General features: G+C 37.8%; 1 protein-coding gene across 1 annotated transcript; it reads left to right on the top strand.

Moving 5' to 3' along the window:
- The first annotated feature begins 47,194 nt into the window (after positions 1-47,194).
- On the top strand, positions 47,195-108,661 carry SECISBP2L (SECIS binding protein 2 like). Its single transcript, XM_028100220.2, has 18 exons — positions 47,195-47,436; positions 56,478-56,656; positions 58,706-59,030; positions 60,681-60,816; positions 65,587-65,816; positions 66,099-66,123; positions 66,482-66,597; positions 72,104-72,238; positions 73,707-73,787; positions 74,310-74,477; positions 74,614-74,755; positions 78,509-78,678; positions 79,461-79,593; positions 81,156-81,318; positions 91,943-92,163; positions 92,901-93,055; positions 96,564-96,783; positions 104,451-108,661. The coding sequence occupies exons 1-18, from the start codon at positions 47,413-47,415 to the stop codon at positions 105,131-105,133; spliced, it is 3,306 nt and encodes a 1,101-aa protein (XP_027956021.1). The 5' UTR covers positions 47,195-47,412; the 3' UTR covers positions 105,134-108,661.
- The last annotated feature ends 4,222 nt before the right edge of the window (positions 108,662-112,883 follow it).

Raw genomic sequence — 112,883 nt, 5'->3', positions numbered from 1 at the left:
TAAGTCCTTTCTTACACTAGTATCACAAAAATTCTTTTATAGTTTTATAGTTTCCTCCTTTATATTTAGTCCTCTTTATGGAGCTTATTTTCGGGCATAATTTGAGATAGGAATCAAGCTTTATCTTTTCTATGTAATGAGCTGATTTTCTCAGTACCATCTACTAAATCATTATTCAGTATTAATTTGTGATGCCACCTTTTTCAGCTACCAAATTTTTACATACACAAGGGTATATTTCTGGATTCTCCAATCTGCCAACTGTTCTATTTGTTTCTTCAACAGCGTCACCTTGTGTTTTTATCACTGAATTGAGTAAATGTCTTAATTACAGGAGAATCCCCAAACAATTTGCTGCTCACTTTGAAATTAGTCTTTGTAGACCTTCGTTTTTCTATATCAATTTTGGAATACCTTTGCTGAGTCCCTTAAAGCCCTGTAGAGTTTTAATTGGAATTGCCTGGATTTGGAGATTAATATAAGTCTCCTTTTCTGTCATTTAAGAATGTCTTCAGTTTCCCTATAAAGATCTTGAGCATTCTTTGCTATATCAACTTCCGAATCTTTATAGTTTAATGCTATTTTATTTACTAAAATATTTTCTAGTTGGTTATTGTTGGGGTAGGAGAATGATATTAATATTTGCATACTGATTTTTTTTAATCTGCCAGCCTTATTCTATCGATGGTTGGTCCGCTGATTCACCTGTGTTTTTTAATGTAGATAATTATATTATCAAGAAAATAATTATATTTTTGTGCATTTCCTTCTATCCCTATACCTCTTTTTTTTTTAAAGATTTTATTTTATTTATTTGACAGAGAGATAGAGAGAGAGCACAAGTAAGCGGTGAGGCAGGCAGAGAGGGAGAAGCAGGCTCTCCGCTGAGCAGGGAGCCCGACGTGGGGCTCGATCCCAGGACCCCAGGATCATGACCTGAGCCGAAGGCAGCTGCTTAACCGACTGAGCCACCCAGGCGCCCCTATCCCTATACCTCTTATTTCTGTCTTATCTTACTGCATTGCTCAGGCTCTCCAAAAATATATGGAACAGAAGGGATGACAGCTAACCTTCTCATCTCAAAGAAAAAGCATCTTGAGTTTCTCCATTAGGTATGAGGTTTAGGTTCAGTTTTGGGGAGTCAGCTTTCATTAACTAAAGTTTCCTTCTATTTCTAGTCTCCTAAGAGGCATGTGTATTTTTTTTAAATCATAAATAGATTTTGAGCTTTATTAAATGTTTCTGTACCTAGTAAGATGTACCTAAATCCAGAATTTTTCTCTTTTAGTCCATTCACGGAGTGAATTACACTCATAGGTTTTCTAACATTAACTCATCCCTACATTCTAGGATAGATGCCAACTGTAAATTGTATATTCTTTTTCAGTACAGTGTTGGATTTTCTAGCCAACATTTTTTTTAAGATTTTATTTATTTATTTGACAGAGAGAGACACGGGGAGAGAGGGAACACAAGCAAGGGGGGTGGGAGAGGGAGAAGCAGGCTGCCCGCCAAGCTGGGAGCGCCACGCAGGGCTCGATCCCAGAACCCTGGGATCATGACCCGAGCCAAAGGCAGACGCTTAACGACTGAGCCACCCAGGTGCCCCTAGCCAATATTTTATTTAGAGGTTTTCCATCTATGTTCTGAAGTGAAATTAGCCTATAATTTTCTCTTCTTAGGATATCTTTAATCAGTTTAGTTATCAAGGTTATTTTATATCATAAAATGAATAGACATATTTCACTTTATTTCTGTTTTTTTAAAACAATATATATAATAGGATAATCTATTCTTTGGAAGAACTCACTTGCAATGCTGTTTGGACTGAGACTTTTTAGAAATAGTAAGATTTCTAAATTACTTTTTCAATCTCTTTAATGATTATTCGTCTTTTCAAATATGATGATTCATCTAATCAAGGGTTCTGTTTTATCTTATGCTATTTTAGCATTTCATTTGTTTTCAGAAATACATCTATTTTGTCTATATCTTCACATTTATTAGGATATACAGTGATCCTTGAACAACATGAGTTTGAACTACATGGGCCCACCTATGTGCAGATTTTTTGTTTATAAATCCAGTACAGTATTGTAAATATATCTTCTCTTCCTTATGCTTTTCTTAATAACATTCTCTTCTTTAGCTTTCTATACTGTAAGAATACAGTATATAATACATATAACATACATGATATGTGTTAATTGATTGTTTATGTTATCAAAAAGGCTTCCAGTCAAGAGTAGGGTATTAGTAGTTAAGTTTTTAGGGAGTCAAAAGATATATGCAGATTTTTGACTGTGGTGGGTCAGGCTTGGCACCCCTAACTCCCATATGGTTCAAGGGTCAACTGTAGGTTGTAATTTTCTTTTTAAAATATCCATTATATTTAGCTTATTTTCTCCTTTTTATTCTAATATATGTTTCTTTTGTCTATCTTATTAGCCTTTCCAAAGTACCAGCTTTTGGTTCATCTTTATTACTGTTTTTATTGTTCTCTCTTTGATGTCTGCCCCAGTATGTATTACTTCCTTTATTTTCATTTCTTTAAATATCTATTATGATTCTCTTTTATAGCTTCTTGAGTTGAATCATTTTTAAACTTTGTTAAAATTTGCTCAAAACTGTTAACATATAAAGTTTTAGTTGCTATTCATTTCCTTTTTTAAGCCAAGAAATTTTAAGCCACACCCCATTCATCAGTGTAGGCTTTGTTTTTAGTTCCCAAACATGGAATATTTCCAACTACCATTTTAATACATTCTATTTAGAGAATATAATCTGGTGATATTGTTTTTCTGAAATACTGAAATTTACTTTGTAGCTTGGTAAAGACACCTTTTGTGATTTTTCCATTTATGCTTTAAAATAATGTATATTCTGGGGGCGCCTCCGTGTCTCAGTTGAGCATCCGACTCGATCTCGGCTCAGGTCTTGATCTCACAATCATGGGTTTGAGCCCCAACTTGGGGTCCATGCTGGGCATGGGTATAGGCTACTTTAAAAAAATAAATAATGTATATTCTGTAACATTCTTCTCAAACTGTTTGGTCAAGTGTGTTGTTATTTCTTTGATGTATCCATTTCACAGAGGAATTTATTAAAATCTTCAATGATAACTGTTGATTATTTCTTCCTGTAATTCTGTCACTTGTTGCTTTATATATTTTAATGCATAACTGTTAGCTGTATATATGTTCATATAGTGATATCTTGTTGCTTTCACCGGTAAATATTTTTCTCTTTGTCACTTACAATTTTTTTCCTTATGGTCTGTTTTGTCCTGTATTACAATCACTCCTTTGGCTTTTGCTGTTGTTGCCTATATTTGCCTGGTATATTTTTCTCTCTTTCATCTTCAACATTTTCATATTCTTTTTTTTTTTTCCTTTGGACAGGTGTTCTTGTAGACAACATATTAACATATTACTGGATTTTAATATCTTAAAATTGGATTGAGGGTCTCTGTCTTTTGATGTTTAAAAATTTTTTTTTTTTTTTTAAAGATTTATTTATTTGAGAGAGCGAGAATGAGAGAGAGAGAGTACATGAGAGGGGAGAGGGTCAGAGGGAGAAGCAGGCTCCTCGCTGAGCAGGGAGCCCGATGCGGGACTCAATCCTGGGACTCCAGGATCATGACCTGAGCCGAAGGCAGTCGCTCAACCAACTGAGCCACCCAGGCGCCCGATGTTTAAAAATTTTTAAATTACAGTTATTTTAGACTTGTTTCTGTCATCTATTTTTTTGTATTTTTTCTTCAGTAGTTTTATTTTGAAATGATTTTAGATTTATAGAAGAGTTGCAAATATAGTATGGAGAATTCCTATGTACTCTTCACCCAGCTTCCTCTAATATTAACATCTTATATTATCATGGTACATTTATGAATTTTAAAAACTTATCTCAATATCTATTTCTTTTATGTCTTTTCATCAACAAAATAAAGTACCTTCACATTTTCCCCACGTCCCTCTGGTTTATCCCCTTCTGCCCAACCATCATGTTGGAATCCTTTAGAATTTTAGTTTCAGAATACATTTGAACACATTGATCATTGCTTAGACAACAACAACAACAAAAAGCCTTCATTCATTTCTTGCTGAGTACATTCAGAGAGGATCTTGTGTGATAATTATTCCGAGTCCCTGATATGCCTGTGGATATCTTGACTCATTTTTATATATAAATGATAATTTAGCTAAAACGAGGTTCAATTTTTTTCCCCCTCAAAACTTTAACCACATTATCCTGTTGTCTTTTTGCATCTAGTATTGCCAATAGAGAAATTTGATATGGTCTGACTTTTATTACTTCACAAGTAATCTGGTTATACCTTCTTGAAGTTTCTTTAATGTAATTTTATTTCATTTCAATATTTTTAGTTGAGAGGTTTTTGTCTGTTGTGTTTTTATTATCCATTCTGTTTGGTATTCTTTCAATATAAAGATTATATCTGTATTTAATTCTAGAAAATTGTCATTGCTTCTTGAAAGATCTCTTCCCTAGCATTACTCCTTTCTTTCATCCCTGGAAACATATTAAATGTGTGTTGACACTTACACTCTTGTCTTTCATATATTTAACTTTTTTTTTAAGACTCATTATTTATTTGAGAGAGAGATCACACGCGTGTGTATGCAAGCAGAAGGAAGGGGCAGAGGGAGAGAGAGAATCTCAAGTAGACACTGCACTGAGTGCAGAGTCCTGTCTCACAACCCAGAGATCATGATCTGAGCCAAAACCAAGACTCAGACCTCTACTTTGTATGCCACATTGAGCCAGGCACCCTCATGCATTTAACTTACTTTCCATTCTTTCCAACTTTTTCCCCTTTCTGATCTATCTGCCTTTATGACCTATATTCAGTTAACTAATTTGTTCTTCAGGTATATTTATTCTATTATGTAGCCCATTCACTAAATGTTTTGGACTTATTACTTCTCCTTAGTGTATTGTTTTCCTTTTATCTCTTTGGAAGTTATATACGCTTTTATCATTCTTTTAGTGGTTATTCTAGAGATTACAGCATGGATTCTTGATTTATCAAATTTCAATGTCTCTCTACATTGCAAAGAACTTTGTTGTCCTTTATATAGTCAGTATTTTTATTTTCCTGCATATTTACCAATAGTCTTGCTCTTTATTCCTTCTTGCATTTCTGACTTTCCATCTGGGATCATTTCTCCTTGTCTGCACAGCACTAATTGGTATTTTCTTACTAAAGAAATAGGTCTAATACTAACTAGAACTGCTGATGATGAATTCTCTTGGTTTTTGTTTATCTGAAAATGTCTTTATTTCATCTTCATTTTTGAAGGATATTTTCACTGGGTATAGAAATCTAAGTTTGCTGTTATTTTCTTATTTTCCTTTCATTGCATTGATCATACTGTTTTGTGCTTTTTGTTATTTCTTCCCTTCCAAGTTTTATCACATAAAATTGACATATAACATTACATTAATTTAAGGTGTACAACATAATTATTTGATACATATATATATTGCAAAATGATTACCACAATAACTTTAGTTAACATCTGTCACCTTGCTTAGTTACAATTTTTTTTGTGATGAGAATTTTAAGATCCACTCTCTTAGCAACTTTCAAATATACAATACAGTATTATTAACTATAGTCACTATAGTCACTATATTAACATAGTCACTATGTATGTTAATTCCCAGAACTTAATCATCATATCACTGGAAATTTGTATCTTTTGACCACCTTCATCCATGTTTAGTGTTTCTACAGAGGAGCCAACTGTCAATTTAATTGTTTTGCCTTTGAAGATTATCAGTCATTTTTCCTTTGGCTGCTTTTATACTATTGTCTTTGTCTTTGATTTTCTACAGTTTTACTATGATGTTTCTAGATGTAGACTTCTAAAAAAAATTATTGCAATTAGCTTTTATCAGGTCTCTTGTATCTGTGCATTGACATCTTTCACCAGTTTTAGCAGAATATTAACCATTGTCTTTTCAAGTATTTCTTGTGCCCTGTTTTCCCTCTCCTTTCCTTCCAAGACTCAAAAAAACCCACAAAAAACAAAACAAAAAAACTATGTTAGACCTTCTCATCTATATCTCTTACCCTAATTTTTATTTGTTCCCCTTTTTTTGCCTTCCTACACTTTATTTTGGATATTCTTTTGCCCATTCTCCAAGGTTTTTATTCTCTCTTCAACTGTATGTAATCTGTTATTAAAACTAATGTAGTGAGTTGAACAGTATCCTTCTAAAACTCAGGTACACATAGACTGCAGAATGTGACCTATTTGGAAGCAGTATGTAATTAATTAATGATCTCAACATGAAAATATCCTGGATTTAGGATAGGCCCTAAACCTAATAACTGGGGTCTTTATAAGAGAATGGGGAAGGACATCTGGACAACAGACACACAAATAAGAAGGCAATATGAAGACAGAGGCAGACATTGGAATTATGCTGCCACATGCCAAAGAATGCCAAGAGCCACCAAAGGCTAGGAGAAAGGCAAGGAAGAATTTTCCCCTAAAGCCTATAGAAAACGTGTGGCCTTGCTAATACTTTGATTTTGGACTTCTGGCTCCAGAACTATGAGAGAATAAATTTCTGTTATAAGCTGCCAACTTTATGATAATTTGTTATAGCTGTTCTAGGAAATTAATACACCCGTCCATTAAGTTATTCTCTAAGAAGAAATTGGAAGAAATATAGGGCTAGGTTCCTGTGAGCCAATTAATTAACTGATCAATGCATTATCTTGTTTTATGTGTATTTTGTTTAAAGACACCTTATTTAATTCATATTAGTTCATTAGCATTGAACTCATGGCCAACAGCACTAATTCATGCCTGAACAATGCTTACCTAACATACATATTTCCTTGCAAGGCACATTACAGCCTTCTTGCACTTAGGAACACAAGAGAATACTTCAGCACTGTGCTTCGGGATCATTTTAAATAGGGAAGTCTCCAACCAAAGGCACCAAAAGACAAAAAACACAGGACTAAATACATCTCAAAAAGGACACATTGTCAGGTAAGAGTAAAAACAAGAATGCAGAATATCACTTTGTTTAACCTCAGTTGGAAATGTGCATCTCATGACTCAAATTTTTCACCTCTCTGTGCATGTGCGTGTCTATGAATGACCATGAAAGCTACAGATAAATTTTAGCAAGCAGATGAATTCACAAATATGGATGGACTCTGCAAACAATGAGAATCAACTTTAGAACTAAATCCATGTATGCTTTAACCTTCCATTAGGGAACTCAAGGTAAGGAGGGATTTAATATAACTTCAAACGTGAAACTACAGTACTATACAGGGTTTGAATATTAGTCATTGCAGATAATGGTCTAACATTCTCATCAAACTGACTGAACTTTCTGTGGTTCCTCATAGCCAACTGGTACCAGCTGCCTAAAGCTCCCACTGTAATGTGTCTTCCACATTATGCCGTCTAGACCCAAGTAAAAGGACATCTCTCGTTCTTCCTCTGTTTGTTTTTCTCCCTTCCCTGGTAGGTTACTCCCTTACCTCTTCCCTCCCCCTTTTTTTATGCAGGGTCACCAGCTGTTCCTAGCGTTCTGACTCTCCAGTGGTACAGACTTGGAGCCTGCCAGCCCCACCACCATTTTTGCTTGTCTGCTTATAATATGGGGAAAAAAGAAAAGAGCTGAGCAGATAACCTGGCTTAAACTAATGTTGGAACACCTATTATCAGAATAGTCAAAAATGGAAACTAATCCAAACAGTTCAGTCACTTTACTGTGAGTCTTCTCTCTTGTTTTTTTCTCCAGGTACTTATTGATAATGTATACTTTGTACTCGTGCTATGAGCAAAATCCAGCCAGTTTCCTCTGTGTTGTTGACTCTGAATTAATATATTTAAGGGTTTGGTGTTTATAGTGCCACTATTCTGGGAAATCAGGCATAGAGGAATAGATTGTAAGATGATTCTGTAAATAAAATACAGAAAGGGTCAGATGAGAGTTACAGGTTCACAATGACAGAAAGAAGAGAGATTTTTTTGCTATTTTCTTTTGAATCTCTTTTACAGGAAGTCTTGTCCTCATTCATCCCAAACCATCCTTATAGGAGAGGGTTTAACAGACTGTCCTGTGAAGTGAAAGCAGGGAGTTCATGTTGGCCATGTGGTCTCTTTCCATTAATCTGAACAAAGCAAGGCTTTTTCCTCATAAACTCTTCTCACACTACCCATATATAGGCTCACTATCCATAGAGCAGTTAAAAATGATCACTGTGTGGGTAGAGCAGCTACAAGTTTCTGCTTCATTTTATTTTGTATACTTACTGAAGACATTTGCAGAGAAGATCATAGCTATCTGCTTACCTGAGAAGGATTCTACCAAAAAACTGGCATTTTGTCATGTCTTAGCTAAGACTCCTGCTTTTTGGAAGGTTTTTCCCTAAGCTTTAAGAAAGCTTATTCTTATCCTAATTTGGACTTTGTTTGCCATTCAGTTTGGGGACTTTTAGGAGGGAGCTTGTGATTTCATTCTCTGGTTTGCCCCCCCATATACCTTCCCATATCAATTTCTTACCAAGAAATTTAAAATTTTTCATTAGTTCAATATCCATCTTTATATAAAAATGTAGACAAATTAGGTTATAGAAGTCATTTGGCTTTTCTGTCATGATAGTTAAGAGATTGGGTGTGGGTGCAGGATAAAAAGCAAAATACCCAGGAAATGTAGGGACAGGGAATCCATTCCCCTTATGATACAGCTACAGCCCTTAGAATTATTATTCTGACTCAATGAAGGAAGAATGTTGAGCAAGGCAACCAGGATATAACCAGATGGACAACCAGGTTGAGACAACCAGATGGTGATCCCTATCACTGAGAAGTATGGCTGGAATCTGTGTCAGAAGAGTTTCTTCTGGACTGAACTACGTTGGGTTGCCTCATTTTACTGAAAATGCTGCAGCTCAGCCTCCCATGTTTAAAGAGTAATCATGGGAGTGCTTGAAGCTAATTCTTAATGGGAACTCCTCGTTCTCAGTATGAATTAGGCTGTAAGCAATTGCCATAATAGAAAGGTTACGTGTACACATGCACACATGTACATTTATTTATTTATCTTCATGTTTGTCTTTTATTTTGAAAGACAAATAATTTCAGATGACAATATTTTATCCCTTCTCCCTAAATTATACCTAAAGCATTGAAGCCTACTCTTAGTCTGGCAGTGTAAAGTTTTTTCTGTATGCATTTTCACATGGCTTGGGAAATTATTCAGCAAATACTATATGTTTATTTAAAAATTAAACTCAGGAGTACATAGGGGTATGTGATGAAAAGCAAGAAGATCCTGACCTTAGATATAATTGCTATCAACAGATTATGTTCTGTCCTTCCAGAAATTATCTGTGCATACAAAGGCATATCATTTTTACATAAGTGGGGTCCCAATAATGTTCCACTTGCTTTGTTCCTAATATGTAATTTCAAGCTGATTATATAAAAGGCACAGCAAGACAGTGTCCACCATGCTACGGTATGACATTTCACAGCATTATATTATTTTCTTTTGTTCTTGACTGTAACATAAAGTGTCTGTAAAGTGACCTTTTGTTTTGGTATGTATGGCAGGAACACAGGAGTTTTACAATAAACAATATCTCACAATAATGACTCATTATTTGAAGAAAAAAAAATCGAGCAAATAAATATCTTGTGAAAATGTCATCATGCATCTGGTGGTCAGCAAACTCGGAGTGGGATTCCTGTCTAGTTCTACTGCATTCCATATTCAGTTTCACAAAGAACGGGATTGTGAGAAAACTCATTCTACCAGTGGGATGTTTGATGAAAATTTTTTTGACAGAGATACTCCCACCATTCTAAAGACCTATAAGCTGGTTAGATTTTTTTTTTAAAAAAGCTCCACAGAAAGCTTAATGTTTATTATTTTTAGCACTGTGCAGGTTTTCTTTTTTGGATATTAAGGGAAAACTTCCACCACTTAATTATTTTAATGCTTACTGTGTGCCACGCTATGCTGAATGCTTTGTGTACATTATTACATTTAATCTTCACAGCAACCTGTGAACCTCCAGGTTCCTTTCACTTAGCGAAACATAGGCACATGAAGGCTAAATAATGTGTTCAAAGTCACACCGCCTAGATTTAGACCTAGGTCAGTCTGACTCCAGAGGCCAGAAGTTAACCTTTATACTACCTGACTTCTACTCCTGTGCAACACCTGTCACTTCTCTTTCCACACATTGCCCTTGAACTATTGGTACACCCCAGTCAGCATATCCGCAGTATTAGCTTAAACAGCATATTGCCTGTTTTACTTTTTATTTGTTTCCTTTAAGTCTCCCTTCTGGAAAGTCCTATCCACATTCAACCCAGGCTACTCTAATAGAACGGGGTCAGCAGACATTGTCCATCAAAGTAAGGGCCAGGAGTTCCCCTTGGCCGGATGACCTCTTCATGTAAACCTGAACAAAGATGATAACCTCTACTTTGTATGCCACATATGCCTGTTTATGCAACACTGGTTTTTAGTATGATACATATCCATGGAGGTAGTGGAAAATGTATGTAACTTGGTATCCACAACAGGATGAAGAGAATTTCATCGCATATGGTCATGGATCTTCCCCTGGGCTTCAGCAATCTTGACATTACCCTCTCTTTTAACTGTCACACTCTTGACTCTCCCTCCTACCTACCAGTCTTTTCTCTCACAAACTCATATTTTGCACTCATTCTTTTTCTTCTTCATTTGCATCCTTGAATTACTGTTTCGTAGATGAATACAGGTATGTACAAGTGGGTGTGGGTGAGTGAGAATACATATAGTTGAATGTCTGGGTGTATGTATATGGATGGGTAAATGGAGTATCTGTATGCCCAGTATACTCTTTGGTATGTGCTCTGGTATATGTTCAATAATAAAATAAATGGGAATAAAGATGCAAAATTCCTTTTCTATAAAAAAAATGTGGCAGTAGAACTAGGAAATTCCACTCAGACTCTCTCCTACTGGCAGCTAACCTCTCTACCTCTTAGTCAAGGCATGCAATATCCCTTGTTTTGATTCTCACAGTATAGCTTCTATATTAGTCCCCTAGACTTTTCTCTTTCTGTTCATCCTGATAGCCAATATCAGATTTGTCTCCCTAAAACTCTCTACTCGAGAACCACATTACTATGGACTGGATGGTGTCCCTCGCAAATTCACAAGCTGAAGTCCTAATCCCTAACGTTACTGTATTTGGAGATAGGACCTTTAAGGAGGTAATTAAAGTAAAATGAGATTATAAAGGTGGGGCCCTAATCCAATAGTATTGGTGTCCTATAAGAAGAGGAAGAGAGACCTGAGCTTTTTCTCTCCAGCCAGCACAGAGGAAAGGTTATGTGAGGCCATAGTAAGAAGATGGCTGCCTATAAGCCAGAAAGAGATTTCTCACCAAGAACCCAATTGGCCAGCACTTTGATATGGCACTTCTTTCCTCCAGAAATATGAGAAAATAAATTTCTGTTGTTTAAGTCACCTAGTCTATGGTATTTAGTTATTGGCAGCCCAAGCTGACTAATACATAGGGCAAGTCCCTATTTTTCTTTATTTTATTTTTTTTAAGATTTTATTTATTTATTAGAGAGAGAGACAGTGAGAGCGGGAACACAAGCAGGGGGAGTGGCAGAGCGAGAAGCGATGCGGAACTCGATCCCAGGACCCTGGGATCATGACCTGAGCTGAAGGCAGACGCTTAACAACTGAGCCACCCAGGCGCCCAGTCCCTATTTTTCTGACTCCAGTCTCCTTTACATACCCTACCAAATTCAATCCTACCATAATTACTCAGCCTCATCTCCAACCTCTCCCCATTTAGCATTCTCTGTACTAGTCAAATATGGTTCTTCAGTGTTCCCTGAACACCTCTGTCTTCCTCTCTTGCTGTCTCTCTGTCAAATAAATAAATACAATCTTAAAAAAAAAAAAATACCAGGGGCACCTGGCTGGCTCAGTTGGTAGAACACAGAACTCTTGGTCTCAGGGTCATGAGGTCAAGCCCCACACTAGGCATAGAGCTTACTTAAAAAAAAATTTTTTTTAAATAAGATAAAACCAGAGAGTATCCATTTACAATCCAATAAAATATATTAAAAAAAAAAATACAACCATGCCAACCAACCACAGCTCACCACCTCCACTGCAACCATCCTGGTTCAAATCCCCATTGCCTCCTGAGAGATTATTTCAGCAGCCTCCTAACTGATCTCCATGCTTTCAATTTATCCCCAGTCTACTCCTAGCACACTGCCACAGTGATTCTGTGAAAGCACGTCCATTATCTTACTCCTCTGCTCAAAGCCATTCATTGGATTCCCATCTCACTCAGGGCAGAAGACACATTCTTAAAATGGTCTGCCAGGCCCTGCCCAGACTGTCCCCCCATTACCTTTCTGACCTGATCACCTGTATTCACTTCCTTGCTCACTTCACTCCAGCTACACTGGTCTCTTTGCAGTTTCTCCAACTTGCCAGGCACATTCCTCCTCAGGTCACTGTGCCTGCTGTTTCCTGTACCTGAAACACTCTTCCCTCTGGAAAGCCACACGACTGATGCCTTCATCTCCTCAGCTCTTTTCTCATAGATACAGGTTCCTCCTGCCATCTGAGAATAGTGTTCCCGTGAAATTTTTCACAAGCTGAAATGGCATAATGTGAAGAGTATCCCCACTTCCCGAAACATCATTTTATGCCACTTTGTTTTCAAGAAAGACAATTAGTAAGGTAATGGCTCTTCTTTGTAAAAGCAAAACTTCTCTTTGGGGGGGCGCCTGGGTGGCTCAGTGGTTAAGCATCTGCCTTTGGCTCAGGTCATGATCCCAGGGTCCTGGGATCGAGCCCCACGTCAGGCTTCCTGCTCAGCAGTAAGCCTGCTTCTCCCTCTCCCCGCTGCTCAGGCTCTCTCTCTCTCTCTCCCTTAAGTGAATAAATAAAATCTTTTTAAAAAAATTCTCTTTGGATTTCTTTTGGTTAGTGAAAACAGGCACTAATGTAGGTTTTTTGTAAAAGCAAAGTGGTAGGATGCAAACTTTTGGAAAGTGGGAGTACCTGTGTATACTCCCTTCTAAGATGTATGGTCCCTGACCACCCCATTTTATTTTTTTAAAGATTTTATTTATTTATATAAAGAGAGAGAGAGCAGAGCATGAGCAAGGGTGGGGAGCAGAGGGAGAGAGAAGAAGACTCTCCACTGAGCATGGAGCCTGATGCAGGGCTCAATCCCAGGACCCCAGGATCATGACCTGAGCTGAAGGCAGACGCTTAACCCGCTGAGCCACCCAGGCACCACCCTGACCACCCTATTTTAATTTGTACACATATACCCAACTCCCTATCCCATTTATTGTCATGTCCTCCCAGAATGTAAGCGCTCTAGAGCGTAGGAATTTTGTCTACTTTCTTCTTGTTACATACCCAGGAACTAGAAGAATGCCTGACACATAGTAAGCCCTCAACAGGAAAATAAATCCCAGAGCCTCTGCCTTCCTTTTCTTGTATGGTTTGCTCTTTCTAGTTCATTATCCCAACCCAATTTGTTGAGTCCTCAATTATTCTCTAATATGTATTTAGTGTTTTTTAAGTTTTTATTTAAATTCCAGTTAGTTAACATACAGTATAATATTAGCTCCAGGCATACAATATAGGGATTCAACGCTTTCATACAACACCGTGTGCTCATCACAAGTGCACTCCTTAATCCCCATCATCTACTTAACCCATCCTCCCACCCCCCTTCCCTCCAGTAACCATCAGTGTGTTCTCTATAGGTAAGAGTCTGTTTCTTGGTTTGTCTCTCTCTCTCTCTCTTTGTTTTCCCTTTGCCCATTTGTTTAAATTCCACATATGAGTGAGATCATATGGTATTTGTCTTTCTCTGACTTATTTCACTTAGCATTATACCCTCTAGATCCATCCATGTCATTGAAAATGGCAAGATTTCATTCTTTTTATTCATTCTTTTATATATATATGTAGTATATATATATACTCTATATGTATATATATATATAGTAGCTCTATTTTTCACTTTTTGAGGAAACTCCGTATTATTTTCCAGCAAGGCTGCACCAGTTTCATTCCCACCAACAGTGCAAGAGGATTCCCCTTTCTCCAATAGCTGTTTAGTTTTATCTTCACAGCCAAGTTGTTTTTTGAGGGGAAAGACAACCTAGTATTTCTTTTTTATAATCCACAGAACCTAGCAGAGTGTTGGGCATGTACTCAACATTTGCACATTCTTGATGATTAGATTCTATCTAGAGTGAAACAGAGTCTTTCAAGGTGAGGCTGCCTATTGGACAACCATAAAAAAATTTGCAAATTGGCCATGCAACTGGGAAAAAGTTATACTTCCTTCTTGAATACACAAATTCTTTATGCTCGAAATTTCCACAGTTCAGAAAAGCCAAGTAGAAAGTTCATTGTTTATTGAGAGCTTAAGGAAATATGAAGGCTACATGAGAATCTTCAGTAATTTCTAAACTGTATCATGGGAGGGGGACACCTGGGTGGCTCAGATGGTTAAGCGTCTGCCTTCGGCTCAGGTCATGATCCCAGGGTCCTGGGTTCGAGCTCCAAATCTGGCTCCTGGCTCAGCAGAGAGCCTGCTTCTCCCTCTCCCTCTGCCTCTCTCCCTGCTCATGCTCTCTCTCTCTCTTTCTCTCTCTCTCTCTGTATCTCTGTGTCTCAAATGAATAAATAAAATCTTTAAAAAAATAAAATAAAATAAAATAAAATAAATCATGGGGCAATATGGTTATAACTTTTATAATACTACCCCCTCAAGTCACCAGCTAGATCTGCTGAGGAGAGGATGGAAGAGCCAAATCTAGGGGCACATCTAAATGCTGAGAGATGGACTTTAAATCCTGGGGTGGAGTTTGTAAGAGTCAATGTAGCCACTTTGGAAAACACTTTAGCAGTTTCTCAAAAAGTTAAACATAAAGCTACCATGTGACCCAACATTTCACTCCTAGGTATCTGGAGAAATGAAAACATATGCCCACATAAAGACTTGCACATGAATGCTCATAGCAGCATTATTTATAATAGCCTCAAACTGGAAACAACCTAAATGTCCATCAGTTGATGAATAAGTAAACATAATATAACATATTTACATAATAAAATACTGAATAATAAAAGGGAACAAACTGATGCATGCTACATGAATGAGCCTCCAAAACATTCTGCTTAATGAAAGAAGCCAGACATGAGAAACAGCATCTTGTATAATCCTATTTACATGAAAAGCCCAGGAAAGGCAAATTTATAGAGAGAAAAAGATTAGTGGATGCTTGGGGCAGAGGGTAGAAATGATTATTAACTGTCATGGCATGAAGGATCTTATTGGATCTAAAACTGATTTGTGGTGATGACTGTGCCACTTGGTAAAGTTACTAAAAATCATTGAATCATACACTTGCAATGAATAAATTTTACACTTCAGTAAAGTTATTTTTAAAAAAAGTTTATGTACCCTTTTTCTGATTATAAAAGGAATACAGGGGCGCCTGGGTGGCCCAGTCTGTTAAGCATCTGACTTCAGTTCAGGTCATGATCTCAGGGTGCTGGCGTGGAGCGTCATCTTATGCTCCATCTTGTCGGCCATTTGATCCACACTGGGAAAGGTATGGTATGGTGCAAGGTGGTTTATTTGGTTCTCAGGCTGACAGGTAGTTTCAGGTCTACTTAAAAAGAAGAGGTGATGCAATGGAAGGGGTCTAGAAAATTACCTAGTTGACCTGTTATTTCTCAAACAAGAAAACTAATGCCCAGAGAAACAATAACCTATCCAAGGGCAGGTCAGTAGCAGATCTGGGATCAGATGTCATATCTCCTACCTTGTGACCCAGTGCCAGGCCTCTCTAAAGAAGGCTTTACAGTACCCTGTCTTTATCTCCCCTTTATGATTCCTTTGAAACAAACCTGATCCTAATCTGGATTTCTCTTCCTAGGGCTGCCTGGATTCAGAGAAGAGACAGTTCCAGGCCTGCTCCTCTGGAGCCAGGCCAGATCTGAGCACTTGGGGTTGGATGCTAAGTGCTGGTGGAGTCAGTGCTCAGGCAGATCTGGCTAGTTAAGTAGTCACTGGTTCACTCTTCATTTTAGTCTTCAGGAGACAATACCACCAATTCTCCTCAAAAGTAGCAAATACAAAATGCTAGGTGGTAAGCATAACACTAGATGTTCCAAGGATCCTTGTCAGGTTTATTAATATACACAGACTGTTTATTTCAAAGTTGGGGATGGGGAAGACCCTGGCCCACTCTCTGACAGCTTTGTGTCAGGGTGTGATCCAAAGAAGGAAGCATTAGTCCAGGGAAGACAAAGAGGGCCCGTGTGGTAGCTGGAAGTAGGGTGGCGGTGTGCCTGAGGAAGACCAGAAAGCCTTCTGAGAGCCAGGCTGGAAGGTGTGGCCAGGGGTACGCTAGCGGAAGAGCCTTCAAAAGAGAAGGTGGCTAGTGCATTAGGAGTGTCCTCGCTCTACTTCCTGTATTCATCAAGCTCAGAGCTGCTAAGTGTTCTACAGCTCCAGCGGTATGCTTTCCAGCACATTTGAAGCACGTCTTACAGAACATAATCAAAACCAAATTCTGACCACAGCCACAACACAAAAACAAATGTTTTCGTTCTAAGAATCAGAAAGGTTGTATTATTCCACTGAAGAGTTTTGCAGATTCTTCCAATCTTTTGCTAAGGTGTAACTAACTATTCATAGATAACTGTTGAATTATGCATGTCTAAACAGACATTGAAAATTGAAGAGTTATCATTGAAAAGTATTTTTTTAAAGGGCGGACACGAAATCTCTACCGAAGGTATAGTTCAGGGGATAAGAGAATATTTCTCTACTGGATTAAAAAAAAAAACTAGAAGTAACCTTAGAAATTACTTAAGCTAACCCCCGTATTTTATTATATTTATTTTTTAGTAATCTCTACACTCAACGTGGAGTTTGAACTCACAACTCAAGGGTCTCAAGGGCTCTTCCGACTGAGTCAGCCAGGCATGCTAGCCCACTTATTTAAAAAATGCTTTTTTAAAATAAGAAGATTTAGCCTAAACCATTCCTGCAAAGAGTACATTAGTATTGTTTGGTAAAACCCTAAAAAATACTCTTCACAACTTAAAGAAAGATGAAGGTCTAATATTAAAGTCATGATACAGCCTGACTATTTAGAATTAAATGTGTATCACTGGAAAACTGAATTTCTTTCATTATTTTGACTAACCAAAGTAGTGTTTATAAAGTTTCAAGAAAAGAAATCATTTCTAATTCATGAGCTTCATCTGATTATTCAAAAATATTTCTGTACAGTATAACATCTGTCACTGTGTAAATTATATTATTAGAATGAAAAAATATGTTTCAGGTATTTTGAAAACCTGTATATGCAAATATATTTGACTATTTTATGTGATATTAAAAATAAAAGTTAAACACTTCTAATGGGTCCACATGAGAAATTTTAAAGACAGATTCAGTAATTTTATCTTTACCAACCTCTTTTGATTATTCATAAACTGGAAAGTAAAGATGACTTCTGCTTTTATAATTCTTAAATGTTTTCCAGTGTATTTGAAAGGCAGGAAGACATAAACTTGGGAGAGACATCTAATGTCCTGGATCCCAGAATAAATATTTGGATATCCTCACAGAGTGAACTAATTGATGAGAGTAATCCAGTGAAATTTAACAGGGATTGATATAAAATCTTACATTTGAGTTAAAAAAAATTGTATCACTTGGAATTCTTAGCTTAGACAAGATAAGACTTAGGGAGGAGGAAATAGCTGTTTTCAAATAATTTAACACCTATTCAGAGAAAGAGGGATTGGCCTTGTTCCAAAAGTTAGAACTAGACCAGTGGGAGGTAGACATGGGGGCTATGATGAAAAATAATTTCTTTCAATTATAACTGAAGGCCAAGTAATAGCTGCCTCAAAATATTTTTGAGTCAGCAAACTCCTGAAAATGGTCTAAGGCTTATTGCTAACATATCACTAAAATACAACAAACTAAAATCAAAGTATATAGTTAATCTGATAAAAGTCTTGGCCAAAATCCTGGCCAAGCATTTATAATCCTTTTTAAGGTTTTAAGCATTTCTTTTAATGTTGAAAAAATCTGATGTCTATTTATCCACAGTGCTTTGAACTTGAGGCTGTGTGGGATTATTAAGTAAAAGCTTATATACAGGGAATGCCTGCTGGACTGCAAAAGAATATTTGTTTCACAGCAAAGCCATATTCAGTTTTCTGAATCTAAGAAACCCATGTAAAAAACCAATCAACCCAGAACAGCACATGACACGGTTTAAAATACTTTGTACTAGGGATGGTATTTTTACTGCTGGAAAAACATAACCATGTACATTATCTGTTTGAATTCTTTAAAAACAATGCTTTCCCTCCTGAACATACAGGAAGGAAAAAGTAATACAGTTTTCCTAATACATCCATCCATCTATACTTGTGTACATACTTACCTACACACATACATAAATGAAGGAAAAGTTAATTAAAATAAAAGACATAAAGAAGTGAAATTCTGGAATCCTTCCATCTAGAGCAATCAGAGGTCATCACCACATATTTGTGTACTCAAAACAAGCAAACAGTATAGAAATTCTGTTGTATATTCAATTACTCTCTTTTTACTTAATGTGATATATATATATAATGATTATATATCATTTTTTATACATACATAATGTTATATTCTGGTTAGGCCTTTGACATCTTGTAAAAAGAAAAATTCTTTCCTGTTCCTTTTGGTCTTTACCCTATGGTATTAGGGCATTCCTGACTTCATTCCCATGAGCCACCACTTTAAACAACAAAACCTTAAAGGCATGTGTCCATCCTACTTGAATGCATTGCTTAAAATCACAGACAGGATTTTGCAAATTCCTTAAAGTGGAATTTAAGAAAATCTTCAACATTTCATAAGTCATATCCTATTCAATGTCTTATTTTCAGCCTTTTTTTTTTCCCAGAGCAGACAAATTCCCCAGAGTTATGCAGCGTTCCAGAGCATCCTCCTTTTTATTTAATTATTTTGGAGGAAGAAAAGCTTTTTCACAGCACCCCCACAAAATCTGTTACACCAAGCACCACACAGTCACAGAGCATTGAGCCCAACACAATGCCTGTGATTGTAATTCTCCTCAGTTTCTTGTCTCTCCCCATTCTTCAGGCCTGCAGTTTGTACACGTTCTCTCTTCTGAGTGCGGGTTTAACACTAACATACCCAGGAACCACACATTTTCCGGTACCCATTTCAAAGTATGGGAGCATTGTTCCTTCAGCACCCAACTATGAAAGCAGAAGATTAAGTCTTCTCTAATCCCATACCAACTGGTTTTGTTGTGAGAAGAAATGAGAGGGCCGTAGAGCCGGTAACTGCCAACTACTCTGTAGCCAAAGTCATCCACGTTGGTAACAAACTCTCAAGACATAACTGGCTTAAACTTAGCTACATTCATCAAATGACTTCATTTAGATACCCACCCAGGTACACCTTTGGTAAAAAACTTAATCCAGAAGGGATTGCTCCAAGTTAGACTTCGTTTGGGGGTTTACAGAAAGTTGTTTTTTGTGTTTGTTTTTGTAGTTTTGGTGAAACATGCTTGAAATACGTTCCCCAGTTGTGCTACCATGGCCTCACATTCCACCTCATGTCCAACTGCACCGCCATGATACAGAATGTTAGGCCTTGGACTGTCAGTTTGTCCCAGGGCTGACTGAGTGTGATCCCGTTGGTCAACCTGTCACATGTGTCTTGAAGTGAGGTGTCAACCTCTCAGGCAGGTCTGAGTGGCTGTGCTTCACCTGAATGAAAAGCCAGTTTCTCACAGATTCAGTGAATCATGTTACTGACCATATCTCTTCACTGCCAGAAAGATCAGAAGCATGTTTGGGGCCCACCTTTAGCAAGTATGTAGAACTTGAAGACATGTGCATTAACCTCACGGGTAGCTTGGTTTTTTTTGGGTTTGGTTTTTTTTTTCTATGTCTTTGTTACAACTCTATCATGGGTATTTTTTTTTATGATTTTATTTAATTATTTGACTGAGAGAGAGAGAGAGAGAGACCACAAGCAGGGGGAGCAGCAGTCAGAGGGAGAGGGAGAAGCAGACTCCCTGCCTAAGCAAGGAGCCCAACACAGGACTCTATCCCAGGACCCTGGGATCATGACCCAAGCCGAAGGCAGATCCCCCAACCGACTGAGCCACCCAGGCCCCCTATCATGGGTATTTTATGTTTTTGTCAGTTGCCTAAAATTCTTTCTGGAGGTATAAGTCAATAGATAATTTTAAATTGATTTGTCATTACATACAAAATAGTAAGAGTTCTGACTAATCTCAGAGAAGCATTCTTATTCATGGGCATTTATTTTAAAAATATATACGCTGCTGCTTTCTGGGAGCTGACAATCTTTGAAAATCCATCATGAATGATCTCCCCCTGCTACCCCTTCTGTGTTTTTTTTGTAGAAGTTGGATTGTCGATAGAAAAGGCAGAGAGAGTCTGCATTAAAAGAAAAAAGAACAGTAGACATACAAACTCAAATTCATTTAATTTATTTATAAATATAAGCTGTGTATATTTAAAAGAATATACATGTTATTTTATTAAACTAGGATTCTATTATTCTGGGTAAATTTCTAGAATTCTTACTCAAGTTGATAGGAACTAGATGCTAAATAGACTTGACCCGCTATCTAGTAAATAAATTAAAAGTATTAAAATATCTTTAATGCACAGAGGAAAGTAGGCTATGTCCTATATACCAAATAATCTCAAGTAATTTTCTCTTTTAATTGTCTGGATCTCCTTTAATTGTCTGGACTTTTAGAATGTTATTTTGTTTGGTGAGTGGTTTAAGAGTTTAGATTTCCTTTGCGTTAGGAGGTGACTGAGATAATTTAGTGGACAAAGGGGAAGAGAAACCAGGCATTGCTGTTTTGATGATGAAGAGTTCATCAAAATCAGACATTTTTATAACAGAAAAGGAATGTTTTTGAAAGATAATTTACTACAAAAATATCATTGAAGAGAATATTTTATAACCAGATGAACAGAATAGCATTATTGAATATCATCTATAATATTATTTAAAATCTATAAATATTGCCTTGCACACAAATGTATCCTTAGCCAGTCCTTACTTACATTGATAAGTGAGCTGCAAATTAAATAAATAGGATGACAGTTAGGTGGAGAATAGAAACTCAAGGCGAATCTCAATCTCTTTCCACCTCAGACCCTAGCTCTCTGCTCCTACCTTCCACCTTCTTGCTGGCCACCTAGGATGATGAGGCCTGATGGGTTTGAATTTAGAATGAATTAAATGTTGATTATCACCAGCTGCTTTGGGACTTACTAACATCTTCTAACTCTTTGGCATCTGGACTTTATTGGGCGGATGTAGCAGAGCCCAGACTAGAATTTTACTAATCTCAGTGTTTGTTGTTTTCTGTTATTATAACCGATTATTCTTCTGAAGGAAGCAAATCTTGATTTCCCACATTACTGTTCGTTGACAGATCTTGACTCAGGTTTTCTATGATTTCTCTGATCCAATTACTTTAGCTCTTTCCTGCACTTCTTGCTTAAAATCAAAAGCTCTAAATCCTTGTGTAAATTGACGTTGTGCAATTTTTTTTCCACTTCACAAAATAAATTCTGTTATCTTACCTTGTTATCTATTACAAAATTTGCTAAAGGTAAAACAAACATCTCAACAAAGTGCTTGAAAAGCAACGCTCAGTCTCTTTCATGCATTTTAGTACAATCTAATTTTATTATTATTACCAACTGTATTTCACATAAAATCTCAACTGCTACTCCTTTCTCAAGAACCTCCAGTACTTCTTTCATCTACAGACCCAGCCCGCTTACTTTTGATAAAAAGGCCGCATTCTGTAGGCTCTAATTGCTTTGGCTCAACCCATTAGCTGCACTAACAATAGCCTGATTGTCAGTGAAATTAGCCTTTTATCTATCACCCTCTCCCCTCCTCCACTTTCTAGCGAAGTATGATGGCAAAGACCGGTTCTGGTGACTTGAAACAAATTATTTCACCTCTTTGAGTCTCAGTTTTCTCCTTAGCAAAAAGAGCACGGTGACACACACATTTTGGGTTGTTGGGCAAAATGGGTCCAATTCCTCCTACAGAGTCAGTGCTCAATAAATGTGAATTTCCTTGCTCTCCAGAAAGGAGCGCGTAGGAAACTACAAACACATATTGGCACACAATGCGTGTTTTAGAAGGTCACTCTCCCAAACAACTCTCAAAATTTTGAAGCAAAGAACTGAAGTCCAAATTGAAGCTGGGAAAAAAGTTTTAAATTTGTCCCCTCCTTTAAGGTTAACCTCAACTTAACATTCAAAGGATGATAAATTTATTCTTAAAGCATTTTGCTTTTCTCCTTTCTAGTATTCATTGCGATTGTAATTAAATGCCTTGGGCCCTGGTTGCTTTGGAGCTCAGTCTTGAAGAGAGGAATTGTGTCTGTCTTGGCTACCTCTTTACCCTAGTGGTCACATTGTAGGTGATTTCAATAAATATTTCAGGAGTCAATGAGTGAGCATCATAGTTTGTGTTCCTTCTTTTTAAAAAAAATTTTTTTTTAAGATTTTGTTTATTTAGTTGAGAGAGAGAGAGAGAGTGCGCGCATGCATGAGTGGGAAAGAGAGGGAAAAGCAGACTCCCTGTCTACTGGGGGCTCCATCCCAGGACGCAAAGACCACGACCTGACCTGAGCTGAAGGCAGAGGCTTAACCGACGGAGCCACCCAGGAGCCCCGACAGCCTGTTACTTTTAAAGCAGTGCTTCTGAAAGGCTTTGGTGAATCCACTTTCAATCCACTTTTTTCTTTTTCTGAAGACCTATGATGAAATTATCACTAATGCTTTCTCCCCATTTCAGACTGCTCATCACTTGGCACTATCTCATTAAAAGAATCCGTTTTTTGGGCGCCTGGGTGGTTCAGTTGGTTAAGCAACTACCCTTCGGCTCAGGTCATGATCCCGGGGCCCTGGGATCGAGCCCCACATCAGGTTCCCTGCTCGGCGGGGAGTCTGCTTCTCCCTCTGACCCTCCCCCATCGTGTGCTCTCTCTCTCTCTCTCTCTCTCTCACTCTCTCTCAAATAAATAAATAAAATCTTTTTTTAAAAAAAGAATAAAAAATAAAAAATATTAAAAGAATTCTCATCTATAAATAAACGCTTTAAGAGTTGCAGGAAATAGTCTAAAAGGCAAAGGCTTCTATTTGAAGAAAGGCTATTGTAAAATCATTGTATTAGAGTAAGAATTTTTTGACATGTGAAAAATTGGCCCTTATATTTTTGTGTAGTAATGTTAGATTTTCACCTGTTACAATTTCATAAAAAATGTGCATGGACAGGGGGAGGGAGGGAAAAAATGTGCACTAATATTTCCTCAGGACATTCAGTAAGTGTTCTTAAAATATTTTCCTAAAAGAGCAAAAAACATATTTTAGATAAATTCCATTTAGCTTCTCTCTTATTCTAAGCATAAAATCTATGCTTGCTACACTATACTTGACACTTTTCACTCATTATTTAACTAAAAATTCATTGGAGAATCTATCTTAAAATCTATCGGTAGAAAAAAGGGAAGAATTTAATGAAGCTGGGGACAGAGAATAGAAAGAATGTATCATGGGTCGAATTCTTCAACTGCTCTTTTCCTGGAGGTGGGGGGCCGAGGGGTGGGAGGCCTTTCTCTAAGAGTTACTGTGATAGGATCTTTTGACAAAAGCAGCTCTTTTTTATTGTTTTTCAGGCCCTTATGGCTTGGGAGGAGGACCTTAGGGATGGAACATACACAGACTAAACACATGAGCTGGGACTTTTTATATTTCAAAGAAATTTCTGAAGATTGGTGAACCAGTTTGAAAAACACTCCTAAATCTGAATATGAGCAGTTCTCATCTTACCCCAGCCCTTAAAACAAGATTCTCTGGGGGCACCTGGGCGGCTCAGTCGTTAAGCGTCTACCTTCGGCTCAGGTCATGATCCCAGGGTCCTGGGATCGAGTCCTGCATCGGGCTCCCTGCTCTGCTCAACGGGAAGCCTGCTTCTCCCTCTCCCGCTCCCCCTGCTTGTGTTCCCTCTCTCGCTGTGTCTCTCTCTCTGTCAAATAAATAAATAAAATCTTAAAAAAACAAAACAAGGTTCTCTGTGTACTTAAGAATTACCTTGGAGTTTGTGAAGGATGGACATTCAGCAGGTGTAGGGCTGAGCTTGAGGACAGCATATTCACCACAGGTTATGGGATTCTTATGAAGACGTTCAATAAAGTATGCTTCGAGAAACAGTATTTTAGGAGAGAAGTGGGCAACTGGGTTTCAAAGCTCCCCACTCTTCCTGTTTTTCCTTCCCCGTTTTCAATCAGTATCTCAGATTACCTTCCCAGACATTCTCCATCTGCTTTTCACCAGGATCAGTGTATCCGAGGAAGGACCATGAAGGGACGTTGTCCCCACATCCCATCCGTGTCCTCACCTCTCTGTCCAATCCTGCACTTTCTTTTGTGGCCGGCCCACTTGCTTATGATGGTCTCCAAATGGTTCTCTATCCCATTCACTCCTTTGTGTCCACAGGCTCACCATTATTATTTGTCCAGGCATTTTGTCCTGGATCTCTATGGACCACAGGAACTACCTAAGAGTGAGGTCACCACTGAAACCATATCCGTGAAGAACAATGATAGGAAATGAGGTATTGAGCTCAGAGAGGATTTACATGTGATTTGATAGTTATCACTGAGGGGATGGAAGTCCTGGGGAAGTTAGCTTAGACTCATTGTGTGGAGTTCTACAAGTCCAAACTGGAAATACTGAGTAAAAGTCATACAAAAGTAGATGTGGGCTGCAGATACAGAAAAACTTCCCAATAAAGTTGTAGCCATGCAAAGCTATAAAAATCCAGCCGCTAGGAGTCTTCAAAGGGGGAATGGATAGTTTCCTACTAGGATTTGGTAAAGGAAAATATTCCATTAGTGAGGATCAGAATTCATTCATTCGTTCCTTTTCCATTTTTTTAAAAGATTTTAAAAATTTACTTATTTTTGCAAGAGAGAGCGCGTGAGCGAGAGGAGGGGCAGAGGTTAGAAGCAGACTCCCCACGGAGCAGGGAGCCCGATGCGGAGCTCGATCGCAGGACCCCGGGATCATGACCTGAGCCAACGGCAGACCCTTAACCGACTGAGCCACCCTGGCGCCCCGATTGTTCCTTTATCGATAAACTTTTATGGAGCATGCACCATGGGAATGGCACCCCAAAAAGAGGTGATACAAAGAAAAATAAGACATGTTTTATGTTTGGAAGGAGCTCCGAGTCTAGCAGAGAATCGGACGTGTGAGCAGATGCACCGCAAGATAGCAGGCTGAGTGCAACAACAGAAGAGTAGACATAGAATTGCAGCACACAGGTGGGAGCCACCACAGGCGCGGGAGGGGGCAGGCTTCAGAGATTCTGGCTCTCGCACTCTGCGGCCCCAGTGGAGGAGTGAGAGGCTTCCCCCAGCCTGCAAGCCCTGCCCAGTCCGCAGGTGTGGAAGCAAAATATATATATGGTAGTTGTTTCAAGCACTAAGTTTTAGGCTGATTTTTTACTAAGCAAAAGATAACTAGAAAGAAGATGAAATGAATTAATATGTGTGTAAAGCACCAGTTGCCTGGCACATAGTAATTACTCAATAAATACCAGCTATAGGTCATTATGCTCTTATTACTTATCATTGATATGAAAGCAATACTATTTAAAAGCATTCTATTTCATGATCTATGTCAGTGTATTCAGCTTTGTCATTCTGTTAACTCCCTGCTTACATTTCCTTCTTTTCCACATGCTTTTCCTCTTCTCCACTGCCTTTCCCCAATATCCATGCCCCTCACAGCCACCCGGAGCATGATTGCAAGGAACTAAGTGGGTCACATTTGCTATAGGGTCATCCTCACTTGGACTACGACAGTACTTTCCTTTCTGGTCCAGTCACTTTTAGATTATCTCTTCTGATCCATTCTCTTACGAAGAAGCCAGAGAGATTTTTTTTTTCTTAAATTCCAATCTGACCATATCACTCTCCTATTTAAAGTCTTTTGATGGCTTCCCACTGCTCTTAGGACACAGCTCCCAACCCTAGTGATGGCTTTAAGCCCTCTATGGTCTGCCCCCCACTCACCTCCTCAGTCTCATCTCCTTAGCTCACCATGCTCCAGCTGGTCTGACCTGCCTGTACCTACTCTCTGCCTCGTGGTCCTGGAACATGCTATTCATTTTGATCCTTAGGCCCTTTGAATAGCCTTTTGGTTGCGTTCACTCCTCCCCAATTTCAGGTTATCACCTTAAGTTGTACTTTCTCAGGGAAGACTCTGTGCTCCATAGCATTTCTTAAATGGTAAATAAATGAAAGATCGCATAATCATGTTGGTTTAATGTCTGCATTAATGTCCACAAAGGCAGGAATGATTTAATTTCTTCACAGCGGCATCTCCAACACTGAGCATATAGGAAGCATGAGTGTCAAACTGACTCGCTTCATGGGATATGCTCAGGCACCTCATGTGTGTGGGGGTGTGTGTACTTTTTTTGAAGAGCAGTTTTAGATTCAGCAAAATTGAGCTGGAAAGTACAGAGGGTTCCCATGTATCTTCTTTCCACACACATGATAGCCTCCCCAGCTATCAACATCCTGTACCAGAGCGTACATTCGTTTACGATTAATGAGCCTACATTGATACATCATTATCACCCAAAGTCCATAGTTTTCACTAAGGTCATTCTTGGTGTTGTACGCTCTATGGGTTTCCAGAAATATATAATGACATGCATGCATCATACACTATGCACTAGAGTAGCTTCACTGCCCTAAAAATCCTCTGTGCTCTGTCTACTCATCCCTTCATCCTCTCAAGTCAGTGGCAACTGTTGATCATTTTCCTGTTTCCATAGCTTTGTCTTTTCTGGAATGTCATTATTCGTTGGAATCCTACAGTATGTCAATCTCCTAGTTTTAACTAACACTTACCTCCTCCTGGGACTTCATGGCAGCAAACTTTTTTCAATGCTAAAGATAGCATCTTTGCCTTCAAAGAGTTCATCATTAACTAGTGTGGATTCAGAAGCATAGTAATAATAATAATAATAGCCACAAAGTGTGATAAGCATCATGATAGAGTACTTCAGCAAGGTAAAGTAGCTGTTTTTTGGCAAGGAATGTAAAATAGTAGGTTAATCAAGAAACCTTTCCTGAGGGATGCCTGGATGGCTCAGTCGGTTAAGCGACTGCCTGCGTGCGGCTCAGGTCATGATCCCGGAGTCCCAGGATCGAGTCCCAGGATCGAGTCCTGCATCTGGCTCCTTGCTTGGTGGGGAGTCTGCTTCTCCCTCTGACCCTCTCCCATCTCATGCTCTCTCTCTCCCCCAAATAAATAAATAAAATCTTAAAAGAAAAAAAGAAAGAAAGAAACCTTTCCTGAAGGAGCTGTCACCTCAACTGAAATTGAAACACAAGTAGGATTTAAGTAGATATGGACATGTTCAGGAAAGGTTTTCCAGTCTATGGCCGTACCACCCTGAACGCGCCCAATCTCGTCTGATCTCGGAAGCTAAGCAGGGTCGGGCCTGGTTAGTACTTGGATGGGAGAGGAAAGGTTTTCCAAACAAACCAACCAACGCAAGCAAATTACATGGATATTAAAAAACATATAATAAATACTTTTTGTAAAACCAGGAACTGTGCTAAATGCTCCACATTTTTGTAATTGCGTTTAACCCTCACAACAATCTTGGCAGGAAAGTACTTTTAACTGAAGCACAGAGGAGTCACTAAGCTGGTAAGGAGCAAGCTGAGATTCGAACTTAGTGACTCCAGGAAAGATGTATTTAGCTGTTGTGCTATGAGCAGAATCTTCAGAATCTGCACTAATCAGATAACAGTGTCCTGCTGTAGCAGCGTAGTGGCAGATAGGTCCAGAGAAGTGGACAGATTTGAGCACTATTGAGGACATGGGAGAAAAAGGACTTTGTGATTGACTGAAAGAAGTAAGAAAGAAGAGGAGGCTTTGAGCTGCAAGAAAGAGAGGACTCAACCAAAAGTGACATAAACCAGAGGCCAGGCAGCTTGGGAAGGTTTGGGGCTCCAAGGTGTCATTAAGGATCATTCTCAGCATGCTGGTGCTGTAACCCTCATGGTCCCAGATTGTCTGCTGAACTTTCTGGTGTCACAGGCAGACCTGAGTATCCTACCTCTAACCTTTTCTGGGCAAGAGTTCATGGGGAGCCTTCCCAAATCTCCCCACTACATACCACATCCCTCACCATTAGAGACTTTACACATGTGGGTGTGGACACCTCAGAGCATCTCCTTCTGCAAATGGCCACCCCTGTTGGGGTCTAGGGATGAGCACTGTCTCAGCGGGGGGCAGACAGAAAAGAGGCCCTCTAAAGCTGTGGAGGTGCTTGGGCTGGTGAGGACAGGGAATTCAGGGTCCTGGGTACCCAGAGACTCATGCGGAAGGGGGCTGCAGGCTCGAGGGGGTGTGGCCCCTTGGTTCCCTGAACACCCCCCCCGTAGGAAGGGGTGTTGGCACAGAAGTGCCCAAGGATCTTTCTGTTACATCCTTATCCCACACCTCCAGTCGACTTCCGTTCAGGTCCCTGCACCCAGGTGGAGCCATGTGCTCAAATGAAACTGCAAAAGGTTCTGGGAAAGAAAATGTTACCTTTCAGCCTCTGCCAATGAGAAGGCAATGAAGAGTAGGAAGCAGAGGGTGAGATGTTAGGAAGGTAGCCAACCATGTCTGCTACAGAAAGTCAGAAGTTTCTTTAAAAATTAAAATTAAAAAGTCCTCTCCCAGTAAAAAAAAAAAATAATAATAATAATAAAATTAAATTAAATTAAAACAGACCTACGAGGGGTGCCTGGGTGGCTCCGTTGGTTGAGCGTCTGCCTTAGGTTCAGGTCGTGATCCCACAGTCCTGGGATCGAGCCCCTCATTGGGCTCCCTGCTTCTCCCTCTCCCCCTGCCCCTCTCCCCTGCTCATGCTCTCTCTCTCTCTTGCTTGCTCTCTCAATATCTCTCTCCCTCAGATAAATAAAATCCTTAAAAAAGGATTTTTTACCCACGTAAAACCCAGACATGCCCCTCATAGAAACTGAACCAAGAAAAATGAAACCATATGTCCATATGTACATGAATGTTTATACCAGTTTTATTTATAATAGCCCCAAACTGAAAACAACCCAAATGGCCATCAACAGGGAATGAATAAACAAATTATGATCTACCCATAAAATGGCATGTTACTCCCTAATGAAAAGGAATGAACTCTTAATACACATAATATATGGATGAATTTCAAAATAGTTACGCTGAGTGCAGGAAGCCAGGTAAAAGGTCATGCCATATGACCCCATTTCCATAAGATCCTAAAAACCTCAAACTAACCCATAGTGACAGAAAAGCAGATCAGGTAAGTACGTGCATTTTTTAAAAAATATTTTATTTATTTATTCATGAGAGACAGAGGGAGAGAGAGAGAGAGAGAGGGAGAGAAGCAGAGGGAGAAGCAGGCTCCCAAGGAGCAGGGAGCCCGATGTGGGACTCGATCCCAGGACCCTGGGATCATGACCTGAGCCGAAGGCAGACGCTTAACCATCTGAGCCACCCAGGCGCCCAAGTACGTGCATTTTTTGAGGTATGTCTCTTACACCTCAATGAAGCTGTTTTAAAAATAAAGAGACAAGGCTTACGTGTTTTTCTGTTTGGGTAATTATCGGTGGTTCTCACCAAAATGGAGGACCATAAGTTTGGAGGAAGACGGCAAGTTCTATTTGGAACATACTGAGTTTGGGGCAACCACAGAATATCTAAAGGGAGCTGTCACCAGAGTTTTGGAGATGAGTCTCTCTGAAGAAGAAGACTATCTGGGCTGAAGCTGTTATTTTAACAGCTGAAACATGCACCTTGAATTTTGTGATATCAGCCACTCATGCTGAATGATGAAAGACACAGACTAGCGTTGATTGAGAGGGAAGCAAGGAAATATAAAGAGAAAAATAGGGCACTTACTAGAGGAGGTGTCTGAACTGAGGGGTATGTGTTTGTTTGATTTTTAATATGGGAGATATTTGAGTTGTGTTTAAAGGCAGAGGGCAAAAATCCAGGAAAGAGGTGGAGTTTGAAGATACAGGAGAGAGAAGAAATGCTTGATGGCATTAAGTGCATTAAAATGTAAGAGGGACTGGGACTCAGAGTGTGCTCTGCTGTACCAAAGGGAACAAGAGACATATATCCAGGAGTCGGTGTATGGATGGGACAGCCAGAATGTGGCTATTGGGAGAACACCTGCTGATGACTTGAAGAACTTTTTAAAAAGAGAGAATGATATAATCATCACACTATTCTTTATAAATATATATTCAATATATTCATTATGAGTCCCTGTGTACTTACCACCCAGCTTCCATAATTATCAGCTGATGGCCCATCTTGTTTCATTTGTACCCCCACTCTTCAACTTTCCCATCCTGATGATTTTGAAATACATTTATTTGATATATATAAATATCATATATGTTTTTAAATGCACACACACACACATATATATGTGTGTGTGTGTGTGTGTGTGTGTGTGTGTATACAGTTGACTCTTGAACAACATGGGTTTGAATTGCGTGGGTCCACTTATACGTGGGTTTTTTTCCTGATAAATACGGTACAACACTATAAATGTATTTTCTTTTCCTTAGGATTTTCTTAATAACATTTTCATTTCTCTAGCTTACTTTATTGTAAGTACACAGTATATAATACATATCACATACAAAATATGCGTCAATCAACTGTTTATGTTCTTGGTAAGGCTTCCAGTCAATAGTAACCTATTAAGAGGTAAGTTTTTAGGGACTCAAAAGTTATAGACAGAATTTTGGCTGTGCTGGGGGTTGGCACTCCTAACCTCCCACATTGTTCAAGGGTCAACCGGCATTACTATGCTATTATTCTTTCTTTGGCTCTTTTCAGTTTATTGAATGAAACTATACCATTATTAAAACTAAATAAGAAATAACAATAATTCCTTAGTATCTTCCATGATTCAGTTGGTGTAGAACCAGACTGCTGAACCTGCCCACTGATGGGTCAAAGGTAAGGTCTTTCAGAAGAAAGGAACAGAGGAAGACTTGTGCTGACATGCACTCTCGGCTGCTCACTGCACTATTATCGTGGGCATCTCCCCAGAGCAGACAAGCCCTGGGGCACAAAGTAGGGCCTCAGTTATAGTCCTGGATGGTCCAAAAGCTCAAGGCCCAGAGCTTGACCTATGACAAATCCAGACTCAGCAGCACTTGCTTAATCCTTTCATTCATTAGATACTTACTAAGCACCTACTCTGTGTCAGGCACTGTTCAAGGCACTGGGCATATGAAAGTAAACAAATCAGACATAGTCCCCAGCTTCACAGAGTTTCTCACCTACCACAATGTGCTCCCTGTGCCCTTGGTGGAGAATGCATAACTCCCTCCCTTTGTTAGCTTACCTAACGTTGTTCTCTTCCGATTTGTATTTCTTGTTAAACAATATTCTAACACTGAAGGAATTAAAAATTGTTTTCATCTAAAATAGATAGATCTTCTACAAGTACTTTAATTTTTTCATGTATTCTTCTAGCGCATTTTCATATATTAAAATTGGAAACGACCTAAATATCCAGGAGTATGGAATCATGAAATCTATACAACCATTAAATATGATGAAGTATATTTGTATATGTGTACTTATTGTACATAGTCAAAGTTTGCTTCAATCAAGGCTTCTCAAAGTTTAGCATGCATCAGAATGACCTAGGGGGCTCTGCATAATAATAAAATAGGAGAAAATCTGAATTCTGAGGGAAATTAGGGGAGAGAAAAAAGAGGTGGGGAAAAATAGTGAGAGAAATGGCCGAAGGGACTTTGGAACCAACTAAAGTATGCAATTTTAAGTTATTTGCTCTCCTGTCCTGCATTAGAACATTTTCAGTTGTCTCTAAGCATTTGGATATTGCTTTGATCAGTAGTATTTTGGGGAGTGGAGAGATCAGATGTGTCCAATATGGGATGATGTGGTGCAGAAAAGATTCAGTAAGTACAAAGGGTGAGACCCAGGGCAAGGACTGAGAATTCAGCAGAAGCAGGACATCAGAATCAGAAACGACTAGGAGAAACTGAAGCCTAAAATTTCTGAGGACAAGGAGAGATGAGGATGATGGTACTCAAGCACTATTTTTATTTAAATATTATGAAATGGGTGTGCTCATAATGCTACAGACAATGGTGACACCATTACCTGCTATCCAGCTTGAGATTGATCTTGAGCAAAGACGACAAGCTCATGTGTGATAACGGATACATGTCGCAAATAATGGGGGCAGACTTATGATTGTAGCAGAGAGCTGAGACAGAACGTAATTAAGAGAATACACTTACTCTTAGAATAGAGTCCCCTCAAAGCTATGATGAGTTTAAATTGTTAAAGAGTTTAAGAAGAAAATAACTTTTTCATACCACCAAGGATTTCTGAGTCAATCAATAAATGTCTAGTTCCATACAATAAGGAATGTTAGCCTCAGTTGCAATCTGTACCTTAATGCCTCTTGGCATCAGTGGCTAAACAGAACACTAGTAATCTAAGGAGAAGTACCCGTGGTAACAGCTCTCTTTATGACAATAAGTTAAGACAGTCTCCAAAGTCAACAACCATTTAACATCCTGAAAAGTATTACCTCGTGTTGTATAAAATCTGCTTTTCCTCTAGCAATACAATGACTCGGGCTTTTGTGGAAGAAAGACGGAGTATAAGGAGTAGGCCTCCAACATCTCCTATGGGTATAGATACTTTCACATGTGATCCCATGGTACCTTGTGCTTAACTGAGTCACAGCACTTACTACATTGTATTTTAATGTCTGATCATTTGTCTCTTTTTTTTCTCTAGTGGATTATGGGAAGCTTGAAGTCAGAAAATATGTCTTTCATTAGGCTCTAGCACATTATACACTCTCCTCAGAGGAACTGTTTTTGTAATAAGTGCATCAAGGATTGTATGTACTGCATCATTGCCAAAATCTCCAAATGTTGAGGGCATCATTTGTCTCAGATACTTTATATGTTAAAATGATTGAGAACTTCCTGAGGTTTCCCCAAGAATCCATCCACTGCTAATTTAAGCATTTCTTTAACAGAGGGCAGAATCTGAAATCCTAGAGACCATGGGTCTCCATCAAGCATCGGAAAATTCCCAAGCTATCAGAGATGATGGGATGATGGGATGGTGATTCTTTGGGGATCTGCAGTTTTCATCTTCAATAATAAGTCGCTCGAAGTAAAAGAAGTCAGACACAAAAGGCCACATATTATATGACCCCATTTATACGGACTATCCAGAATAGGTAAATCCACAGAGATAGAAAGCAGCCTAGTGGTCACCAGGGGCTGGCCGGGAGTGGGGGAGGGGGGGCGCACGGGGAATGACTGCTTAACATAGCAGTATCCTTTGGAGGTGTTGAAAATGGTTTGGAACTAAGTAGGGGTGATTGTTGCACCATATTGTGAATATACTAAGTGCCACTGAATTGTACACTTTAATATGGTTAATTTTATGTTATGTAAATTGTACCTCAATTTAAAAAATGTAAGTCACTGGGAGCCTTAATCGAGGTCAAGCCTTATATCAAACTTCATTCTCTGAATTTGCAAATAACATGGTGTTAACTAACTGCAGAAACTTAATGAAGGTCTACTTAAATGTTTTCTTTGTATTGGATCTATAGTTCTGAAAAAACCTCTTTGTCAACAGGCTTTAAAGATAATGAGGTTACTAGTAATAGTAGCTAACATATATTGTGTGATTGCTAAGTTCTAGGTACACTTCTAATCTCTTTAAGGGCTATAACTCATCCAGTCCTCAGAGTAACACTATGAAGTGAGTACTGACATTAGCCTGATCTGACACTTGTGCAAGTTCACCCACCAGAGCAGTGAGTGGCAAATCTTCGCTTAAAACTCTGACCTTGGGGCGCCTGGGTGGCTCAGTCGGTTAAGCGTCTGCCTTCGGCTCAGGTCATGGTCCCAGGGCCCGGGGATCGAGCCCCACGTCAGGCTCCCTGCTCAGTTGCTCCCCCTGCTTGTGCTCGCTCTTTCTCTCTCTTTGTCAAATAAGTAAATAAAATCTTTTAAAAATTATTTATTATAGGGCGCCTGGGTGGCTCCGTTGGTTAAGCGACTGCCTTCGGCTCAGGTCATGATCCTGGAGTCCCGGGATCGAGTCCCACATGGGGCTCCCTGCTCAGTGGGGAGTCTGCTTCTCCCTCTGACCCTCTTCCCTCTCATGCTCTCTATCTCTCATTCTCTCTCTCTCAAATAAATAAATAAAATCTTTTAAAAAAATTATTTATTATACCCTTACAGGCTCTGCGTACCTCTGTGACTATGCTGCTCTCCTAAATCTATTCTAATTCGACTGGCCTTCGAATTAGAACTATTCTTTAAGCTCATCGAGCTCGTTTCTATCTCAGGCCCTTTGCACATGCTGTTCTTTCTCTCTGAAACATTCTTTCCCCAATGTTTGCACGGTTCACTCCCCTCCTTTCAGTGCTCTGCTTAAATGTCACTTTTTCAGCGAGGTCTTCCCTGACCAACCTATCTAACATAGCCCTCCTCCGTAAATTATCCCTTTACCAAACTTTAATTTTATTTAGAGCAGCCATCACTGCTGACGTATTTAACTATGTGCTGAGTGAATGAATGGTCTAGCCCTCTTACTGACAGCACTAGAGAGTGAATTTTACCACCTAATATCTAACTTTCTATATAGTAGCGTTCCATCTTTTCCCTCTGAATATAGTAGATTTCCCTCAGAACAGACTTTTCTCTGGAGGTAAAACAAATATTTTAATGCTTTGAAACAAAGTCCAAGCTTAATTTCGAGAACACAAAGGTACAAAAACACCAAACTAAGATCTCGGAAGGAATAAGACTTAATTGCACTGAGTCACTGACTGCCATAGCGAGCAAACATCCTTTCCCTGCAGCAGTGGAGTTGCAAGACGTTGCACAAGACATACTTCAAAGGTGTCACAGGGTCCTGGGTGGAGTAGGCAGACTCAGAACTGAGTTACACTTTGAAAGTGCTTCGATGCTATCAGCTGCTTAATCCTCAGGACCTGACCTCGGTGAGCACAGGAACACTGCATGCTTTGGGCTTAAACGTCCCCCTCACCTCATTTCCCAGGATAACAGCACAGTCATGAGTCACGCTCCAGAGACGGGGCTAGCAGCTGTTTTAGCATTTTAGTACGGCATGCTTCTGAGCGGAACATTTACAGAATGAGAAAATGGGCAGAGGAAAAGAGAGTAAAGCACGGAGAGGTGGAGAAGGGAAGGGATGGGGGAGAACAGGGGAGGAAGAGCGGGAGAGAAAGCGAGGGAGACTCGATGAGCTGGGGTGGAGATGGGGGCAGGGCAGGTGTGTGTGGGCTCCCCCCATCCGCCTCCCGTCCTGTCAACGGCCTTGGGCTGTGCTGGCGCTGCACTTGGGCTTTGGTGATGGGCATGCTGAAAAACAGGAAGACTTCACACCATGCCCATCGTGCGGCCTGAAGCCTCATTCTGTCACTGCTTTAGTTATTGCTCTGATTTCTCCTCTCCTTTCTCTTTCCCTCGCGGCGCATTTCCTGTTCCCCTCCTTTCCTCCTCATAAACACACTGGTTTCCCATCTTTTGGAACAGATACATTTACTGCCTGCGAAGGAGACAATAGCTTTTCGTGTGCCCTTGGCAAAATATGTTAACAGACATCTGGACATTTGAGTCTCTGGAGCAGCCTGGCTGCACCAGCTGCTGTTCTTCTTTGATCCCAGCTGATTGGGTCATCCAAAACCACTTCCTTGTGCCTGATGCGTGATCCTCCCAGAAGGACCTTTCCCCTGAAGCTTCAGTTCCTCTTTCGGTCCCAGTCTGATTGCTCACTAGGTTCGAGGTTATTTTCTACCCCAGGGCATTTTCAGGCTGGAATGAGGACTCAACAGTACGACTCCAGTCATGGCCAGAGTCCAAGCACACAGGATGAGATGCAGCATTTAGGAGGTCTTGCCCAGCTCTGCGACTAAAAGGCCTGAGTTCCAAAGCAAGCTGTTAAGCGTCCCCTGCATGGGTCTGTCTCAGCAGCAGGAAAAAGTGGTCTCCTTGTGTGCAAGCTCCTTTGCTCGCTGTGTTCAAATTCCAGTCCTGCCACATTCTAATTGTACTGGCTCTTATGGAAGCTAACTAAGATATTATAAATCTTAGTTTCCCCTTCTGGAAAAAAAAAAAAAGACAATAATTCCTACCTCATGTATTATTGTGAAGATTAAATGAGATAACTTTCTGGAAAAGACTCATTACTGTTTCTGGCACAATCGATGTAGGCATATAGTTACTATTAGTACTCCATAAGGGGTCATTGTGGACAGCCTTAACAGATCATTATTTTTGACTGCCAGGGATTATAGTTCCTGTTATTTCTCCTTTAGAGATCTTGACCTGTTCAAAGCCTGTGAAATGTAACCTGTCAGGGCTCAGCACAGCTGGGAATCCAGAGACCTCAAGGCCAGCTGGCAGGTGAATGGCTGGCCTGTGAAAAGTCTGTGTGAAGAAACAAGAGAGGGTCAGCCAGAAGCAACAAAAACGAGGATTGCTACAGTTGTCTTCCTTAGGAGTTGTGCCGGCTCAGACTGTGCAAGGACTAGGGAAGAGGCTAGGGTTTTATAAGCAAGTAAGAGAATAAAAACACTTTGTGTAGTTTCTTGTTGACTTTGGTGTTAATGGGTCTGGGGATGAAATCACTACAGGGACATGTTGATGCCTTTTAGGATTTTTATACCTCTTTTTTTTTTTTAATATTATCACCTTTTTTTCTATCGTGAATACTACCTTCTATCCACATGCTGAGATAATAAATGCAGGACCTCTATAGTTTGGCAAGGAAATATGGATTTGATATAATTGCCAACATGAAGATTCCAGCTATTTTTTAAAGGTATGGAAATGATATTTGAGGTCTTATGGAGAAACCCTGCTGTGTTCTAGGGTCAGTGATGGGTCTCTGGACTTCCTAGGTGCATCAGGCTCAGTAAGGCCCCAGAGTGGGGGGTGGGAGGTGGGCAGTGATTTCTTCCTACCTCATTTCTAGAGAGTGGGCTGACACTTGAATGTGCAATAGGCCCGAGAGTCCCCAGGTTACATAAATAAAAACTGTCGTGTAGGTGTTTATGCATATAGATAAGCAGCAACTAGAAAAAAAATCCTTCATTTGTTAGAAAGATGAGTTTGTGGGTGATTTTCTTTCTTTTCTATTCTGCTCTTATTGCTATGATGTAATTTATGTAAAATATTTAGAACTCAAGAAAAGGAAAAAAATCAAATTCTTTCCTCTACAATGTATGCTTTTTTTGATGGTTTTCTTTGGCGCAGGAATTTTTTCATAGGCTTTACCTCTGCCAGCTTTAGTTATTTAATTCCAGCTTCTTATTTTCCCTTCTGAGATTCATGAGACATGTCTTGCTCAGTCACGCTGGTTGGAAGCCTTAAGGAGAACTGGTAACATATCCAAGGTGAGGAAGAGTTATACATTCATGTGTTGAGCTTCATAAATTCCTGGCTTCGAAATATCAGGCCCTGCTGATGAAGTAAGCTTTTGCTGGTTGAGAAAGAACATTCCAGAAAGAACCTAGGTTTGGGGAGCTGAGGATATGAGTCACTGACCTGAGAAATCTAGATAGCTTGTTAACAAAAGTTTTTAAAAGCAGGGTGAACAAAACCATTGAGTTGAAGGAGATTTTTCAATTTCAGATTATACAGTACATCCAAATGAAGGGGAAGTGTCAAAAATGTATTGTTTTCACTATCATAAATCAGTATCCTCCGATAAAGATTGAGATTTGGAATAGTTCACGAAAATAATCTGAAGGACGTCATAATAAATCTGAGAAGTTATTTCCTGTTTTTAGCTGGCTGAGGCTGAAGACCTGACTGCCATAAACATGAATGTCATGTCTAACTTTTTGTCTGGCTCTCAGAGTCCATTTGTGCAATAAAATCATTCCTCTTCAAGTCACTCTTACCTAAACTAGATTATCCACAAGGCAGTTCATAGTTGTTGATCTTTGGTATGATGGGTCTCCTCCTTTGCGAATTAACTTTGGATGTTCTCATCTGTTATTTTACTACGTGCAACCTGTATTCTTGTTGGAGCTAGGGGATTTGCCATTTAAATCTACCATTTACATTTTTTTTAAGATTCCATTTATTTATGAGAGAGAGAGAAAGAGAGAGAGAGAGAGAGAGCACATGAGAGGGGGGAGGGTCAGAGGGAGAAGCAGACTCCCCGCTGAGCAGGGAGCCCGATGCAGGACTTGATCCAGGGACTCCAGGATCATGACCTGAGCCGAAGGCAGTCGCTTAACCAACTGAGTCACCCAGGCGCCCTAAATCTACCATTTAATTACCTCTCTTCTGATAAATGTCTGAATCAGCTACAAAGGCAAGCTCATTCATTCGTTCAACAAACACTGTTGAGTAACGCGGTTCTCAAGGAGTGTACGTTCCGAGAAAGGAAATAATTATATAAATAATTATACATAGTACACAAATAATTTAAGGCAGGATGTGGCACAATAAGCTGGAGGAATTTTGAGGAGGATCCTTTTCATCCAGGAAATTGAGGAAATGAGTTTCAAGATGAGAAGGGCATGCTAAATAGGGAGAACCACGTGAGCAAAGTCAGAGAGGTAGGAAAGCACAGAATGTATTGTGGAGTAGGCAGTGAGAGTGTTTTCACTGAAGTTTTTAGGCTGAGTAAGGCACCTGCTCAGAGCGTCCATCTGGAATAGCAACCATAATTATTTATAGTGGGTTTGCTATGGGCTAGGCAGTGTTCTAAGCACTGGGACTACCTAGCAGGGGACAAAGCAATCAAACCTAATCCCTGCCCTCATGGAGCTTACATTCTAGTGGAAAACGATGGTCAATAAACAAACAAAACAAATAAAATATATAGCACTTCAGATGATGATGATACTATGGAGAAAAAGGTGGAAGGAGGAAGGGATTGCGTGCATGCATGCTGTGTTACATACAGTGGGTGCTCAGGGAAGTCTTCACTCAAAGGTCACATTTCAGCAAAAGCCTGAAGAGAGGGCTTGAGCAGTATGGGGTAACCAGGAGAAGAGTCCCAGGCAGTAGCCGTAGCAAGGACAAAGGCTCCCAGATGGGAATGTGTTTGTAATGGTAGGGGAACAGAAAGGAGGCCAGTTTGTGGCTAGAGCCGAATGAGTAAGGGTGAAGAGTAGAAAACGAGGCCAGAGGTGGGGGCCTGAACATAAGGCTACTCTTAAGGATTTTGGCTTTACTCTGAGATGGAAAGCTCCACTGGAGAGTTTGAAGAGAGAAGGGGTACAATCTAACTTAAATTTTTATGGCTACTCGGGCTGGGATTATTTGCTTCAGAGACCCTGACTTAATCAGTCTAAGGAGAGGCCTGAGCATCTTAGTTTTAAAGGTGCCCTAGGGGGGGTGCCTGAGTGGCTCAGTCGTTAAATGTCTGCCTTCGGCTCAGGTCATGATCCCAGGGTCCTGGGATCGAGCCCCACATCGGGTTTCCTGCTCTGCAGGAAGCCTGCTTCTCCCTCTCCTGCTCCCCCTGCTTATGTTTCCTTTCTCGCTCTCTCTGTCAAATAAATAAATAAAATCTAAAAAAAACAAAACAAAAAAAACCTGAGATGCAATAATAGTGCCCTAGAGAGGCTCCTGGGTGGCTCTGTCAGTGGAGTGTCTGACTCTTGATCTCAGGTCTTGATCTCAGGGCTGTGAGTTCAAGCCCCGTGCTGGGTGTGGAGTCTACTTAAAATATAATAAAATAAAATAAAATAAAATAAAATAAAATAAAATAAAATAAAATAAAATAAAATAAAATAAAATAAAATAAAATAAATACAGGTGCTCTAGAATAAGAACCTCTTTTAGAGCCTGCAGTGTGTTCACACATGCATTAACCTTAACTTGAATCTCTCAACAGTCCTATACAATGTGTAGATGAGGAAACTGAGGCTCAGAGAGACTTTAAGTGACTTTCAGGGACACACAGCTTCTCAGGTGTACAGTTAAGATTTAAACCCAAGTTGATGATTCTTAGTCTTGTAGTCATCTTTCTGTCATACCGCTGATATTATTAATGGGACCCTTTTTTCCTATCAGTTGGCCACTAATATGTAAGAATTTGGATGGGTTTACCTTCTATGCTAAAAACATGCAGATGTTACCTGTGGTGATTTTTTGTTAGTACTATCTTTATGTAACTTTGATCCTATTTGGTCTGTCACCTTAACCACCTTCTTGCCATTAGAGCATGTTACTCTCTTGCAAAAAAGTGAGATATATACTCAACTTCAGCTGTGTTCTGACCTTGTTATTTGGCCAAAATCTGCTTTTCAGCTTCACCATCATTGCCATTGCTGTAGCCACCATGAAACGCAGTATGGAGGTTCCTCAAAAACTTAAAAACAGGACGACATATGATCCAGCAATCCCACTTCTGGATATTCATCCAAAAAAAGTGAGATCATTATCTTGAAAAAAATAGCTACAACCTCATGTTCATTGCAGCATTATTTACAATAGCCAAGACATGGAAACAACCTAAGTGGCCACTGACAGATGAATGGATTCAAAGGATGTGAGATATCTAGATCTAGATATATAATGCAATATTATTCAGTCATTAAAAAGAAGGAACTTCTGCTATTTGCAGTAACATTGATGGACTTTTAATGCATTATGCCAAATGAAATAAGTTAGAGAAAGACAAATACCATATGATTTCAATTGTATGTGGAATCTAATAAAAACCCAAACCCCATAGATACAGAGAACAGATTGGTGGTTGCCAAAGGTAGAGGGAGGAAGGTGGGCAAAATGGGTAAAGGGGGCAAAAGGTACAAACTTCCAGTTATATGATAAATAAGTCCCGGGGAACGTCAGGTACAGCATGATGACTATAGTTAATAATACTATATTGCATATTTGAAAATTGCTAAGAGGTTAGATCTTAAAAGTGCTCATCATAAGAAAAAAGTCTGTAACTGTGGGGTGATAAATCTTAACTTATTGTGGTAATCATTTCACAATATATTTTACATATATCACAACATATCAAATCATTATGTTGTACAACTTAAACTATTACAATGTTATATGTCAATTATATCTTAATTTAAAAAGTATTTGTCAAATCCCTATTTCACTTTCTGGCAACCCTAAACTTGATCGGGCCACCCATCAAGTGATCTCAAGGGTAAGTATCATATCTAATCAGCATAACAGATAAGTTATAGGAATAAGGTATGCCAGTCAGAGTTATTGTTAATATATGAATATGCACTTTCAAATACAGGTAAGCATTTTGGATGAAACTTGAAATTCTATTAATAGTTTAAATATAGAGTTTAAATTGTAGTATAATAATGGTGGTTGTGAAAGTTAATTTCATATAAAAAGATTATTGAGAGCTTTCAAGGAGTTAAATAAGTAGGGAGATAATTGAAAGTTAATACAATATTTAGAAAGGTTGGTTAGATAAGTTAAGGAAGAAAATTGTCCTTTTGAGCCAAAAATATACATATAACTTAATAACGAAAGGCATGCAGAAATAAACATATGAGAAATTAAAACTCTAAATGAGAGTAACAGTCTTAGGTCTACATCTGAAAATATTCACAAAGCATTTTCTTCAGTCAGAGCACAAGCTTCAGTTTCTAGAGGGCTTCCATGAAATTGAATAATCTTCACTGGCCAATTCTAGTCCAGGAGTTAAAGGAGATAAAACTTTACCTAAGTTCCTATCAAAAAGGAAGAAAAGCTTAATAACATGTGGCAAAATCACTATTGGAAGTACCCTATAGTAGTAGAGCTAGCCAAAAAATATCTTGCTCCTCATCTAAATTTAGTTGAAAGTGAGTTTTTATTTAAAATCATGGTGTGCAATATTGTGACTGCAGGAACATGCAGGAACTATAATGCTGGAAAGTTGTAGCTGTATTAGTTCAAATTTCTAAAGTTTGATGGTAACATTTTTAATAATAAAATTATAATGATTTAATTCTTTTTTAAAAAGAGTTTATTTATTTATTTGTCAGAGAGAGAGAGAGCTCAAGCAGGGGGAGCTGCAGGCAGAGGGAGAAGCAGGCTCCCCGCTGAGCAGGGAGCCCGATGGGAGACTCGATCCCAGGACCCTGGGACCATGACCTGGGCCGAAGGCAGACAGACGCTTAACCAACTGAGCCACCCAGCCAGCCCTCAATTCTTTTTTTTTTTTTTTTTTTAGATTTTATTTATTTATGTGACAGAGAGAAAGAGAGAGTGTGCACAGACAGGGGGGAGCGAGCGGGAGAGGGAGAAGCAGGCTCCCTGCTGAGCCGGGAGCCCCATGTGGGGCTCCATCCCAGGACCCTGAGTTCATGACCTGAGCTGAAGGCAGCCGCTTAACAGACTGAGCCACCCAGGTGCCCCCTGTCCCTCAATTCTAAAATAAATATTCAAATTTGTCTTTATATCCCAGAAAGAAAGTATTAATTTTGACATTTGACTCTTTAGCATTTAGCCAAAATGTGAATTCCGTGCACCTCTTCAAAATCCTCCAAATTGCTTTTGAAATTAAAATTACCTTAGCCTATAAATTCCTGGCTTGGTTCTACTCTCATGTTCAGTCCATTGTTCACACCATTCTTCCCCTTCCACCATTCCCTACTCACACCTGTCCTCTCCATTCTGTTACTCTGATGACAAGATTTTTCCCTCCAGGGCCTTGTTTTCCTTAGTATTTCCTTTTAGTACTCATCAAGTCTCAGGTAAGATAGCCACATCTTAGAGGTCAACCTATGAAAGTAGTCTGCAATAATCACATTAGCATGTTTTACTTCCTTCACAGCATTCATCTCTACATGAAATTATCTTTTTTATATGCTTACTGTCTATCACCCAGACTAAATTGTAAATTCCACAAGAGCAGTGACTTTGTTCATTGCTGCATTCTCACTACCTAGACCAGTGCCTTGCATAGAATATTTGTTAAAACAATGAACATGTAACATGACATTCAATGAGGGTGCTGTTTTGACAGGTGCCCAAAGGACAATAGGTTAGGTGCCAAGTACCCCTACCTCCTAAAGTCAGGTGTTAGTCTACCGTGCAAAATATGCTAAGAAATTGTGGTTTAGCATTATTCATCCCTCGTGCCCAGCCCAGAGAGCATGGAGGTGGGGTGGGGGGCTGATGACTCAGGAAGAGTGTTGCTTTGGAGACACTTGACACTTCCCCACTCCACCCACAGGGAAAAAAGAGATGCTCCCCCTAATCTCAAGCTATGTGAGAGGAGCTTTCAGGGAAACACTTGGAAAACTTGATACATGTTGCCTGGAGTCTGGGGGAATACAGGGATCTGATACTAAGAAAACCAGAGGCTGACTAGAGAGAGAGAGAGAGAGAGAGAGAACACTGGAAACAAGCCACACTTTCACCAACTGTGGAAACATGAATTTTCCCAGGGGAAAGTATACTGATGTAAGCAATTTACTTTGTTATACACCAAAAATAAGATGAATTAATGGGTTTATGGGGGGATGGATGGGTAGGGAGATTAAGTGATAAAAGAGTATAGCAAATATTCCCAGGGATGGTGGGAGAGAATTATACTTGAAGCCAGTTTAAAAGGGAGTCCAGCTAAGAAGAGTACTTTGCTGAGCGCCCAAGGGATCAAGAAGGGGGCTAAACCCCAAAAAGTCCCAAGAGCTAAGGCTAGGGTTGTTAGTGGTTGCCCTGAAGTGCCTTTGTGCATGTCATATATCTGAGACATCTGAGAAGCTCTGCTACCCTCTCTTGCAGAATATAAACCTGGAGGAATTGGAAAGCTTAATCAGCGAGAAGTTAAGGTGGAGGAAGTGGAGATGTAAAAGGTAGAAAACAAAATAAAAGTGGCCCATAACGCATAACCCACTGCAGTCCTGAAGCAGGACTGGGCTTGGGAAAAGGCAAAGCTTTAATTTGGAATGAGGTTTGTGTGACCTTCATGAGATACCATCCAGGGCAGAATAAAGAGCAGCCCTCAGAGAATTTGAAGACTTAGTGGAGCAAAAATGAAAGAATTTTGTTCTCCTACCCTACTGAATCCTGCTCATTCAATGAAATGTATATGCCTAACAAAACCCACCCCTGAATTAAAAAATCCTGATTTAATATCATAGCACATGTTCATTTATTCAACAAATATCTAGTGAGCACCTGCTATGTGGCCGGCATTGGTATAGGCAGTAAGATGCAGCAGTGAATAAGATAAACATTTGATATAAGTAGAGAAGCTTTAAAAACCACTGGGGTTCATGGTAACATTCCATATCTTGATAGAGATTTGGGTTATGTAAGAACATGAATTTCTTAAAATTAGAGTTCAATATTTATAGTTTTTTCTTTTTGATGTAAAATTTATATGTGATGACATACATAGCTCTTAAATTATGTTTGCTGAGTTTTGACAAGTGCATGATCATCACAACTCTGCCTCCCTCCATGGTCAGCAGATAATCTTGGCCCCCTACCTCCCCAAGAAAATAGAAGCCATAGACAGGAATTCCTTCAACTTATAAATGTATCTGCAGTCATATCTACCCTTTTTCCCTTTCCTTCCGTTATCATGGACAACATGTACCTACTCCCATCTAAGGCCAATTTCTTCTCCTGGTTTTACTTTATCAGAGGCCTTGCTCTATTGGATCATCCCTCTCATCCTCAACTCTCCTTTCAAGGAATGAGCTTGTTTAAGTACTAATGCTGGTTACTTTTACCCCAGGGTCCTCACATTAGCCATTTTCTTGGAACCACTTTCTTATCTCTTTCCCTTAACTCCTACTCACCCTTCAGGTCTTTGCTTAGATGCCATCTACTTACATATGACTTCCCTGACCTTCCATCCCACACTATGGCAGAACCTATTAAACTTCCTTTTTCACGACATGCCCCTTACCCGTAATTACTTGTTCTATGTATGTCTTGCCCACAAGACAAACATGGTTTCTGCTTTCACAGTGTCGTGTTAACTGCTATACCTCCAGTACTTAGCATAGCACCTGGCACATTAAATATTTGTTGCTTAATGAAATGATTAATTAAAATTCAATCATCTCATCCATACAAAGTAGTATTCTCAAATGTCTTTTTTTCTTCATATATTTTAATTTTTTACTCTAATTTCTATGTAATCTTTTCTAGGATTGTGTTAAATAAGAATGGCATTGTGACATTGTTATTCATATAATTTCTTATAATTCAGTTCTTAAAATTTAAATGAGTATCTTCTACAATGAAAATTCTCAATGAGAACGATTTCATAGTCATAAAAATCCTGTAATTTGGAAAGATCCTTAGAGAGTCTCTATTTCAATTTTCTCAGATTACTCCTTAGAAGCAGGAAAGAGACCAAGTACCGTGGTATTTTTATGTCTACATTAGTACTGCATTATTATTATCTTTTTACTTAGATCTGGGTGTCTTATGGTTAGAGACCACCAGTGGGGAGACATTCTGAAAATTCAGAATTCTTTTCATCTTTCAATTGTGAAGGAGGATGATCATCTGTTAGTTTACATAACTACTTCATATAAATAGCTTAGCTTTTCTATGCAAACCTAAATTTATTCTGCATTCATTGATAGACACTAGGGCTACACTGCATGAATTCTTCATGTATGTAACATTCAGACATACATGTACAATTTAAACAAACACATATATACACACACACACATATGCACATAAACACATAAAATTCGAGAATAAAAATATTTTATTTAGTTAAAGCTAAATAAATGAAAGATCTCTGTGTACAAATATAAATGTTTCTCCTTATAAACAGTTTCTACTGCCAGCTTTGATGTAAGTCTTGTTAACCCAATATAGCTCCTTTTACCAGGTCAAAGTAGAGTATCAATGTAAGTACAGTTAGAGGCTTCACAGACCAACCTCTTCTTGGAATCCTATTCAAACAAAACCAGAATAACAACCTAGACTAAAAGGCAATTCAGGTCTTTACTGATGTCTTCTGAAGCATGACAAAGCAAACTTCTTAAAATTCTCCTTCCCAGCTGTAAATCTCCATTCCATTCCCTCAAACAGGAGCCACCTCCATTCCTTTCCTTCACTTAAGTATAATTTAGCTTATATAGCTTTTTATTTTTCTTCCTCACCCTGGAGCTGACCAGCAAGCAAGAACTATTCTGGGAAGAGGTACCTGTTGGAAGGTTTGTCTGAGGAGATGCCCAGAGGGAATCAGCCATGCTTACCAAGTGCCCAGTCTCTTTCCTCAAGGAGCTAATGAACTGGAGATAAAAGGAACAATCAATAAGCACAGGGAGGAAAGCAACATAGCAGAGTAGGTAGTTACCTGTTGGTTGGTGTGATACAGACTGAGTAATATTAGGGATTCTGAGATAGGCGAGATCAGCCTGGAGGTGAGGGTGGAGGTGAGCCTGGGCCTGGACAATGAATTACCTAATCAATAAGCCTTTGTGGAACCTCCTGACTCAGTTTCTCTCCAGTGGACCTTCTGTGGTATTTTCCTTTATAGACATGACTTCCTTTAGCTAGATAACATAAGGAGGGATCGCTATGTACAATGGGCAGCTAAAAGCTCTTCCAACATTACTTAGGGGTGATTGTAATAATGAAGTAGTCTCTGAGGTCCCTGAAGACTGGAACCCGGGTGTTCTGTGTCCCAAGTGGCCCGACCCTCCTTAGTTTAACAGTCCAAAGGGACAGTTAAGTCCGGCTCAAAGCGCAGAGTGGCTTGGGGCACCTGCTTACAGGAATCTCCACTTGGCCTCAGCCTCCGGGTCAGCCAGCGGAGGCTCCCGCTCCCACCTGCTCAGGACTTCTGCTGTCACTCCGCCCACGCCCCCTCTCGGCCCCTCCCCCCTTTCCCTTCCGCGAGCCGCCATTTTCAACTACTACCGCCGCCTATTTGGGCCCTCCTCGGCTTCCGTCCCAGATGATCCCTCCCCGAAGCTGCCACCGCCTCCTTCTTCTCCCGGGGCTGGAGCCACCCCCTCGGTCAGTGGCGTAGCCGGACTCTGTATCGGGGCCAGCCAGATAGGGGCGGAGGTCCTGAGCCCTGTCTCGACTCGAGCGGGGGGCCATGGAGAAAGCGGCCCGAGGCGCTTTCCACACCGACTAACGCAGGCCCGTTGCGGCTGCAGGCGCCATGGACCGAGCCCCCACTGACCAGGTACGCGGGCTCGGGCTGGGCCGGCCGGGCCGGGTGCTGGGGGTCGCCGCTTCCTCCGGAGGGGCCGTGGTCTCTTTTGAGTGTGGGCCTGGACCGCCGGAGCCCTTGGGTTCCTGCGGGAGCTGACTCCCCTCGCCGGAGAGCCTGGCGGCGCCCCACTCCTGCATTGTTCCAGTTGCTGTCTCGGAGGACGGGGGCTTTTCCAGCCCTGGTTACCCCCCTCCCCCGGGCTGGGGACTCGTTTTTGCCCCTCCTCTGTGGTTTGGCGTTAGGGGCCAGAGGACTCCCAAGTTGTCAGTGCTTGCCTGAGAGGAGGGTTTATAACTTCCAGCGAGTAACCTCCCCCCCCCTTTAGTTCTGGAATGTGTTTTCAAGGTGGCAAGGCTTTCGAAGGCTTCTCACCCAGAAAGACTGTCAGAGAATGTGTGATAACTATAGAGCAGGGGGGTTATGGGTTTTTTTAGATCAACGTTCCGTTGAGCAGAGCATTGTTTTTTGCAGTGGTTTTAGGGAGGTGTTTCCTTTAAGGTATGAAATACTATGGGTTTCCCCTGTCTTTCTGTCCAATTATTTTGCAAAAATTAGTGTTTTTGAAAAATTGAGCTTATATTTTAAGAATGTGGATCCGAAGTATGAATGCATTTCCGAGACTGGTTTCATATTCAGAGTAGTTCCATTAGTATTCTATTTTGGTTTTAATTGTATTAAATTCCTCATTATCCATGCGAGTAGTTACTGGGAGGCAGGGATGATAAAAATGTAAATAATAATCCAAAATAAGCTGTTCCGCCCCCCCGCAAAGTGTTAGTATTTTCCATCCTTGAGCCCTCTATGAAACGACTTAAAATTTGATGAAATCGAAGTTTATTCGCTATGCATTCTCTTCATTTGAAGGCTTTGCCCAGTGTTGAGCTAGGGAAATAGATGAAGGAGAAAAAAAAACAGTGATTTGCCTGTTTTACAAATGGATAATTAGTATCTGAGGAAATGAGACAAGATTTCCAAATTCCTGTATATATGTATTTATGTAGCTAGTCAGAGGCAATTTTGATTTTGAAATCTGGCTCTTTTAGCAGGCGGATTCCTAGTTGCGTATATTTATTTTTTTTACAAAACCTTTAATTTAAAAAATTATGAGAATATGAATTTGAAAACAGATGAGTTTTATGAGATAATACGTGGATTTACCAAAGCAAAATCGATCAGAGCCTCTTGGCTTTCTAGTGACCCAGAGTATTCTATATACAGGCTATATCCAATCTAATGAAAAAAAAATTTTAGGGCATCTATCAGAAATGCCTTTAATTTCAAAGTCTGACAATTGAATAGGAAATTTTCTTGAACAATTTTCTTGTATATGTGTCACTAATGAAAAGGTTAAACTCTGGTCCTTCATCATGATGCCAAAACTGTAACCAGTAATGCTACCATATGTATACTTATGGTTCCTTTCATCTTAAAGGAAATATAATTAACTATTTAGCATAGCTATTTGTGTGTGGTTATCTTAACAGCAAGTGCTGTGAGCAGATTATTTAAACTAGAGAACCTATTCCTCTTTCATCCTACATCTTTCCGAAGTCCACAACCTATTAAAACCTTGTAGAAATGTAAGGATTGGAAAGAAATCATGAATGTAGGTTTTCCGTTGAAGAATTTCTTCCTTTTTTCATTTTAGTACCTCCTGCCTCTTCCTCAGCCTAACCTTAAATAAGAGAATAATTCTAACCACCCTCTCTTCCCACCTGCTACATACTCAGAAGAAACCTAGATACAGAAAAGTGATGCTGCTTTGCCTTGTTTAGGCTGAAGACAGTTAATTCAGGGGTCCATGGATGACCTGGAAGGAGTGTGCTTCATTTTATATTAGCATTTTTCTGGGGCAAGACTCCATTATTTTCATCATATTCTCAAAGGAATCTATCACTGAAAAAAGGCTAAGAACCATTAATTTAATGGTAGATTAGGGGCCAGAACTGAGCTTTCTCCACCTTGTGAAGTTCTTCATTGTTTCCACTATACCATAGAGTAATGTAATGGCTTTTCCAGGTTATTTGGAGTACACTTTTATATATTTACTAATGAAGTGAATTAGGTAGGTAAAAGTCATTAAAAATATATGTGATATGTGGATTTCCATTTTCCCTCACAAAATGTTTGTTTTTTCATTTTAAATATGTTGGCTTATATTCAGAATTTTGGGGAATGCCTACAGCGTTAAAACTTATAATCTTCTAGTGATTAGCAATTTATAGAAATTTGATTTTTTAAAAAAATAGTACTTCATACAAACTGTGCATTTCATGTTAACCTAATTGAAATCCTTGGAGTTTTGCACAAGTGTAACTTAAAAAAAAAAAAATCTAAGCATGTTTTGCCTGAAGGCATTCATATTGCTCTTTTAAAAAATAAAATCTTTGATAAAAGGATAAATTGTATATATGTTGATCAAGATTATAAAAAGTAAGTTACTGGAATACATGCTAGATAATAGTCTTAATTGCAGTAGTGACTATTTGAAAGAATGTTATAACCAAAAGAGGATCTCAGGGGTATTCTCTTTTAGCAAGACTGTATTAAATCAAAACAAGTAATTTAATTTTAATTGCCAGAGTTAGATGTTCTAAGAACAGTTATTACTTGGTATAATTTTTTTTTTTTTTTTTTTTTTTGGTCCTTAAGGGGGGAAAGTTGGTGTAAAGGGATGTGAAAAATAAGTCATGGAGTTTATTTGTTCATAAAGGCTTAATGTTTCTATTTTTAGGAAATTTAAGACAGTGTTTTCAGACATTTTTTAAAAATGAACAATAGCCTTAGAAGTGACAAAACACTTGAAGTTTACAGTATATTTTGTATTATCAAATAATTTAAACATTGGCTTAATTTTTAGAATGTTAACATTAGGTAAGTTCACTTAAAGATTTTATTTGTCAGAGAGAGAGAGGGAGAGAGAGAGAGCACAAGCAGGGGGAGTGGCAGGCAGAGGGAGAAGCAGGCTCCTTGCTGAGCAAGAAGCTGGATGTGGTACTCAATCCCAGGACCCTGGGATCATGGCCTGAGCTGAAGGCAGATGCTTAACCGACTGAGCCACCCAGGTGCCCCTAGATAAGTTCTTTACTTGGCATCAGGGAAATACAAATCAAAACCACAATGTGATACCACCTCACACCAGTCAGAATCATTAAAATTAACAAGTCAGGAAACAACAGATATTGGTGAGGATGTGGAGAAAGGGGAACTCTACTACAGTGTTGGTGGGAATGCAAGCTGGTGGAGCCTCTCTGGAAAACAGTATGGAGGTTCCTCAAAAAGTTGAAAGTAGAGCTACCCTACGACCCAGCAATTGCACTACTGGATATTTAGCCCAAAGATATAACTGTAGTGATCTGAAGAGGCACCTGCACCCCAGTGTTTATAGCAGCAATGTCCACAGTAGCCAAACTATGGAAAGAGCCTAGATGTCCACTGACAGATGAATGGATAAAGAAGATGTGTAATATATATATTATGCAGCAAAAAATGAAATCTTGGAGCACCTGGGTGGCTCAGTCAGTTAAGCGGCCATCTTCGACTCAGGTCATGATCCCCGGGTCCTGGGATCGAGCCCCGAGCAGGGAGCCCGCTTCTCCCTGTCCCTCTGTCTGATCCCCCTTCTTGTGCTCTCTCTCTCTCTCTCTCTGTCAAATAAATAGATAAATAAATAAATAAAGTTTTTAAAAAATGAAATCTTGCCGTTTGCAATGACATGGATAGAACTAAAGGGTTATTATGCTAAGTGAAATAAGTCAATCAGAGAAAGACAATTATATGATCTCACTGATAATATGGAATTTAAGAAACAAAACAGAAGATCATAGGGGAAGAGAGGAAAAAATAAAACAAGACAAAACCAGAGAGGGAGACCAACCGTAAGAGACTCTTAATCATGGGAAACAAACTGAGGTTTGCTGGAGGGGAGGGGGGTGGAGGGATGGGGTAACTGGGTGGTGGACATTAAGGAGGGGCATGTGATGTGATGAGCAGTGGGTATTGTATAAGACTGATGAATCACAGGCCTGTACCTCTGAAACCAATACTACTATATGTTAATTGAATTTAAATAAAAAATATTTATAAAAATAAAAAATGTAAAAAAAATTAAAAAACCTATTAATCACCAATGTCTTTAACTCTTAGAAAAGCAAACATGGAACAAATACATATGACTTCATGCAAAGTGCTGTTCACCAATAAAGATACAAAATCATCTGGCTTATAATTCTTTCCTTTAAATTGATAAACTTCAAATAGTATTGCAAACTAAATATATTCTAAATAAGTTACTATAAAACATTTATTATTTAATAATACTTGTAGTTGGCCTTAATGATTATAAGTAAATGATTTATCTTAACAGGTTTTAAAAATAATACTTTTCTAATCAAAAAGAAGGTAAAATAACCTTTGGAAATTTAACTTTTTTTTTTTTTAGATTTCTTTATTTGGTGGCGAGAGCGTGGGGGGTGGGGCAGAGGGAGAGAGAGGGGAAGCAGACTCCCTGCTGAGCAGGGAGCCCAATGTGGTACTGGATCCCAGGACCCCAAGACCATGACCTGAGCCAAAACCAAGAGTTGGACACTCAAGCGACTAAGCCACCCAGCCACCCTGACCTTTGGAAATTTAAAAAGGCATTTTTCCTAAGCCCTTGATCAAGAGGAAATAAAAAAGTGGAATTATGGGTTATTGAAAAAGTAATACATATGAAAACCTATGGGATGTGGCTGAAGCTATACTCTGAGGCAAATGCATAGTCATAAATACTTTCATTATTAAACATTTTAAAAGGTAAATAAAAATCAAGTGTCCAGAGCTAGAAGTTAGCAGGAAAACCCTATCAAAGCAAGAGAAGAAAAGAAATATAAAACCCAAAATTAATAAATTAGATAATCCAAAAACCAGTAATAAGTTTTAGAAAAGTACCATCAGGTTTTAATAGGATTAGGTATAAATCTGTTTTAAGAAAAGAGGAAGAGATTTGATAGTAAATCAAGTGGGCAGTCTCAGTTAACTAATTTGATTTTTTTTCTCAGTATTTTCTGAAGTCTTGCAAAACTTACATGTATAACTACTGCAATTGATTTGTCAAGTGTTTACTTTCAGTATAAGTCATTCCAATCAAAAACAATACAGCCAGCAAGTATCTTTTAAGCATTAGTCATTTTTTCCTTTGGAAGATATTTATTTTTCTTTTGCCATGAGATGTAAAATATCTTAATGTTTGATATATTGTATTTTTACTTTAATATACAAAGGATGTAGAGGGTTTCCATGGTCATATTTTTTCTGTAGGTGTGTGGTACATACTGAAATTTCACTGTGGGAGAGTGCCTTATTATGTTCTACTTCAGTTTTGATTTTAAGTGGGTGTTTTTTTTCTGTTGCTTAATCTGGGAAAATTATTTGCACTCTTCTGGAGATTCTGTCCCAGAGGAGTTTAGTTTGCATTTCCTGCTGTTGGGTGCTTCATAGTAATGTTTGCCCATTTTCCCTAAACCAGTTTAGTACAGCACTCTTTCCAGAACATGTACTCAGTGCATATTTGTTGAATTCATATAGGCTCTCAGTGATCTGAGTGCATTTGTTTAATACACTCTTTTAAAGAAGGCTTTTATATTTTCATGTTCTGATAAATTCTTGGATTTTCTAGATTATTCACATCAAAGAAGTTTTATTATTGACATTTGTTTTAATATATGCTAAATTTAAAAGAATGTGAAACTGCTTATGTTTTTTGCCCCCAGTACAGGTTTCTGGGATTATTATGATTTTTCATTATTTGGAAAATTCTGAAATAATTTCTGAAAGATAAAGATAATTTTACTATGTAGGTAGTTTTTTTTAAGCAAATAGTAGTACAGGAAGTTAGACTTTGTGTAGTTTAGACTTATTTTATATAAAATTTCTGATTCCAAAAAAATAGATCTTGTCAAAGTAGACTAAAAAATTCAAACTAAGGAATATCATTGTATGAAGTAACTAGTCTAATTTTTTATAACTTTTCTTGTCCACTAGGTAGGACATTTTTCTTTGATTTCTATACTAATATAATTGAAATATTGCCAGAATTTGTTACTTAACATATTGTCTATATGGCCTTTATTATGTGGAATTTTAAAAATAGTTTGGGATTTATCTTTACTTTTTAGGCCTGAGAATAGCAGATGCTTCATTTTTAATGTATGATACTGAAGGCCCCAAAGTCACAACAAACAACTTTTAAGACCATAGAGAGTTGTAACTGTAGGAGAAAGTTTGCCAGTCTGTTCCTACTAGTGACATCTTCTGTTTGTGCAGCTGTTGACTACAGCAGCTTCTCTTTTTTGCTAAAAACAAAGGATCACTTCAGTGTTTGTGAGTTTTATTGTTGAACTCTGATATCTAGAATTGCACTTAGAATAGAAATCATTGCAAACTTTGATATTTAAGGGCATATACTGTGTATATGTACAGATATCAATTATAAATTATGTATGACACTGTTTTGACCGTGGGCTGCCTAAGTTCATAAAACGCTTACAAAGAAAATGAAACTAAGTATAAAAACTTGTTGCAACTTTTTACTTGAGCAAGAATTTGAATTTTTTTACCAAAGTAATTTATGAGTTGGTACTATTTGGTGGGGAGGTATTAGGAAACTTACTATCTTTAAATTGTCTTATTTCTTTATAATTATATTAGTATTGTTTCCTTTTCGTATGGAAATTTGATATAATCATTTCTTGCTAATGCCTTCTAATACAGATCTATAGAACTGTTCAGAGAGTTCTCATATGTTCAGAAGGACTTTTTAGGTTTTTCAAAGATATCCTAAAAATTACATTTTCAGTGTAGTTAAAATGTGATTTAAATTTTTCCTCTTTTTATGCATGAACTATATAAAGCAAGTTTCCATTATCTGTGCATTATTGTTGAAAATCAGCCTTTTCCCCAAATTTCCTCCTGGGGGAACATTTATTAGATTGATAATTTATATCTTACACAAATAATTTTTGAGTTCTGTTGACTATCACAGTGAAAATTACTGACTTAGACTATTAACATTTGAAGGAGTTTTTGCCTTCAGGGTTCAAATTCAAGAAACCAGCTTGAGTTCACAGATACTGTATTCGTAAGTGCAAGTACTGTCTCTATTTCATATTCGGTTAAGAGTATAAAAGTAGATTTCAAAGTTTAATCAGGTAGGAAGGATATTGAATTGATACTACAATAAATAGTTCAGATTTCTTCTCTCTTCCCACCTTTTTACAAGCATTCTGAATATTTCCAGTGGACTCTTTTTAGAGAATAATTTGTCTGAATAAAGGCTATCCTATTGAGCATATCAAGTCTTTAGATTTTGTCTTCAAAGATTTTATTTATTTATTTGAGACAGAATGAGAGAGACAGCGAGCACATGAGAGGGGGGAGGGTCAGAGGGAGAAGCAGACTCCCTGCCGAGCTGGGAGCCCGATGTGGGACTCGATCCAGGGACTCCAGGATCATGACCTGAGCCGAAGGCAGTTGCCCAACCAACCGAGCCACCCAGGCGCCCCAGATTTTGTCTTCAGATTTTCTTACATTTGTTACTTATTACCTTTGTGAGAAACATGCCTGACATTTATTCTGGGAACTCTGCCTTGCTCAGAGCTTCCGATAAATGCCATCCTACTGGGTTTGTTGGATAGAAGTTCTAGTTAGGACTATTGCTTTGAGGTAATTGATTTGAATGATTGAAACACTGGATTGCATTTCACTTACTGGTTTCTTAAAGAAGTGTTTAATATCTTTTTAGATTGTGATATTTATGTGGTTTTTAACATTCTACCTTTGAAGAATGTGTCTATAGGTTTTTTCTTTTTATAATTAAATTTAAGAAATTTGTTGTTAAATAAAGAAGGAAAACTGCATAAAAGCAATGTATAGCTAAATGAATTACGAGGTGAATGCCCTGTAATTATCGCCCAAGTTAGGATATAGAACGTTGTCAGGCACTCAGAAGCTCTCCAGGTACCTCCTCGTGATCACAACTTTCTTTCACATGAGTAATTTCATATGAGTAATTCCTGTCCTGACTTTTATCCCAGATCTTATTTACTTTTCTTTATAGTTTTGTCACCCACATGTGCATCCTAAAATACTTCAGTTTTTTAAATATATCTTTTAAATTTCTGTAGATATTTTTGTAAGAAAAAATACAAAATAAACTGAGAGTACATACTCTATGTCTACTGGGAAACTGAAGTAGTCATTTTTTTTTTAATATTTTATTTATTTGACAGAGAGAGATAGCGAGAGCAGGAACACAAGCAGGGGGAGTGGGAGAGGGAGAAGCAGGCTTCCTGCCAAGCAGGGAGCCCTATGTGGGACTCGATTCCAGGACCCTGGGATCATGACCTGAGCTGAAGGCAGACGCTTAATGACTGAGCCACCCAGGTGCCCTGAAGCACTCATTTTTTTCTCCTAGTTTAACTGTGAGCCAAAAGTTTCTTGCCTTTATGTTAAGTTTTTTTTTTCATTAATCTTGGACATTTTCCTTCCTTTTAACTAAACCATACTAATCTAATTTCCTGAAATGGATAGAAATAGACTATTTTTTAGACTAGTCAAACAAATACAAAGTGAGTATCCTTCAGAACTCTGTTTAATGATTTTCCCTCCTAACAAAATTAGTTAAAAGCATTGTTTTGTCTGAAGAGCTACATTTCGTACTACCAGCTTTATTTTTGGACTCAAGTCTGACTTCCTTGTACTCTTGATTGTTTTAACAGCTTTAGTTATGTAAGAAATGATTTCATTAAAATGCAATAACTTCTGATAAGTGTTTCCCTGTTTTATTTGATGGCTTTGCCTAAATAATCATATTTAGTTATTTTAATTTGACATTGCTGCTCCTTTGGATGTTTTCTAATACTGAGGAGATCTAATTACTGTTTGTAAATACTGACTCTTCCATTGTTAAATTGTGAATTTGTATTAAGTTTTTTGCTCCTTTATTAATAGTGTGTTTTACTATCTCTTTGAAGAATGTCAAGCTCTCAGCTGAGGTAGAGCCATTTATTCCCCAGAAGAAGAATCCTGATACATTTATGATCCCGATGGCACTCCCAAATGATAATGGAAATGTTTCTGGTGTAGAACCAACTCCAATTCCCAGCTACCTGATTACTTGTTATCCATTTGTGCAGGAAAACCAGTCCAATAGGTAATTTGTTTATTATTATTTCCTTTTTTGTGAGGGGTGGGTAGGAAAATACAGAAATTGGCAAGGCATACTTCTTCATTTTTTCCTTTTGTAATTTTTCCTTTTTTTAGGTTTATTTATTATTATTTTTTTGTAATCTCTACAGCCACATGGGGTTTCAATTTACAAGCTTGAGATTAAGAGTCCCATGCTCCACCAACTGAGCCAGCCAGGCGCCCCTTCATTTGTAACTTTTAAACATCAGCCATTTCCCTTTTTTAAGAGAAATGAATAAAACCAAATGAAGTAGAAATTTGAAAATTGTTAACGTGGGTTATTTTCTCATTCTTTTTGAGAGAAAATGGAGTTTTTTGGGTGTATCTCCTACAATAAGTCATTAAACTTACTTTGAAATAAATTGATGTAAAGGGAGGAATGAATATTCAGAAAGTGGTTAATGGAAACCCTTTTAACTTCCAGGACAATCGGGCATAAGAAGAAAATACCAAGGGATAGTTCTTAACATTGAAGTGTTTATGGTTAACATATATTTCTGGACTCTGATTCTAGTTTAAATTTAGCTTCTGTGCTATAGTCACAGGGTGATTTAGCAAAATGCTTGCAATTCAGATAATGCGTGACTTGGTGGTTAGGGTGTAACTTGTGATAATCGTGATAGCCTTTTTAACCCTGCTTAGACTATCTGAGTGATTAGTACTTTGTTGGTGTAGTTCATGTTATTGCTTTATTAAAAGTACTTTCAGCCTTTTACAAATAATATCACATATAGAAAATTATATTTCTCTAGCACTCTGGGACAGATGGATGAGGTAGCTGGACTCGAGTCTCTGCTCAACCACCCCGAAGGCAAAGGCAGTCAATATTTCTGCACACCTATGAGCCATCATGTGGCACACTAGTTTGCCAAGGCACATTCTTTCAGATATTGTTGATGTAAGAGATATGAGGCCACTAAGCTACTGTATGAAATATTAAATATTCAGGTTAATAATCTCTAAAACTCTATAGTTTTGGGGATTAGACAAGAATAAGGGATCCTTCTCAATTGAGGTTAGCATTATGTCAAACAATTTTGACCTGTATAGGGCTACGTTTGAAGCGACTTAAAAACCAAATTTAATACTATTTTTTTGTATTTGACAAAATGGCCAAGTGTAAAGTACAGTCAATTTTTTTTTAGCATACTAAATAATCTTTGAGAATTCACGAGTAAACCAGCCAGCAGATTAAAAGTATTTTTTTAATTATGGCAGTGAACATTTTTCCATTGTGCTTGGTTATGGGAATAGTGAGGAAAAGCTCAATGCTCCAGCTCCCCATGGCCACTCATTCTTCTGCAGCAGCCTTCTGTAAGGACTGCTGAGACAGGAAGAATCTTGCTGATGCTTTATAGGAATTGCACTAGAAAAGGCTCTAATGCTAGGGATAGGATGGCAATGGACAGGCTTACCTCTTTCTCTTCTTTCCCTTGGACCAGGAACCTGCTTCCATTGCCAAGGAGGGGAGCCAGGAAAAGAGCTTGACTTGGCCAAATGGTTCGGGGAGTATGGGAGAGGAGTAGGAGGCCCTGGGACTGAGCTGAAGAACAAGAGATGGAGGAATCAAATCACCCATTGTAATGATCACCTTACACAGGGATCACCTTACCCTGCTTTTTGCAGAAGGCCATCACAGTAGTTAGCATTGGGTGGGAACTTTGGACTGCCTTTGTGTGCAGATCCAGCAACTAGGTGTTTAACTTGTAGGCAGAAATACCCTGAGGAGGTTGAGGAGAGAGTTGTAAATAAGAATGGTATGTACTTTTAAAATTTTGGAATGCAGTAGACTATCAGGTTGAATTCCTTTATACTGTCATTTAAGTTGTTATTACATGTATATAATAATCTCTAATTACAGCAAAGAAATTTATAAGGTGATAATTTTGTCTCCTTTTTATTATGAAGGCACTGTTCTGTACTTTTTTAAATTAAAATGAATTAAGAGGTTTTGCTTCAGCATTACTTTCAGACTTGTCAATCGATTTGTTCCTTTTTTATTTGATTTTAACAGACAATTTCCGTTATATAACAATGATATACGATGGCAACAGCCCAATCCAAACCCTGCTGGACCATACCTTGCCTACCCCATTATATCTGCTCAGCCACCTGTTTCTACAGAGTATACATACTATCAGCTGATGCCAGCACCATGTGCCCAAGTTATGGGATTCTATCATCCTTTTCCTACACCTTACTCCAACACCTTTCAGGCTGCAAATACTGTAAATACTATAACCACAGAGTGCACTGAGCGTCCAAATCAGCTTGGACAGGTCTTCCCATTGTCCAGTCATCGAAGCAGAAACAGTAACAGAGGACCAGTTGTACCAAAAGTAAGTGACTTATTTTAATTGGCTTTTATGTTTGATATTTCTGTTAATAATAGTAATTTGTTACTTGTATTGATTAGCCTTGATGCTGAATTTACTATAAAACATTTCATTCACTATTATAAAATAATCAAGGGTAGAGCATTTATAAAATAATTTTTCCTGTTTTTTATTGTGTCTTATTCTTAATCGATGATATGATTTACAGTCGTATTCTGGTTCCTTCGGAGAGTTTTATTTAATCGTAATACACAGATATTTCCAGATTATTTTAATTTAGTGATAAAAATTACATAGCGACACCAGTGTTTATAAGTGGTAGGTTGGATCCATGCCAGTGGTGTTGAATGACTAATGCACTTCCTATATTTCAGTCTTCAGAAATCAGCAGGAGATATTATGGAGAACAACATTTGTGATTCATTCAGTCCCTTCAACTTCATTGTTGCTATTCTGTGAATTTTTAGTAGCAATAGCACTTTGTTAGTCATGTATTGCTTTACTGTATTATATGAACACAGGGAGGGTCTCCTAGGGCTAAAGAAAATGAAAGATAAATGTGTGAAACCACTCTTAAGACCAGTCTTTTGACTAAGTAAAAAAAAAAAAAAAGACATGAAGGCCTTGAAAACACAAGAGATTTAAGGTTTATTCTAGGTTAACTATATCTTAACTAAAAGGTTACTTTTATTTTGAGGCCTTAACATCAAAGCAAGTAAGAAGAAAAGCCATGTTTCTTCTCAGCGCTTTTGAGCTAATGGAAGGTAGAGTGATTTCTTAAATGCATCTATGGCTCTATCATCAAGGAGTTGATGCTTTCCTAGATTCCATTAGCCCAGCTTCTTCTGTGAGAAGTCTTTGCTGTCTTTTGGCATACTTTTTACAAATTAAAATACAAACATGCAGCACAGTTTGCTTTAAAAAGCTATTAGTATTTGTTCAGGAAAACACTGGGTCAAGGGAAGTTGTTTTGGGACCTCTGGAGAATGTAAGGAAACAAGTATTGGAAATAAGGTAGTAGTATATAACTTTCAGGTGGTGAAGAAACATGATTTCTCAGAGTGCATTTCCAGCTCTTCAGTTTAGGAAGTTAAATTCAGAGTTCTGTTGTATAAATCGCTATTTAAGTGATGAATACTTCTGTTTTAAAAAATGAAGGAAAGGATCAGTTTTTTTTCATATTTTCTTTCCAAGCTCTAAAGCAGAATTGTTTTTGTACTTTCTTGCTATCATGAAAGGAAAAATTTATCCCTTGGATAAGCTACTACCCTTTTTGTTACTCTTCTAAATAAAAATTTATAACCCCTTATATGACATGATTATACTTCTATCATTTATTAATTATTGATTGAGAAAATATGAAGTACAAGTAATAATTTAAAATGAATTAATATTTTATTAGTCATAGTAGTGTTAACAGTTATTTGAAAAATAGTATCAATGTGTGTGTATAATACATCATTTAATGTATAATTAAATGCAGATAATGTCATGAATTCCTAATACAGTAGCCCTCTTTCCCCATGGGTTGGAAGCCACTAATTTAGAGCATACATTTAGGTGTGTTTTGTAGTAGATACGTATTTTATAATGTTTAGTACATTGAGTAGGATTTTAAGTTATTATTATTATTATTTTTTGTGCTTAAATCAGCAACAGCTTTTACAACAGCACATAAAAAGCAAAAGGCCACTGGTGAAAAATGTAGCTACTCAGAAAGAGACAAATGCAGCAGGTCCTGATAATCGATCAAAAATTGTGCTTCTGGTAGATGCTTCACAGCAAACTGGTAAGCAAGAGTGTTTATGTATACATCACTGTTTTTTATTTGTTTTCATGTATTGACTTTATGATTGTAGACTATACCACTTTTCAGGATTCTAGACTTTCATTCTTTCATTTATGCTGACACTTTGTGAAGTTCTCTAGGAAGGATAAAAGCAGTCCATGTCCATAATGTTCTTTCAACTTGTTTGCTGGCTAATGTGCAGTTTTGGGGAGGGTTTGAGGTGTCCTTATCCCCGTATAGTAGTGGAGCAGTTCAGAAATCAGAGATGGAATATTACAGACATTGTAAGAATTTGAGGACTCATTTTGGCAGAAATTAAAATCATATGTTTTTTATAACTAGTTTAAAGCCCTTCATAAAATACTCTTAATATTGTATAATATCTTTATAGAAAGAACTTGGCAAGTTTTCTGTGCCATATTTTAGCATAGATCTGAACCAAACCTGTCAGTGGCACCTATATCCTGTCAAGAAAAATTTTGGACTAGTTGGATATCATTTTGTCCAGAATTTTTTAGAGGACTGTATAAACTTTAAGATGCTTTAGCCTGGTAATAGATAAAAATATTTTCCAGTTTATATCATTAAATTCCAGTTTGTATCTCTGATCTCAGCTTAATAGCTGAGAAATAGACCCATAAACACAGTAAATAACTATCTCCTCACCCATTGTCATTGGTGCTAGTAAAAAAATTTTTGTTAATGATTGAAGGCCAAGAATTAGATCTGCTCAAAGGCACATTTACTTTTTACCCCTCTGTAGACTCCACTCTGGCTTAAAATAAATTTGATGGTGCAAACTTTCATTTGGGCTGTACCTTTTCTTTTGTGACATCAGTTCAGTTATTTTTTTTACAATTGCTTAGATCCATTAGGAGTAAGAAGGGATCTGGGAATCCGTTAAAAAACAATCTTCTTGCTAGTACAGTCATTGTGTGTAGTTTGTAGCCATAAAGCGGTGAGATTAATGGACTAACAAATGCTTGGAGAGGCTATAGAAAGAATCACAATGTAATATATTACAGAGTTTTCTGTTTTGGTTATTCCTAGTCATAGTGACTTCTACATGCTTTAAACCCTGGGACTGCTTTTAAAAATCCTTACTTCTTTAGTTTGCTCATTTAGTGACCACAAAGACAATCTTCTGAAGCATAAGAATTAGAAAATGAATAGATGATCCATTAGCAAAACAAAATGGCAGCCTACTGAATGGGAGAAGATATTGGCAAATGATATATCCAATAGGGGTTAATATCTAAAATATTTACTCAATTCTAAAAAGCCCAGATAATCCAATTTAAATTGGCCAGAGGACCTGAATAGACATTTTTCCAAAGAAGACCTACAGATGGCCAGCAGACACATGAAAAGATGCTCAACATCATTAATCATCAGGGAAAAATACAAATCAAAACCACAACAAAATAATCACCTTACACCTGTTAGTGTGGCTAGACTCAAAAAGACAAGAAATAACAAGTGTTGTGAGGATGTGGAGAAAAAAGAACCCTCAGATAGTGGGAATGTAAATTGGTACAGCCACTATGGAAAACAGTATGGGCGTTCCTCAAAAAACTAAAAATAGAAATACCAAATGATCCAATAATTCCACTACTGGGTATTTTACCCCCCCCAAAAATGAAAACACTTATTCGAAAAGATATATTCACTCCTATGTTCATTGCGGCATTATTTCCAATAGCCCAGATAAGGAAGCAATCCAAGTGTCCATAGGTAAATGAATGGAGAATGGATAAAGAAGACATGGTATGTATATACAGTGGAATATTACTCAACCATAAAAAAGGATAAAATCTTGCCATTTGCAACAACCTGGGTGGATCCAGAAGCTATAATGCTTAGTGAAATAAGTCAGATGGAGAAAGACAAAAAATGTATGATTTTACTTATATGTGGAATCTAAAAAAAACCAAACCCTGCAGAAATAGACCCATAAACACAGAGAACAAAAACTGATGGTTTTCAGAGGGTTGGGGGTAGCTGATGGTAGCTACGCTTGTTGTAAGCAAAGCATAACGTATAGACGCTTTTAGCATCACTGTGTCGTACACTCGAAACTAATGTAACGTGTGTCAACTATGCTTTAATAGAAGTAAAAAGAAAATGAAAAGTGAAGGTAAAATTTGATTAGAAGATAATACCTTTTATCAGTATTCTTACTTAGTTTGTTTTCAAATTCTGAGGATTGTACATTCTATCAATATTTTTGTTTAATTTGTTTCTAATTTCTGAGGATTAATTGGTATCAGTCACAGGTAGGATGAAATATTAGAACTTAAAGGAATTGTAACACATTTTTTTCTTGAACACAAGCTTGTACTTAATGAGTTTAACAAGATGATTAGATATCATACAAAAATTAAGTGCATTTCAGTGTGTTACAAACAGAATTTGAGAAAAGATGCCATTTATGATAGCAACAAAAATACAAGTTTCTGGGAATAAACTTTATAAAAGATGTATAAGACATTTATGCAGAAAATCTTTATGGTAGGACATTAAAAAAAAAAACCCTAAATATCCTGTTCATATAGGATGATTTGATACTGCAAATGTCATTTTCCCCAAAGTCAGTCTGTAGGTTCAGTGCAGTTCTAATCAAAATTTTAACAGGAATTTTGTGGGAACTTGATAAACTAGAGCTTTTTTTCTAAATATCGAGACCTATTAAACTATCTTACTTCCTATAGGCTTATGCAAAAAAATGCAGTATACCAAAATTAGAACAGGGGACCCAGAAATAGATTCATATGTATGTGGAAATACATGTGGAAAATAACACAGATAGCATTACAGATCCCAAATTTACAACCCGTGCATTAAGGACAAACGGGAAAACCCGTTTGTAGAAGAAAATATAGGCAGATATCTTTATGACGGCAGGGAGGAAACTCTTTCTGAAGTAAATTCTGTCTATCAAAAGTGAGTGGAAGAATGAGCCAGAAACTTGGAAAAGAGTTTTTTACTATGCCTATCACTGAAAAAGTATTAGTATGAAGACATAAAAAATTCATATGAATGAATAAAGAAAATGATCCTACCTTGTTCTGAGGCTCTGGGACACACCAGGGGGCTGAAACAGTTTGGTAGGACTATAGGAATCTTTCTTTTGACCCAATTGTCCTTCCCCTGTGAATGTATCTAAAATGGATATATTTCCCTAGAAAGAAAAAGGACTATTTGATGAAAGATCCAAATTGAAGTATCACAGTGAAGCTTCCTAATGTTTAGTAACAGGTGACAAGTCAAGAGAAGTGTAGAACATCCACTTAGTGGAATAATACTGCCTTCTCACATTATAATTATGAAGAACATATACATAATATTAAATAGCCCGGGGTGCCTGCGTGGCTCAGTCATTAAACTGCCTTCAGCTCAGGTCATGATCCCGGGGTCCTGGGGTCGAGCCCCGCGTCGGGTTCCCTGCTCAGTGGGGAGCCTGCTTCTCCCTCTCCAGTTCCCCGTTTGTGTTCCCTCTCTTGCTATCTCTCTCTGTCAAATAAATAAATAAAATCTTAAAAAAAAATTAAATAGCCCAACTCAAAATTGCATTAATGCTGTGTAAAAATTATGGGCGGAAATATAGAAAAAGGAAAATTGTTATTTGTTAGGGTAGGAGGACATTGTAAGAGTTTTTTTTAATGTCTTTTGATTACAATTTGTGAACTACAAAAGTAAGAGACAAATCAGTAGAAAAATAGGCGGAAGTCAAACAATCCAAAAATAAAATTAAGTATTTCACAGTAGGGAAAACATTAGTGGCTAAAACCATCAGAAGAGATACCAAATCTCATTATTAGGCAAGAAAATACAAATTAAAACCCACAATGAGCCATCTTTTTATATCTAACAATTGGCAAAAATTATAGCCTAGCAGACAGTATCAAGTATTTGGTGAATATGTGGATCACTGTGGATATTTATATCTTGCTGTTGGGTTATAAACTGTTTTAAACAGTTTGACTGAAAATGATTTGGCATTACTGAGTAAAGTCGAATATGTGTATGCCATAAGGCCCAGCAGTATTTATCTTAAACTTCCACATGCGCACATATATGTTCAAATGTCTGTGTAAGAGTGGTTACAGCAGTATTAATAATGCAAAACCCCAAAACAGTCCCAAGCGTCCCATCAGTGGTACAAAGGATAAACACAATGTGTGGTATGTTCATCATACCCAGGCATTCTAGATTCCAGTGACATTAATGAATTACAGCCATATGCATCAGAATCTCAAAACTAATGTTGGGGGAATGGGGCAGACTAGGAAGCAAGTCACAAAAGAAAATGGACAGTATAAATTCATTTTTATAAAGCAAAAACTGCAAAATTACATGATTTATGTTTTAGGAGTACAAAAATCCATGAAAAAGCTATTTTAAAAAGGGAGGAAATGATAAACACAGAATTCTATATGGAGGTGACTTCTGGGGGAGGAAGAGGATGCAGTGGTGGACGGGGTATGCAGTGGACTTCAAAAGGATTAGTGATGTTATTTTTCTTAAACGGGTAATGGTGGTTTGTTTTAATATTTATACAAATACTCTCTTGTCATAATAAATACATGTCATAAACCAATTTGTCAGGAACATCTTACCTTTTGATGATCTTCTCCAAAAAATTTTTTACTTGTTTCCTCCATTTACGAAGTTAGATACCTTCATTTTCTTATGACCTTAATGATAATTTAACAAGAATTTATCAGTTTGGTCCTCACAAAGAGATGTCACACCTTCCTTGCTTTATAGATTTCCCGTCGGATATTGCTAACAAATCTCTCTCAGAGAGCTCTGCCACCATGCTCTGGAAGTCCAAAGGCAGGAGGAGAAGAGCGTCCCACCCTACTGCTGAATCCTCTAGTGAGCAGGGGGCTAGTGAAGCTGACATTGACAGTGATAGTGGCTACTGCAGTCCCAAACACAGCAACAACCAGCCTGCAGCAGGGGCTTTGAGAAATCCCGATTCTAGCACCATGAATGTATGTAACACTGCTTTGATTTCTTTATCGTTCATCTGTGTCAGTATTATCTTTGTATCTTCTCTAAAGCTCAAGTATCTATTTTCATTAACAATTCCCATAGTAATAGAATGGATCAAAATGTATTTTGTATATTAATATGAAAAATATGTATGGAGAAGTATTTTTCTAGGATGGTAAATAAGTATGCTTCACACTAGACTAAGTTATGAAACATTTTGCAAGGCATATGGTGTTGACTCTTAAGCGGAAAATAATTGTCTTTTTTGTTTTTATTTTTAGCATGTGGAATCATCTATATGTACAGGTACTTATTTTCTGCATAGTGTTTTTGCTATACTTTCTTCTTTGTCCATGTCAGAGTTTTGCTTTTAAGCATGAAGCTTGCTGATACTGCAAAAAATTAGAAGTCTTCCAAGAGATTCACATTACTTTGAAAGTACAGTTGGGCTGATAAAACTTAGAAAATTTCTCAAATGAGAAATTGGGGTATTCTGCAAGATGGCACTTCTGTTACTAAGAACTGGAATACCACTTAAAGTCTGTAGAGAAATTTCCAGTTTTACATGGATAGTAACTGACTTTCAGTACACAAAGTTAAGGGATAATTTAGGTTTTGGTATCTTTCATAAATAAATCATATTTTTAAATCTCACTGGTTGCAGGTAGTGTAAATTGGTCCAATGTAACATGCCAGGCAACTCAGAAAAAACCTTGGATGGAAAAAAATCAGACGTTTTCTAGAGGTGGAAGGCAGACTGAACAAAGAAATAATTCACAGGTAATTTGAATTAGGTTGGAGAAACTTGAATTATTGTATAAATGATATAGTGGTCTTGAAGGGCAGTGTCCTTAATTTTTAGAGATGCATATTGAATTATGTCATCATAAAATATCATGATATCTGTAACCTTAAAATGGCTTAGCCAGTAAAATTATTATTTAATGGAAAAAAAAGGCAAAATCTTGACTATAGGTGATGTGTATATTGTGCTATTATAGGTGTGTGTATGTTGTGCTATTTTCGACTTTATTGTATTTAAGAAATAGATTTGGATATTTCATACTTTTAAAAAAGAATATTCTCCAATCCTGTTTCATCTGCTGTGACTTTTTCTTATTCATATACAAAATTTAAAAGCATTTTAATGCCATAAATACTGATTCTTTGAACTTTAGGACTGCGGCCTTGTTCGTTTGTTTTCACTAGACCTACAAGCTATGCCCTCTGTGCTTATTGCAGGGCCAGAGCAATTGCTGCCTCACACTGTAACATAACCAGACTAGGTGGCTTCCTGGTCTTGGGGAACAATAGCTAGCTGCCGTACAGCAGAGCAAGTTAACACACTGCCACGGATTCCCAGTAACTGTCTTGCTGCGTTGGTCATCTGTGAAATCAGGGAGTCGTTTGTTGATGAGCATTTTTCCTTTTTTTTAGATAGTTTTTAGATAGGCTTCTTGGATTCCTTAAATCTAGTTAAGGTATTAAAAGTATCATATGGGGGCACCTGGGTGGCTCAGTTGTTAAGCAGCTGCCTTCGGCTCAGGTCATGATCCTGGGGTCCTGGGATCAAGCCCCGCGTCGGGCTCCCTGCTCAGCAGGAGGCCTGCTTCTCCCTCTCCCACTCCCCCTGCTTGTGTTCCCTCTCTCGCTGTGTCTCTCCCTGTCAAATAAATACATAAATAAATAAATTTTACCCCCCCCAAAAAAGTATCATATGAATAGATCTGTGGGTGAACTGAAATAAGAGTAAGTTACTAATGGATTAAATGGACCAAATACTTGCCTGCTCATTTGCTTCCCTGAAATGAAGTACATTAGATGCGCCCTAACATTAATTAGACTGTCAGGAGAACAAGCAGAATAATGCCCTTTCCCCTATGGTTATTGCAAAAATGAGTCGTTGTTTGTGGCAGGCATGTGAGGCAGTCTAGCTTTATTTGATTAGAAACAAAAGAGCTAAAACAAAAATTGTTTATATACATGAGATAAACAAAATCTACAAAATGTTTAGTTAAGTGCTGAAATTTTATGTTGAAATCATAACTTGTTAGACTTTGGGTATACATAGTCCACTGGAGAGGAAGTAATACAGCTATTGAGCCTCCATACTGGTGAGGAATAGTAAAAGAACAACCAAAAATTATGCAAATACATGTAGTATATTAGGTTTTGTTTATTTTGTGTCTCTTCATTCCAAAAGACCTGGAGCCAGATGTTGAACAATGTGTTTTCTACTTCTGGTGTGTTGTTATACTTAAGTATGTGTTTGATTTGTGATGTGCAGAATCTTTTTCTTTCCTGTTAAGTCAAAATATTTTACCCTTTGCAATTTCTGATTGTTTTTAGGCTTAAAAAGTATTTTAGAAATGAAATAAATATTCACTTGTATTTTCCACGACTTTTTTTTTTTTAAGATTTTATATATTTATTTGAGAGAGAGATGGGGAGAGAGAGAATGAGTGGAGTGAGGGGCAGAGGGAGAGGGAGAAGCAGGTTATCCGCTAAGCAGGGAGCCCGATGTGGGGCTCAATCCCAGGACCTGAGATCATGACTTGAGCCGAAGGCAGACGCCTAACCAGCTTAAGCCACCCAGGCACCCCTCTGCTACTTTTTTATAGCATAATGTTGCAAGAACTTTTTATCTGAAATTTATTTTGATGCATGATATAATAATGATGTAGATTTTCAGAGTAGTTAACCAGCTGTTCTAAAATTGTAATCCATTCCTTTCTCTGTTTGCTAATTTCTTATGTCTTAGGTGCTGTTTCTGGACTGTTTTGTTCCATTTATCAGAATTTGGTATCTGTACCATGCTGTTTTACCTGTGATTTTTAATATTTTTACCAGTGTTTTAACACTTGAACAGACAGGTTCTTTCTATGCTCTGTCATAACCTTAATTTTAAACAGTGGACAGAATCTAAAAATTTAAATTTTAAAAAATGGTTTTATTTTGTGAATTGGTTGAAAAATGGGACAAAAAAGATTATACGATGAAAAAATCTCATTTTCACCCCGTCTCCCCTTGTCTTCTTTTCCCTATATCTGTCCCACTTTGAGTAGTTTCTTGTGTATTTTCCAAGTTTCTTCATGTAATTCTAAGTAAATACAATTATGCATCTTATGTTTTATCCACTCTGTTCTGTGCTTTGCTTTCATCACTTAACAATGTATCTTGGAAACATTTTCATATTATTACAAGAGGGCTTCCACACTTTTTAAAAATAACTCCTAATGTTTGGAGCATAGATACGCTTGTTGATTTCTGTAGTCTTCCTATTAATGGACATTTGAGTTGTTTGTAATTTGTTGCTGTTACATACGTGCTGCAGTATTGTTTAGAAAGGTGTGTGTATAGCAATAAAGTAAATTCCTAGATAAGGGATTGCTGAATGCAAAGGTAAAGCCACTTCTGTTATTTGATAATATTGGCAGATTATACCATTTAAGTCTCAACAATAACGTGGAGAGTGCCTTTTTCCATATAGCTTCAGAAATCATGTGTTTTTAGGATTTTGGATTTGTGCCAATTGGGTGAAAATGGTCGTTGATATTGTTGAGCATCTTTCCATATATTGTTGAGCATCTTTCCATGTATTTATGGGCTGTTTCTGGTTTTTTCTTAACTTGTCTGATCATATCTTTTGCCCATTTTTTTTTTTTTTTGTATCTTGATCTATTTTTTTTTTTCTTTTTGGTATATTTTTAAAATCAGTTTCTCCGTCAAGCTCTTATCAGATTTAAAAAAAATTTAGGAGCCTTTAGTTTGTAATATGAATTACAAATATTTTGCTAGACTTTCATTTCTATTTTTGACTTTGCTCATTATTATTGCCATATACCAGTGCATGTTTTAAATAGCATTAAGAGGTTTATAAGTTGAATTTATTGTTTTTTAAAGTGGCTTCTGGGTTTTAAATCATAGGAAAGCCCTGTCCTTACTCTAGGGTTATAAAGGATTTGCCTGTTTTCCACTAGGGTGTTTATGTTCTTGTTTTTTTTACATTTAATCTTTATTCCATTTGGGTTTGTCTTATGCATGGTGTGAGATATAGTTCCACTTCGTATTTTCCAAGTGGGTACCCAAATCTCCAGCACCATTTATTGAAAAGTCTATCTTTTAACTGATTTGATATTAACCACCTTCATCATCTATTAAATTCCCAGGTATATTGAAATCTATTTTTGGAATTTCTATTTTGTTCTGTATTAGTCATTAAATTAATCTATCAGTTTAGGGAGGATGGGTTACCTTTGTGATGTGGCATCTTTCTATGCAAAAAACTGTATTCCTATTTTTGAGTCATCTTTTTAGGAGATAATTGAAATACACGCAAATTTGGTTCTCATGAACTTCGTTGGGACCATTAGTTTGGGGGTTTTAATTTAATCCTGGAGCTTTATGTCTCCCAAGTATAAGAAATCCAGTTCCATTTGTTCCTTTTAATTGTATTAGTGTTTGTAGCAACATTAATGTATACATAGTAAATGATTTACAACAGGGTTTTTTTTTAGATATAATTTTAATGCCTTTGGAGAGCAGGTTTGCATTTACTTTTTTGTCATAGTGACTGTCCACAGAAATGAAGAGGTATGCTCAGGAATTATTCTCTTGCTTTTTGGTCATCCCTGTCTTGGGGCTTATACTCATTTTAGTATTAATAATTTATGTGAATTAAGTTGTTTTTTTTTTATTTACCTAGACATTATAAATTGCATTTGGTTTACCAGTCTTGTATGAGCTTCTTTTCTTGGGCCAGTTTTTAAAATATTTTACAAAAATTGCTAAATAGTGAAGTTGAAGTAATTTTACAGAGAATATTCATATAGCTACCAGTTAGATGCTAGCTAACATTTTACTGAGATTTGTTTCATCATGTGTATATTCCTCTGTCCATATCACTATCCATGTTTTTGAGCCAATTTTAAAATGAGGTAAATATTTAAAAATAAGAAACTGTTGGGTATCTGGAAAGTTATCTAGTTATAGGAGGTAGCCCACTTGTCACAGTGCATATTCTGAGGAAGAATTAAACTTGGTGTATGACCATCTTCTCTGGCTTATTGTTCTGCCATGCAGCCTACCTCCCGAAAGAGTATAAAAATTCTATTTCTTAAAAAAAAAATCCTATTTCTTATCAGCAAGTTGTTTTGGATCAGTTACTTAGTATGGGAATTGGCTAGGTGGTTCCATGTCTTCGTGTGCATAATTTTGATTTCATCATCCAAAGCCTGTGTATCAGCACCTTCTGTTCTAGATCTGCTTCAGGTTCTGTTTACTGTTAGAATTTGGTGGTAACTGGTAATGAAGATCATACTTTTCACATCTTCTGGGTATCCTGGTTAAGAGAGGTGTTTCATGTTAGCTGCATTGGGTATTTAAGAGGAGGATCTTGAAATTGTCTCAAGAATCTTGCCCTTACGACAGTCGAACATTTTACAGATTTGTTAATGGGATAATAATTTACAGATTGGATGAAAATTTTGTTCTAAATCTATTTTCTTGGAAATAAGAGTTTTAATTTTTTACCTTTCTTAGGAATTTTTTTTTTTAAATAAAACCACAGATGTTAGAAGACTTATAATAGTTTAATAAAAAGGTAGGGTGCAGTTTCTCCCAGTGATAGCATCTTGCAAAACTGCAGTCCAGTGTCACAACCTAGATATTGACATTGATACAATCAAGATAAGAACAGATCCATCACTGCAGGGATCCCTCATGTTTCCTTTTTATAGCCACATTCCTTTCCTTTCCTGGCCAGCCTCTTGTTAACCCCTAGAATCCACTGATCTGTTGTTCCCCCCTTTATATAATTTGTCATTTCAAGAATGTTTTACAAATGAACTCATACAGTCCTTTTAGGATTGGCTTTCTCACTTTCATGGTTCTCTGGGGATTCGTCCAGATTATTGAATACATCAGTAGTTTGTTCCATTGGGTGGCTGACTATTGTTGTGCCGTAGGGATGTACCACAGTAAGTTTAATTATTCTCCCAATCAAGGACATCTGGGTTGTTTCCAGTTTTTGGCTATTACGAGTAAAGCTGGTTAAACGTTCAGGTATGAAGTGGGGGAAGGAGGGAAGTAACTTGCATTATCACATTTTTAATTTTCCTTAAAATGATCTTATTTGTCAAATGCTCTTTAACCTTTTATAATAAATTACGCACTTTATGAAAATTCATTGAGTTTTATACTTTTGTGTACTTTTCTGTAAGTATATTATATGTCAGTAAAATGTTCACTTAAATAATATATTTTTTTTCTTTTGGTGCTTACTTAGGTTGGATTCAGATGCCGAGGACATAGTACTTCCTCAGAAAGAAGACAGAATTTGCAAAAGAGACAAGATAATAAGCAATTAAACGCCAGTCAGTCTCATAGAGGCGACTCAAATTCTGAATCTTTATATTTTGAGGTATTTTTTCAGACTCTATTTGTAAACTATTAGAGTAAATGTTCCCATTAAGAAATTAATTTTCTTACATTCTGATAAGTACTTTTTATGTCTTAACCTGTGACTCTGCTATTAGATTATAAATTATTTAGAAGTATTGATTCATTTTTGTCCTGGAGATGTATAGTTAGTCTAATATTAACTTCATTAATGTCTATTTTTATAACTTTCGTCATGAGTATTCATTTTGAGGTAACATGTAGAGGTAGAACTTGATTTTATGTGCATTTCTCCTAGTATGAAACTTTCTCCCTAATTTTTGTTATTATTGTTTAGTCTCTTTGTCAAGTTTTTTAGATTTGAATGGTTCAGTCTAGGTAAATTGTGCTTCTAGCCAGGAGGATCTTGGAGGAGAAAAAAGCTATTTTATTTTCTCTAATAGGCAGAAAGTTTGTATACTGCTTGGAATATTTTTATTTATTCATCTAACTGGCTCTTTTTTTTTTTTTTGGCGGCCTGTTATATGTGTAAGATAAGGTGCTGTGAATGATACATTAAGTGAGTAAACACAGTAGCCTTAGGGAAGTTAGGGTATAGTAATGTAGATGCATACACACCTAGTACTTGCTTGGGTGTGGTTGGAGTTGAAAGAAGGGACAAGTCCCTTTGGGTTTGGAGTAGGGTGGAGGCAATCTTTGGAATAGACTTTAAAGAATGAGTAGAATTTGGTTGTGTCAGGATAGTGAACATCCCAGGTAACTCATTTGAATAATTCTTTTTTGTTGGATCATAGTTTCTATAAAATGGGTCAATAGATGGCAGTTAAACTGGACAATGTGCTTGAGGCCAGAGACTAGAGATGAATAATATGTTAGATAAGTTTAGTAATTGACCTAAAAGACTTAAGAGTGCATCTCTATTAAATTATTGAGAACATGTGGCAGATTTATTATTTGCACTTAACCATATAATTGGTTCCATCCATATACTTAGTTAAAAATATTAGATACAATTTTCACTATAAAGGAAGATATTGGTTAAGAAATTGAATAGGATTTTCTTTTAAATTTTTAAACTTTTAACCTTATTTACAGGTATGTGTAGTATTGCAGGACAGGGAATATATTTATGAAATTCATATTAAACCATCTGTTGAAAATATTTTCCAGATTATCTGAAATATGATAAAAACCCTTTTGTATTTCTTTTCAATTACCTATCCATCTTAAAAATAGAATTAATTAATTAAAATGGACACAGAAATCCAATAAATGGACATGTATAGATATGCCCCCATTGTTGAACAATGAAATTAACTATGTTGTAGCATGTGAGAAATGGGATTTCCTTTTTAAGACTGACTTTAGTTTAATATTAGAATTTTAAAAATTATTTCCCCATTTTTCATTACTCTTAAGCATTATAAAACATTTTTCTGAATAGTTTATTGCTTTGAACTGTTTTTACTTAAAATGTGAAATTATTTCAGGATGAAGATGGATTTCAAGAACTAAATGAGAATGGAAATGCTAAAGATGAGACTATTCAACAGAAACTTTCTTCAAAAGTAGTAAGTGACTCTTTTTAAAAAGATAAGCAAAATATTTGAATATCCTTTGAACTGTGGCTATACTGAAAAGAAGTATTATGGGTTAGCATAAAGACATGTGGGGCACCATGGTAGAGAAGAAAACCATGTATTTGGTACTTAATATTTATTTTCAGTATAGCCAGAACAAAGACACTTTCCTATAAAATCCATAGTTCTTTTACAGACAAGAAAACACCATTAATTAAAGGATATCATATAGCATGCAGTCCATTTCCCCTGTTGTTGCAAAACTTTACTTGGGAGTTATTTCGTCTTGAGGCCAAGATCCGGACAAGGGTCACCAATTGCATTAAGCTGTTTGTCTCTTTATTATTTCCCAGGCTGGAAGGATCCCACCATCTCACTCTGTTCTTTATGACATTGAATCCTCAAAGATTCCAGTCCAGATATACTGTAGAACATCCCACATTCTGGATTGTCTTTCCTTATGGTTAGACCTTTATGGAATCACTAACAGATGTTTTTGTCTGGTTTTCCTAGTTGGATGATTTACCTGAAAACTCACCAATCAATATAGTTCAGACTCCAATTCCCATTACCACCTCAGTTCCTAAACGTGCAAAAAGTCAGAAGAAGAAAGCTTTAGCGGCGGCCCTTGCCACAGCTCAAGAATATTCAGAAATAAGTATGGAGCAAAAAAAACTACAGGTATTTATTCATTTTTATGAACAGATGTAATTGGTAGGTTTGGGGGGAATGGACAGAAGGAGTGACAAGTAAAATCATCATAAATTGCTACAGTTTAATACTATCACAAAAAATAAATGTTCCATTTACCTTGCAGGAAGCTTTATCAAAGGCAGCTGGAAAAAAAAATAAAACCCCTGTGCAGCTAGATTTGGGGGATATGTTAGCAGCTCTGGAAAAACAACAACAAGCGATGAAAGCACGGCAGATTACTAATACCAGACCTCTGGCATATACAGGTGATCTCACTGTCTGAGCAATTCACTGTTTGGTTTTGGTAATAGTTTTTGAATATTGTTAATCTTAATTGCATCTATCTAGAAAATCCAGAGTCTACTCACCAGCTCCTCTCCTGTTACCCTCATAGTTCGCATCCTTATAGTACACTGTAGTAGCCCACTGTTACCTACTGCAGGCTATCTTAAAAGGAGTATCTTTTAAAAATATAAACAGGATTATATCACTCCACTGCTTAGAACCCTCCAGTAGCTCTTGATCTCACTTGGAGTAAAGCCAGATTCCTAAGGCCAGATCTTAGCTGATCCTATGACATTTTTGCCCCCATCACCATTCTCTCTGACACACACTGCTCTAGTCAGTCAGCCCCCTCACTGTTCCACAGACACACCAGGCATGCTCCTAGCTCAGTATCTTTGTGCTTGCTAGGTCTTTTCCCTGAAACTCTTTCCTCGTATACCAGTGTGGTTTGTTCTCGTACGTCCTTTAGGTCTCTGTTCACATGTCAGTTGGTGTACTTTATGAAGCAGCTAATGTTTTTCTTCTTCAGAGGTTGAAATAAGAATCACAAGTAATTTGGCTTTATAACTTTTAAATTGGATAATAGGAAACATAGGAGTTTTGATCAAGAGGTGTGCGCGCATGTGTGTGTGAGAGAGAGAGAGAGAGAAAATGAATGATTCGGCTTTCTACTGAAATGGTAATGTATATTTTAGTAAACCTTGTCAAATTTAGAGTTCAGCAGCTCTTATGTGCTCCCTCATTTCTCTCCATAGCCTTTGTTGTAGCGGGAGAGGAATAATATAAAGGAAAGGGAAAGGCACCAACAAAAAGCCTGATGTTAAGAGGCAGAATTGGAATATTCTGTTTCTTCTGTTCTATGTAAAGGGTCTGTTGTTTTTAGACAAAAAGATATTAGCAGTGTATAACTTTAATTCTGTCTGCAAAATGTTTAAATCTATAGCTAGTTACTTGTCCAGTATAAACCTTAGCTTTACTATTAGTAAAAATAATATTGGATGCATACTAATCTTTTGAGTTGAATGTTGCTGAGTTGGGTAGAGTGGCAGTTACATCTCAGTAAAGAGTAAAGGACTATAGCAGTGGAACTGAGAGTTAGCAGTGTTCTGGAGGCAGTATGGCCTCATGGCGACAAGCAGGAGCTTTGGAGTTGAGCTGCCTTAGTTTGAATCCTGTTCTTCCATGTATTTCCTTGGCAACTTATTTAACTTTGCTGTGCTTCAGTTTCCTGACATTAAGATGGAGGTAATGATAGTACCTGCTACAGGGTTATTTTGAGGAGTCAGTGAGATGATGCATGTAACCTGGTTAGAAGATTATAGTCACTCAATAAATGTTAACTGATTACTGTGGAGAAGAGATTGTTAACCTTTGATACTTCAAATGGCTTCATTGTTATAACTTTGATTCATTGACTACATGTTGATATATACAGTTATAGAGATCTATATAGAAAGCATGGTGTGGAATTATAGATTAAGATATTCCTGTGGTCAAAGGTTTATAATCTAGTTGAGGGGAAAGACATACACAAATAACTAATAAAGAACAGTGCCTTAGGAAAGATACCAGCCAAAGTTTTATGAACTTGCAGAAGAGAAGAGTGATTAATGTCAACAGGGAGATTATGGGAAGACGTTACAAATGCTTTCATGTATGATAACATTTGGACTGGGCTTTGAAGGGAGAGTAGGATTCTTATCAGATGGAAATGAGATTAACCCCTAAACTGCCACCAGTGTTTAAGTTGGAAAGCATTGATTACAAAGAAATTGAATTTCTTGGGAAGTCCAAGAAAAGAATGAGACTATTGTAGATAACATAAAAGGATTGTAAGGAATTGATGGGGTTGTTGTTGTTTTTTATTTAACTGATGGAATGTGGAAACAGGTCAAAGATGACTCCATGACTCCAAACTCTCCTAGTTAGAGGATTGTGGTGATTTTGATGATATCAAACAAGGATTATGGAAGAAGAGTTTTGTTGGGAAGAACAGACTCCAGCCCCGTTGTATTTGAAATGCTAGTTAGGGAGATTCTGGTGGTTCCTACTTAACATGTAGTTATGTATGTACATTTTAGGTTAGAAGTCATTGAGTTTTGTTTTTTAAGATTTTTTTTTCATTTATTCATTTGAGACAGAGAGAGAGTGCATGAGTAGGGGAGAGAGGCAGAGGGAGAGGGAGAAGCAGACTCCCCACTGAGCAAGGAGCCCGATGTGGGGCTCGTTCCCAGGACCCCGGGATCATGACCTGAGCCAAAGGCAGATGCTCAACTGACTGAGCCACCCAGGCACCCCAAAGTCAGTGAGTTTTAAATAGAGATGGATGTATAGCTGTGGAAATACATAAGGTTGTTAGGGGAAAGAAAAGTTAGGAAAAACATATTCAGGAATAAAGCCTTGTGGAATGCTCAGACTTAAAGGACAGCAAGAGGAAGAACTAAAAAAATAGGTTTGAGAAAGAGTAAGAAAAATAGAGTGTAATGTCATACAAGGTGAGGACAGAATTTTGAGGAAGAGGATGTGGTCTTATCAAATGCTGAAAAAAACTAGATAAGAGAATTAGATTTAGCGATTACAAGCTCGTGTGTGATCTTGACAATAGTGGTTGTGAGTTCGTGGGTAGGGCAGAGGCCAGATTGTTATGATCTGGGAGGTGATAATGAGAAAGCAGATTATTTCAGGACCTCTGGGGAAGATGGCGGGGTAGGAGGATCCTAGGCTTACCTCGTTGCTTGGATACAGCTAGATAGCATCCACATCAGTATAAATAACCGATAAAGCAGACTATTGAGAAGGAAAGGGGAGTGATAATACCTTAGCTCGAGGGGAAGCCAGTCAGGGAAAGGGTCTTGTTGGGTTGTCAGTTTTTTGGGTTTTTTGTTTTTCTTTCTTCTATATACAGGAGATTTTTAGCTTCTTATTGGGAGTTAGGGAAAAGAGGCAGGGGTCAAGGAGGACTTTGAAAGATGCAAGGGGAAAGGGACAGAGCAAGATGCTTGAGGAATTAATCCTGAGATGGGATTAAGAGGAGAGGGGGTGATAAGCCTTGGACAGGAATTAGGATGCCTACTGCCTCCTCATAGGTGGCTTATATGTTTATATTGGATAGCAGCTCTCAGGGAAGTAGCAGGAAAGCTTTTTTGCTGCTAGAGTGAGAGGATTGAGATTAGTCTTTGGACCTGTTAAAGGACTGGGGTAGCCACTAGAGGGTGAGGTTATCAATCAGGTATAAAAGAACTTCTAAGGTATAAAAGAACTACAAGAGTGCAGCCAAAGAGGAAAATCATTCTTCACTGGCAGGCTGAAATGAGGAGAGGAGTGACAGACTGTGTTTTATATAAGGGTGATTCTTATGTAAGATTCAGTAGGAATTAAGGACAGGTGCAAAATTTTGAAATTTCAGAGGTTGAGTGGTTCTGCTTGGAGACCAGTTGCAAGGAATTGCATGCTTGAGGGTTGCTGTGGTGGAGTAGAACTAATAATTTATTTGTCCCTGCTTTGGATTGCTAAATTAGTTAATTGCATTTGGTTTTGTCTTTATCTTATGGAGGCTAAATGGATGCATAAAAGCTGTATCTGATAAACACTGCTTGGCCCTGTACTACTCCTACTATTACGATGTCTGTTTTTCCCCACAAGAAGAGGATGTTCTTGTAGGTTTATCATTAGAAATTTTCATAATATGTGGTGTTGGTAATAATAGTAAAACTAATGTTCTTGTTTGTTTTTAGTGGTTACTGCAGCTTCTTTTCACACTAAAGACTCTACTAACAGAAAACCTTTAACCAAAAGTCAGCCCTGTTTGACATCCTTTAATTCTTTGGACATTACTTCCTCTAAAGCAAAGAAAGGAAAAGAGAAGGAAATTGCAAAACTAAAACGGCCCACAGCACTTAAAAAGGTAAACCAAAATCTGGGGATGTATATCTTACAAGGTAAATAAGGATTTAAATCTGTTTTGCAAAAGTAGTTGTGTTTCAGCCAACAGATTATTATGAGATAGTCATAGGCGTATATCTTTATGATGACTAGTTAATTGGAGGTTGGGGATATCGTCAGCATCACGATTATCTTTCTGTATTGAACAAGACTCTGGACGATGAATTTCTGTAAGGTTAAAAAAAAAAAAAAGTTAAACATTTAGCATCCAAAAAATTGGACAGTAGGAATCAGAAGCTCTGGATTCTGGTACTAAATTATATAGTTTTAGGCAAACCTTTCTTACCCTTATCTTCTTCATCTGTAAGTTGGGATAATATCTGCTCTATTTTAGTATCGTTAGGAGCAGAATGAGATAATCCATGTCCAAATAATTAAAAACTATAAAATGTAAATCTATTGTAACTGTAAGACCTGGTTTTCACACTTTTTATTTTATCCATTTTTGTGGCAACTCTAGTTTGTCAGTCAGGATTTAAAGGGGGAAACAGATGTGGTTTGATATCTGTAGCATTATTAGCATAATTGCCTTCCTTTATTTTGGATATAGTACTTCTTTCAACTAGTGTCTGAAATTACATTTACTTTTTTGCCAGTCAGTTTCTTTGTAGCCAGCTAAACATGTAGCCAACCAAACTCCTCATGTCCATTTGTAAGTGAACTATATCTGTGTAATAGTGAACATTTTCATCATTCAATACACTAAAGAGTGATCAGTAATTAAAGACCGGTAATGACTTTTAGGTTATTTTGAAAGAAAGAGAGGAAAAGAAGGGCCGTTTAACTGTGGACCACAACCTTTTGGGATCTGAGGAACCAGTAGAAATGCACTTAGATTTTATTGATGATTTGCCACAGGAGACTGTTTCCCAGGAAGGTAAGATCACCCCTTTCTCCCTTATCATGGAATGGTCCAGAGTATTTTAATTGATAAGCCATCACTAGTTATTATCCTGATTGCAGGATATGCTCCATATTTTATCTTACATTTCTTTATTTTTGAGAGTGGTTTCTTTTGAAGATTCTTTTGTAGGGAGATATTTAAAAGGGGGAAGGAGCAGGTGTTATATAGCAGGTTTGTGACATTTTTGAGGCTTAAGGCCTGGATTTGTTGTAAATACTAATAATTATGGTCTCATCATGCATCCTCTATAACTCATAGTTCTTTTCATTTTGTCTTCTTTTGTATTTAGAATACTAGTGGCTATTTTCTTCACAGGACTATTTTTCAGTGGATTGTTTTTGTTGATTTTCTTTCTTTCATGAATTAATACATATACCACAGTGAGTGAGTAGAGAATTACAAAGCCTCTTGTAGTTCAGAATTCAGTTGGTCAATAAGCTTCAGTCCCATATGATTTTAGGTAGGACCTAAGCAAACCTGCACATTCCTTCTGATATTTTTACTACTGTGGAAGAGAGATTTTAAGAGATACCTGCTAGATCCCTTTTTCTGCTGATATATGTGTATTCTGTTCTGCAACACATTTAAGTCAAGTTTTACACATATTAACTGGCAGTGTTCCATTGTGTTTAGAAAAGAGTTTGTTTCTAAAGATTGTTCAGCTAGGACATATTTAGTTGGGATTCCCCTTTACTCTCAACTAAATACCCTTTCCTTTGTATTTAGGTTTATCCATTTATTCAAAAATGGATAAATTTCGACATTCAGGTGTTTATTGAACACCTATCATGTGTACTTTAGTAACTGGGTTGGGGTTGGGAAGGTCAGGAAATGTAATAAATGTAATAAAGATGAAGAGTGGATTGGTCCTGCTACAAAAATCTTATCCTGGTAGGGAGACAAGAAGATACATATGTAACTTTGCTAATTAGTGGACTGCAATACAAATAATAACTCATTTCCTGAGTTTAGCTATTTAGGAAAGAAGCAGCAAATGAAGCAGTCCGGTCAAGAGATGGTATCTTAAAAAATGAGGCTGCCTGAGCACAGAAGCAAAGACCAAATGAGAGAGAAACCAGGGTGGTGTCTGAAGAAATCAGGAGGGGTGTGGAGAGAATGAGTGAGGTAGAATTCATCATTGCCAGCAGCAATGGGAATTTTTAGACAGTTAAGAAAAGTGAAGAAATAGAGATAAAGGAGATGGATGATATGATCTGGAAAGAGGTTCAGAAGTTATTACCTTTGTTCTTCAATTTAAATCCTCTAGAATACATGTTTTACATCATCTCTTATGTAGAGACTTATAGACTGTGCTTGTTTTTTAAGAGTATGTTTTAAGAGATAACAGGAAGACTTCATTTTTATAGAATGTGAGAGATGTTTGTGATATAAACAATGCCCAACTTGTCAGGTTCTGGAGCATTTGAAAGTTATACAAAAGACAACTGCCATTCTAAGTAGTGTTGATCAATATATAGTCACTTTTCAGCATTTGAAGTTTGTAAATTTTTTCCCCTCACCGCACATCTCCACAGATGCTGGACTGAGCATGCCCAGTGATACTTCACTTTCTCCAGCAAGTCAGAACTCTCCATACTGTATGACACCTGTGTCACAAGGCTCTCCGGCTAGTTCTGGGATAGGCAGTCCGATGGCATCTTCAACAATAACCAAAATCCACAGCAAAAGATTTAGAGAGTAAGTTTTAATCTCATTATCCGAGGTTGAATAGTTTAAGTATCTTGATTGTAGCTCTGAATGCAGTATTGTCATTACATGGTGGGTTGAGCATACGAAACTTCAAAGATACTTAAGTTCTTTCAAATTTTTTTAATACCTAGTTTTCTTTAAAACATTTGGCTTCTGTCAGCTATCAGTGTTCATGTGAAATCTCTATTTTATAATTTTTTTTGTTCTGTTTTTTTGGGTTCTTTTGTTTTGTTTATTATTAACATATAATATATTATTTATCTCAGGAGTACCGGTCTGTGATTCATCAGTCTTACACAATTCACAGCACTCACCGTAGTACTTACCCTCCCCAATGTCCATCACACAGCCACCCCATCCCTCCCACCCCCCTCCACTCCACAACCCTCAGTTTGTTTCCTGAGATTAATAAGAGTCTCTTATGGTTTGTCTCCCTCTCTGGTTTTGTCTTGTTTCATTTTCCCTCCCTTCCCCTATGATCCTCTGTCTTGGTTCTCAAATTCCTTGTATCAATGAGATCATATGAAACTTGTCTTTCTCTGATTGACTTACTTTGCTTAGCATAATACCCTCTAGTTCTATCCACGTCATTGCAAATGGCAAGATTTCATTTTTTGATGGCTGCATAATATTCCTGTGTGTGTGTGTGTGTGTGTGTGTGTGTGTGTGTGTGTGTATACAACACATCTTCTTTATCCATTCATCTGTCCGTGGACATCTAGGCTCTTTCCATAGTTTGGCTATTGTGGACATTGCTGCTATAAACATTGGGTTGCATGTGCCCCTTCGGGTCACTACATTTGTATTTTTGGGGTTAATACCTAGTAGTGCATTTGCTGGGTAATAGGGTAGCTCTATTTTCAATGTTTTGAGGAACCTCCATACTGTTTTCCAGAGTGGCTGCACCAGTTTGCATTCCTACCAAGGGTGTAGGAGGGTTCCCCTTTCTCCACACCCTCGCCAACATCTATTGTTTCCTGACTTGTTAATTTTAGCCATTCTGACTGGTGTGAGATGGTATCTCATTGAGGTTTTTGATTTGTATTTCCATGATGCCAAATGATGTTGAGCACTTTTTCATGTGTCTGTTGGCCATTTGGATGTCTTCTTTGGAAAAATGTCTGTTCGTGTCTTCTGCCCATTTCTTGATTGGATCATTTGTTCTTTGGGTGTTGAGTTTGGTAAGTTCTTTATAGATTTTGGATACTAGCCCTTTATCTGATAGGACATTTGCAAATATCTTCTCCCATTCTGTCGGTTATCTTTTGGTTTTGTTGACTGTTTCCTTTGCTGTGCAAAAGCTTTTTATCTTGATGAAGTCCCAATAGTTCATTCTTGCCCTTGCTTCCCTTGCCTTGGGCGATGTTTCTAGGAAAGAGATTGCTGCTTGTGTTCTCCTTTAGGACTTTGATGGATTCCTGTCTTACATTTAGGTCTTTCATCCGTTTTGAGTCTGTTTTTGTGTGTGGTGTAAGGAAATGGTCCAGTTTCATTCTTCTGCATGTGGCTGTCCAATTTTCCCAACACCATTTGTTGAAGAGACTGTCTTTTTTCCATTGGATATTCTTTTCTGCTTTGTCGAAGATGAGTTGACTGTAGAGTTAAGGGTCCATTTCTGGGCTCTCTATTCTGTTCCATTGATCTGTGTGTCTGTTTTTGTACCAGTACCCTACTGTCTTGATGATTACAGCTCTGTAATAGAGCTTGAAGTCCAGAATTGTGATGCCACCAGCTTTGCTTTGCTTTTTCAACATTCCTCTCGCTATTCGGGGTCTTTACTGGTTCCATACAAATTTTAGGATTATTTGTTCCATTTCTTTGAAAAAAGTTGATGGTATTTTGTTAGGGATTGCATTAAATGTCTAGATTGTTCTAGGTAGCGTAGACATTTTCACAATACTTGTTCTTCCAATCCATGAGCATGGAATGTTTTTCCATTTCTTTGTGTCTTCCTCAATTTCTCTCAGGAGTATTCTATAGTTTTCTGAGTACAGATCCTTTGCCTCTTTGGTTAGATTTATTCCTAGGTATCTTACGGTTTTGGGTGCAATTGTAAATGGGATCGACTCCTTAATTTCTCTTTCTTCTGTCTTGTTGTTGGTGTACAGAAATGCAACTGATTTCTGTGCGTTGACTTTAAATCCTGCCTCTTCACTGAATTCCTTATGAGTTCTAGCAGTTTTGGGGTAGAGTCTTTTGGGTTTTCCACATAAAGTATCGTATCATCTGCAAGAAGTGAGAGTTTCACCACTTATTTGCTGATTTGGATGCCTTTTATTTCTTTTTGTTGTCTGATTGCTGACACTAGGACTTTTAGTACTATGTTGAACAGCAGTGGTGTTAGTGGACATCCCTGCCATGTTCCTGACCTTAGGGAAAAGCTCTCAGTTTTTCTCCATTGAGTATGATATTCGCTGTGGGTTTTTCATAGATGGCTTTTATGATACTGAGGTATGTACCCTCTATCCCTACACTGTGAAGAGTTTTAATCAAGAAAGGATGCCATACTTTGTCAAATGCTTTTTCTGCATCTATTGAGAGGATTATATGGTTCTTGTTCTTTCTTTTATTAATGTAATGTATCACATTGATTGATTTGCGGATGTTGAACCAGCCTTGCAGCCCAGGAATAAATCCCATTTGGTCGTGGTGAATAATCCTTTTAATGTACTCTTGGATCCTATTGGCTAGTATTTTGGTAAGAATTTTTGCATCCATGTTCATCAGGGATATTGGTCTGGTAAATCTCCTTTTTGATGGGGTCTTTGGTTTTGGGATCAGGGTAATGCTGGCCTCATAAAATGAGTTTGGAAGTTTTCCTTTCATTTCTATTTTTTGGAATAGCTTCAGAAGCATAGGTATCAATTCTTCTTGAAATGTTTGGTAGAATTCCCCTGGAAAGCCATCTGGCCCTGGGCTCTTGTTTGTTGGGAGATTTTTGATTACTGCTTCAATTTCCTTAGTGGTTATAGATCTGTTCAGGTTTTCTGTTTCTTCCTGGTTCAGTTTTGGTAGTTTATAGGTCTCTAGGAATGCATCCATTTCTTTCAGATTATCTAATTTGCTGGAATATAGTTGCTCATATTATGTTCTTGTAATTGTTTGTATTTCTTTGGTGTTGGTTGTGATCATTCATGTTTTATTTATTTGGGTCCTTTTTTCTTTTTGATAAGTCTGGCGAGGGGTTTATCAATCTTAATTCTTTCACAGAACCATCTCCTAGTTTCATTGATCTGTTCTCTTCTTTTGGTTTCTATTTCATTGATTTCTGCTCTGATCTTTATTATTTCTCTTCTCCTGCTGGGTTTAGGCTTTATTTGCTATTCTTTCTCCAGCTCCTTTAGGTGTAGGGTTAGGTTGTGTATTTGAGACAAAAGTGCTTTGACCATAAATAGATTCTTTTTAGATCATGTTTATAACTAAATTTGGGAATTTATAAAAGGATGTAGCCTTACATCCTACGCACAGTGCCTTAATAAGGGGTTTTTCCTCCTCAAATGCTTTTGCTTTTTTGTTTATATTATTGGCCTTTCAGAAAAAGACCCCTCTCTAACCAATCTAAAACCCTGTTACATGAAGTGAACCTATTACATAAAACTGCTTGTTTTTCAGCAAATATTTCTAAGTTTTAAAATGCCTGTCAGTGAATAATATTGAACTAACAGTTATTGCTGTGAAGGATTTTAGGATTTTAACATTTGTGCGGATTTTACATTTAAAAATGACACATGAAATAATCCTGGGGTGAAAGTAAAATTGGTATGAATCCAAACCATATTGGTTTGTTCTGTTCCTTTTTTGTAATTGAAGTGTAGTAATACACAATATTATATTAGATTTAGGTGTACTATGTAGTGATTTGACATTCATATACATTATGAAATGATCACGATAAGTTTTAGTTACCATCTGTCACCATACAAAGTTATTAAAATATTTTTGACTTCTTTATTTTATAACTGGAAGTTTATACTTCTTAATCCCCTTCACCTATTTTACCTGTAACCCCACTCCCTTCCCATCTGGCAGCCACCATTTTTTTCTCTCCATTTATGAGTCTGTTTCTGTTTTGTTCACTTACTTTGTTTTTTAGATTCCACATGTAAGTGAAATCATATGATATTTGTTTTTCTCTGATATATTTTACTTAGCATAACACCCTCTGCGTCCACCCATGTTGTTGCAAATGGCAAGATTTCATTCTTCTTTGTGGCTGAGTAATATGCCACACATAGTATATAATATTCCACACATAGCCACACCCCCATCTTCTTTATTTATTCTTTTATCTATGGACATTTAGGTAGCTTCCATATCTTGATTTATTATAAACAGTGCTGCAGCGAACATAGTGGTGCATGTATCTTTTTGAATTCACGTTTTTGTATTCATCAGGTAAATGTCAGGAAATGGAATCGCTAGATTGTATGGTAGTTCTGTTTTCAGTTTTTTGAGGAACCTCTGTAGTGTTTTCCGTAGTGGCTACACCAGTTTACATTCCCACCAGTAGTACATGAGGGTTCCCTTTTCTCCATGTCCTCGCCAACACTATGTTGACTAAAAGTGGCAAGACTGAACATCTTTGTCTTGTTCCTCTAGCTGAGTATGGTATTAACTGTGGGTTTGTCATATATGGCCATTATTATGTTGAGTTATGTTCCCTGTGTACCTACTTTGTTGAGAATTTTTATGATAAATGGATGTTGAATTTTGTCAAATGTTTTTTCTGCATCTGTTGAGAAGATCATATGATTTTTATCCTTCATTTTGTTAATGTGTATGATGATTAATTTGTGGATATTGAATTATCTCTGCATCCCTGGAATAACTGCCATTTTGATCATGGTGTGTGATTCTTTTAACGTATTACTGAATTTGGTTTGCTGATATTTTGTTGAGGATTTTTGCATCTGTGTTCATCAGGAATATGGGCCTATAACTTTCTTTTTTGTAGTGTCTTTGTTTGGTTTTGGTATCAGGGTCTCATAAAATGAATTTGGTAGTGTTCCTTACTTTTATTTTTTGGAATAGTTTGAGAAGAATAGGTATTAACTCGTCTTTAAATGTGTGATAGCGGGGCACCTGGGTGGTTCAGTTGGTTAAGTGTCTGCTTTCGGTTCAGGTCATGATCCCAGGGTCCTGGGATCGATCCCTGCTTCGGGCTCCCTGCTCAGCAGGGAGTCTGCTTCTCCCTCTGCCTCTCCGCCCAGCTTGTATGCTATCTCTCTCGTTCCCTCTCTTTCTCAAATAAATAAAATCTTTAAAAAGAAATTAAAAAAAAAATAAATGTGTGATAGAATTCATCTGTGAAGCTGTCTGGTCCTGGACTTCTGTTGGGATTTTTTGGATTATTGATTCTATTTTATTACTAGTAAACAGTGTTCACACTTTCTATTTCTTAATGATTCAGTTTTGGAAGATTGTGTATTTCTAAGAATTTAACCATTTCTTCTCAGTTATCCAGTTTATTGATGTACAATTTTTCGTAGTAGTTCTTTGTATTTCTGTGGTGTCAGTTGTAACTTCTCTTTTATTTCTGATTTTGTTTATTTGGGTCCCCCCTTTTTTTTCTTGATGAGTCCGGCTTAAAGACTCATTATTGTCCTTTTTTTTTTTTTAATTGAAGTATAGTTGACACACAACATTACATTAGTTTCGGGTGTGTATAACATAATGATTTGACAAGTCTGTATGTTACGTTTACTACAAGTTTACCACATACAATGCTATTACAGGATCATTGATTATATTATATTGATTATATTTCCTGTTATATTTCCTTTTATCCCCATGACTTGTTCATTCCATTACTGAAAGCTTATATTTCCTCTTCTCTTCACCCATTGTGCCCATCTTCCCACCCTTTACGCCTTCATACCCATCAGTTCATTCTCAGTATTTGTGGTTGTTTTTTTTTTTTTTAATTTGTTCACTTGTTTTGTTTTTTAGATTATACATGTAAGTGAGTTTATATGGTAGTTTTTCTCTGACTTACTTAGCAAAATACCATCTAGGTCCATATAAATATTATTTATCAGAGTACGGTTCTTGGTTTCATTGATCTTTTCTGTTGTTTCTTTTTCAGTCTCCATTTTACTTAGTTCCTCTCTGACCTTTATTATTTACTTCCTTCTGCTCACTTTGGGCCTTACTCTTCTTTTTTTAGTTCCTTTATGTTTAAGGTTGGATTGTTTTTTGGAGATTTTTCTTGTTTCTTAGAGTAGGCCAGTATCACTATAAACTTGTCTCTTAGAACTGTTTTTGCTGTGTCCCACGGATTTTGGAAGTTGTGTTTCCATTTTCATTTGTCTCAAGATATTTTTTAATTCCTTCTTTGATTTCTTTGACCCATTGGTTGTTTATTTGCATGTTGTTTGGCCTCCTCGTGTTTGTGTTTTTTCCAGTTTTTTTTCCCCTTGTAATTGATTTCTGGTTTCATCCCATTGTAGTTGAAAAGATGCTTGATATGATTTCAGTCTTCAATCTCTCTATTGATGTAGGTGGGGTGTTATTATGTTACTGTCAGTTTCTACCTTTGTGTCTATAAATACTGCTTTGTATATTTAGGTGCTCCTATGTTGGGTATATAGATATTTATAATTGTTATATCCTCTTGTTAGATTGATCCCTTTATTATTATTTAATGTCCTTCTTTGTCTCTTGTACAGTCTTTGTTTTAAAGTCCATTTTGTCTGATGTAACTATTCCTACCCCAGCTTTCTTTTTGTTTCTGTGTGCATGGAATCTTTTTCCATCTCTTCACTTCGAGTCTGTATGTGTCTTAGGACTGAATTTAGCCTTTTTTTTTTTTTTCCTTAGAGTGCATAAGCAGTGGATGTGTGGTTGGGGGATGGGGGGAAGCAGAGGGAGAGAGAGACACAGAAATCATGACCTCAAGCTGAATCAAGGGTCGGATGCCTAACCGACTGAGCAACCTAGGCACCCCTGAATTGAGTCTCTGATAAGCAGCATTTTGATGGGTCTTGCTTTTTTATCCATTCAACCACCCTGAGTCTTTGATTATAATAGTTCTTCCATTTACACTTAAAGTAATTATTGGTAGGTATGTACTTACTGCCATTTTTCCCCGCCCTGCAGTGTTTTATGTTTTGACATCCTGCTTTATATCTTTATCTTTCTATCTCTTAACAAAATATTGTAGACATCATTGATTTTACTATTTTTGTTTTTAACCTTCATACTAACTTTTAAGTGGTTGATCTACACTACTTTTGCAGTATGTTTGCTTTTACCAGTGAGATTTTTTTCCTTTATAGTTTTCTTCTAGTTGTGGCTTTTTCTCTTCCACTTAAAGAAGTCCCTTTAGCATTTCTTATAAGGCCAGTTTAGTGTTGATGAGCTCCTTTAACTTTTGTCTTTAAACTCTTCATCTGTTTTTCAATTCTGAATGATGATCTTGCCAGGTAAATTTCTTGGTTGTAGGTTTCTTCCTTTCAGCACTTATATGGTGACATTCTCTTCTGCCTGCAAAGTTTCTGTTGAAAGATCAGCTGATAATTTTATGTATGTTCTCTTGTATGTAACTAGTTGCTTTTCTCTTGTTGCTTCTAAGATTATCTCCTTATCTTTAATTTTTGACATCTTAGTTATTACATGTCTTAGTGTAAGTCTTTTTGCATTAATCTTGTTCTTGGCTCCCTGTGCTTCCTGGAACTGGATGTCTGTTTTCTTTCCCCAGCTTAGGGAAGTTTTCTGCCATTATTTCCTCAAATAAGCTTTCTACTTCTTTCTCTCTTCTTTTCCCCTTATGGGACCCCTATAATGTAAATGTTAGTCTGCTTGATGTTGTCTCAGAGGTCTTAAACTATCCTCATTTTTTAAAGTTTTGTCTTCTTGCTGTTCAACTTGGGTGACGCTCACTACCCTGTCTTCCAGATCATTGATCATTCTTCTGCATCATCTAATGTGCTTTTGATTCCCTCTAGTGTATTATTTTATCTTCTGCTCTGATGAGTTCTTTTTGATAGTTTGTATCTGTTTGTTGAAGTTCTCACTGTGTTCCTCCATTCTGCTTGAGTTTGGTGAACATCTTTATGACCATTACTTTGAACTCTTTATTAAGTAGTTTACTTATCTCCATTTCATTTCATTCTTTTCTCAGGTTTTGTCTTGTTCTTTCCTTCGAAACCTATTTCTCTGTCTTCTCATTTTTCCCGACTCTCTTTGTTTTTATGTATTAGATAGATGAACTATGTCTGAGTCTTGATGGAGTGACCTAATGTAGAAGGCATCCTGTGGGGCCTTGAAGTACAGTCTCCCCTGGTCCCCAGAACCAGGCACTTCAGGGGTGTCCCCCATGTGGACTACATGTGTCCTTCTGTTATGGCTGGGCTGTGACTGCTGGGTTCACACTGGTAGGTGGGTTTGGCCTCAGATGCAGCTGGCTGAAAGGCCCTGCAGTAATGGTTGGGGGCTTTTGGTGGTCGGGGCTGTAGCTGCTTTGGGAGGTGTCAGTCTGAGGCTCCCTGCTGCATGGCAGGGCAGGAGCTGCTTTGTGGGGATGCTGATCCCACTCAGGGTCACTTGCTGAGTATGGTGGGATGGGACTTGTTTTAGAGGGGGCCTTAAACCTGGCCTTGGCTGCCCACCAAGTCTGGTGGACTGGGAGCTGCTTTCAGGGACCATGGGATCTGGCTGAGACTACCTGCCAGGTGCAGTGGAGTGGGAGCCACTTTGAGGGGGATGCGTACGGGGCCCAGCATTGTTAAGTAGAGTGGGTCTGCAGGGGCATGCTGAGGCAGGGCAAGTGGTATTAGCAAGGTAGAAGAAGAGTGTCAGAAATGGCTCCCACCAGTGCTTCTGTTCCAGGAAAATGTTCCCATAGATCCCTGCCCCTTCTGCACATGCCCTAAAGTTAGCAAATCTTCATGTGTGGCCCAGGCGCTTTTCAAAATGCTGCCTCTATGCTGGGTCTCAGAGCCAGTGAGTTTGTGCCTGTGCCCTTTAAGAGTAGAGTCTCAGTTTCTTTTAGCCCTCTAGCTCTCCTGGAGTTAAGCCCCATAGATTTTAAAAGCCAGCGTTTATGGGGCCTCATCTTCCTGATGCAGGTCCCCAGGGTGGGCATGCTTGATAGAGGGTTTGAACCCTTTGCTCCTTAGGAAGGATGGCCTCTGCGTTTGTAATATTCCTCCTGTTTGGGAGTCACTGAGCAGGGGGTGTGGATCCTGTCTAGAGCCCTTTTCTGCCTTTCCTACTTGTCTGGTATGGCTTTTTCTATCTTGAGTTGTGGAAGAGCTGTTTTTGCTATTTGTCACATCATTCTCAGAGAGTTGTTCTGTATGATGTTGTAATTTTGGTATGTCTCTGGGAGATGAGCTTGGGATCTTACTGTTCTGCCATCTTGATCCTTCCATCCTGTTCCTTTTCTTTAATACTATTGTTTTTGAGCTAATTCTTTTTGTCTGGATTTGGGAAGTTAATTAAATGTCAGATAATAGATGTGGAGCAAAGGAAACACTTGGGGAGTAAAATGTTGCATATGTATGAAATAAACAGCTTGAAAGAAAAACGGAATGAAGAAAACTGCATTTTTGATTTTCTATTTTCTAAGTGCAGTCTTTAATTTTGCATACTTTATTTTTCCTCAGTCTATATCTTCTCTTCTGAAGTGGTGTCACACTTATTTACTTATTTAAACACTACTTATTTAAATATTTTTCACATAAAGAAAAAAATTTTCCAAAACAATTTTTTTCCACTAAAGAAGGGCAGGCCTAGTATTTTTCTACTATATAATATAATTCAGAAGTGGAAATTTACTTGCCTGGTTAGTCTTAGAGATTATACCACATCTCCCTGTTAAGTACCTGTTTATAGTAGAGGTTAAGGATGAGAATTTGAAAAATAGAGTGTAGAGGGAGAAAGTAAACTTTGATGACTTCCTTATCCCTGCAGTTAAGTACTTTAGTGGCCTCACTCACTGCCTGTCTGTTCGTATTATAGCCATACATGATCTCACAAAGAGCCTCATTCATTTGCTTTGCTTGCTATAAGGGCATGTGACTTTTACCTCAAGGCTTCTTTGATTTTGGCTTTAATCTGATTACTGAGTTCGTCCTTCACAGCCACAGATTTTCATTGTTAGAGGAGCCGTTGAGGCCATCTTACCTAACTCCTTGTTTTTGTGGTCGAGGAAGCCAATTTCCCAGAGATGGTGACTTACCAGAGTGTGGAGAATGACTTGGTTGGTACGAGGGCATTCAGTTAGCTTCTGGGAAATTATATTTCTTTGCTACGAGAAGGATTGTTGGTATTTACTGGAGTGAAATAACTTTATATCTTTTTACCAGAAACATTATATCTCTTTTTATCAAATAACAGGCTCACATTTGATTTGTATCCTTAATAATTTAATAATTGGGGGAGTTTGGATAGTACTTATCTGAGGATAATCCAACCTTTCCATAAAAGCGAATTTGTTGTAATTCAGGAAAACGTCTCTTTTTCTAATTCTCAGTAGGATTTAAGAGATTTTAAAGAGTTGATTTTTCAATGAAAACCTCTTATTGGATATTTTTTTTCCCTAACATAATCTTATAATTGCAGGAAAGTAAATTAGGTTGGACTTACCTGTTTTGGGTTTCCTTTACAGATACTGTAATCAGGTTCTTTGTAAAGAGATTGATGAATGTGTGACTCTTCTTCTTCAAGAGCTTGTCAGTTTTCAGGAACGCATCTACCAAAAAGATCCTGTGAGAGCAAAAGCAAGGAGACGGCTGGTTATGGGCCTAAGGGAGGTTACTAAACATATGAAGTTAAATAAGATCAAGTGTGTTATAATTTCTCCAAACTGTGAAAAAATCCAGTCAAAAGGTATGAACATTTTACTTTTAAAGTGTTTTGATATTTATTTAGTATAATTGTAAGATATACAATGAATTTAAAAGTGAAAGCCATATGTCTTTCTTTGCAGAGTTTAGGTATAAAACATAATATTGGACATGAGGAAAGAAAGTGAAATCTTTCATTACCTCAAATTAAGTAATAAAATTGAGATTGGACTGTAAAGAAATCCTAATCTGTGAACACTAGTGAAGGATTTAAGTTGGGCTATCCAAGTGAGCCACTTTGGGTAATTGGAGTAGACAGATGCAGAGGTAGCAGTAGTAGGCATATTCTCCACAGGGGAGAAATATCAATAAAAATAGTAATATATATTTGTGTTATTGCCACTTGGGCTGAGAGAATAAAGATATCAGCCACTGTTAACAGTTTTAATTCCTTTTTTAGTGAATGTATTGAAATTTGACTCCCACCAAACCAATCTCTATGGAGAGACAAAAACTGGTGTTGAAGAATTTTAAAATTTATTGGGAAGAAAGAAAATACATACGTGTGTGTGTGTGTGTGTGTGTGTGTGTGTGTGTGTGTGTGTGTATCCATCCATATCCATACATCATATAAATTCCAATAGGAAAATAAGTAGAATAGCAAAAGTGCCACAGGCATTCATAGAATCCTTTGCTGCTGTGTTTTACGCTTTAGCTTTTGGATGCTAAAATACTTCCATTTATATAAAGACAGACCTCAGCATGTGTTGACTTTCTCAGGTGGCCTGGATGAGGCTCTCTATAATGTTATAGCCATGGCACGGGAACAAGAAATTCCTTTTGTGTTTGCCCTTGGAAGAAAAGCTCTAGGACGCTGTGTGAACAAGCTGGTTCCTGTTAGCGTAGTGGGAATCTTCAACTACTTTGGTGCTGAGGTAAGACCTAAGAGGATACACTCCCTTGTCCCTCTTGTCCTCACCACCCCCCAGTACGTTTTCTGTTAACATGTGCCACTGTTCTTTTAAAGCATTTGAAGAAGTGAGATGACTGTCCCAAGAATGAGTGGACAATTTTTGAGTATTACATTTCCTGTTTTTAGTGCTAAAAACATTTATACAAGTTAATCCTACAGTATTTTGACTGTAAAGATTTTAGCTCCTGTTTTTCCCACAGTGCTTTTTTCTTCTGGGTTCAGTTTTATAATATGTGATAATTATTTAACTGCTGGGTAAAGATACTTGATATTATATGATATAAAATAATTTCTTCAGTGTATATATTGGCTATATTTTATACTACTTGGAGTCGAGAGAGAAGAAGGTCCTTTAATTATAGAGGATTTTCTTTTTGAAAATGGAATTCCTAACCAGTTGTCAAAATAATTCTGCACTCATGATACCTTTTTCTTCTTCTCCTGGTCTGCTAATACAAAGCTTTGCCCACAGGAGCTGATGATAATAAGTAATAATAATAACAATAGGCTGGTAATTAATAATTAGAATAAAAGTTATTTATCTCCAGTAATGCTTAGTAACTGATAACATTTTAAGACTCTTTTATGAAGTTGACTCTGAAGTATTTTGTGACACCATTCATGGACCATTTTACCTCTTTCCAGCCATACTATTTTTATTTATTTAAGTCTGTGTCCTTTCTTATCCAGTTACCATGTTTGCATACACCCATTTCCATTCAGGTTCTCTCCCACTACCCATGGAGTTATCTACCCACCTACTTTATGAGTATATACTCAATATTTCTGCTTCCACAGTAGCCTATGCTTTTCTTGGTTATAGGCATCATACTGCCTTGCTGTAGATTATGTGTTTCTTTCCCTTTAACTATGAATTCCTTGAGGGCAGACCTCTTGCCTTTGTGTCCCTGACACCTTTCTCATTACTTGAGCATGAGCAGGTGATAAATGCTTGTTCGGTAAATTGTGTGGTATATGTATACCTGCTTGCTGTGTTAAACTATATGTGAGAATTTGGGTGGTAAGTACCTCTGTGGGGAAAAAAGGGTCATATATAAAGACACCTAATAAAAATTACTCCTTTTTTGTTCGTTGTTAGTTTGTGGAATAGGAGTGAGATTGAGGTCAGGAAAAGTGGACATGTTTGTTTTTCATATTGTATTGACTTCTTACTGAATTATATATACTGGATTATTTGCATGGCTTTATAAAATGCTTGCCAGTTTTGTTTGTACATTGTTTCACTTGTCCTCTCCTACTTTGAGATAGGTAAGTTATTGTTTAAACCAAAATACACTCTTAAAATTGGGAGTAAAGGAAATAGTGGTATATTATCAAGTATACCCATTTGCAGTAATGTGGTAGTACACCTAAGTTATTTTTACCATCTGCTAAAAGTAACCTTTGAATTAAACTTTCTCTCCTTACCCTGACATTAAGGTTTTTATTCACTGATAGCTTTTCTCTTAAATTTTCTTTTTTTCTCTTCTTTCTTATTTTTTAATTCCCAACTATTTCTGTGTTTTATTTAAATTGTAAAATGAATGTTAATCTCAATATCACACATCCATATGCCTATTTTCTTTTTGTTGGCTTCACTTAAATGCATAGTTCATTAAACATTGCAAACAAGTATTTAGGAAGTCTGTTACATATAACACATAGGAGCTGTTTTTACCAGAATCCATTATTCCTTCTTTTTAAAAATAAGTAAATCCTGAGTATATTTTGATACTACTAGTAGTGTTAGCATCCTTAAAATCATTGCAGTTGGCAACAGATTTATTGTACCTACTACCTTAATCAGTTTAAACTGAAGCTGGTAAAGCATGCTACTTATGTTTTTCCTTCTTAGGGACGTATTTTCAGGGACATATTATTCCATAGCAATATGACACTTTTTGCCATGCATTCATCCAGTTATGGTTTAAACTTTTTTTTTTAGATTTTTTTTTTTTTGACAGAGAGTGAGACAGCGAGAGAGGGAGCACAAGCAGGGGGAGTGAGAAAGGGAGAAGCAGGCCCCCCGCTGAGCAGAGAGCCCGATGTGGGACTCGATCCCAGGACCCTGGGATCACGACCCGAGCCGAAGGCAGACACTTAACAACTGAGCCACCCAGGCGTCCTAGTTATGGTTTAAACTTAAATGACAGTGCCTTGGTAGGAGGAAAAAAACTGTACTGTACTTTTCTTCCCATTGTCTGAAAGCATAATTTAATATATAATACTAAACATATTCTTAGGAATGTTCAGGTCTGACATCTGACATTTTTTATTTAATGTGTGGGTGTGTTGCATTGTGATACTAAATTAAGACATTAAACGGAAGTAGAAAGTTGTTCAATTATGATGTAAGAATCACAAGTTATTATTTGATTGTCTTTTCTAGTGGCTGTGGAAACTTCAGTTTTCTTTGGAGTTTTTTACAGGTCATAATTGTTGAAGTTCAACTTCAGTGCTATATGAATTTTGCCATTTTATTAACGTGTATAGTCCACTCACCATTTTGCTGGAATTACTAAGTGCCATTCATGTTCATTTTGTTTCACTGATGGAGGAACTTCTGATTATTTAGCTCTACATTCTTCTTCAGGCTCTTTATTCTGTTTTTGTAATTTGCATTTGTCCCAATACCTTTGGTTTGTCCTTCTTATAAGTTTTTCATGTTTTCAGCTAGCCATCCCATCACTGACTTCTTTTGATCTTCTTCAAGCTCTTCCAATAAGCACACATCCAGGGAACTTTTAATTCTTCTGTAGGCTGCCGTCTTCTTCTATAAACTTCGACATCACACTGCATACGCTCATTCCCTTATATTCTAATCCATATAAGGATTCTTGACTGCTCCTCAGACAAGCCTTGTACTTTCTTAAGTCTATACCTGTATTTATTGTTTTGCATGTTTGGCTAAGAATGCAGAATCTCCATCCTTCAAAATTGTATCTATTTTTCAAGGCCTATGTCAGAGGTAATAGTACTTTGGAAATTCTTCAGCGATGCTCAGCAGTTAGATTTGATGTTTCTTCCAAAAGCCAAAACATTTTGTACATCTCAAGGCATTTAAGATAAGGTACCTTGAATCATTGGTGTCTCCTATCTTTCAGTCACATGGAAGATGTGCTTCTTCTCTCTTTCCTTAAGAGCAGAGTGGTGTTCCAGTGGTCTCTGTACTCACTGTAGTGCCAGAGACTGAAGGGGGCAGTTGTTGAATTGATAAACTTGGCAAGAACTTTCAGTATATCACAGCTAATGACTAGTATTGAATCAGGAAATTTCCTCAGACTTGTGAGAATTACATAAACAATATCTGTAAGTTACAGAGTATTTTATAATGTTCTGCAGTGTGCATACCATTTGGATTTTGTGCTGATTGAAAGTGTGTCTGATCCTGAAACAGTAGAGAGACTTATTGTTAATTGTAGGAATAAAAAGAGTACCCCCAAAATGGACTAATCAAAATCTCTCTCTAGAGCCTGTTTAATCAGTTGGTAGAGCTCACTGAGGAAGCCAGGAAAGCATATAAAGAGATGGTTGCGGCAATGGAACAAGAGCAGGCGGAGGAAGCCTTGAAGAACGTGAAAAAGGCGCCACACCACATGGGGCACTCTCGGAACCCCTCTGCAGCAAGCGCCATTTCTTTCTGCAGTGTCATTTCTGAACCCATTTCTGAAGTAAATGAAAAGGAATATGGTAAGTTGGTGTATATGGTATATGGTGTATATCAGATGTTTTAAACGTTGAAACCATCTAAGTGATTAAACTCATTTTGAAAATGATTTTTCACACTACCTTTTTATCTTATTGATTATTCACATTTTGGTCTGAATTTTGGTTTGAAAATTGCATTAAGCATGTCCATTAAAAATTAGGAGACTGTTTGGAGCTGAGACTTGCTATATGAGTCTCTGTAATTTAGTCACATTTCCAGAATCCCCAAAGGAATTTAAAAAGCAAAAGGTACCATACTTGTGACCTTTAACTAAGTAAATTCTAGGAAGTTTCATTCTAATACTTTATACTGAATTGTTGAAGTTTTGATTTACTCAGTAAACAAAAGACCTGAATATTATGGAATATAAGCTTATAAAATCTAGACATATGACATTTAAGTTAAATTTGATAGTAGTCAAAAAGAAACAGACTAAAACCCAGCATTTGTGTGTGTTAAAGAACAAAAATTCACCTGAGTAAATGTAAAGATCTAATTGGCTTTCTTAGATATTTATGCACCGGGGCAACATCTCTTCTAGCAAGTAGCAGGGACCTCTGAGGAATTGCATGAAATGGAAGGCTTATATAGGAAAGAGGGTGGGGCAAGGAAATTATTAGCAAAAGAAAGAAAGGATGGTTCCTGGCCAGGTCACCTTCCTTTAGGGAGACAGGCAAGGGGTCTTATTAGTGGATTGTCTCATCTTCCTTTTGGGGGTGGAAGGGGCCCTTGTGACAGATTACCTCATTGGCACCGACCAGAAAACTCTTCAAACTTAGATTTCTGAGGGAGGTTGAAACTGTGATTAGGTTAGATCTTAAGCTCTGGTTTGGTGATTTGGCCTCAGTGATGCCGTTTTGGGCCTGTGGTTTTCTTTTTAACGTGTGTAATGTTTAAAATAACATTATTTACTGTACTCTATGTCTTAGGGGTGTCCTTGCTTTTTTTCCACAATACTTTGAACTCTTAAGTTCTCCAGTTTTCATGATGTGGTTTCTGGTTCGCTTCCCCTATTTTTTCTTTTAAAAAATAGGATAGCCACCTCCTTCAACTTAGCTCCAGTTTCTTCCTTCTTCTTCTTCTTTTTTTTAAATCTATCTGGGAGTTTATTGAATAGCTTGTTGCCAACTAAAATTTAACTTGTAGAAAAATGAGTCCTCATGTTTTCCCTTTTTTTCCTTCACACTCCCTTTCCTAGTCTCCCTTGTCTGTGATTGTAGTTAAATGTTTGGAATGCTTTGACAAAGCTCTAGGCCAGAGACAATGAACAAGTTACTCTGGGGCTTTAGGAAACTGCAGATCAAGGATAAGTGTTTTTTTTTTTAAAGATTTTATTTATTTATTTGATAGAGAGAGAGACAGCGAGAGAGGGAACACAAGCAGGAGGAGTGGGAGAGGGAGAAACGGGCTTCCCGATGAGCAGGGAGCCCAATGTGGGGCTCGATCCCAGGACCCTGCCCCCATGACCAGAGACTAAGGCTGACGCTTAACAACTGAGCCACCCAGGTGCCCCAGGGATAAGTGTTACTGGCTTAGAGGCATACACCTTTTTTGGTTGAAGTGCCTCTAGTTGAAAATAAGATAAAGTGCCAACTTTGTAAATGAGATCAGTTCTCTCTATATAATGATAATGCAGATCTCAGAAGCAAACTTCAAGGTAAATTCATAAAGCTGTGGGTTTGAGCAAATGACTGTGATCTTCCTTTGGGCACATGAAAAGAAAAGTTATGAAAAGAACCTCTCAAAGACTTAGGAGATGTTTTCAAAAGGCACCAAATATAAAGTGTTCAAAGATTGAAGCTTTAGCTTTCTCACACACACTGCGTGGGGGACTGAGAAATAATTGATTAATTTCTGGGCCTCAGATTTCTCTTTAGTGAAATGAGGGTTCATCTAGGTCATCAAAGGTTCCACTCAAAGCTAAAATTCTATGAGCTGTTAAATAACAAAATTCAACCAAGTGTATTTGATGATCTAGTTAGCTTTATTGAATGATTCATGAATTGGGCAGCCACCATCTAGCGAGTAGAGAGGCAGTCTGAAGACTTTTACAAAGTGGAAGGTTTTTATGGGGGTGGGGTGGCAAGGCAAGCAAGAAAGTTGCTAGGAAAAGAAAAAGATTGTTCCAGAGGAGACTGTTTGCTAAGGGAAAAAGCAAGGGGTCTTATGCAGATTACCTCACCTTTCTTTGGAGGATGGAGAAGACCCAGGTGACAGACTCATTGGTGCTGATGGAAAGAAAAATTTCCTGACTGACCAATTAAGGCCACATTTCTAGGGGAGTTTGAAACTGCAATTGGATTGGGGATTAAGCTCCAGTTTGGGAACTCAGTCTAAGTGACACCATTTTGGACCTGTGGTTGTCTTTTTTTTTTTTTTTAATCTGGTAGAGCTAATGGTTGAATCCTAAGGAAGGATTTAGATGGAATCTTTAAAATTCTGACCTGATGAGCTGATTTATGAGGACACCAACAAAATGAGTGGAAGGAGTCACAAATAACATTGAGAAGAAAGCATGAAGTCATTCTTTGTGTATCGGATGCATTCAGCAACAAACATAAAACCACTAATGTGGCCTAAGAAATCAGGATATTTAATTATTTCACAATATCCTCAAAGTCCCTAGCTCTTTCCTTCTTTCTGTTCTTCCATTTGCAGTCTGTGGCTTTCTATTCTTGTGCCATCATCTCATGTTCATAAGTAGCTGCTGTGGCTCTGGCATTAGTAGTCAAAAGCAGGAGGTTCAGGCAGTGAGTTCCTTTTATCAGTGAAGGAAACAATTTTCAGAAGACTTCTCCTTTTGTTCATTTAGCCAGAACTGATCTTATGACTCCTTTTAGCTGCAAGGGAGGTGGGCAAGGGAATATTTGGCAAAGGAGCAATGGGATAACCATGATAGTCTAAGAACTATTTTAATTCATCCTCCAGGACTGGACTCAAGTTCGTTCCAAGTTTGGGGGTTCTGTTATCCAGGAAGAAAATGGGGAATGACTGTTGGATAGACAACAAACAGCATCTTCCATGTCATCCTGATGCAGGATTCTTAAAATGTTTTTCTCCCCATAGTTTAAAGGAAAAACAAAGCTGGGAAAAGAATGCTAATCATTGGCAGAATAGAAAACCTCCTGTGATAGTCCAGTCTTACTGTCTTTTGTATACCCCTTGTTTTCTTCACTTATGTTTTCCTTCCACCTGTGCTGAGTCTCAGTTCTATCATACTTATTACATGAAACAAATAGTCTTGAACATAAATTCCTACTAAGTTGTAAGTTCTTTGAGGTAGGAACTTGGCATGTAATGGGCACTTGATACATAGTAATAATATCTCACTGAATTCATACTATGTGCAAGGCACTTCTCTAAGCATTTCACATTTATTAATACATTCGATTGTGTGAGCAACCCTATGAGACAAGAAATATTGTACTGCAGGGGCACCTGGGTGGTTCAGTTGGTTAAGCATCCGACTCGATTTCAGCTCAGGTCATGATCTCAGGGTCCTGAGATCGAGCCACGGGGCAGGCTCCGTGCTGAATGGGGAGTCTGCTTGAGATTCTGTCTCCCTCTCCCCCTCCCACGCCCACTCTCTCTTTCTCTCTCTCTCTCAAATAAATAAATAATTAAAAAAAAATTAAAAAAATACTGTACTACATTTCATAGATGAGGAGCCTAAGATGAAGAGAGGTAATTAACTTGTCAGTGCACACACCTGGTAAATCTGACTCTAGAATCTGCATTCTTAGCCAGTGTGATTGTTTCCCTGTCTGTTGAATGAGTTCTTAGTAGGACAGTGTAGTAGCTTTTCAGTAATCACTTATGAGGGGAGGACAACCTCATTGTGTAGTCCGTCCATCCTGAATTTCCCGCTTATTCTCTGCCACTAGTTTGTTCTGTAGTTTCTTGAACTCATTTGCTTGTTCTGTCTATAACTAAAGATGGACAGCTTCTGTTTGTACTGACTGAAAGGAGAAATACACACACCTCATCCTCTAAGAAATCCTCTAGTGATTTGACAGTTTAAAAGACAATTTCACAAAGACCCAATAAACGAAAGAGGAAAGCATAGAAGGGATTAACGTTAAAGAAGAGCTCTATTGAATAAATTATGCTACAATAAACAGAAGCAGGGTAGGTGTGAATCAGTACCATTTCTAGGTTTGTTGAGATCTTTGGTTCTTCCCCTTTAACTTGCTTCCTGGTTCCTTCATCAGAAGTGGACTTCTAGAGGTTCTGTTCAGGATTTAGACTGTCCTCCTCACCATCCCAATCAGATTTCTTCTGTCCCTTAGAGAAAGATGGCACTTTCGTACTCTTCTGTTTCTCCATGTTGTATGCATGTGTTTGTGTGCTCATCAGCTGTTGATCAAACATCATCTATTACTTTAAAGTGGGAGCCTAGACCCTCCCTCCCCAGTAGATACGTGACCTTGGTGGCTTTTTGATTATTGTGACAAGTCTCTTGGTGGCTAATAGCAGAGTCCTTTGCTTCTGCTTTTGAAGTCATATCTCCCTTTCCTTTCCCAAGGACCCATGTGGGCTTTCAGCTCACCTACCCAAGTAGATGAAGGCCTAAGGTTGATTCTGGAGAGAGATCAGCCTGACTTAGTATCCTGACCTTCTTCCTCTTTCCTGTTTGTTGACCCACCAACAAGGGGAGTTGGAACTTTCTCCAGGACCCCAAGTGAATTCTTACACTTTTGAAGGAGGATAAAAACTGTTGGAAGGAAATACAAATGTACGCATAAAATTAAAAATATATATATGCCCTTTTAAAGTTTTTTAGGGAGGGGCATAATTAAATATATGTGTGGTATTTTTCATTTAATAGGCTTTTTTGCCTCCAGCACTTACTCTGTGCCAATCATGGGGACACAGATGAGCAGGAATGAGGATAAGGAGGGAAGAAGGGGGCAGCACAGCAAACACAAAACAAGTGCTTTTGAACTATATATGCCAAAAGTGCTATGGGAATTCATGTGAGTGGAAAGTCAGGAAAGACTTCATAAGGAATTGACATTTAAGGATGGTCATCTAGGATGGGTGGGAGTCTGAAGGGTAAAGGAGGAAAACACATCTCATGGAAAGAACAGCTTATGCAAAGCGAGGAATTATAAATAGAAAGGTTATGACTTGTGGGAGCAATGAGAATTCAGACTGACCCCAAGCATAGAGTGCATGGCTGGAGGTTGTAAATGAATGAGTTGGGAAAGATAGGTGAGGGTGACATCATGGAGGGCTTTGGCTATGCCAAGCTGAGGTGTTTGGATCTTGTCCTAAGGTAATAGAAAGCCCATTAGACAGTGATGTGACCAATTCACAAATCCAATTAGGAATATATGTAGATGTATAGCAAGATAAAGAAGGCTTGAGCTAAGACAGTAGTGACCAAATTTAGTAGTTTTGGAGCTAGAAGTGACATATAAGTTCAGTTGAATAAGTAAGGGAGAAATATAGGGTCAATGAGTACTATAAGTTTTCTTTTGCTTTGAGGCTACAAAAATGATAATGTTATCAACTAAGAATGAAAATATAGGAGGAGGAGTAGATTTTTTTTTTCATGAGGTAGGAGACTGGAAACAACTTATTTCAAACTTGAAGTAACTGCAGGAAAGAAAGGTTTTTTTCCAAACCATGTGCCCTGACTTCAAGTGCCCAAAATATGGTTTTTATCAGTGAATAGTTGATAGGTGACATTCAAGTTGATATATTAAAAAAAATACTATGTAAGCATTTCATAGATGAGCCTAAGATGAAGAGAGGTTATTAACTTGTCAGTGCACACACCTGGTATGAGTAGACTTGCTTTATCACTACAGCTTGATCATCATACTTGCAAACTGCAGGTAGCAGCTATAATGCAAATAGAAGGGGGTGTTATTTTTTTTAGTATATGTGCTGCCGAAGCGAGCACATGTTATTTTTTTTTTTAAAGGCAAAAATAAATAAATGGGACTACATCAAACTAAGAAGCTTCTGCACAGCAGAGGGAATCAACAAAATGAAAAGGCATCCTACTGAATGGGAGAAAATACTTGCAAATCATCTATCTGATAAGGGGTTAATATCCAAAATAGATAAAGAACTCATACAACTGAAAAAAAACCAACAATCCAATTAAAAGAGCAGAGGATCCGAATATACATTTTTTCCAAAGAAGACATATAGATGGCCAATATAAAAAGATGTCCAACATCACTAATCATCAGGGAAATGCAAATTGAAACTACAACAAGATACACCACCTGACACCTGTTAAAATGGCTATTATAAAAAAGACAAAAAATAAATGTTAGCAAGGATATAGAGAAAATGAAATCTTTGTACACTGTGACAGTGTAAATTTGTGTAAGCACTACAGAAAACAGTATGGAGGTTCCTCAAAAAATTAAAAATAGAAATACCATATGATCCAGCAATCCACTTCTGGGTATATACCCAAAGAACGTGAAATTATTATCTCAAAGAAATATCTCTACTCCCATGTTCATTTCATCATCATTCACAGTAGCCAAATTATGGAAACAACCTAAGTGTCCATCAAATGGATGAATGGATAAAGAATACATAGTGTGTGTGCACACACGTGTGTGTTGCCAGAGTCTTGGGGAGTGGGTGAAATGAGTGAAGGGTGTCAAAAGGTAGAGACTTGGCTGTTATAAAATAAATAAGTCATGGGGATATAACGTACAACATGGCAACTATAATTAATAATACTGTATTGCGTATTTGAAAATTGCTATGGAGTAGATCTTAAAATCCTCATCAGAAGAAAAAAAATTTTGGTAACTGTATGCTGACAGATAATATTAACTTGATTTATTAAGGCAATCATTTTGCAATATTTACAAATACCAAATCATTATGTTGTACACCTGAACCTAGCATAATGTCATATGTCCGTTATACCTCAATAATAAAAAAATGAAAAATGAAAGAAAAACACAGGAAAAATGAGTGGTAGGAGAGCTGTCCTTTGTCTCCTCATTCTCAATTTTTTTGTTTTAAACTGACTTTCATTAAAAATAATTTAGATTATAACCACTGTATTATATAATACTTCTTTTTTTGGCTACCAAATTCATTTGGTGATCCCAGCTACATGTATTATTAAACAGATTTTCACAAATGTTAGAAATGCATAGAGTCATTTTGAAAGTTAAAGCCCTCTGTTTCTTTGCTTATTATAAGTGGAAACAAGTCCCATTATAGGCTAAGACAGTTCTCAGATAACTTGCTGTGGGAGCATGAAACAAACACGTCAAATTAGAAGTATTTCTGCTGGACATCTTGGCTCTGCCATCTGTGACTCGTGGATCCTTGGGCCCAGTACACCTCTAGGCCAAAAAAAAAGGCAATTCATTGATTCTCATTAATATGGATTTTATGTAGAAGCATTAATGAGCTCCTGTTGTTACAAGATCTTGTGCATTCTGAGGCATACATACACTTACTTTTGCCTCCTTGTTTCTTTATCTTAAATGCACATTTTTGAGAATTGTTTTCCTTTTGTAACATTTAAACCAGTACTAGAATAAGTTTTTAGTTTTTCCAACCAGTTGGTGAGCCAGCAAATATCTGTAGTTTGTTCTTCCCTCTTTATGATTCTGGAACTGTTCTGGTTTTTAAAAAATCTGTTTGATATTTGCAGAAACAAATTGGAGAAACATGGTGGAAACCTCAGATGGGCTGGAAACATCAGAAAATGAGAGAGAGGTTTCCAGTAAGCATAGCGCATCTGAAAAGCCCAGGAAACTTCCGTCTGACGCAGCCCCTGTTGGTAAGCAGCCATCATTGCTGGCTGCAGGCAGTACTACCTCAGCTGCAAACCCTGGGAGATCAACAGTGAGCGATAAAGAGGAAGTGAAGCCAGATGACCTGGAATGGGCCTCCCAGCAGAGTACAGAGACTGGTTCTTTGGATGGCAGTTGCCGAGATCTCTTGAATTCCTCCATCACCAGCACCACCAGCACTCTTGTCCCTGGCATGCTCGAAGAAGAGGATGATGAAGATGAGGAAGAGGAGGAAGATTATACTCATGAACCCATATCTGTAGAAGTACAGCTCAATAGTAGAATTGAGTCGTGGGTCTCTGAGACCCAGAGAACAATGGAGACTCTTCAGCTTGGAAAAACCCTTAATGGTTCTGAGGAAGACCATGCAGAGCAGAGTGGAGAAGAGGAGGCAGAAGCGCCTGAAGTGCTAGAACCAGGGATAGATGGGGAGGCCTGGACTGCTGACCACCAAGCAAGTCAGGAGCAGCAGAAGGCTAGCAGCTGCAGCTCGCTGAACAACGAGCCCTCTGATCTCAGTTATCCTCCCCCAGGTCTGTAACTCAGGAAATGTCCACTGTCTGTAAGAGTTGCAGCCATTCTCTTTTATGCTTCATCTCAACGTTTTGCACTGTCCAGTATTTAATATATGTATTTAATTTCTGACAAATATTTTTTGTAGCTTTCTTTTACTTGTTTTACTATAATCTGTAGCTTAGATTTTAATTAGCATCTAAGTGTCTTTCTAAGAGCTGTGTGGAAATTCAATTGTTTGAGCTTATGTTGTTATGGAAAATAATGATTAAAATAGAAGACGACTAGGTTTAAAAAAAATAAATTTAAAATGCCTATTTAGAGTCATTTTGAAAGTTAAAGATCGATAGGAGCACTTACCAATGTTTCAAGACTATGCCTCCTTCACTCTAATTTGATCAAAAGTTGTTTGGGCTTCTTTAAAAAAGAACTGGAGGTAGATTTGGAAAACTGAAAAAAAGGCTGAGGGTAGCTAAGCCCACAGTTGTTTGGTGTTAAAAATTGATGCGACTTTTCTTTGGTCCAAAAATGTTTATTTTAGAAGCCATTGATCATGGTAATCGATTAAAGTTGGGATGGGCTAAAACAGAGCCTCCAAAACTTAGGCTAGCAAAGGAGTCACCACGATGCAGTAGAGCTGGCCTTACTTGTGGAAAGTGATAGATGTTGTCTTTAATAGTGAAGTCACCCATGATAGGACCTAACAGGTTCTGTCTCATATTTACTTCTTACTTACCTCAGGAATGCTCTTGTACATATTCGTATTTACATAAAGTTAGGCAAATTGTGGCAGGTGAATAACTGTAACCAATTATATGACTGCAGCACTTACATGTAAACTATTCCGAAACAGAGTCTTATACTGGTGTGTTCTCTTGCATGCTTTTGATTTGGGACCCTCTGGATTTGCTATCTGAACTTGATTAGGTATCTAAACTTGTCCTGAGTGAAAAACCATTTCACCTTTTAAAAAAATACCTATTTTGTACCTAGCCTTGAGCACCTGCCACGGAACACCAACCGTAGTTACTCATAGGAGGTCAGGGAGAAGAACTTTACACAACTTATAATGTGTATCCTGATAATCAAAAGGCTGGAAAAGGAAGTTTTGAAGAAGCGAGAAAGTTGTTCTAATTGTGCTGAAACTATTAGATGATTTAGAGTACACAGATCTAGGCAGGTATTTTTGATCACTATTTATCCCTGCCCTTCTCTAAGATAATGTCTATACCTGCTTGGGAGAATTTAAACTCACTCAGCTAGTTTTATTTGCTGGTCAGTCACCTGGTAGTGACGCCTGCAAGTTTATGTAATGTTGGGAGACTTACAGATGACCTGTTTTTCTCTCATCCCTCCAACTCCCCCACCCCATCCCCAGCCTCCAGTTGACCACACACATGTACCCGCGCACAGGCTCCAGCCTTAAGCTCTCAAGCTCCCACAAGCAGGCACGGAACTGAGGAGGGAGGGGTACTTTCCCTGCTCTGGTTTCATGGAGCAGGGCTTTGCCTCACAGAGGCAGGAGCGAAGAATTGGGCAGGTTTTTTACTGAACTCATTGGGACTACTGTGCTAGTTTTGATGTTTTATAATGCTGGCATTTAATACTGGAGAATGAGATTTCTTGGGTGATGATTTAGTTATTTGTGCATTATGAAAGTTTAGGAGCATTGCTGTATAGAAAATGTCAGTCTGTCAACTTTATTAGTGTGCTAAAAGGGGACATTATTATCCTGTCCTGTCTAAACTGTTCTCCAGTATAGACTTCTTAGGCACAACGTGTTTAGTCTAGTACTTAAAGGAACACAGCATGTAAGGAATGAAGCCTCTGAAATAGTAATCATGGATGTGTATGTGGCAGACCTTACTGTGTCTACACATTTGGAAGTGTTAATTGGTTTAAGGAAATGATAGAGATTTTGAACTACTGACAATCTTAAAAGTGAATTTAAAAACTTTTCATACTTTTTATGGTGTAAATTTCCTTTGCTTGGTGTCAGTGATTCAGATAACTCTTGATCTTGAGGTATTGGCTTTTCAAAGGTTTCTTATATTTTATATCTCTTCTGAATGAGAATTGTCATTTTACATTTTTGACATTTGTATCAAAAGAGAAGTTGAGGAAATCTTCAGAACACCAGTAACTTTTAAATTTATTACTATAGACTTCAGAAGTGTTCGATTCTGTGTTCGATAAATGCTCTTGCACGTGCAGGATCTTCTGCCAGCAAACCCAAGGGACCACAGCCTTTTTTATATGAGACAGGTCACTCTAGAGGACTATCCAAAATTTATTAAAGGAAATGCTACTGTGTCAAAAGTATGCTTAAATAAGTATTAATAATGTCCTTATAATTTGTTTCCTTTAGATAAATTCTGGAATTTGTATATTCTATACAGGAGGAGGTGTGAAAATTGGGAAAGTGGTTTTTTTTGGTTTTTGGTTTTTGTTTTTTGTTTGGAACTGGGAGTGGGTGGCTCTTCGGAGACCTAATGGTAAGAGTAGGGGTTCATTATCACAAGAAATAAAAACCATAGAGATTTTTTTCTTAGTGTGTAGAGGTGGTTTTATGGCAATAATTAATATTAGATTTCTATTTCAGTACATAAGTATATGAATTATAATATGAATTGCACTCCCAGAACTAGATTTCTGCTTTAGTAGGTTTGTTTGCTGTGAAGATCACTTCTCAAAAGACAAATGTTCATACTAGCTTAATTTTTGGTTTAAATATGTTTGTAAATGATGTAATATATTTCTTTTGACTAAACATGGGAAAAATAATGTGTGTTATACATTGAAAAGTTTTTAAAGGCTTTGATTGGAGGTCATTTTTGCAGAGAGGGTATTTTATATGCTTCCAGTATTTGGAAAAGAATTAGTCAAAAGGAATTCACATAGTTTAAATATTGAAAAATTAATATCCGAATAATGTACTTGTCTGATTTCTTAGTAAGCTGGGGGGGTGGGGATTGTAATGTGCAAATGAGTAGTGAACTCTACATTCATTTTTCAACTCTTTAATATAAAACTGTTAAATCTTAACACATTGTTACTTTAATATATGTATAAAGAAGTATTACTGTTTGTAAAGCTGCTGTTTGCTTTAAAAAAAAAAACAACCTCTGTCATTTAAGTATTTTCTGTACGTTGTGCCAACAGGTTAAAATATTAACTTATACCATTTAAAAAAGTAATCATTTTTTGCTTTTAAAATTTTTCTGTGACATAATTTATTTAAAGACATCTTCCTCCTCCCTTGTCCTTTCCAGCCTTTATACACATCACAGAATAAGCCAAACTGTCTATCTAATCTGAAATCTGAATCCCAATTAATGATAAAAATTTAAACTTTGTTGGCACAACACACCTTAAAAGTATTTGTGTTATTTTGTAATTTAATTTCTAAGTATACCACATGAATTTATAATTTAATGTCTTAATTGTAATGCTCTAATAAAAAACTAGCAAAATTAGTGAATTATAACATGAAAAGATTTTCATCTTGTTCTTTTGTTGTATGAAGGATAATTGTTATTTCACACTTTAGGAGTAATAACAGCTTTTTTTGCACTTTGTAAATACTAGTGGAGATTCTTCTGTAACTAATAAAATGATTATTGAAATGTAGTCTGTCATTTCAGAATAGGTACTTAAGGGATTCATGACCTGCCCAACATGTGGGATAGGGAAAAAAAGAGAAGTCTATCTCATCGCATTGCTTAGTGCCCTGATGGGTTTGCCAGAGGAGGTTGTAAAATCTGCAGGAGGAAATTACTAGTAAAAATTTCCATTTGGAAGGGTTGGTGTAATCTGTGGCACAGGCCAAGGCATCTACAGAGACCATCCTGGTGTTAGGAGAAAGCCCCTACAGATTTCTTCTCCTTTTTATGCTAGTTATTCTGTGCCAGGCACTGTTCTAAGCCCTTTCCCAATATTAACTCATTTAATCCTCACTACAGACCTCTGAGGAAATGCTATTTTTCACTTTTAAGGGATGAAATGGTCATGGAGATGTTCCGTAACTTGCCCAAGATCCCACAGCTGGTAAATGGCAGAACTGGGATTCAGACTTAGTCCCACATCAAAGGTTATGCCTTTACTCGCTATGCTTTGTTGTGTCTTAGCACAAAATGCTCAGAGTTGCAAATCAAACAGTGTTTCCCTCACCTTCCTCAGGTGTCTTCTGGAATGTGAAGTGTGCCAGGACTGAACTGATTTTCGCAGGGACTGGATTTTACTCAGTCTGAGTGGTCCTTGTCACTATGTCACAGGGAAATGTAGGAAATATGAAGAGTAGGCTCATCTGTTAGAAAATAGGATCACTAATTTTCATAATGAAATGGATTTTTGCTGATCACAGAAAGGGAAGCCTCATCAGTTGTATCAGAATGTTCCCCTTTTTTGACCACCATTTGTATCATTCCCAATAGTTCTTTTCCTAACAGCGATCAGTTTTTCTTTAACTGACCAGAAGAGGGTGTGCATGACACCTGAGAAGTCAAAGGCTACCCAGTAAAATTAATAAGTGTTTAAAATGGAGGGAGAAGGGAGAGAAGTATCCTAAGCAGTGGGCCTTGCCATAAAAGGTGCTTAGTTCTAAGGCTAAGCTCAGAACTCCAGAACCGTACATTTCATTTTAGAAAGAGAAGAGAACACAGTCAAGACATTTAGCTCATGAGTTAAGCTGTTAGGTCTTTTGACATTTCTAAATTATTTTGGCAATTCAATTAATATTTTAGCTTGGCTTGGGTTATTCTGATGTTGCATATGTAAAATAAGGCACGTGGCTAATTGTATAATAGGTATCAACGGCAACCTTGTGGATTGCAGGGCCAAAGCATGCTCAACTAGAGCTTCTGCAGTGCAAGGTTTGGAAAAATTAGAGGTTTCCATTTTGCACCCAGGCTTGATCCCTGTATTTCTCCTTACCCTACTCCTCCCATTACACTGAGTAATTAGTTGGCAACTCTGTGGCAAAGAGACATTCACTCTTGCAGAAATGGGCTGGATAACTGGCTAGAACTCAACTGCTGGTATCCAAGGTTTGGGTCTGGAAGCAGCGGTGGAGCAAGAAAGATACTGAGTTGCGTGAAATTTGGAGCTCCTACCTGAGCATCATGTTCTTTGTCCAGTTACTGAGGGACCAAAGACAGAGTGGAATTGTGAGTTGGTGAGCTGTGGGTTGTAGCCTGGAGTGGTATAGGTTTGAGGAATGAGTGCTTCGTCTCCTTGGAAGTGTCAAGGCTTGGTCGTGGCTTTGAATTACCCGGAGGGAACAGGTTAATAACCACAGCCTTCCTACAGTGGGACTCCGATTTAGGGCAGTGTTGGTTGCACTCCTATTTACTTGGGTAACAGAGATATGAGTAAAAGTGGTACCTGCTTAGGTGTGCACAGATTCCCTAGGTTGTCTTTTCTTCTCCGTCTCCTCTGTTTACCTGAGTTGGAGCACTTGCATTGCTTTACAAACCCTCAGCTTGAGAATAGGATAATGAATTGATATTTAAGCAGTTAATTTTGTTACCTCTGGTTAAAGATGAGAGAAAAGTGAAAATTATTGGTTTCTCAATTATAGGAGAAATGTTAGAGGTCATCCTCCCTGTCATTGTTTATCGTGCTTTCCCCTTCCTAAAACCAGTGTTGTAAGGCGTAGAGTGAGTTTCTGACAAATGCATCTTCATCGTGAAGCCTCAGGGGAATCAGGGATGACCCTATCTGAAATTATAACCTCTTCATCACTTTCTTCCTCAAACCTGCTCTTTTTTTTTCCATTTACATTTCAACTTCTATAGATTTTATTCATCTTATCTCTCTCCCCTACTAAGCTCTGTGTGGGCTGAGTCTTTGCATTATTTTCCTGCTTTATCTTCAATGCCTAGCACAATGCTTGGCACAAAATAGGCACTCGATGTATCTTTGTTGAATGAATGAATGAGGAAAGGAAATCAGCATTAACAATTCAGTCATGCTCAGCAGCATTTACACTCATACATATTGATTCCTGACTACACCTATTTTTTTCACATTTGTTTAGAGTTGGGGTTGGAGGAAAAACTAATCTGAATCCCAAATAGAAAAGCCTAACCCTAGACTAGGGGGCTGCTCGAGTTACTCTGTATTTAATGTTCCTTTATTGCTTATAGTTGAAAACATGGTAAGTTTAGTAACTGCGATTTCCATATAGAGAGAATTGACACATACACGAGACATTTCTGAGATTAACCAGGAAGGGGGCAAAAATGCACAAGCAACTTCGAGTGTATCTATAATGTTTTATTTTTAAGCTGTGTAATCAGTACATGAGAGTGTGGCATACTATTCTTTATACTCTTATATGCTTATAATTTTATAAGAATAACCAAAAGGCGCGGGTGCCTGGGTGGCTCAGTTGGCTGAACGTCCAACTCGTGATTTCAGCTCAGGTCATGATACCAGGGTCCTGAGATTGAGCCCTGTGTCAGGCTCTGCGCTAGCTGTGGAGATTCTCTCTCTCCCTCTCCCCCTCCCCGCCCCCCCCAACTCTCTCTCTCTAAAATATAAAAATTTAAAATTTAAAAAATTAAAAAAAATTAACCAAAAGGAACAGGGTAACTAAAACACATCTGTAACTGACTTCCAAACTTGGCACCAAATCTCACTTCAGTTCTTGACAAAGAAAATTTAGTGGTAGAAATGGAACTAGAAGTCAGGCTTAAACCCCTATCTTGATTGATGTAGCAAAGAGTTAAGATTTGTTAAATAGCCAGTAACTATAAATTTTATCTTCTTCCCATGAACTAGAAACTGTCTCCCTTCATCCTTCACCTGGCCTAACCCTCCCCCAGTAATAAGAAATATGTCTCACACCTGTGCCTCTTCCATCTGCTCTCTAGTTGGAGCAAGGTGCTTTAATCTTCATAGGAAGATTGAAGATTGTGTTGGCAACCCACTTATCTGGTTTCCTTAGCAACCAGAACACAGTGTTTAAAGTGATAGCATCCCTTGCTCAGAATAGAAATTGAGTAAGCCTGATCATGATGCCCTGGTCTGCTCAGGGCTGCTTTACCTCTTCAAAGACTCTTTTTCATCTGGCTATTCATGGTAGCCAACTTTTAGAAGGATAACTACCTGGAATGTAATCAGTAAGAGCTCTAGATTTATATACATAGCTGACTTCACTCTTGCCAGTCACAGTGACCCTTATCTCTGATCCCTGGAAATATTGAGCAACCTGTCTCTTTTAATTCAAGAATTTAAGAGAATTTTTTCATGTCCTTGTAACTTTTGCTGCAATTTAGATATGCTGCCACCAATTTCCATGAAATCTGAGCAGGAATCAAGACGATGAAGTTGCTTAGGCATTTAGGGAAAGCACAAAGCAAAAATAAAAACTTTTAAAGGAAATCGCTGTTAAAGAACTATGCTTGGCATCTATTGTTTTGTCTGCTTAGTATATCCCTTCTTTGGGGAATGGCTCCACACCCACCCTATTCCACCCTCACCAGGGATATAATCTCTAATTGCAACAGAAGCAGACAGACAATTAACTGATCCTGAGACCATTGACTGGTCTGGGAATCTTGAGACAGTCTACGCTAGGCCAATGGTCTCTTCCTTGGGATTTTTGGATTTGGGACTGGGAGTGGCTCAGTGGTTTTGTGTGCTTGGATGTTAAGATTGGAATCTCTGACCCGCTTGGTGGCCATGAAAAAGCAGTGTTGAACAGGTTTCCTTACTGTCAGATGTTTTAGAACCTCTAATATCCCAATACATTTTGACTCTCCATAAGGGGAAAA

Source organism: Eumetopias jubatus, unplaced genomic scaffold (genome assembly GCF_037043125.1).
Source record: "Eumetopias jubatus isolate StellerSeaLion01/CBP00866 unplaced genomic scaffold, mEumJub1_p1.0 scaffold_7, whole genome shotgun sequence".
NCBI classification, from domain to species: domain Eukaryota; kingdom Metazoa; phylum Chordata; class Mammalia; order Carnivora; family Otariidae; genus Eumetopias; species Eumetopias jubatus.
The sequence above is the reverse complement of the archived record's forward strand: the minus strand, read 5'-3'. Positions and strand labels throughout refer to the sequence as shown.

What these genes read in the sequence shown, in the direction of transcription:
- SECISBP2L (XM_028100220.2), top strand. Translation starts at nt 47,413, where the DNA reads ATGGACCGAGCCCCCACTGACCAG. An exon ending in AGAAACTTTCTTCAAAAGTA is followed by an intron (nt 73,788 to 74,309) that starts GTAAGTGACTCT and finishes TGGTTTTCCTAG; the next exon opens with TTGGATGATTTACCTGAAAA. An exon ending in AGTAAATGAAAAGGAATATG is followed by an intron (nt 96,784 to 104,450) that starts GTAAGTTGGTGT and finishes TGATATTTGCAG; the next exon opens with AAACAAATTGGAGAAACATG.